This window comes from Xyrauchen texanus, chromosome 16 (assembly GCF_025860055.1).
Source record: "Xyrauchen texanus isolate HMW12.3.18 chromosome 16, RBS_HiC_50CHRs, whole genome shotgun sequence".
NCBI classification, from domain to species: domain Eukaryota; kingdom Metazoa; phylum Chordata; class Actinopteri; order Cypriniformes; family Catostomidae; genus Xyrauchen; species Xyrauchen texanus.
The window spans coordinates 18,438,025-18,582,203 of record NC_068291.1 but is presented as its reverse complement, the minus strand read 5'-3'; the positions used below and the strand labels follow the sequence as shown (position 1 = coordinate 18,582,203).

The following is a 144,179-nucleotide window of genomic DNA, read 5'->3' as shown; positions in this document are numbered from 1 at the left end:
GTCTTAGCTGGTCTCCCAGCCTGGTCTGGGTGGTCAGTTGTCTAGTTATAGAAAAGTCTGCTTGGCCAGACTCAGAGACCATTTTAAACCAGCTAAGACCAGTAAACTAGCTTTGGCTTGTTTAAAAAAAAACTATCAGCAGAGAAGAAGTCAAGAAGACACAGACGCTGCATCCGAATTACCATACTCCCCTACTATATAGTATGGCAAAAACAGTATGCCAATGGAGTAGTATATCAGAATCCTCAAAGTTTATAAAAGCTTTTTTTTAAAAAAGGTCAGAGAACTGCAAGTCAGATGGCTCTTTCCAACTGTGAGGGCTATTTATACCAAGAAAGTTGTTCCTTGTCCTTAAAGGAATATTCCGGGTTCAATACAAGTTAAGCTCAATCGACAGCATTTGTGGCATAATATTGATTACCGCAAAAATGTATTTAAATTCATCCATCCTTTTCATAAAAAAGCTGTAAAGTTGTTTAGATCATAATTTTTACAGTCATTTTAGGGTTTGTTGATATTACTTCATCATGGCAACGATTAGTAAGCGATTTATCACACTAAAATCCTGTTAACATGCATGTTGTTTATGTTTTGTGGCTATACTTTTGAAACAGTGTGTATTTTAACATTTACAGACTGTCCCCATTCACTTCCATTGTAAGTGCCTCGCTGTCACCCAATTTATGCTTATTTTAAAGAATAAAAGAAAGATACAATTTTTGTGGCAATCAATATTATGCCACAAATGCTGTCGATTGAGCTTAACTTCTATTGAACCTGGAATATTCCTTTAAATGGTGCTTGTTTAACAAAACCAGAGTTAATTATTTTTGCGGTTGTTGTTCCTATGTCATGTATTCAGGTCATGGGACATTGCCCACATTCCTGGATGAATATGTCCAGAATCTATTCATCCTACTTGCATGCCCTTACAAAAATCAAGAGTTCTGTCAAACTTGCTGCAAACTTGCCCCAAAAAAAACATTTTCCGCAAATTTGGCACTCATTATTTTCACAAGCTTTGCAGTAAACTCTTTATTGTCACCAAAGGTTTGTTGCAGGTTCACCACTACTGATGAAAAGCTGCAAAATTCTCATTTGCATGTGAAAATAATGAGTGGGAAATTTGCGGCAAGTTTGTCAGAACTCTAGATTTTTTTTTAAGGGTGCATATCTAAAAACATACCGTTTTACTGGCCTAGAAGTGTGTTCTTCATCAAAAGCAGTACATACTCTGACAGTACGCAATTTCAGATGCAGCTATAATCTTTATATTGCTAACAGTTGTTTGTGCTGTTCCAAATCCAAGTGAGCGGCCCACGTAGGCAGCATTTTAAGGCTTTATAGGCATGCTTCCAAGGTGAAGATAATTCCAAAAAGTAGTCATCTTAATTATGGGGCCTCTAAATATTCTTCATTTTAGACATATTTTAAGAGAGCATCACATTTATTGCTGACAGAGAAGGCATTGCGAATGAATTGCTCATTGAATAAATAAATCCAAGATGGCAGACGAGGTGATGAATGAAATGTTGATTATAAACAAACACTTAATTTAATACTGAAATCGTCATGGTTACTGTTGTAACCTCCGCTCCCTGATGGAGGGAACAAGACGTTGTGTCGAATGTAGTGACAGAAGGGGTCTTTCTTGAGAGCCTTGCGTACCTCTGAACTTGAGAATAGGCCAATGAGAAATTGGCAGACAGAATTTTCATGCCCTTCCCCCGGATATACGGGTATAAAGGGAAGCGGGCGTGCGTCTGTCAGTCAGGTTTTTGCACTGAGGAGGTTTTACCACTGTAAACGGAGCTACGGCCATTTACAGTGGTAGGTCTAGTGTCGTGGCAAGGGGGACACAAAGTCTCATTCCCTCCATTAGGGAACTGAGGTTACAACAGTAACCATGATGTTCCCCTTCTGTCACTCACTTGACGTTGTGTCGAATGAAGTGACACAAGGGTCCCATTTAATGCACTAGACCGTGTTACGTGAACTGCTGACACAGGTGCAAGCAAGTTACTGCGTGCTATAAGCAACTGTATTGGCTGCATGTAATGCCCTCAGAAAAAGGTGTCATATACAGACCTTAGGTTCCCAGCACCCCTAAGGGGGAACAGACGACATGACTATCATGGGAGCAAGCCGGCCAGCCGCAGCCTTTTCTCTCTCTATGTTTCTCGTCATACAGCATAAATCGGCTGGAGCTTAATGCTATGAAATGAGTCGGGGTAGGCGATCTTTTCCGTTCCTATTCTTTCAGGGGGAAAAGACCCTGCGGAGACCACTTCCTGCTCAGAATGGGGGAGGTAATATGTGGCCAATACATCACTTGGGTTATCAAGCCACATGTGGAAGTGGAGTTGTGGCAGGTCCTTCCTGGTGAGGAGGAGCTCTACAAACACAGCGACCGGGGGCAGAGGGACTGCCCAAGGGAGACGCTGTTCCGCCGACAGGTACCACGGAAAATGCATCACAGGGAGTTGCCTGAAGAGGGAATTAGACGTACTTGCATGTAAATCATCACCCATTTTTGTGTTACGGACATGTAGGATACCTCAAAATGATAAGGCTTGTTGAGAGGGGTGTACTAAAATATTAAACATTTTTACAAGTTTGCATAGCAAACAATAAAACTTACGAGGAATAAAAATCCCATAGACTTGCATTAAAGGGTGGCCCCTGAGCCCATTTCTAAGGACCAGAATCATCTAGGATTGGGGGTAGGTTCTTTTGACTTGGGCAAGTAAGCAGCAACCCAGAAACCTCCCAGAGAACACTCTAGCAACCACTTTTCAACACCCCAGCAACCAAACAGCACTGCCTACAGGGCCGTTCACTGCTTCCACTGAAAAGGATAGATGCAGTTGTAGTTGTAGAATGTAGGTGTCTTGAAATGCATTTTTAACTTGACACATCGTCTAAAATAAACACGGTGCTCCTGTGCGAGATGCTGGAAAAATCAAAAACATCCATCTAGTGAATGTTCAAATAAGAAAACATTTGAATAAGCGGGAATGGAAGCGTAAATATATTTGGTGTGAACAGCCCCTAAAAGCTGAATAGCAACGCACTGAAAAACACTTTGAACACATAAGCAACCACATGGCAATGCTCTGGCAACCACCCAAAAGACCATTGCATCATGGTATAGGTAAGCACATCTCATATTTTCTTTATTAGTAAAATCAAATTTTTTTGTAATTTGCACATGGTTTTCTGCTTTTGAGGAGTGAACCGAAGAGCTGATATTTGAAGGGCACTCCAGCATGTATAGATAGGTGGGTGGACATCCCAGTAGCCAGGCCACAGCTGTGCCCTGTGAGACACCCGCCTGTCCACACACCCACCCACATACGTTCATCCAGCTCAGCAGGAACACACAGATGTGGGTCATCAGACATCTGTTTCCCCATCGCTGCCCTTATTTATTTAAATAACCACTCCCATAATCACACAGATTATATGAATATTAGTGAGCACACTCAAAGTTACAGGCCTGACTACGGCTCTGGTTAAAGTATAATGCAGGGCACCATATGGTCGAGAGGGTCAGACTTTCCTCCAGCCACATAAATAGGAAAGCTACAAAACCCAGCTTACAGGTTAAATAGGGTCCCTTCATAAAAAATATTTAAAGAGAAAAAAAATTAAGGATCAGGGATGAATGTTTATTATTATTTAAAGAAAAAAAAAATTTAATGAAACACAGAGTGTCTTCCTTTAAAATGAGCAATCTGTCACTGCTGCAACTTATGGCTCATTAGTAGTAATAAAATATTAAGCGCTGGTAGACATTAGACATATAGTTCTACGCTGGCATATATTTCAAATTGTCAGTTTGTTTGCAAACACAAAGTTAATTACTATTCCATTTATAGTTCTATTTCAGTAGCAAAGTGTTCTGTGCATGATTTATGAGTATTAAACTGCATTGGTACCAGACTTTTATTACAAACTGAAGATAAGTACCATATAAAATGCCACTGTAAATAGAAATTGATGTAGAATTATACTCTAAACTAGACTTTTTAATTCCTGAAAGAATGTAACTGGTGCTTACCTGTGCAAAACTCATCGATTCAATGCAACAATGTAAGTGGTAACCTGCAAATGTTACCTTAAGGAGCTATTTATACCGGATCTAAACCTAAAAATATATTTATTTGGTTGGAGTGACCTAATGTATTCAGGTTGATTTAGTGACGTAAAATATTTTGACATGAATAAAATATGGATGTTAGCACACAAAGCAATTTTTTTAGGTAAACATTTTAGGCAAAAAATATTTGTTATTGTACAGTGTTATTGTATTTTGGTTGCCAAGGCATTGCTTCGCAGATGCGTAGGTGTTCTGGGTGGTTGCTAGGCTGTGGCTGACTGGTCCAAGTCAAGAGAACCCAACCCCAAAGTTCCCTTGATAGCTAGGGTCACCCCTTCAATGCAAGTTTAAGGGTTTGTTTGACATTTATTTAATCTTCTAGCTGAATAAAGATTGAAAGTTTGATCATACAGAAAATAAATATCAGACCTCTGCTCAACAAGCATTATTTAAAATAATTTTCCGGGCTTAATACAAGTTTAGCTCAATCGACACCATTTGTTGCATAATGTTGGTTACCATAAAAAAAAAAAATCGACTTCTTGTAAATTAATCAGTTACAGTGAGGCACTTAATGGAAGTGAATAGGGCCCATTTTTAGAGGGTTTAAAGGCAGAAATATGAAGCTTATAATTGTATAAATGTACTTACATTAAACGTTAAAACACATGAGCTGTAAATTTATTTAAATCAACATTTTAGGGTTTGTTGACATTATATTATCATGGCAGTGAAGTTGTAAAATTGGCTATAATTTTACACAGAAAAGGTTAGTAAGCAATTTTATCACACTAAAATCATGTTTACACACATACTGTTATATACTGGCTATAATTTTGAAACAGTGAGTATTTTAAAGTTTACGGATCGGCCCAATTCACTCCATTGTAAGTGCCTCTTTGGAACCCAGATTTCTGCTTTTCTATAATGGTTTTATTATTATTATTTAAAGAAAAGTAGGGACAAGTCAAAAAAAAAAATGTGGTAATCAATATTATTCCACAAATGCTGTCGATTGACCTTAACTTCTATTGAACCCGGAATATTCTTTTAAGGCTTTCATTCATGTACATAGCATAAATAGAGTGGCATGAGTTCTGTGGGATGAGTTCATTTGAATACTTGGTTTTGGGAAACCCCTGTAAGCAATGAGCAACAGAAATGCTATTTAAATTTTTTTAATTGTTGCTTACAAATTTTAAGGCAAAATTGTTACAGAAAAAAAAGGACTAATCAAACAAATATGATTATTCATTTTGCATGTCTGTATATGTTTATCTAAAGAGATGAGGCTTTTCCTAATAATCTGCCACCAATGCACACATCAATAAAAAGCACTAATTTAAAACATGTAAAATTATGCCTCTTCCAATTATTCTGGCTCTCAGAAGAAAATAATCTTTTCCTCCTCTGCCGTACACACTCCCACACACCTCCTCCATGCTTTTTATTACCTTCTTTTTTTCTCCTAAGAGATCTATTTGTAGAAGTCATGGCCTGATGGTGTTTATGGTTCTCAGTGGACCCTCAATACTGTTTCCACTGCTGCTGCTGTTTTCTGCCTGCCACTGCAACAGCTGCCGTCACCATGGTGCTCTTTATTACTGATCATCCACCATCACCACCACTACCCAAACTCCAGGACCCACTTATTATAACTTGCCAACACTAGAACCAAATGTTGGGCTATGGGCACATAACTATTTTAGGGCCCACTGACCAATTTGCGTTTGTGGTGGGGATAACGTCCAGCATAAACATTTTAGATGGATATTTAACAGTCCTAAATCACAATTTTTTATTTTCAAATGCAAATATTATTTTAATCAAGCAAAATATTATAAAAAATTAAAAAAAAAGCCTACTAACAAAATAAATGATACATGTATACATTTATGAGTTTTCTTGTTGGCAAAGTCACCATAATATTTCTGAAATGAGAAGAGTGTCAGGTTGTTCGGTCTATCCTGAGACATTTCTGCTCTCAGGTAGTTTTAGAAAGTCTAAACTAGCAAACTGATATTTACACATAATACAAAATTAATTTAAAATTAGGATTGGCCTGGGTATTGTTACAGGTTTCCAGATTCTAGGTATATTCTGGTTTCAATTTCCATTTGATTTAAATACAAAATAAATTATTTCTCAGCTCATGCTGTTAATTATGAAGGGACATTCTTACCTTCTAGGTACAAATTGAAAATATTACTTTTACTAATTATATTTTGTCAGTTTTTCATCATATTGGTTGCATTTTATCTTTTTAAAAATGGTCAAATTCATTATATTCCATCAATAAAATTCTTGAAACTGCATTTATTATTTTGCATATATATTTGTTACATGTTTCTTGTTTACATGCATACATCCTTCCATTTACAATTATTTACGTTGATACTCAGAACACATGATAAATCAGTAGTGTCTCTTTAATAGACAACGTCATCTGAGTGCAATGACAGGTGATATTGTTCCTCACATATTCTTTTGGTGGCTTAATGTGAGGAAATTCTGGAAAACAAAATATCAGTTAGACATCATAGATGTCTGATGGCCATCTGATGGTAAATTTTGCACTGAAGTAAAACATGTGTGAGTAGCGGCAGATGTTGACAGTTTGATTTGAATTGTGCATGCCACTTTCTTAAGCAAGCTTCTGAATGTTATTCAATGTTTAATGAAAAGCATGTAATGATGCAGTTGCTAATAATGTTACCTACCACCTGGTTTTATTTTTACGCCAAAAGCTATGCCAATTGTTAATTTTGGACCTTGTTTACATTAATATCAAACAAATATTCACCTAAGTAGCTATGTTGACATGTATGGCTCACTTTTCTCCTGTAAAAAACTAAAAAAATGTATTGTCGGCTACCTCCCGCTCTTTCTCTGCTCCTTTTTAATGTTCGATTTTGGATTCATTTCTGTAGATACATTAATAGACTAAGCAAAAGTACATCATGACGTGTACTCAGTTTGTACCATGCATTGCTGATAGACCAGACCCAGTGTTTCCAGCAGTGCTGCGCCACTGCTGAATTATGAGCGCCGCTGTTAAGATTTCACATGGTTCATTTAATATTCTTGACGCAACATAATGCTTGCCAGCCCCAGTCAGCTGTGCGCTTTGTACACAGTGAAAGAGACTCCACCACATACACACACAAATATACGCACTTATTCACAGTGACGTCACAGCATAACAACTCATGTCAAACTCAAGTGGCCGCAAGCTCATTTCTGAAGCGTAGGATGGCAGGGGATCGCAACGTTTCACTAAACAATGACTTAGCGCTTTCCTTGTGAATATAAACGAGCCTTCCCCTATCATCTGTATGTTTTGGAGCACATTTTGCTCGCTTCCAAAGCGGTATGAAACTATTCAAACTAGTCAATTATTGACATGGTTTAATCAAAGCAGCACGAGGGCAGAGCAGGTGCGGTAATTCAAGGACTGGTCTCAACCACACAGATTATTTTAAATGCGCTTGTGAACCAGTCTTGTGAAAAGTAGTACAGAATTGTCTGTTGCAAAACTCTTATGTCTTGGTGATGAAACTACTTTAAAAAAAACAGCCCCCACATTCTATACGGCATTGACAAAGAAAACATCAATTAGAAGGCTTTTCAATTTATAGATCACAGCGCTTTCAAAAATGTACCATGGATTTACTGTAGTAACACTAACTGTACTGTATTATCTATGGTATTTGTGGCAGGAAAAATCTTTCTAATTGGATTTAGACTGCTGTTTTGTTTCATTACAAAAATGCCAAAGTTCTTTATAAGGAAACCATAGTTACTAACCATGGTGAGGTTACATGGTAACCATGAACTATTACAAATACCATTGTTAAAACTATGGATACTATGAAGAACTTTAGTGCATTCTCATAATTATGGACCAAGCTATCAGTTGTCCTTCTGTGTCAAATATGTTCTCTTGTAAAGCTCTCTGATTGTAGGAAAATGTAAGTTTGTTTTGTTTGCCTTCAGACATGACTGTAGTTTTATTAGTATGAGCCTGATCAAAGGAATCTGTAAAGAAGACCCAACTTATTCACACTGTCAGAATATTTCAATTTAGCCATTTAAATGTTTATTTTTTCTACAGATGTTACTATTGTTAATATCATAATTTTCATGTAATATTATTTGCATGGGCGCTACCAAAGCAGGTGCAGGTGCCACATTTTTGACACTCCTGTTTTAATCTATTCTTCAACTAACATGCATTAATAAGGGTCCGGCTTTGCAGGCTTGTAGAAGCACGCATAACAGCACCACTGCTGAAAAAAATGCTAGGAGAAACACTAAGACCACTTTCACTTTTGTTAAGGGGGGTGGGGTCACTAATATGGGAGGAGACAGGGCAGATTATAGGGGAACTCCCCATTTTTACAGGTGGAAAACAGAGACCTGCGACATTTTTTTCCAAACAATACCATGTTATTACTATATATAACAAATGATAATACAATGGAATAACCTTTCTGAGGACCCCCTCCAGCGAGGGCCCCTGTTTCTCAGGTCCATCATTACCCGTGGTCTGATGCCCCTCCCAACACTAGCACTAACAACATAACCCCTCCTCATCTAAAGCAGAGACGGAAGAGAGCAGGGATAAACTGGCTATATAGAGTAACTGGGATTAGGTTGGTCAACTTGTGGACCAATTGTCTAAAACAAATGTGTAAATAAATATACATACATTTAAAGGAAGAAAAATGCTGCCATTGTCAGGCTGGCCCATTTAAGCTGTAGGTTCTGTGTACATAGGCAGCGTTCTGTAGAGCAGTACTTGGTGCAACTCTTACATGTTGCAACTGTGACGTGTCCTAACGGTCCTAGCATGATGCAATAAAATTCCAGGGACAATCAATTTGTCTGTCTACACTGAATGCAAAACTGCAGCATGACTCAGCACAACCATAGTCAACCAGAACCTATTTGATGCTAATGAAAGTTCAAGGAGTGGGATTCTGTACCAGTGCAAGTTTGTATTGGGAGGGCTACTACATTTTTTTTATTGAAATGCAAATAAATACAGTAGCTTACTTTTCGACCACCTAATCATTAGTACTGTTGACAACTTTTCATTTATTGTGTCATTTAATTTAGCAACTTTGTCTAAATAATACTTAAAATGTAATAACATTATTTAACTAAAATGTAGGAATATTTAAGACACATCAAAGTACAGTGAAATAGATATATTGTCATGGGCGCCTGCAGATGTTTTGGAATTTTTTTGCCTTCAAGCATTCAATACTGCTGACTTTTTAATTTTTTTTCCTCGACTATGAGTAGCGTTCACGTATCTATTGGCTAAAACCATTTCTTCCAGTAACCGCTCAGAACAAATGTGTTCTCGCTCCAAAAAAAGAAAAACGCACAACAACGAACAGAGCAGAATGCAGGTGTCTCGAGATTTTTTTAAGTTCAACTTCACACAGGATCAAAAAAAAGCAGAGCTCCCATGAGAGATGCTAAAAACACAGTGACGCAGTTGTCAAAAGACATCTATCTAGCCAATGTTTACATTGAAAATAGTTGAAAAATGACGTGAGCGGACACATTCGGTTTAAACAGCCCCTTGTTGACATGACACAGCACTAGCTGAAGTTTCTCAAAGTTACCTCTCAAAAAGACAAACTTTTGTTTCAGTTGACTAGATATATACATTTACATTTTATACATTTACATATTTGGCAGACGCTTTTATCCAAAGCGACTTACAGAGCCCTTATTACAGGGACAATCCCCCTGGAGCAACCTGGAGTTAAGTGCCTTGCTCAAGGATACAATGTTGGTGGCTGTGGGGCTTGAACCAGTGTCTTTCTGATTACCAGATTACCAGTTATGTGCTTAGACCACTACACCACCACCACTCCTATATATTTATAATATATCCTAATTGATTTAGTGAGAGAGCGTTATGAACTAATTGTATTGAATCACAAATCGATTCAGACAGTTTGGCAAGCTCATTTGGCCAATTCACTGAAAAGACCTGACTCAAAAGAATTATTTATTCGCAAATTGTGCATTGCTAGTTCTTTTAAACAGCCTCTCTGGAGGAGAGAGTGGGTGATCTGCAGCAAATTGTTAGTTACTAAGGAGTAGTAACTGAGTCTTGTTTCTTGGTGGAAGCGCGCACACACACACACACACACACACACACACACACTGCAGTTGGCCAGCAGCAGCTTGTGAGCACATGGACTGATCAGCCACAGGCTGGGAAGTTAATGACATTTGTGAGAGCTTTTGACTGAACCTACATGAGGTGAGCAGTCTGGCAGTGACCTTAAGGCCACACACGTGTACACACACACACACACACACACACACACACGTGTATACACCCACATATTAAGGGTGTAAATATTTGTTCCGATAACTATTACAATTTGTTACATTCGGTTATTTTGGTACAATTCATCTCAATTTTACTACTGCAATAGATCAATTTGATGTGACGTTACTTTCCTTACGACTTATTCTCAAAACATTACGACTTCAGTCTCATAATGCTGCAACATTATTCTCATAATTTGTACTTTATTCTCAAAATATTACGACTATTCTCTAAATAAGTAATTAATTTTTTTTTTTTTTTTTTTTTTGCATGGCACTAAAATGCTGTTGTATAAATATACCCTTGAGAAAATTTTGAGTTAATTTAAAATTAGCCAAATTTCGCCACTGATCATTTCCACATGCAAATGTTCTTACTTGTTCAATATCTCATTTACATGTGAAAATAATGAGCAGCAAATTTGCAGCAAGATTGCTGCTAGTTTCGATTTTTTTGTAAGGATGACCCTGGCATTTTCTTGACAGGTTTTCATGAGTGTAACAAGGTTAAGGTTGGGAAAGGAGGAGGCGAGAACCGGTTGATCCATCAAAATAATGTTTAATGAAAACAAAAAGACATAAAACATAAATGCACACACTGCAGCTGCATGTCTCTCTCTCTCTCTCTCTCTCTCTCTCTCTCTCTCTCTGAACTGCCGCATTCCGCTGCACTTATTCCGCTTCTCGGCTGATTAGGCCGATTGGGGGCCAGGCGTGCGTAGTCACGGCCCGGGCCCGCCCTCGTCACAATGAGACTCACCCATACATTATATATTTTTATGTATTGGCTGTTGGTGTCAATGTCAACCAGAGTTCATGATCTAGGACTAATGTGGTTTCAACACATCTTGGCTGGTGAAGTGAGGTAAAATGATGTTTCCCTTTTAAGAGGCAGCTGGACAAGATCTAATGTAACCAACCGTTATAAATTCAGCCTATAAGTGAAACAGGTTAAACCCTTCATGCAGCTCATCATGTCTTGACTTTGTTTCAGCTGCAAATGCGACAACCTATAGCGAAACCCCAAAACATTCTAACTTCATTTGACATGAAAAGCTTGGTTTACAAACGGATAAAGCATTTTTCCTTCTTCAGGGGCCTATTTATTACACTTACACACTTCTTACATTTGCTGTCCAATTGGGTATGCACATTCCATTTAAACTTGGCCGTATAAATGTATCAGCAAAATCCATTCAACGCTAGCTATATTCCAGTTCACTTCCATGATCATGCTAATGCTGGTCAGCAAAATACTGCTACACTCTATGTGTCTCATAAAAGCAGCTTTATTTCATGTATGGTCACATTTTTGCATAATGGTATTATGTGGTTCCTTACAAGTATTCTGGCAGTTCCGAGGTGAAACGCCCATGATGTGGAGCTAAAAGCGAGTAAGATTTTCTTACACTTTGCTGAGTCTCATTTTCTATGTGCCTCAAACCACCTTCTAAGGTCTCCTCCTGCTATCCGTCTTGAATGTGTCTTAGAGAGCATTTACACTTCGTCATATCATGATTACATCCACTCAGTAAAATGCATGAGTAACCAAGTGTAAATACAGGCATGTTTCTGATGGCCTCACTAATTCCATGTGTTTGAGTTGACAAATCTCTCCTTTGATCTAGTCTGGTTCATTAGCCTAGACACACAGGGTCAGATGTACATGGTGGCTAAGCTTGATTGCGACCGCATTACTCAGCAAGCTAGCATACGGCAACGCCTATCTTTCTCTTTATTCTAGATACTAGCTGTGTCTCTTTAGGAGAAACAGGCTGCTAACCTCTTTAATACCTGCTGTCACATGGGCTGGGCATGGGGCGGATTGACTATTGATCTGGGAGAGCAGGGGAGTGTCTACAGATTAAAACACACAAAACACACATACTGTCAGCAGTTAGCCAGATTGTCATCCTGAGGAGAGCCAGGGCAGCTAGTCGCTAAACACATCATTCTCAAGCTGTGCAGGATTTGAGTGGTTAGCAAGAGATCAAACGTGCTACAGCTCACTTGGAAGCCATCCTGCCTGCTCTCGCAGTTGTTTCTGCCTTGAGACCGACTTTGTTCTGTATCGCTTGGTTGGTTCCTCTTACTTCAGGAATCAGGAACAACATAGAAAACATTAATTTATGCAGTTTTAGCAGACAATATAAAAAATAGGTTGGTGAAGAGGCAAGGCAGATGTAAGAAAGGAAGATAGACAGTATGAGGCTTGTTGCGAGTGCTATTTGAAGTCTATCACATAGTTGGTGATGGTGCATCACAAGGATGTAGAGGAAAAACGCAAGGGTTTGAAAATATACGTTTTGGTCATGCAACCAAGTTATAAAACATTCAACTTTTGCTGCAATGCACTCTGACATTAGCATCTGTTGACATATTCAGAGTTTCAGAGAGGCAGGTCAAGTTGTGCAGCTTGTAAATTCAATTAATTGGATTCCCGCTTGATTTCAAACTGACACTGCTTTTTTTCACACCCTCAAAATGATCTTACAAATTATTATCCTTCAAATGCTCTGTTTAAGCAATCTCAAGTGTGTAGGCACCCAAATACTTGGGTTTAGGGGTTTGTTCATATCTCTGACCCTAAGTATGAGCAATAGTAATACTTTTGACCTTAGCATAGCCACAGTATAATAAGACAGCAAGAAGAAAATTAAGGGTTTAAAGATTGGTGAATTTCCCAAATTTCCTGTGCTTCAATCTCAAGTTGGTGTAAAACAATAAACAAATAAATACTATGGCATGAGTCCAACTCATTCTCTTAATCCAGAGATGACAATACAGACACATAAGCAATAATCAGCATAGATTTTTCCTTATATTCACAGAAATTCTGATTGAGAGTAGCTACTAAATGTATGTAACAAGCCAAAGGATACACTTAAAAAAGAAGAAAAAACATTAGCCGCTTTTTTCATCGGGCCAGTGTGAGCCAAGGCTATCAACTGGTCAGCCCCGCAGCACTGCCCTAAAACCCACCTTTAATACTACACCCTGGTGCCAACGTCACACACCCTGCCCATTTCACAAGCAAGAGGGAAACTCAAGCTGAGGTATCAGACTCTGGAGGCTTGCTAGCCCTCAAAATAAACACAGATTTTTACTGTGCTGCCATTCTTTTTATTGTTTCCCAAACATGCACCATTGTGCGCTGGATACACAACTTGACAAAATACGTAATCATGCAATCTGACGTTGCACATTTTCATAAGCCCAAATATTCAGAAGAGCCCTGATTTCGTCTACTGACCAGTACTGATGATTTTCCATTCTCCGTGGATCTATTGAGGTAAGCTGGAAGCTAGATATGAAAAATTAGGAATGAGTATCTTGCTGCTGACCGTCTGACCTGACTCAGAAAAACTCTGCCTTTGACGTTGACCCCACCTCAATCCCCAATTGGCCTTCTTTGGCCCAAGGGTAATCTGCAGGCCAAGACAGTTGGCCCTTGGCCTAGAGGAAGCCCAGAGGAAGCATGATGAAACCCCGGAAGTGACAGTGGGAACCCAACTGGTCCTGGCATGCACTAGTACGCCCTCATTTGGACCAACTTTAGAGATGTACAAATGTTTACAAATCCTTAGGGATCTAAATAATGAGAAGTTTATGAACAATTCCATCAACATCCAAATCAAATCATCAGGAAATGGGTGAAACATGCATTAATATTACACTATAACATCAAAGGTTATTTCATACTTGTTTAAGTTTGATGTTAAAAGTTAATTAAACCATCAATTAAAATCTCTTAAAATACTTTCCCCTGCACCTTGAATACAATGACAATGTGCACTAACTTAAAATTGTTTTCAAATTTTTGTTTAATATATTTGTTTAAGAAGTAATAATTAAATATTATTCTGACTATTAAAGCCAACATTTATTTTATTTATTTTTTCAAAAATTTCAGCTTTTAATTTTTACTGTCTCTGGACAGTTATATCACATGACATTTTGTACTTTAAGCCCCAGAAAGAAAAACAAAAGGAAAAAAAAAAAAAAAAAATATATATATATATATATATATATATATATATATATATATATATATATATATATATATATATATATATATATATAAAATCATATATGTTCATCATAGCAGAGGTATATTCAAGTTATCATTTTGTGTGAATTGCATTTTTAATGTTGTAATTGCTTTTTGAATAACTCAATAGACACAGGTAAAAAAAATCTCCATCACTGACACATGTACCATGATTGTACCATGTTATACATTGAAATGCATTGGAATACCATTGAACAAGAATATGGTAACTATTCGGTATCATGATATGTCAGTTCCATGGCATTACCATCTGAAACCATCACTGTAGCACCATCATTTTCCATCAAACTTAAGCAGCTTAAAAAAGACATAAAATTAGACAAATAAACAAGTTTGATGTTAACTGGCCATGATTTCTAATGCAGTGTCCATTCTTTGACCCTGATCCACCCCTGTCCTCTCAGAAGAGTAGCCCCAATGAGCTTGCTAATTAACACTCATTAGTTCATCATTGTCTGATCCCCTCCAGCAAGTCCACAGATGTAACAAGGAAGCTACTCAGCTCTGTCGGAGGTAAACTACTGTCATGCAAGCAGCCGTGAGACTCAGCGAGAAAATGATGACAAACTACTGCTAGCCACATGCAGAGAGGTTGGACAACGGTGAGTGATTGAGTGATCACTGATAATGAAGAGATATACAGGAAACCAATGGGGGTGTCTGCAATACATCCGTCCATGTGAAGGAAACCATTCATGCTTATAGAAGCCACACATAAGCACACATTAATAAAGTCTACATGCACAGGATTTTGTCAATTCAAATAAAATTGTGTACCACTTGCTGTCCTTCCAGTCCAATGTTCTGCAGAGAACTCATTAAAAGAAAACAGTGTTTAAGCACATGCAAAACATAGAAAGAGAGACAGATGACACTAGCTGAGCAGACATGACAAAAACAGCAGATTAGTGGGCAGAATTTGACACAATCATCTCCCAGAGGAAGATCTGGACACCATACGCTTGCTTCGATATTATCCCATATACCCCCAACATACAGTCCTACATTAATATGAACAGTATGTGCAGTGCGCCCAGTGGTAATTGTATCTCAGAAAACCAGGGCAGTGAGCCTCGTAAGCCTAAGTAGATCGTAGAAACTATTGGCGTAAGTTGTCTCTAAGATCAACTTAAGCTTGCGATGCTTTAGGGAACTGCAGCCCTGAGCATGCAAACCGATTGACAACTAGTGGCTGTTTCTGATTACCTACAGACTCTTTTTTTGTGTTAATTATAGAGCCTCACATCATCACAGAGACAGGTGTGGTATCTCAAGACTCAAGGCTCAAAGGACCTTTCAAGATTTCTCAATTGTTATTTCCAATAAGATATATTTGTGACCTTATCTCAACTCCATACTCTGCCTCTAAACAAGCAATGGCCTGTGCTGTGCTGGTATTAGGAGCTGCCAGCCCCTCCACGCTGAGATTAGGGCAGTATACGGCCTAACATTCTCAGAAACGGCACAGTAAGGACTGTAAACCTCCCGCTCTGTGCACGGATACTGAGATCTGCACCCATCTGCTCAGCTTCTGCCCACTAATCTGCCTCAAGCCATAGAGAGAGAGAGAGAGAGAGAGAGAGAGAGAGAGAGAGAGAGAGAGAGAGAGAGAGTGAGACTGTGAATAACATTAGTTTTGTACTGTATGTGTACCACGAGAGGTTGTTACTTGCACCTACTGTAAGTGTCCAATGTGACAAATGTGATTTAGAGGCTACTGATTAAAAAGGAAAGCTGGCACTGTTTTCATTTTGGCTGGCTAAACCATGTATTTTCAAACCACAGATGTCTTGACTGGATGCGCCATGACAATCAAGTTTTTAATACAACGTGTCACGTTGAAAAGAGTTTTGAAGATTAGGGCTGGCCAATATGGCCAAAAATATTATCACATTATTATTTTCATATTGTTTAATATCTATATTTATCATGATATACATTTCATTACATTTATGGGGAAGGAAATGCATTCCATATGTATGTTAGACCTCAAGAATAAATGTAAAAATAACTTGCTTGTTTTCAAGTAAATCACACAGGGTAAGCTACCTTTTAATTTGAAGTTTGAGAAGTATACACAGTTTAGGATTTAATCCTACATAAGGTTGCACTAAGCCAGTTTCAGTGGCTACCCAGGTAATTTGAGTTTAGATTGAGCAAACTCTGGCTTTTAGGCTCAAGAAGGTGGATCGTTTTTTACTGGTGTTCATCACCATAGCAACGTATGCCACATGGCTAACCTGCTCCAGAGCAGGTTTTGTTCTGGGTTACAGATTGCAAATTGATGCTGAACCAATCAGCTGTGAGAAAAAAGACATCTCTAATGCAATAAAGTGTCTCCCCCTAATCTCTTACTCCAAATGATCCTGTACCTGTATGCAGTGCATAATGTTGAGAAATACTTCTTGCACAAGTTTTCATAAGGTGATTCTCACAATTTAACCCTATTTTGGGTATTTTGGGCCCTGGAGAAGTTTTGACATGCCTTGACATTTGTGCTTTTTTCAGTTGTTTAAAAACATATTAATTGCTAAAGTCTGATAACACTGTATTCAGCACAAACTGGGCTACAATAATATGTGAGCAACATGTGTGTACATGTTTGTATTTTTGAGAAAATAACGTTTATGCATGGTTTTTGAAAAAAACTAAAAATTTAAGTCACTGAAATAAGGCCATATAACACATAATAAATATTTGTCCACAAAACTTTTGATAACTGGATCTTGTATCCTAGAGTTTTTGCTACAAAATGACGTGATCCTGATCACTCCTTCATACAAAACAATATAGTAATTTAACTTTTGTAAGACACTTTTAGTGTTGATAGGTCATATGTGAGGAACCGTGAACTATCATGAATATTGACTGTAATTCACACATGAGAGACAAAGACCCTCCCCTGGGACTATCAATGAGGGATAGAGAATGAATGTGAGGAGACTTAAAGACAAATGTATTGTGTGACGAGTCTTTGCACATGAACAAATATACTGGAAAAATTGTATTTTAGACTATCACACAAAGTGATATTGCTTGCACTTAATATAATTATATTAGGCTTTTAATTTAAGTCTATATAAAAGCTTTTACAATTTAAATAAATATATAGATTTGTTTTGCTTTTAAAACTAATAAGCATATGTCTTATTGTGAACCTATATCAGTTAAATTAAACATTATACTAAGCCTATAGTATTTTTTTCTTTCGCATCAGCAATAGTGTTTCTTCATGCTATGTAAATGTTTAAATTTTGTATAATTTCATAATGATCTTTAGCGGAGACGCAAATCATGCTGAATGTCTCATGAGAAGTAAATCACGCCAACTCTCTACAAGCTTCACCCATTGGCTGTTCATGGCAAACTTCACTCATCCATGTGCACGAGCTTCAGGGTTAACCATGAACTCGAGATCAATCTCTGAGTTGACAGAGAACGTTTGTACCAAGCTTCTTGAGATTACTGAACACCATCAAAACGTTTGGCTCTATCTGTTTTGTCAACCTGAAACTTGCTCTATAACACTGAGTTTGTTCATCTAGCTTTGTGCAACAGGCAAATGGGGTGTGACCTCTTTTCGATAAAATGTCGCCAATTTCATCATCTTCAGCTGACGTTTGACTCCAATGAAATACTTTCTAATGATGCTCAAAACTCCAGCTCAGTAGGTGGAGGTAATGTATCATAAGCTGAATTTCCAACTGCCAATAAACAAAACATCACAAGAAGAAGAAACACTTTCTTGCCAGAGAAAGTGCTATGATTCATGAAAAACTTTAACTAAATAGTACATATATAAATGACAATGGCGTTGATGACGGAGTTGCTGTTGTGTTCAGTCGATAGCTGTGTTTGAATTTCAGTGCTGACTTTTTCAGTACACAATGATATCATATTAGCTGGATAGCTTTGTTCTAGCTACCGGATGCCTAGCCTCATTAATGCTTTATATGACAGTAGGGCTATGTAACCGCTAGCAAGTTAAAATTTCCTAACCAATTGATTTAATGACTGTGATTCAGTTAGTTAATTGTGGTTATAAATTAGCCAAACTGTTGCATTTTAGCAACATGCACCTGATCTGTTCATCTATGAAAATAGGCAAAATAATTACGCAAAAGTTTATCATCGATAGAGGATTAAATATCAATATTGTTTTATCACCCAGCCAGCCTGGAGTGTGTGTGTCCTTCTCCAGAGTGTTGAGTGTTGTCTCTGCCCTAGCCTCATTACTGGTTTATATGACAGCAGGGCTATGTAGCCGCTTTCCAGCTAATACATCCTAAAGTGCTGATTTAATGACTTTGATCAAGTTAGTTAGTTGTGTTAATAACTTTGCCAAACTGCTAGTGTTTTTTGCATCAAGCACCTGATTCGATCATCTTTTTAGACTAAAGGGTAAATATTGAAAATTACTCAAAAGTTCTCTATAAATAGCGATATCATTTTATCGCTCAGCCCGCCTGGTGTGTGTGACCTTCTCCAGATTGTTGAGCTTTGTCTCTGCCCTGGGCAGAAAATCATGGTGTGCTGTGTTGGAGCTTGTTGTTGTGACTCAAACCACAATGTACCACCGAATTCATGATATTATCAATCTCAAAATATAAAATAAGGCCTCTCTTATCTAGTTATCTCTCATTTTCGAATTTAGCGAAAAGTCACGTCACACATTGTCATTATCAATTATTGTTTTCATGATCAATCATTGATGTCACTTCCTGAGTACTTGTGTCTATCCCTAACAGATTCCCATGAGGTCTTTGCCCATGGAATTTCGCTGTGCAAAGGTAAATGTGACTTTTTCAGGGCCATCTAGTGTTATTGTTTTCTAGTGCCATTTGTATGGTAATGAAGGTGGATTGTAAAGATTTCAATTTTTATAATATACTGTGTATCACAAACAAATGTTATTTTAGTTAGTTTTGGAGTCATGAAAAAGGTATTACGTTTAGTTTCAGAATGTCCAACTGTGTTTAAATTCTTATTTAAGTTAACAAAAGTATTTTCATTTAGTTTTTGTTTTAGTTTTCACAATAATAAGACTGTTATACAAGGAGACTCTCTGACCAAACATATTGGAAATCTACATGCGTAATCGGTTCATATGCAACAGCAGATGTCTGCCAGGGGGAAAAAATTCTAGGTACATGTTTCAATCAACCATACAGCAACAAGCAAAGCAAAACAAGCATGGATTAAACAACAGGGCTAACCCTCCTCCCGATTTATGGGGTGCAGAGTGCATTGTGGTACGTACATATGTGTCCTACAGAAAATTAAGAAGGATGCTACAGATGCTCTTTCCATTTCATTCGGGCACAGATCTTCTCTCATCCCAGCAAGGAGCCAATGAGTGGCATTTTGAAAGGAATCAGACCAGAGCTTCCAGCATGTCTGCCAAAAGCCGCAAGGAGAGTGAACACTCCACAAGGGAACAGATGGTCATTACAATCATTTATAACTTATTAACGCACATGATCCTACCTTAGTCTGCCTAATCCAACAGTGCTTGTTTTTATCAGTTTCTTTTTAGCGAAAGAGCATCTGCCCAGAATGACGGTCTAATGATCAGCATAATCCAACACTTCATCTTGTCATATGAGTGATGTAGATGTTTCTTCAGGGTTTGTCTCAAAAGGAAGGTGGGTGCTCACATTCTTTTTAAGTATTCTAATTAAATTCATTGCAAATTAGACAGCAGGATAGTTTTTGGCTGTATATGGATAATACTATACAGTATTGCTCTATAAGATTTCCTCATGATGTTATGGACTGAGCACTGAGCATTGAGAGACACTAGTATAAAGTCAAACAGCAGCTTTTCTTTTCACGTTCGCATTGGATTTTAAAGGCTCTCTATAATGTTTGTTCTGTTGAGCATAAGCTGCATGGCAGGGCTGTGGAGATGAAGGTTTCCCTGTCACCTCCCTGTTGTCTCTGAAAACAAGTCACAGAATGAACACTACTGAACAGGTGTGTGCTGACACCGGATGTGGAACAGCCTGCCTCAGTCACATGGTGAGGCAAAAATAGAGCCAATCAATGTCCTGCATGGTTACAGCGGATAGGTTTGTTCCATATCTGCTGCGTGGAGACATTTGTTCACTCATGGGACAAAATTAAGCAACTTCATTCAATTGTTAAGGAAATGTCAACTGTATTTATAAATTTCTATACATATTTTTACATATACTTTAGAAAATGGAACTATACATAGTGTATGCATATTTTACCAAAACAATAAACACAGCTTCTTAATGTTGGGAGATGGATGTTGCACTCAGCAACAACTAAATAAATAAAATCATATTTTTATAAAATAAATAGTTATTAAGAAAAATTTAATAATATTTATTAAAATAAAACATAATATTTGTATTAAAAATTAAATCGAATTTGACAAAATAAAAATGAAATAAACTAATATTTAGAAAAATAAAATTAACAAACTAATAAAATTCATTCATTAATAAAATAAAAATAAAAATGTTTTTTTGTCTTCCCACATAGCGCTGGAACATCTGTCTTTTGTTTTTTCCCCAAAATATAATAAAATAAAAGTGATAGAGATTTATTATATGTGTGCGGATCGTCACCTCATCACATCATTGTATGACGTATGCCAAACATATCTACTCACCTATTGAACATAATGAAGAAAACGATGAGTGCGGTGTAAAAAATAACTGTACCATTGAGTTGACATGTAAATACAATTGTATATGCATATGATAATCATTCAATTATATATTATATATAAAACTACCATAGTAAATTTTCAGAGCCTTTGATTGGAGCATCAAAATGAATCAGACTGAGGTCTGCAGGCTGCGAATCCTATGTAACAGGGGTGAACTGTGTGTTGTTGGGTTGGTACAGTATAATGAAGTTACTCTTGGCAGGGACTAGAAGGAGCAGCTTGTCTCCTGCTGCTGTGGCTGAATGCAGAAGGAAGAAACAGGAAGCTATTTCTCATAAGACAGATGGACGCTCGTCCTGAGGAGTCCCTACATTTCTAGAGCACCTCCAGCCATAATGTCTCCTCATACAGTAAGGAGTTTTAGATATTTATATTGGAAAACAAGCCAAAACAAAAACAAATCAAAAACATATTTTGTTGCAGTGTATAATGGGGTGGAGACTTACCTTTCTCACCTTTATGTTCACTTCAATCCATCTTTAATTCACAAAAAAAACTATCTCTCTCTTATTAGTAAAGCTGTGTATAGCCAATTTTCTTCACGATAATAAATGCACAGTGACACATATACTGTATTATGATACAATAAGTCACAATCCATCACGTTATAATCTAGCTGCAGCAAGCTCGAGGGATGAGTGTCCCCATGACAGAGTGTGCCTCAGTTTCAGTCCCTCCCCCTCAGATCGGGACACTCGCGCAACTCATAGAAGAGGCGCTGACCGCACATAAAAATGCCAGTTTCGGAGTTTGTAGTTATTTACATGATCTACTTCCATATTATTTGAACTTTAATAAAGTTATACCACATTAAATATAACTGCATTTAAGATGTAACGTCGGGATGTTTCCTTTAAAGACGCTCAACACACAAATTTTGCTTCAGCGGAGCGACAGCTCCAGCTCCACTTGTTTCACAACGAGAGTGCTTTAGTATTTACTTTTTTGGTATTTTTGTTTAATTCCCTCATACTTTACGATCTACATCACCTGAAGCTGTTTGGAAAGTTTAGAGCACTTCTGGACTGTGAGCTGTTTTCTTCCTCTCCTCAGTCAGGCGCAAACTCCAGTGCTGCTCTCGCGCGTCATCATTACAGTTCAATAATCTCATATTATGTTAAATGACATCAAATTACTATTTGACAAGAAAAATGTTGTCAACAATTTTTTTTATTGTTGAAGTTGTTGATAACGTCAAATAAATGTTTCAGCCCTATCATACCGAGCCGAGAAAGGAAAGGACGAGAGGGGAGGGAAAGGGAGAGGTGTGACACATGTGATTACTGTCAGGTGGGGTGAGAACGCTCTCACCACTTGATTTGAGAGAGCCGTGTCGGATCTGCACAGTGCCAGATTGTCAAGTGACACAGTCAATCAGACTGTACATGTTTCACCCGTGCTTTATTAGGGTATGGGTACATGCACACACACCACATGATGTGTGTGAGGAGGGTTTGAGACATACAAATCTCCGGCACCCTAACAGGTGTGTGTATCACCACAGTCGGTTGCTCTCATCTACATGAGCCGCGCATGAGAGGTGCAAACAGCTGTGCGGTGACTTGATTGCGAATGTGAACTCAGGGCTATGACACAGAGCTGATGAGAATGATTCTACCCATGAATACATATGAAATAGATGTTGACCCTCACCTTTATCATGATTGAACCGACATCAACATCCTTTGCCATTGCATTCATTATCCAATCAGAAACAAGGACCAATTTGTTAGTCAACAGAAGCTCTGTCTACAAGCTAAGGCTGGCACATAAAGACAAGCGTGTGATTCTTCTTTTTTGATGTTTATTGGTGGTTGGCAATCCAGCTTATGCTGCATTACCGCCACCTATTGAGCTGGAGTGTGGAGCATCACAAAGTCTTTCAGTGGAGTCGAACGCCAGCTGAAGATGATGAAATTGGTGAAACTTCATCAAAAAGAGGTCAAAAGGAAGGGAAGGATAATTTTATACATAAGTATTACACTTTTGTTGGATAATACTGGTGTATTCCCAGCATAAACACCTGAGATCAAACATCTCATGTTGTATTTACTGTGATATTGTGATTTTGTATTCACCAGCCACACAAATGCTACAGTACTGTGTGCAGGTAAAAAGCCCTCCTGTAACCAGATGGGCCTCACTATTACACATAAAACACAGAGCTGTGCAAATCCTGTGCCCGTCTGGCCATAACAGAAGAGTAAAGGGACATCTACTGCCTTAGAGAGAGAAAATGAAAGAAAAAGTGAGAGAAAGAGTGAGCAGAAGGAGGGGGGCTGTGTGCTACAGCTGGCATGGAATTCACAGCGCCAGTCACCAGTGTTGCAGAGCTCCTTAACAACTTCACAGGCTGCAGAGAAGGGCTTTAAATTGTCCACATCGCCTCTGCAGCCGGGCTTTAGAAAGGTTCTGCTCAGCTCCCTCCACCAGCTGCTGCTGGGGACACCAGTGTGTGTGTGTGTGTGTGTGAGTGTGAGAGAGAGAGAGAGGAAAATCTGCAAATGAGAAGGGGTGTCAGTGCAGGAAACAAATGTGAGAAAAGGGGAAAAATGCTTTACAAAGATTGATGTCAAAGGAATGTTTAGTGTTAAATACAAATGAAGCTCTGTCAAATGCCATGCATGTTATAATTTATTAATCTTGGTTAGAACAAATAAACAAAGATTTAGTTTCAGGGCAGTCTCATGAAGAAGATATCGCTGTAGTGCCTTTTGACTGCATCATGAAAACATCTTGGTCATTTAGCTCTGTTCACTTCAGTTTAGAGGATTTTGTCATAGGCTCAGCATTCTTTCGATATATCACGTTTAACTGCATTATGTTTGATTATTCACAGAATTTTTTTGTTGCTGATTTAACTAAATTAAATTGTGGATTTTGGTTTCTTTGATATATGAAATTAAAATGTAGACTCAACTCAAAAACTGTGTGTAGCAAAAACCTGATGAAAAACCTAAATTAATTGAGTTAACCTAAATTAAATTTGATCTGTTCAAATAATTATGAAACCTTGCAACTTAATCAGCATATATATTAACACATTAACATATAAACTGACTGAGCAATTTATTAGGAACACCTACTGTATACATCTACATATTCATACAATTATCTAATCAGCCAATCGTGTGGCAGCAGTGCAGTGCATAAAATCACACAGATACAGGACAGGAGCTTCAGTTAATGTTCACATCAACCGTGAGAATAGGGAAACATTTTAATCTCAGTGATTTCGACTGTGGCATGTTTGTTGGTGCCAGGTGGGCTGGTTTGAGTATTTCTGTAACTGCTGCTGAGTTTATTCAGAATGAAATGGCTTGTTGATGAGAGGGGACATTCTCCATTGACCTCTCTCATCAAAACGATGTTTCTGTCTGCAGAACTGCTGTTCAATGGATATTTTTGTTATTTATTTATTTTTGCCACCATACTGAGTAAACTCTAGAGAGTTGTGCATGAAAATCCCAGGAGATCAGCAGTTACAGAAATACTCAAACCAGCCCGTCTGGCACCAACAATCATGCCACAGTCGAAATCACTGAGATCACATTTTTTTTCCATTCTGATGGTTGATGTGAAAATCAACTAAAGCTCCTGACCCTTGTATGGATGTTTTTATACATTGCACTGCAGCCACATGATTAGAAAATCGCATGAATATGAAGCTGGACAGGTGTTCCTAATAAAGTGGTCAGTGAGTGTGTGTAGATACTGTATACAGGTATATATTTACATTTATGCATTTGGCAGAAGCTTTTATCCAAAGCAACTTACAGTGCACTTATTACAGGGACAATCCCCCCAGAGCAACCTGGAGTTAAGTGCCTTGCTCAAGGACACTGGCTGTGGGAAACGAGTTCTGCTTACCAGTTTAGTGCTTTAGCCCACTTTGCCACCACCACTCTATATATATATATATATATATATATATATATATATATATATATATATATATATATATATATATATATATATATACACACATACGCCGTTCAAATGTTTGGGGTCACTTGATTGAAATGTTTCTCATGAACTTAAAAATGTTTTGATCTCAGGGTATGCTTAAATGTTTAAAAGTAGTTTTGATAAAAAGTAGTAATAATAATTAAAAAAAAAAAGACTGTTAATTTTGTGCGTAGAACTGCATTAAAATAATAACTTCATTTTAAAATGTACTGTCCCTTGAAATCGCTTGCCTGGTTTCAGCAATACGTTGAAGAAATATTATTCACATAGTCACAACACAATTGGATTAAGTGAACATAGATAGGTTGTACACAATAAAATTAAGTTGAGACCAAATGCTAAAGACCTGTGTTGCATAAAATAACTTTAAATAAGTTGATTGAGCAAGCAATCAGTAAAAATAACATTGATTGAACTCCATCCATTAGAAGTCAAAAGAGCTGCTTTCCATTTTTTATATTAGTAATATATTCGTTTAAATAATATAAATAAATAATATAATATAAATATATTAATTTAGATGCTTTATACTATCATATCAATATTTTAGATCCTCTAACCAAATTATCCAAATATTTTTAAACACCAAGCCCCACCCCTGTGCCTAAACCTAACCAATAATATAATAATAGGCCAATTGGGATGCGATTAACGTTTATACAGTACATCTGGACAGAGCCGAGCTACATTCTCATTTTCTAGGTCTGTCAGTTCAATATCGCAAAAATCGGACTGGTACGATTTAAGTAGGACTAAAGCGTTTCATGTCATTTTAAAAAGACAAATTATTGCTTTAGTCCGACTGAAATTGAACTTTTAAAGTGCATGTAAACACATAAACACATTCAATAGCTCAACTTCTTTTGAACACAGAACACTCTTTTAAGAAAGCAAAATACTAACGACTGTGACCAGGGGTGTAAAGTAACGAATTACAAATACTCACGTTCCTGTAATTAACTACTTTTTCCCAATAATTGTACTTTTATAAGTAGTTGAAACATTTTATACTTTTACTTTTAATTGGGTAGATTTTAAGTGCTGTAGCTGTACTTTTACTGCGCTATTTTCACTACTGTGTTCACTACTTCCCTGTCCTGAATTTATTTTTATCTATCAACGTGATAGGTTAGGGAGAGTCTCGTGACTCCCATCCAATCAAATCACATGAAACAAATTTGAACAGCAGCTGCAGGTTTGGCGGCATCTGTAATGGATGTGGAGAATGCCTCACAGTTCAGCACCTGAACATCACGGCCGCACCTAAAAGGGATTATCGCCGTGAAAAAGGCCAAGTGCTTGACTGTGTCATGTGAGTTTATTTGAAGAAACATATTGAGGTAATTTTCATATTTCTGCTTACTAAATTCTGTGTAGCCTGTAATTTAACTATCTAACACTGAGAATGTTGGGCTGCTGTGAGATTTAAAATGAGATGTTTGTCGGAAAAAAGAGAAATAGCCTATTCTCGATCAAACTTTTGAGTTGTGTTCTATATTTAGACTATATGAAATATAAAAGATTGACTTTGTATTTCCTGACGTCTGTTGCAGCGCACTGTTTGATTGACAGGCGGTTAGGGTTTGTACGCTTTACATGCAAGTGTACTCCGAGAGCGCGAATTGCGGTTATGCGCCTAAATGGTCAAACACACTTTATAATTCCGCCAATGCCCGTCTTGATGAGGCATTAATATAAACGCAGTCCTTTATGTCTAAAGTGAATTTAAACAGTTGGACAAAAAGCGTATTTGCATCAAAATGTTGAACTTCAAGTGTACATGTAACAGACATGGGGACTTGTGACTTGGTGACTTGGACTCGAGTCGACTCGAGTCGCTATTTTTATGACTTGTGACTTGACTTGACAAAAAATAAAATACTTGAGACTTGACTTGGAAGTTAAATACTCGGGACTTGACTTGACTTGAGAGACGAAGACTTGAATGACTTGAGTGTTAATCACATCATGTTTTCAGTTTGAATATAAAATATATAAATTATTTAAAAAAATAGTTTGATCCAGCTTGAGCGCAGGCTGAGAATAGTTTTGTCATGACTGGATCACGACACTATAGACTATCATCAGCCATGCCCTCTCGTACCTTACGCACACCACGCCCACTTAGATCAGATAACCCATCAACATGTCAGCCGGAGGGGTAACGTTACCGAGGGTCATCGTTTTCGGCTTCAAAAATGATTATCAAGATGGTAAAAGATCGAACAGCTTTGCAAGACATGCAACGTTAAGATCGCGGACAGCCAGACGACAACCTCCAATTTTGTCCGCCATTTGAAGAGCCATTCTGCCCAGTAAGTGCTTGTCAATTTGTTAATTTTATCTGGTTAGTTGGTAGTTAGCTAATGTAATAATAGCAGGGTTCCCACGGGTCCTTGAAATCCTTGAAAGTTTGTGAATCTGAAAAATAAAATTCAAGGCCCTGGAAAGTTCTTGAAAATAAACATACATATACAGGTCCTTGAAAGTGCTTGAATTTATTTTGTGCAAGAAGTTTTCTGGAAAAAAAAAATCTGTCCATTAATTTTTTATTTCGCCAACACTTCGTGGCTTATGCTGCATACTAGCCTGCTTGATTTACGTTAGTTACGCGCATTTAAGTGTTTCCCGCGTGAGGTACTTTGTTTTGTACGTTGCCATGACGTTCACGCGCGCTGGTACCTCAACGTTTCCCACTCACAGACATTGCAAAAATAGGCTTATGGATATACTCTGAGTGTGTGTGTGTGTGTGTGTGTGTGTGTGTGTGTGTGTGTGTGTGTGTGTGTGTGTGTGGGAGTGTGAGAGCGCGAGAGTGAGTGTGTGTGTGAGTGAGTGAGTGAGTGTGGGTGTGGGAGTGTGGGAGAGAGAGTGTGTGAGAGAGTGAGTGTGTGTGTGTGTGTGTGAGCGCGAGCGCGAGAGTGAGTGAGTGAGTGTGGGTGTGGAAGAGAGAGTGTGTGTGAGTGGGTGTGTGAGAGAGAGAGAGTGTGTGAGAGAGGGTGTGGGAGAGAGAGTGTGTGTGAGAGAGAGAGAGTGTGTGTGAGAGAGAGAGAGTGTGAGAGAGAGTGTGTGTGTGTGTGAGAGAGAGGAGAAATGTAACAAAGTTTAATGTATGTAACTGTGTTTGAGAGAGAGAGAGAGAGAGAGAGAGGGAGGTGTTCAGAGAGGAGTCTGTTGGATGTTAAGCTGTTATATGTTTTATGGACTCAATGTTGAAAATTTAAAACATTTCAAACACTGTTGGCAGAAGTGAAAAATAAATAATTTTATGAAGTTACAATTTTGTTTGATTCCATGATGTATTTTGCTGAACATGAGTATTGTAATTTACTGACAGTTACTTATATCTTGTCTTTTCACTTTATTATGATCAGATTCTGCAGGTAAAATTACAATAATAAGGTGACTTGACTTGGACTTGACTTGACATAGCCTGTGACTTGACTTGGACTTGACTTGCCCAAGAAAAAAATACTTGGGACTTACTTGAGACTTGAAGGTTAAGACTTGAGACTTACTTGAGACTTGCACATGTGTGACTTGGTCCCATCTCTGACATGTAACCGTATTGAGCACTGTCTAGTAGGACATGTCATAAATGCTATTAATCAAACAACATTAACAAGGAAATGAGAAAACCACTCACTAATTTTGGCTGAATAACTTGAGTAGCTTTAAAAGTATTAATGTAATAGAATTAAACATTGATATTTTTCAATAATAACGACCCCAGATGTAGCAAGTGTTAAAAGGTATAATAAATTACCAGGAAAGTAGAGGTGATAAAATAATTTATAATTATGCTTAGCCTTTATAAAGATCAACATTTGTACAGCAATACTTCAGCAGAATATTCCACCAGTCACAAACTTCTGAAAATTGTGCATGATGCATTAGAATGAGAACACGACTATTTCTTGGCTTAAAAGATACAATAACTAAATCAGTTAAATCAGAACATTGTATCTCAAAAGGAGGACTGTGTGCCCCCATGCTACTTAAAGAAATAATTCACACTAAAATGAAAATTCTCTCATCATTTACTCTCTCATGCCATCCCAGATCTGTATGACTTTCTTTCTGCAGAACACAAATGAAGATTTTTAGAAGACTATCTCAGTTCTGTAGGTCCATACAATGCAAGTAAATGGTGACCTGATCTTTGAAGCTCCAAAAAGCACATAAAAGTAATACAACTCCAGTGGTTTAATCCATGACTTCAGAAGTGGTATGACAGGTGTGGGTGAGAAACAGATCAATATTGAAGTCATTTTTTGCTATAAATTCTCCTCTCTGCCCAGTAGGTAGCGATATGCAAGAAGAACAACTTTTCCTATGTCTTCTCTGCCTCTATTGTGCAGGAGATGACGTGCCAAGTGATCCTGCTTATTTAGCATTTTTTGCATTGCAGTGTTTGATCATGTTTTATACACAACAATAACTCTCAGTCGACCCCACACATAAACTGATTTTAATGTCATTGTTTCCTACATTACCATTTAAAATGGTGATCATTGTATTGAAAATAACTTTTTATTCTTTTAATTTCTGTTATTATGTCTCCCTATTATTTTTTGGAATCAGATTCATGTAGTGTTTATTAGGGATGGGCAGTCATCAATAATTTGGTATTCGAATATTTAAGCTCATAAAAATGTATTTTGGAATATTCTATTATTTAAAGGGCACCTATTATGGAATTAAGAAAATTACCTTTCATGTAGTGTGTAACATAGATTTAAGTGAACAAAAACATCCTACAAAGTTTTATATATGTTATATAAATTTAACCGTAAAAAAAGTTATTGTCTCTCAAAAGTAGGAGTCGACTCTGAGTCAATGTAATGAATCGTTTTTCCAATGAGTCATTTTCCTTTTTGTTGTGACGTCAAGACGAAAAATGATCAAATTGTCCACGCCCACTCATTGCGCGCGCAGACACCAGGGAAAACTTGAAAACATCATGTCGAAAACAAGACGCTGTGTTCTGAAGTGCATATCAAAAGCGACCTTTTATTCACTGCCCAGGGACGAGCATGTGAAGAATCAGTGGCTAGAGTTTATATTTACAACTATACCACACAAGTACAGCCCGAACCTTGTGCTGTGTTCGTGTCATTTTAATGACGATTGCTTTACGAACATGAATGCTTTCAAGTGTGGATTCGCGAGCCGGTTGATACTGAAGGAAGGTTCAGTACCAAGTTTATTTGGATCAGCTTCCTCCTCCGAATCACAACCTGTAAGTATTATTAATAATTGTTGCTTTTATGTGTTTTTTAGCATGCTTAATAAGTATTTGTGTGTGTTGTGTAAATTACGCTCAGCGCAGCTTCTAGGTCTCCAATGTCAATTTTTTTGAAATATGTGAAATGTTTGTCGATGTTATTGGAGTTGTCATAAAGAATAGAGCAATAACTTGTAGTAATGCAGTGCTTTACCAATATGTTTATGCGTTGGGCTAACGCAAACAATAACTGATTGGGTGTTTACCACCGAACTTTGGGCTATGATCGCTAACATAAATCAGCTCAGATTCCTTCTCTGATTTAGATTTTTTTACTACAAAGCGGTGATGGGCGTTCCGTTTCCGACAATCTCTGCACAGAGTATACCAATCACAACTGACTGGGTCATCTGACCAATCACCGCAGATTAGCGTCACGCAAAGGAGGGGTTTGGAAAAATGAGTCGTTGAACGAATCATTTGGGAGTCAGTGAGCAAATCAGGTAAACATAAATGCATATTATAAGACAACAAAAGTGTTTTTTGTCATTGCATGCATGTAAAACTGTTGTTGGGGACTCCCAAAACCATATTAGGAGCATTTTAAATGCCATAATAGGTGCCCTTTAAATGAAGGTAATTAATGAGAAAGAGGCGTTGTAAAATATAAAAATTTTTAGTAAAAGGTTTTGTCACCATAAAAAAACAAAAAACAAGCAATGCGTGAAAACAAAAAAGAACAGAATGAAAGCATTTAAGCTCACGCAAAGCGAAGAAAAAGAAACCCCTAATGAAGTAGACTGACGCAGTAAACAAGCAGGACAAAAATAAACACTTGACATATAATAGTAAGTAAAAAAAAATTTGGAGAAAAACAAGCATATCCATGTCCTCTGGAAACTATACTCATTTGGAAACACCAGTTTAAATGATGGGATGTCCCTTACCTCAGCCAGCAAAGTCTTTCTCGGATGCCATGTTTGTTGTTTACAGAAGCGTCGTGGGTATTACGTTGCTACGGGGACGCTGCTTTCTGATGAGCTGCACATATAAGAGAGTGTAGAGTGGAGGAGGGCGGGGCCGGGCTGGAACAATGCGCGCCCGGTCCCCAATCAGCCTGATGTTGGCACGTGAGGAATAAAGGTGGCTGGTGACGACAGATCGAGAGAGAGAGAATGACAGAGCAGTAGTTCTCTCAAACCATCGTGCTTTTTGGGGACCGGGCGTGCATTGTTCCAGCCTGGCCCCACCCTCCTCCGCTCAACAGAGAGTAAAGTGTACACCGCTTATCCAGTACATTTAAACAGGATCCCTGCTTTCTCACAGTAAGCTGCATTCTCACAATAACCCCCTTTTTTGGTGTCCATCTGAACATACTGACAGAATCGTTTGCTCAACAAATGTGATCAACTTGTGTCCACACTCAACGGCACCACCCAGTGCATTCTGTTATAACTGCCAGTTTTAGTTTGTGTGTTCAGGATTTAACATGCATCTCACTGTATATATGGCCAGTAAAGCTAAATTTTACTAAATTCGAAAAGTATTTTTACTAGTCGAATAATTATTGCATAACGAATATTCGACTACTCGTGAAAATCCCTAGTGTTCATAGTGTTATCATAGATAAGTGATAGGGCTGCACAATTAATCGAAATAAAATCGAAACCACGATATGACCTTGTGCGATTATTAAATTGCAAAGGGCTGCTATTTAATTAAATAAATAAATAGTCTGCTCCCTTCAAAGTTTATTTGCGCTGCTCTGTCCAGTCTGTATTAAGTTAGCGCAATGTTGCAGTGTTTTCAGAGCGGTTCTGTGCTCCACAACTCCCTCTCATGCTTAGAGTAACAGAAGTGCTCCGAGTTTAGTGCACATAAGCAAACGGAACCAAACGCTTTATTTACACTAAACTGGCGTGTCTTGCGTTAAGCGTTTTTTATTATTGTATGCGGTAGCAGCATCTCAGTCTCCGCAAGGCACAGGTATCATCATAATATCGCGGAATACAAGATGAGATACAATTCAAACATATTTATTAAATGATTGCTACATTAACAGCATTAACAGTAACACCAGTAGAGTCCAGAAACATCTCTTCATTCTCCTGTCATTTATTTAACTCACGAGAGAGCGTGTCGCCTTTATTACACTCCCCGCGGAAACAAGTGAATATTAATATTACCAACATCCAACAAAATGAAAAGGAACACGCATATAATAAATCTATATCAAATATTTTGTTACTATAATATAATGCATTGCTATATTAAATATAATAAAATAATGAATAAAAATAATTGAATGAAATGGTGAAAAACTAACCAGAACTTTCACTTTAAGTTGAATTACACCAATGGGTTATCAGTTCAACTTCAGTTTGAAATTAAGCCTCATTCTTTAGGACTATCTTATATACAGTAAAGAATAGTTTGTATAAGCCTACTAGTTTTTAAGTCCTAGAATGAAGAATAACATTTATATTTTAAAATTATATTTTTTGTATACTGAATTATTGACTGACAACAAAAACTAGGCAACAACTATGGTTTTACCAACAGGGAAATGTAGTTAACAGTGACATTGAGCAGCAAACTTACATATAACCAGTTTTGACAGAGCTGATAATAAAAGTTAAATGATCAGCATCGATTGATGAGATGAAAAGAAAATTTGAGATTGGTATCAGATGTTAAAATCCTGATTGGAGCATCCCTAATATTCAAGTTGACTGTGTTTCAAAAACTAATGATGATGATTAGTGTGCTGAGACCCTATCACAAAATCGACAAAAAGAGGAACATGGAGGATGGTAACATTTGGATACGAAGAAGACTTTTTCACAGTTTACATATTAATTTGTTTGTGGTTGAACTGAAAAAAGGTCTCAGTTTGGTTCTTTTTAAGAGGGCTCAAGTGTGAAAACCCCAGTAGCCTTTTTGCAGCTTTGTGGTAAATGTTTTGTGGAAAACATTACCATCATTATCGCAGTTCAAATCGCAATCGCAATATTTTTAAAAATAATCGCAATATGACGTTTTGTCCAAATCGTGCAGCCCTAATAAATGATGTATTTTAAAAGTTGGCATAAACCATTGTTTCAACAAATGAAAGTTAACTGCATGTGTCAAGCAATTTCATGGGGTCTTTAAGCATTCTAACCCTGTAGTGACTCCTTATCCATACAGTGTTATAGTGTCCTTATATATGTCTCTATAATTTGTATGGATATCCATCTTGGTTTAACTGGATTCCTTCATACACCCCTACTCAGTTTGTGAGAGAGATTTAATTTGAGCTTTTGTCTTTCTTTTATAGACTTTGTTTTTCTCTCACTGGGGTCTCAGATGTTTCTTACAGAGCATTCTTAATAGAACTTATGACAAAAGGAGGTTTGCGGAGACCACAGTGTATTCCCACCATATCTATGCAAGCCTGGACCACACTCACTGTGGACATTAACATTTCAAGGAGCCCCCATTACCGATGGCAAGGAAAGCTTCTCTCTGTGGGGGGAGATCCATTTTGTCCTCATTTCCAACATCTGTTCTAACCTACAGAGCCAGAAGGGGAACTAGATAATGCCAAAGAGGCTTTTGATTTACAGTTATTGCACCACTGATCAAGTTTCTGCTAAGAGGAGGGGTCTCAACACAATGATAGACAAAGACAATTTTGTGCTAATAGACAATTTTCCAACATGAGAATTCGTCACAATATTATGACATGGTGAATTCGTACCCACTATATGGTTAGGTTTAGGGATGGGGTTTTGGTTAGTGATTAAAAGTTACGACAAAAGCAGTTTTGGATTAACATAGAACAAATGCCACATCAGGAACTACAAGGACACAAGGGAAGGTGGGTGTATAACTCGTACTATTTCATACAAATTAACTTACGAATTGGTACAAAATCACCACAAAACCGACAAGTTTAGAGTGACCACAAAAAGTATTTGGACATGTCTTTGCTTAATATAACGACATGCATGAAAGTACGTGGAATTTATTTTAAAAACATAGAAGCAAAGCTTAAGTTTCAAATAATAAAATTATATATTGTTCAAAATTGAAGATATGTTCCAGGTTCAATACAAATTAAGCTAAAACGACAGCATTTGTGGCATAATGTTGAAACCCCGAAAAAATAAAGAATAAGAAACCTTTTCTTTAAAAATAAATAAATTGAGGTTACAGTGAGGCACTTACAATGGAAGTGAATGGGGCCAGTTTTTGAATGGTTTAAACACAGAAATGTGAAGCTACTAATTTTATAAAAGCTCTTACTTTAATGATTCTGTTAAAACTCATGTATTATTTGATCTATAAACTTGTTTTAGAATTTGACGTTACATCGTCGTGGCAACAAAGCTGTAAAATTGGCTATAACGTTACACAGAAAAGGTTAGTAAGTGATTTATCGCACTAAAATTATGTAAACATGCATATTGTTTGTCTTGTGGCTAGGCTTTTGAAATAGTGGGTATTTTAACATTAATGGATTGGCACCCATTAACTTCCATTGTAAGTACCTCACAGGAACCCAGATTTGTGCCTTTTTTTTTTTTTAATAACAGTAAATTTTAAAAAAATAATTTTGTGGTAATCAGTATTATGCTACCAATGTTGTCGATTAAAATTAACTTGTATTGAACCCAGAATATTCCTTTTAAAACTAAACGTATTTGGACACTTTCTGGTTGTCAAACGTAACTGCCGCAGGTCAATAGTTGTAAGTGTAACCTAAGTGTCCAGAAGTGTCAAAATACTTTTTATGGCTACTTCTCATATTCCCATAAACAATTTAAAGGAAATACTCCTTGTTACAAATGTCATTTAAACTGTATATTTTTGAGTAGTTTTCATATTTGGACATGCAAAGCAGCCACCATTAGAAATGCCTATGCTAATACATTTGGTGCACTCTCAAGAACATTTAATGCCTGTTGCAATGAATTCTGGAGCTGAAAGAGGCCTGCATATTTGCCTTTTGAATAGTAAACAAAAGATCAACTAGTTAGAATAGCCAATGCAGCAAATTGTTGCTCAAATAGATACAATGAAAAAGAAGACAAGAATGAGGGACTTGATTCCCAGCCCATCTGCCCTCTCCTTGCAGTCTGCCACTCAGGCTGGACTAAACTGTATGGCAGGAGGTCTCCTACCCTCACAGATGCTGTGAGTGGCTAAACACCTCATGCACACAGCTCAGGAGCTGAGCCATTATACACAGCCTGAACAGCCCAATGTCAAAGCTCCACGTGCCACTGACCAGACTCTGAGGAAACAGGTGACATTTCAAGCTGTGACAATAGTGTCCTGCAGTGTGACATGCTATACTTCATTTTAAAGAAAGAAAAGATACATAGGGGAGACTGGGGCTAGTTGTCACACTTTTAAAGGATTTGCAGATTCAGTACAAGTGAAGCTCAATTGACATCAATTGTGGCATAATATTGATTACAACAAATATGTATTTCAACTCTATATCTGTGTAAAGTTATATCCAATATCATAACTTATTTGTAATGACTGCGTAACGCTGGTAAACAATGTAATCTGGTAAATGCTGTAATGCTGGTAAATCTTGTGGCTATACTTTTGAAATGCAGTGTATTTTAACATTTATGGTCTGGCCCCATTTACTTCCATTGCAAGTGCCTCACTATACACTATATTCTTGATTTTTATTTATTTGTTGTTTAGAAGGGACGAGTCGAAAATTATAATTTTTTTGTGATTATCAACATAATGCCACAAATGCTGTTGATTGAGCTTCACTTGTATTCAACCAGTAACACTCCATTCACTCCAGTGACATTCTCATTGAGGTTTATATTGAAAGTCCATTTCTATGTAGCCACATACCTTATAGACTTGGCTTTAAAAAACAACTGAATATTTCCAGCGTTATTGCCAAAGAAAAAATTAAGTTAATTACCAGCATATTGGTTGTCACACTAGTGTACATGGGGTAAGTTGTCACAATCAAACGTGCTGTTAAACTTCCTATTAAAACCTCAAAACCACTGAGATATAGTGCAACAACTTTCCCTTGTGACAACTAGCCTCAGTTTCCCCAATATACATTTTAACCTAAAATCTTTTCGCATAGAAAAGTTTCATGTCCATATTATTTGTCCTCTACCCAGTAACATGCATTACTGGAATTCAGATCTTCCCATTAGATTGTATTGAATTGGCAATGGCTCAACAGCATGTCCTCTATTGTGGATTTCCCATACTGTCTTTAATTTAAATGCATAGAGTTTGTCACAATCTTGAACAGACTTTCATAAATGTCTTCAGTATATCAGTGTAACTATTATTGGAATGAGATGATTATTAAACATAAAATGTCTACTTTCTACTATGGACTTCTATTTCTACAATTATCATGTTACATAGCTTTACCAAACAAGTTTTACTGTTTGATGTAATCAAACTAAGCCTATTGAGTTATTGGTTCAGGCCACCTGCACTGACCACATGGCTGCTTTGTTTAGGGATTTCATTGTTGTGGGCTGTGGGTGTACAATTCATGCTCTCTTTTTCTGGACAATCAACTCACTCTCTCACTCACTTTTCATCTCTTGTGATTCTAAGAGAAACACATGTGACCATCCATGCCAGGCCAGGTGCCATCTTATCTAACCATGGTGCGGCACTGTGGCCAGACAGTCTGTGCAATTATGTTTCCCTGTGTGGTCCTGATGTGGACCATCCTGAAATCACACAGACTAGTATTTACAGCTGGGCTCCAGAGAAAAACTTCACTTGTAATGACTATCTTAGGTGCTATTCTGCAACCACAACACATTAGTGTGCATGTGTTTAAATACATTTGTGTTTAAAAGACCAGAGCCTGGGGGTCTCAGTACAGAGCAGATAAGAGGGAAAAGTACTTCACAACACAACTTTAAAAAGCATGCTTGAGACGCATGGGATTTGTTTGGAATGGAATACTAGCTCAAAGGATTAGTGCAAATTCTGTCATTATTTACTCTTGTGATTTTTCTTCTGCAGAACACAAAAGGAAAACTTTTATTGAATATTCTGGTTCGTCTACTCAATTCCACTCCAATAGCGAATAGTGACTCACTTTAAACCGTAAAAAAGGACCCAAAAGCATCATAAAAGAAGTCTGGTGTGACTTGTGTATCATTTTCCATGTCTTCTAAACGCATACGATATGTTCAGTAAATGTTTTTCAGTAATTGCAGTGATGCCCTGCAGCTTCATTATTGCTGTTGCAAAGTGGATAGCCACAGTCTACTGGAACATTAATATTGTGGAGAATTAAATAAAGAATTAATATTGTGGAGGGTTTAAGAGATTTAATGTGCATTGCACTGAATCAACCTATGTGGATTAGTTCTTTCAATTAGTCAACCTCCCACTTAGACTCTGTGAATTGCTCAATGTTACTTAAATTGGTGCCATTTTAGCACATTTCTATCTTTATACTGTGAAAGGATTTCATTAGTTTTCTTTCCAAGAAGGAACTAAATGCATTTTGACAGGACAATAAGTACATATAGAGCACTAAATATCAGAACTCTTGCGACTAACTCTAGAAATCTCATTAGAAAAATTATCAATATTTTAATTGACTGGCATCTCTAAAGCGAAACAGTGGGTATTATTCAACAATAAATGTTTAGCATGCTGCATTGTTGTCACATGACTTAAACATGTTGCAAGCGAGTGACGTCCAGTTAACATCTTGGAAATAAAAATGTCTTAACTTTTAGCAGTCCAACCAAATAATGGAAGGGCAGGTTATCCAGGTATTACAGACTATTTGCATGCTGTGCACAGTGTATATACTGTATGTATGAGATATATATATATATATATATATATATATATATATATATATATATATATATATATATATATATATATATATATATATATGTATACTGCAAAAATAGTAAGAATAGTATGATCATTTGCTGTTCTGAACATAGCCATCCGTGTCTTCTCTGACATACATAGTCACAGCATGCAAGCACGCACAATCAAAGACACATGCTTGAGTGTGCGCATACACATGGCCAGATGGGCTTCAATACTAAGGCTTAGTTTAATGACAAAGAACCCTCAATCTGGACAACATGCGTAGATTAAGCTATAATTTTAAAGTCCATCTGCAAGACATTTGATTTCCGATCACAATGTTTCCTTGTTTAAACAGCCCAAGGATGTTCCCCTTCTAGACTTGTTTATCTATGTGTTCGCACATTAATTTTAAGTAAAAAAGATGTCATGCCATTAGCCCTGCGGCTGCATCTTAACATGTGATATGTCACCACAAATGCTTTATTTTTGAGTGCACTGCAGTCTTGGCAAGTTGGGGAGCAGAGAAAGAGAGACAGATAGACAGACTGACAGCAAGGAGATAGACTAGCTACCTATTTATAGCCTCGGCCATCTGCAAAAGCTCCCTCTTGTCTTTGGTCATCCTGTTCACAAAGGCTGGGAGGCAGATTCCAGCAGCAGCCGCTCCATTCACTATTCATTCCAGGTCCCGGCAGCTCCATATGGATCCGGCCCACTGCTGGGCCCAGGCAGGCTCCGTTTTTTTTCCCTGGGATTGACATAGTAATGGAGCTGTAGAGGAAGGAGCTGTTCTAAGATCAGGCGGGAGCACCAGCCCCCTACCCTTCTGCTAACGACTGGCTTCTTCCTCCACAGCTACCAGGTCAGGCCTTTCACCCCTTCCAGCCAACAAGCCAATCTGGGAGAACTATGGGCATCTGTGAAAGGCTTTTATGTTTGGCCTGCTTTATTATAGCCCCACTAACTCTGTTGGTCCATCCAAACATTGTGCTTCACAATGCAACCGGGCGTCTGGAGCATACCTAAAAAATGATCTTATAGGCCCAGTGAATGCTTTATGTGCATAGAAAGAGAAAGGGAAATATTCTCTTTCATGAACCGAACAAACTTTCTGTTCTCTCACAAGACACAATATACTTAATAAATGTATTTAACTACATACTACAACTTACCGATGATGTGTGCATTTTTATTTTTTATTTATTCCTTTCCCAGTTAACATTAAAGGAATATTTCCGGTTCAATACAAGATAATCTCAATTGACAGCGTTTGTGGCATAATATTGATTACCACAAAAATGTATTTAAACTCGGCCCTCTTTTTCTTTAAAAAAGCTAAAATCTGGGTTCCAGTGAGGCACTTACAATGGAAGTGATTGAGGCCAATCCGTAAACATTAAAATACTCACTGTTTCAAAAGAATAGCCACAAGACGTAGACAATGTGTGTGTTAACATGATTTAAGTTGATGGATAACTAACCTTTTCTGTGTAAAGTTATGGCAATTTTTCAACTTTCGTTGCCATGACAATATAATGTCAACAAACCCTAAAATTACTGTAAAATTATTAGATTTAAACAACTTTGCAGCTCAAATAATACATTAGTTTTAACAGAAGAATTCATATTTCCCTGGAATTATAAAAAAAAAAAAAAAAACTAGTTATCACATCTGCGATGGAATGTCTAATACAGCTCCTTGTAGTGAGGGAGTGACAGTAAATTTGGCATCTTCTAATCCACTGCTCTCTGTATTTTCCTCTTGTGGAAACATAATAGTGGATTTTTTTTTTTCTTTTTCTGTTGGAACAAATGGGTAAACAAAACAAAAATTTGCTGTGGTCTCCCCCACTCACTATAGAAGTTGAATAATGTTTATTGGCTCAACCGATGGTGTGATTTCAGGGCGGGACTATCTGTTTTGTTCAACCAATGGAAGATGGATGGAAACCTGTTTAGAAACAGGTTGAGTTCAGATTATATACTATTACTTCCATATATGGCAGGAATAGTAAGAGTAGTATGGTTGTATGCAATTCCAAACTCATCGACAGTCATTATGAAAATGACTGTTTGGTGCCACTTAACTTTTTATATAAGTACATAAAAACATATTTGTTGTAAATGATAATGTAAATGTTGTCTCATCAACAAGGCGTTTTCATCCGCAGAACTGCTGTTCACTTGATGTTTTTGTTTTTGGCACAAACAAAAAAACATCCATTGAAGGGCAGTTCTGTGGATGGAAATGCCTTGTTGATGAGGGAGGTCAACAGAGAATGGCCAGACTGGTTTGTACTGACAATGTCTATGGTAACTCAGATGACCACACGGTGCAGAAGAATAGTATCTCAGAATGCTATTCTGAGATGCAGGTTGGCGCTGTTTTGGTGGCACAAGGGGGACCTACACAAAATTAGGCAGGGGATTTTAATGCTGTGCTGATAGAGAGAGAGAGAGAGAGAGAGAGAGAGAGAGAGAGAGAGAGAGAGAGAGCAAATAGATTGAACTTGCATTCAATTGAACACAATATAAAGTCAGGACATTAATAACGTGAAACATTACTATTACAATACAAATTTTCAGAACTTCTTAAACTACTTTAAATAATTCTCATAAAAAAATCCTACACAGAGGGACAGGTGTAGACAGGCTCTTCCCGAGTCTGCTTGACATAACAGGCCATTAGCAGGAAATAGAGCGAGCTCACAGAGTTCCAGTTGGAGATCCGTGGATGGAGACAGGCCCAATCAATTCTGACCAAATATCTGAAATCATCCGATAAAGATCTTGTGTTATGCGAGTAAAGGAAGGCTTTCTTGGTAGGAACATTTTCTTGTTCCCAGACTTTGCAAGACTCTTACATCAACGGAAGGTCGCTTTTGCACTGATGTTCCTGGCCATATTGAGAATAGATACTAAGGATGGCAACAATTTTTACATGCCCACAGCAAGTGATGTCCATCATAAAGTCAATGGAATGAGTAGGTTATTGTGTGATGCTCTCTATGCAGCCGAGTGGGCCTGACTCACTGAACATTCACTTGACTGTAAGAGGAAACTGAGCACCTTCTTTGTTTCTCTTTGTGCTGGTTCTGCCTAGCGGCTGGAGTTTCTTTTGTGGAATAACACTCCTTCGGGACAGTTTGTGGATGAATCTGTAAGTTCTTCGTGCTTATGCCTCCTATTGGCTGGAGTTTGTTTTAGAAATGATTTTCTGTTGTGTAATTGTGTCTCACAAAATTTGTATAGAACCAAAAGACTTAAGCAATTCGATGGCAAAGTTGTCACGGGGGCTCTCGTAGGCATTCATGGACTGTTTGAGTTTAGAGGTATGGACTCCGGTTGGTGCTGTTGTTTTTCTTTTTTCTGTTTGTTTAGTTCTGGGGGAAGTTCGGGGTTTGACTATTGCACTAATGTCATAATGTAGTCATTATAATTGTATTTTTTACAATACATTTTTTTTATATATTTCAAAATGTTAATATGAGTGAATTGTCTCTCTCCATGTGGAATGTGAATGGGTTGGGACACCCCATTAAAAGAACAAAAGTTATTTATTTTCTTAAATGTAAGAAATAGGATATAGCATTTCTTCAATAATTGCGTCTTTCCCCACAGGAAGCTGAACAATTGCTGAAGATATGGGGTGGACATGTTTTCTTTAGTGCTGGCTCAAGTAAGAGCAGGGGAGTCATTACAATGATAAGTAAACATCTACAATTCAAATGTTTCAAACAGATTAAAGATAAATTAGGAAGAGTCATTAATGTTTTAGCAGAAATTCAGGGGCATAGGTTGATTTTGGCTAATATTTACACACCAAACGCTGATGATCAGGGTTGCTGAAGATATGGGGTGGACATGTTTTCTTTAGTGCTGGCTCAAGTAAGAGCAGGGGAGTCATTACAATGATAAGTAAACATCTACAATTCAAATGTTTCAAACAGATTAAAGATAAATTAGGAAGAGTCATTAATGTTTTAGCAGAAATTCAGGGGCATAGGTTGATTTTGGCTAATATTTACACACCAAACGCTGATGATCAGGGCTTTTTTATAGAATTTGAAAGGATGTTGCAAGCTATTGGCACCCCTCAAGATATAATAATGGGAGGAGACTTTAATATTTTGATGGATTCAGTCCTTGATCATAGTAAAGCAAAAGTGTGTAAGCCCCCTAGAGCAACATTGATGCTTCACAAGATGTGTAAAAATCTTGGTCTTACAGATATCTGGAGACTTTTGAACACATCTGGTAGGGACTATAAATTTTTTTTTATCAGTCCATAAGATTTATTCTAGAATAGTTTTTTTTATATATATCAACCCTCATTTCATCTGTTGTTGATTGTTCAATTGGAAACATTTTAGTCTCAGATCACACCCTGGTGAGTTTAGAGGTATTGCCACATACAGAGAAAAATAAATCATATAGTTGGCGCTTAATGTATCCCTTTTGCAAAATCCTGAATTCCAATTAATGCTAAAGGCTGAAATTCAATGTCTATATGGAGACCAAATGGTCCTCAGGATCCTCTGTGGGCGTGGCTTGAGAGGGAGTTGGAAGGGAATATTAAAAGTGTCAAGGCAGAGCTGAAGTGCCAAATGTCATCTGATGGCCTCAGAGAATTAACCCAATTTAAATACAGATACAGTGGGTACGGAAAGTATTCAGACCCCCTTAAATTTTTCACTCTTTATATTGCAGCCATTTGCTAGAATCATTTAAGTTCATTTTTTTCCTCATTATTGTACACACAGCACCCCATATTGACAGAAAAACACAGAATTGTTGACACTTTTGCACATTTATTAAAAAAGAAAAACTGAAATATCACATGGTCCTAAGTATTCAGACCCTTTGCTGTGACACTAATATATTTAACTCAGATGCTGTCCATTTCTTCTGATCATCCTTGAGATGGTTCTACACCTTCAATTGAGTCCAGCTGTGTTTGATTATACTGATTGGACTTGATTAGGAAAGCCACACACCTGTCTATATAAGACCTTACATCTCACAGTGCATGTCAGAGCAAATGAGAATCATGAGGTCAAAGGAACTGCCTGAAGAGCTCAGAGACAGAATTGTGGCAAGGCACAGATCTGGCCAAGGTTACAAAAAAATTCTGCTGCCCTTAAGGTTCATAAGAGCACAGTGGCCTCCATAATCCTTAAATGGAAGACGTTTGGGATGACCAGAACCCTTCCTAGAGCTGGCCGTCCGGCCAAACTGAGCTATCGGGGGAGAAGAGCCTTGGTGAGAGAAGTAAAGAAGAACCCAAAGATCACTGTGGCTGAGCTCCAGAGATGCAGTCGGGAGATGGGAGAAAGTTGTAGTAAGTCAACCATCACTGCAGCCATCCACCAGTCGGGGCTTTATGGCAGAGTGGCCCGACGGAAGCCTCTCCTCAGTGCAAGACACATGAAAGCCCGCATGGAGTTTGCTAAAAAACACCTGAAGGACTCCAAGATCAGAATCAGAATCAGAATCAGCTTTATTGCAAAGTATGCTTACACATACAAGGAATTTGTCTAGGTGACAGGAGCTTCCAGTCAACAACAATACAAACAATACCAAAAACAGCAGCAAGACATAGGTAATTAAAAACAAAAAAGAACACAAAATAAATAATTATACATATACGTACATACACTCACCTTCATACATACCCACATACACACACACGTAGTGCAAATCTAATACAATCTGTTATATAAAGAACAAAAACCTGTATATTATGTACAGAGCAATGTAAGTAATGGCAGAAGTGGATATGTTGGATAATATAAATTAAAATTAAACTGTGTATTGCACATAATTATTGCTCAATGGGGCAATTTAATTGTTCATTAGATGGATGGCCTGGGGAAAAAACTGTTCCTGTGTCTGACGGTTCTGGTGTTCAGAGCTCTGAAGCGCCGGCCAGAAGGCAACAGTTCAAAAAGGTAGTGGGCAGGGTGAGTGGGGTCCAGAGTGATTTTACCAGCCTTTTTCCTCACTCTGGAAGTGTATAGTTCTTGAAGGGGGGCAGGGGCAACCAATAATCCTCTCAGCAGACCAAACTGTCCTTTGTAGTCTTCTGATGTCTGATTTCATAGCTGCACCAAACCAGACAGTTATTGAAGTGCAGAGGACAGACTCAATGACTGCTGAGTAGAACTGATTCAGCAGCACTGGTGGCAGGTTGAACTTCCTCAGCTGGCGAAGGAAGTACAACCTCTGCTGGGCCTTTTTCACAATGGAGTCGATGTGTATCTCCCACTTCAGGTCCTTTGAGATGGTAGTGCCCAGGAACCTGAATGACTCCACTGCTGCCACAGTGCTGTTTAGAATGGTGAGGGGGGACAATGTTGAGGTGTTCCTCCTAAAGTCCACAATCATCTCCACTGTTTTGAGCGTGTTCAGCTCCAGGTTGTTTTGACTGCACCAGAAAGCCAGCCGTTCAACCTCCTTTCTATATGCAGACTCATCATCTCGGATGAGGCCGATGACAGTGGTGTCGTCTGCAAACTTCAGGAGCCTGACAGAGGGGTCCTTGGTGGTGCAGTCATTGGTGTACAGGGAGAAGAGAAGTGGGGAGAGCACACATCCCTGGGGGGCACCAGTGCTGATGGTACAGGTGGTGGAAGTGAATTTTCCCTGCCTCACAAGCTGCTGCCTGTCTGTCAGAAAGCTGGTAATCCACTGACAGGTAGAGGTGGGAACAGGGAGTTGGTTTAACTTAGTCCGGAGTATATCTGGTATGATTGTGTTGAAAGCCGAGCTGAAGTCCACAAAAAGGATCCTTACGTATGTCCCCGGTCTGTCCAGATGTTGCAGGATATGATGCAAACCCATGTTGACTGCATCATCCACAGACCTGTTTGCTCGATAAGCAAATTGAAGGGGGTCCAGAAAGGGTCCAGTGATGTCCTTCAGGTGGGCCAACACCAGTCTCTCAAATGACTTCATGACCACAGATGTCAGGGCGACAGGTCTGTAGTCATTAAGTCCTGTGATTTTAGGTTTCTTAGGGACGGGGATAATAACTGAGCGTTTGAAGCAGCATGGGACTTCACACTGCTCCAGTGATCTATTGAAGATCTGAGTGAAGATGGGGGCCAGTTGGTTAGCACAGGAACAAAGGCAAGCTGGTGAGATGCCATCTGGTCCTGGAGCCTTCCTTGTCCTTTGCTTCCGAAAGACACAGCACACATCGTCCTCACAGATCTTGAGTGCAGGTAGTGTAGCAGGAGAGGGGAGGAGGGGGGTTGCAGGAGGTGTTAATGGTTGTGTGAAATGAAGGTCCGAGTGCATTTGGGGTGTGAAATCGGGCCTTTCAAATCTGCAGTAAAACACATTCAGGTCGTCAGCCAGTCGTTGGTCCGCCACAGGGTTGGGGGTAGGAGTCCTGTAATAAGTAAGTTGTTTCAGGCCACTCCACACTGATGCAGGGTCGTTAGCTGAAAACTTGCTTTTCAGCTTCTCAGAGTAGCTTCTTTTAGCCACTCTGATTTCCTTATTCAGTGTGTTCCTGGCCTGATTATACAAGACTCTATCCCCACCCCTGTAAGCCTCCTCTTTGGCATGACGAAGCTGTCTGAGTTTCCCTGTGAACCATGGTTTGTCATTGTTGAATGACAAAAATGTCCTAGTAGGGATGCACATATCCTCACAGAAACTGATGTATGATGTAACAGTATCTGTGAGCTCGTCCAGGTCTGTAGCTGCAGCTTCAAAAACACTCCAATCAGTGCAGTCAAAGCAGGCTTGTAGTTCCAGCTCTGCTTCAATAGTCCATCTCCTTATAGTCCTTACAACTGGCTTTGATGATTTTAATTTCTGCCTGTAGGTCGGAGAAGATGAACCAGACAGTGATCAGAGAGTCCCAAAGCTGCACGTGGGACAGAGCGATATGCATCCTTTAATGTTGTATAGCAGTGATCCAATATATTCCTGTCTCTGGTGGGGCATGTAATGTGCTGTCTGTATTTGGGCAGTTCACGTGTGAGATTTGTTTTGTTAAAGTCCCCAAGAATAATAATGACTGAGTCCGGGTATTGTTGTTCTGTGTCTGAGATTTGATCAGCCAGCTGTTGCAGCGCTAAGTTCCCAGACGCGTTAGGAGGAATGTAAACACTCACCAGAATAAACGAAGAAAACTCCCGCGGCGAGTAGAACGGCTTACAGTTAATAAAGAGCGCTTCCAGATTAGGACAGCACATCCTCTTTAGTGTTGTTACATCTGTACACCAACTTTCGTTGATGTAAAAGCATGTTCCACCGCCTCTCGTTTTCCCCGTTAACTCCGCGATGCGATCCGCTCTGAACAGCTGGAAGCCCGGCAGATGTAATGCGCTGTCCGGAATGGCTTCACTCAGCCAGGTTTCAGTGAAGCACAGCGCAGCAGAGTTTGAAAAGTCCTTATTAGTATGTGTGAGGAGATGTAGTTCGTCCATTTGGTTGGGAAGAGAGCGGAGATTTGCGAGATGAATGCTCGGCAGTGCTGTTCGAACGCCGCGCTGACAGAGTTTAACCAGCGCGCCAGCTCGTCTCCCTCACCTGCGTCTCGTAGCGCATCTAAACAACACAGCAGCGCCTCCAACTAAAATGTCCAGCAAAACGTCCGAATATTGAAAAACCAGGAAAAGATGATCTGGTATGTGCTGCCGAATGTTCAGCAGTTCGTCCCTGGTAAAACTGATTGGTAAAAGATTGCTAAACACAGGACAAACTAACAAAAACAACAAAAGAATTGAAGAGCTCCACACTGAGGCAGCCATCTGCGGCGCCATGTTGATCATATAAGATAAATAAGATTCTCTGGTCTGATGAGACCAAGATAGAACTTTTTGGCCTTAATTCTAAGCGGTATGTGTGGAGAAAACCAGGCACTGCTCATCACCTGTCCAATACAGTCTCAACAGTGAAGCATGGTGGTGGCAGCATCATGCTGTGGGGGTGTTTTTCAGCTGCAGGGACAGGACGACTGGTTGCAATCAAGGGAAAGATGAATGCGGCCAAGTACAGGGATATCCTGGACGAAAACCTTCCCAGAGTGCTCTGGACCTCAGACTGGGCCGAAGGTTCACCTTCCAACAAGACAATGACCCTAAGCACACCACCAAAATAACGAAGGAGTGGCTTCACAACAACTCCGTGACTGTTCTTGAATGGCCCAGCCAGAGCCCTGACTTAAACCCAATTGAGCATCTCTGGAGAGACCTGAAAATGGCTGTCCACCAACGTTTACCATCCAACCTGACAGAACTGGAGAGGATCTGCAAGGAGGAATGGCAGAGGATACCCAAATCCAGATGTGAAAAACTTGTTGCATCTTTCCCAAAAAGACTCATGGCTGTATTAGATCAAAAGGGTGCTTCTACTAAATACTGAACAAAGGGTCTTAATACTTAGGACCATGTGATATTTCAGTTTTTCTTTTTTAATAAATGTGCAAAAATGTCAACAATTCTGTGTTTTTCTGTCAATATGGGGTGCTGTGTGTACAATGAGGAAAAAAAATGAACTTAAATGATTTTAGCAAATGGCTGCAATATAACAAAGAGTGAAAAATTTAAGGGGGTCTGAATACTTTCCGTACCCACTGTATAATAAAACAATTTGCAGAAGGTGGAGTTTTGGCTATTCAGGGCATGACAGTCATACTTTGAGTCGGGGGACAAAGCAAGCAAGCTTTTGGCTAGATATATAAAGCAGAGAGAGTCTTTTTCTACCATTCTCTCAGTGAAATCCGCTGGTGATTAAACATTTACCTCAGCCATTGATATTAATAATGCTTTTAAAGAATTTTATCTTGATCTTTATAGTTCCATATCTTCGTTACTGATGAAGACATTAGAAACTTTGTGGAACCATTAGAACTCACTAAACTGCAAAAGAATTCTCTTGATTCTGAGATAACCTTGGAGGAGCTTGGCGAGGTAATTAAGGGGCCAGATGGCTTTGCTGCTGAATTTTTTGATCTTGTGCTACAGAACTGGCTCCACTTTTGTTAGAAGGTTATACGGAACCATTAAAGAATGGAAAGCTTCCGCCAACCATGACACAAGCCCGAATCAGTCTGATTCTTAAAAAGGACAAAGCAAGTGTAAGAGTTACCATCCAATTTCCCTAATCCAGCTATACGTAAAAATATTGTTAAAAATTCTGGCTAACCGATTAAGTAAAGTTATGATATCTCTTATACATATAGATCAAGTTGGGTTTATTCGGGGCTGCAGCTCTTCTGATAACATTAGGTGTTTCATCAATATCATGTGGTCAGTGGCGAATTATCAGACTCTGGTAGCGGGCATCTCACTTGACACAGAAAATGCCTTGTTGATGAGAGAGGTCAACAAACTGACAGATTCAAACAGACAAAGTCTATAGAAACTCCTATAACCGCTCTGTACAATTGTGGTGTACAAAAATGCTATTCTGAGATTCGGGTTAATGCTGTTTGGAGTCAAGAGGGGGGACCAACACAATATTAGGTAGGTGGTTTTAATGTTGTAGCTATATAGTAGCTATATGTAGATATAAACTGCATTTTTCAAAATGAAATTTGTATAATTATAATTCATTTGTTTCCACTGTATTATAGTCAGGATTATTTGAACACATAATTTAATCTAATGTGGTCATTCAATGGGAAACTTCAGTCAGCTTGAACAAAATCATTGGTGAAACTGCACTAGGCTGTAGAAGGATCTGAAAGTATTACTAATCTATTTAGTGTGTCAGAGTCACAGGCCTGGAGTGGCATGGAACAGCACATGTGTGACAGTTTTACATCTACTTCTCTTTCTCAGATCCCCTTTCACACACTCGCAGGACAGTGTGACCGAGCAGCATGGATCAGCTCATCAAACGTGGGGTCTTCAGGGAAGCCGATGTATCAAGGGCCCCGTGCAGAGTACAGATTCAGCCAAGACCATTTCTGTCAGCTTTCCTTTGTCTCCTGATCTGTCCCCACTGCTACCACTGGACATTGAACAGCTATTTAAGAGGCCCTTGAAATTCCCTAGAGGCTTATTAGCATAGTATGAATAATTCATAGGGACATTGGGTTGGTGGCGTGGGGGCTGGGGAAGGTGTTCCACCAATGATGAAGAACACCACCTCCATCAGTGTGTGCACAGCCCAGCATATTCCCAAGTGTCTGCTCCTTGATAAAGCACACTGCAGTGGAATCAATACACCGTGACATTAGCCTACATTGATGCGTTCCTGACCTCGTATGTTATTTGTCGAGAATGTGGCAAGGATGAGCTGATGCAGAGAAATTGGAGCTTGAAGATAATGCGTCAGAGTAAAGTCTAGTTAATAAATATGAATTAAAGGTTAGATCTAATCAGTTACTATTGAGCTGCCTTGCCACTTTAGTCTGAGATTCCTAGAACTATATTATTGTCATGTTGTTGAGTGATTTAATTCCACCAATTAATTAGTCAGCATATAAACATTAGCCTTGCTAATGTGATGCATAACAAAACAAAACATTGCTAATGTGATGCATATTGCCTATGGCACAAGTTTTATTTGAACATTGGGGCAGGGGCACAAAACACACACAAACAAATCAAAACACTGCTAATGTGATGCATATAACTTATGGTGTGAGTTTTATTTGAATGTTTGGGCAGGGGCACAAAACACACATGCACACATACACAAAACCAACCAAAACACTGCTAATGTAATGCATATAACCTATGGTGAACATTTTATTTGAATATGGAGGGAGGAACAAAACAAAACACATGGAGGAGGGGCAAATAAAACAAAACACTGCTAATGTAATGCATATAACCTATGGTTTAAGTTTTATTTGAAAAGGGGTGTAGGAAACAAAACTAAATAAAAAAAACAAGTGTTTTGAAAATATTGGAAATCTGCGCCTCTGTATAACAAAAGCATTGCAATTGACACTCAAACTAATCACATACCACATATAGAAGTCAGGATAGCCTGAGGATGTGAACATGAACCATAAGCTCAACATGAGAATTGTTGATTTTGCTAAAGCACTTAAAAAAACAAGAGATTCCCGTTGATTGTAATCCAGTACACTCATGAAATACTGGCACACAGCCATGATATCTTCAGCCTGGGCACATGCAGTGTCATGCTATTCTACTGCCACCACAACATTGCAGAGAGACAGTTCAGCTGCATGGGACCTTAGTACAAAAACTCTTACTATGCCAATGAGAGGACATCTACTATTCAAACAATAATATTCATACAACCAAATGTGTGGGGTGCAGAAAAGATCTGAGAGTTCACAGTACTGTATATTTCAAGTGTATACCCTGTATTTCTCAAGTTTTTTTACAACCCTAGAAACCTTCTCAACAAAATCATAACACCATAATACTATAGTGGATCACTAAAATGACCCATTTTAGGATTTTGTCACAACCTCATTGCTTTATTTGTTCTCTGCACAAAGCAAAGATGTTTAATGTCACTGACATTTCTGTCCTATAATTCCATCAGTATTACTCCAATCAGTCACAAAAATTAACAATCAAGCTAAACTGTGGGTTCTCTCTGCCTAAACAACAGGGTGTTTTTCCCCAAACAGGTTTCACGAATGCTCCCTCTTCTGCCAATGATCGTACAAACAAAATTGGATGAGCCATTGTTGTCTCGTGCTGATGCTCAGTTAATCAGAGCAATGTTTTGAAAAAGTGACAGAGCAAACGTATTTACACATTTTGGGGAAATCAACCTACAAATGACTTATTGCTGTCTCTGCCTATTAAGCTGGCATGTGAGAAAGTATTTTAACCTCTACCAGCTTTAAGCCACTGATGAACATGTGAGCAAAACCTTGCACAGAAAATCCTAGACCCCTCACTTGTTTATGGTCTTCAGCTATTTAATAGTTAGAGTATCTAATTCCCCATATACTCTCTCTTCCCTGTAAGCTATATAAAGAGATGATATTGAGTAAGAATCCAGTGACTGAGAGCAGAAGCCAGTAAGGAAGTGGCACAGAAGAAAAACGACAGACTCTAATGGAGGGAGACCAGAGCAGTTGGAGTGGCACCAACAACCACAAAAACCAAAAACGTACATGTCCATTCAGTATCTGATAATCTCAGACGGTTTCAGATCTCCCAAATACTCTCAATTCCCTTGTGTCACTGAAGACTAAGATATTTTGGACTGAGAAAGGAGCCTTTCAGGATTTCTCTTCCTCAATAAGGCACACCCCTTCTCTTTACTGGTTTCTCACTGTTTTCTGTATGTGAGAACTAATGCATCTATATTCTATTTGATTATCTGTATTGTTTCTGTTTATCTACTACTTAAGTCTATATGTTTACAGAGCCCTAATACAGTATATTAGTTTGCATGAACATACATACACATACAAATCAATCTAGGTAACTGCAATAATATTATTGTAACACATGTTTTTAAATGGATATTTCACCCAAAAATGAAAATGATCTCATAATTTACTCACACTTATGCCGTCCCAGATGTGTATGACATTCTATCCTCTGCTGAACACAAACTAAGATTATTAGAATAATATTTCAGGTCTGTAGGTCCATACAATGCAAGAGACTAGTGGTCAGATGGCCCAAAACTCACATAAAGGAAACATAAAATTAATCCATATGACTCCAGTGGATAAATCCATAACTTTAGAAGTTATATAATATGTGTGTGTGAGAAACTGTTCCTTTTTTTACTAAAATCTTCACTTTTTCTTTCACATTTTGAAAGTGGATATTTATGGTTTAAAAAAAGAGACTTACATATTTATCTGTTTCTCGCTCACACCTATTATATCACTTCTGAAGATATAGATTTATCCACTGGAGTCTTATGGATTACATTTTTGATAAATGTATGTGCTTTTTGGATCGTCAAAGATTTGGTTACCATTGACTTGCATTGTATGGACCTACAGAACTGAGATATTTTTGTTCAGCCGAGGAAAGAAAGTCATACACATCTGGGATGGCATGAGAGTGAGTGAATAATGAGAGAATTTAAAAAAATGTGGTTTAACTATCCCTTTAAAATTTACGTCATTACCTTCTTAGTTTTGCATTTGTATTTTTATCAACTTCGCTTTTTGAATATTAGAGAGGTATGGACACATTTTCTTAGAATTTAAAATGAAGACATCTTTTATGTTTTCACTACATTAAAACAAATTTCTATTTTACTTGAGGTACAGTTTCTTTTCTGTAACATGGACTAAGCCATCAAGTACAAAGCCCAACTGCATTACGCAACCAAGAATGATACTAGGTTTTCTGAATTGCTAAATTTCTCAGGACCCTCTTATGGGAGGCGAACAATAGCTTAAGCCAAACATTAACGCCACGCCCATGGGGTCGATGTTCCTACAAGAGTCTCTCGCCACACTTTCATGCGTGATATGCAGCACGCGACAGACGCGTGGGAACTCCAACGCTTCTGGAGGAAGAGAGACGGACACAGCGCGCGAGAGAGAATGCGTTAAGTGATACGGTAATACGCGTGCGGACATCGAATGTATATTCAGATAGTAGGCTATTTTGTGACGACTCGAACTGAAATGAGGTTATCGGGACAGAAATATATTGTTTTCTCCTGTTATCAAGTAGTTTGACTTCATAGTTTCAAACCGCTCGCTACTAATGAGGATTTTAAACAAACGGTCGCGTAATGTTGGCTTAGTTTATCATTTAAACTGTATCTCGCGCTCACTGTTGCCAAATTGCGCTTTACAGCATCCGCGACTTTCGGACTCTTCGGAGATACCAAATATTTTCCAAGTTATCTCTCAATTTAGAAAATGGTCTTCAAAGCTCGTAGACGTCAGCGAGTGTGTGGGTAAAATTGGGACTGTTTGGGAGCTGGAGACGGGAGGATTGTGCAGCTGCAGTGAGCTGGAACAGCAGAGGAGGCGGTACAGACATCTTGCCTCCATCCCGTGGAGAACTCATCAACTTTCTGCCAACTTTAGATCGTTTCCTCGCCATTGTCGTTGTTAGCTTTGTTTGACAAGAAGAAAGCAAACCTAGTAGTTCCTATCAAATACCGAATTTGGGGTGTAGCTAGTAATTTTTATATTACCTAGTGTTCAACCATGTGGTCATTAAACTGTTTTGACTAACTTTAAAGCTTTGTTTATTCTCATAAATGCCTATTGTTTCGCTACGACGCGCTACTTAGGTTAAACAACAACAACAAAGAATAGAATTTCGAACTCGCTCTTTTTTCACACATAATAACGCATGACTAACTGAAAAGACCTTCCACCTCGTGCACATTGATATAAAGGTCGAGGTAACTTCAGGTTACTACTCTTTCTGCATTGTTTCAAAACTCTGAAATGGCGAGGATTTCAGGTGCGCGGGAGAGCTGAGGCGACGATCTGAACTCCGATCTCTCTGCGCTCGGGCCCAATTGATCAGCTGAGAAGCAGCGCTAACTAACTGCCCCCGTCTCCATAGCAGCCGTCTGGACGGCGCCGCCCGCGAGGACTGGCTGGAGGGCCGTTGTGAATGGGTGACGTCACGGGGCTGGCGCCAGAGAGTCTGCGAGAGCGTGAGCTCGCGGCGCTGCTCTGTAGCGCTGCTTTGCTTGGTGCCAATTCATCACCTGTCAGGGATCAGTCAGGGTGTCACGCGAAATGTACACAGCTGTGAGAGCAAAAAAAAAGAAAAATGGACGAGGATGAAAATGGAAAAAGCCAGTTGCGGCAGACGCGGACAAGATCACAATGGTCTTAAATCTTTTGTTTTTAAATGCGAGAGAACAGACGGTCTTGCGCTCGCGGAATGCAGTTTTTGTGCTGCGTAAAATGGCATGTTAATTTGAAGTCGAAAGATTTCCATTAAGAATGCAGAACTAAAATAAAATATATTATGTGTATATATATGTTTGAATGTAGCTTTCATTTTCTAATGAGTGATCATGAGATTGCTTGAGGTGCATACCGACACATAAACACGACGAACATCTGTTCAATCGGATATGCACAAACAACCAGGAAATCTGTCTCTATAGCTGCTTAGCATGTGTGAACAGTGTTTTCTTCTTCTTCTTTTTTTTGTTTGTAGGCTACTAACTCTAGACTGCCAAAAAGGTAAAAAAAAAATAAAAAAACGGAAATGTATTTCACAAATCCGGGTCAGGAGAAAATAAAAACATGTTTCCTGAATAATTGAATGTCACTTCAGTTGCCGTTGTGCAATATATCCCAGTCAGTGATTTCTACATGTCTGACAATCACAACGCACTCACATTCCGTAAGCTGCACTTGAGAGCAGGAGGTGTTGACTGAGTGGATCTCCTGTCTCGTTAAGTCCGACCAACTGTCATCACTATTACATCTTAAATGAGCCTCATTATAGGCCTAAAGACTGCTTGCCTAATCTCAGGCGTTCATGATGTGTTTAAACCAACATAAACATTAAGACCGCACCACCAACTGCATATCATACAAACCTGTCTGAGTTTTAGAATCAGAATCACTTTATTGCCAACTATGTTCACACACACACAAGGAATTTGTCTTGGTGACAGAAGCTCCCAGTGCACAAACAATACAACAGTTAATAATAATAAAAAAATAGAATTAAATAAAAAGTTAATAGAAAATAAAGTATTTATAGAAATACACAATAGGACTAATATATATATATATATATATATATATATATATATATATATATATACACATACACTTATGTACATTATACAAATCCAAATAGGTTATATACAGAAGCAAGGGAATGTAATGACAGAAGAGGTATAAAGATTGTGGTGCACTCTGTGTAAGCCAAATTGTGTGATGTTGGTAGCTACATCAATTTCAATGACAAAACTGTATAGATAAAGAACAGCTAAATAATGGTTGTCTCCAACTTAACAGAGGCAACTTAATATTGTTGGTAGATTTTACTTGCTGCATTACATATTTATATAAATATATTAGATATTAACACACACACACGCATAAAATACCCCGTCTACATCGTATCTATTAAAATACTCCTGCTGTATAGAAAATGTAGCCTGCAGTATAACATTGAGCATCAAGCGCACGAGGCCACACCAATTTTGTTGAGATACATTTTGATAGCTGCATTAAATAGAAATCGATTAAAGCGTGAAAACAACCCCTGTGCTGGCAAGTTACTAATTCTCTTGATCGGAAACAGGTACACTGATTTGAGAAATTATCTTTGGAAGCTGAAGGCAGTCAGCGCCACCCCAAACAGCCGCTTTCACTGGTTAAGAACGCGGAAGAAATGGGCGGGTCTTGTTCCCCCATTCCAGCGACCAATGGCGTGCCTCGAAAGAGATGATCGACGCGTCCCTTCGCACCAATCAACGCGATACAAACCAGCGCGTGAACAACCCACCCAGCTGGGTATATATACAACGATGACAGCTCCCACATCCACTGCGTTTGCTTCAACAGACCAGTGAAAGAGGAACTCTCGAACAAATAAGCGATTCTTTCAACGAAAAAACGTACCATTGTAAACAGGTATCAACATGAAGGCAATAAGTCCAGTGAGGTCTTTCCGGAAAAATAACGCGAACGTGACGGAGCACAGTCTGGGAATCTCACGGAGCAAGACCCCGGTGGATGATCCTCTCAGCCTGCTGTACAACATGAACGACTGCTACTCCAAACTGAAGGAACTGGTGCCCAGTATCCCGCAGAACAAGAACGTGAGCAAAATGGAAATCCTGCAGCATGTCATTGATTATATCCTGGACCTGCAGATCGCACTTGACTCGAATTCGGCGATCACCAGTCTCCATCACCCGCGAGGAGGGCAGGAGACATCCAGAACCCCCCTGACAACTCTCAACACAGACATCAGCATCCTCTCGTTACAGGTAAATCGGTGATTTATGTGTCGTGTCTGGAAAAAATGGAACTTAAAAACACGGCAAAAAGAATGCGTCACAAAGACTATTTACTTTAAGCCATTCTCTTTGCATAAAGGTGACTGTAATGCTATTGTATCTAATGTATTGATTTATTGACAGCGCAAATAAATGCATTTTTCCTTTTTAGACGCCAGAGTTGCAAGCAGACTTGATTACAGAGGACAGCAGGACACTTTACCGTTAAACAGGTAAATGCCCTTAACACACTGCTTTATTATATGCAGTAAATGCTTCACTGTTGTAAACGATGTTTTAACTCTTAATAACTAATCATAAATAGATTCAGAATCCTCATTATGTCACATAAGTTGGTGAAAGTATGTAATAAGCGTCATCAGAGGTGGAATGAAAGAAGGCAGAAGTTGTGCTCGTGTGCATCTGGAGATCAGGGGTTTTGCTCGGTCTCTGAGTGTTTTGGTTAAATGTTCAAACTGCGGCTTCCTCTCTGGCGCCAGACTGTCCGGATCTCTGCCCTGTTTGCATTCTCTTAATGCGCCTCTTTCTCAATCTTTTGCAGGTGTTTGGTTGAGACACAACAACACAGGACCTGGGAACCAACTTTTCCTCCAATTTCTGTTCTCGGTCTGGAGGTTCTTTTTTCTTCTTCTTCTTTACTGTAAATTAATCCAGAGACTTGTTTTGCTTCCCAAAGGACAATCCATGTGATGTGTAAATAAGTTTGGACTTTGGTTATTTATCTTCTAAAAATACTTATTTGGTCCCTTCTTCAAGTGGAGAAGCAGCACTATATTCCCTGAAAACACGAGGGAAACAAATGAAAATGCTCACAAGGAACCTTTTCTCTGCAACGAGCAGTCTGACTTTTTTGTTTTGTGAAGACCGTGTGAATGGAAGAAGACATGGTTAGTTACTGTACAAAGTTTAGACCTGTTTTTGTCAATTCTTTTGGCACATGAAGGACTGGACGTTTGAAAATGACATGATGAAACCTTGTGAACTCTCAGAGTTGTATCTTGTATAGTTGCAGAAATTGGACTGTCAGTATCTGCAAAGTGTTATGCTGTATGCTGAGACTTTTTATAAAAGTAATATTGTAAATCATACTTTTTTTTTTTTTTATACAAAATAAATCAAATGCTTTATTTGACACTGGTCTGTTATGGTGTAAAATGTTAATCTATACTTTTGTTGGCAAATCTACTCTATATTGTACAGTGTATTGGATTTGCCTGGAATATCCTTTTAAGGATGTCATCCCAGTAAATGCAGAAAGTTCCCCTTACATTAGCATTTGGTTATTAAAATTGTTTTGGGAAACCAATTCTTAAAGTTCTAGGAATTTTTATTTTTTTCTGTAACCATAAACTAATGTTCCCAGAACAATGCAGGGTGGTTTTTTGTGTGGCAACCGAACAAGAACCTACACAGAACGTTCTCTGGTGGTTATTTTTATAACCAAAAACTAACGTTCCCAGAACGTTCTGGGAAACAACAATTGTTAGCTGGGATTGGCCCTTGACCCATCTGGCATATTTGCAAATTCTAGTCAAGATCCTGAATGAATGCATCTTTTATATTGCCATATGGCTGTGCAAAAAGGCATTTATTCCAGTTCTCAATATAGAGATGACTGCTGTTGTTTTAATATCGGTGTTTGCAGATATTAGGCCTCTCCAAGCAATTTTGTTCCGATTAACCTCTTTCAAAACATTAGGCTACATAAGGTGTCTGGAAGGACATTTTACAGGCTGAACTTTTGAACTGTAGCATAAAAGCAGTTCTGTAAGTGCCATTATGAGCCCAACGGCATAAATCAGACACCCGGATGAAAAACTATTTTACCGCCACATTTGTCGTGGGCAGCGCGTTAAGTACAAATTCTTAATATTAGTATAGCCTATCAAACATCAAATGTAAGAGTTAAATCGCATTTTTAAGATTAGCATTTTAAGAAAACAATGCATTTGTGACAGCAGTCAAAACGTACATTAGCGTAGATGTAATACAGCGTACTAACTGTCTACAGACGCACAACAAAACAGAAAAGCTAAACAGCAAATGTCCTTTTTATTTCCTGTCGGACATTCCTGTGAAGTGTATTCAACTGAAAAGGTCGCAAGTCCTCAACACCTTCAATGCTGTTCTTGATGTGAAGAGTGCGCCACCTGCCGGCGGCTTTACCTCAACTCTGAAAATAAATATTACCAATGAGCCTTTTGTCACTTCAATTGAATTCATTCTGCAGAAAATGCCAACACTTCGACTGACACTTAATACAAATCTCGTCAAAATAATAAAACTCACTTGGATGTTTTGAAAATAAGTATCTTGCCCACCTCACTAGTGAAGTATCTGTTTTAAAAAAGTAATAAAACTACAATTTAGTGAGGAGATTTTCCCATACATGTTTGATATATTTCAGTTAAATGTAATTCAATGTAGGGTACAATGGAGCTAAAGGCACATCTTAAGGAAAATGTGTTTTTTTTTTTCCTGATCAAAATGTATCAAGATTGAAATTAAAATTTTTATTGAATATTGATGAAGCAACATGATTAGTGTGAAAATAAATAATAATGGAAGGTCGTTTTGATTTAAATTCATTCAAATAAAGTAATAAAAATTATAGGGCAATATTTATAAACTTAGGAAAATACTTTTGAGACTGCAAGATGCTTTTTTGAGAAATACATTGAGAAAATGCTTATTCAAAATAATCACTTCAGCAAGGGCTAAACATTCAAATTTCAATCACATTTGATTTTTCATAACATCTATAAACTAATTAATCTCCATGACGATTGAATCAGTCAATGTGAGCCCACTTTGAACATTTATCATAAATCTATTCACCCCACTTAAGAAAAACACTGTGTTTTTCATTTATCGGACAGTTATTACATTTTTTTAATTATTATTTAAACAGCTTGAACAAAATTGAAAATTATCAATATTTAATTAGGGTTCATTTCATCTCATTAGCTATATAAATAATCAAAATGTAAAAATAAATAAATATATACTGTATATATATATATATATATATATATATATATATATATATATATATATATATATATATATATTTATTTTTTTTTTTATACATTGCATGCAAGGATCTCATGGATCAGGAATATTTGGCAGTGTACACTGACAAACCGGTGGTATGAAAAGCACTGTGGTAGTTTATGTTGTTTTGGGAGAAAATATAATCAGAAGTGCCTTTTAACCTGGGGGGGACCTTTAGCCCTGTTTTACTCTATATATTTTAATATAATGACAATCAGACCGCAGTGTATTTAGAAAGCAGATTTATTAGCCTACTACGAGAAAATAGGACAAAACTGTTTGAGGAAATGTCACTTGACTTGGCATACATGCAAAATATGCCTCACAGAAACCACTGTTATTTCTTGCCCTTCTCTTAATGTAATGGTGATGTGCACAAACAGATTCACTCGTTTTAACCAAACACTTTAAAGCTGAAACACAAACTAGAGGTATGACCAAAATGAACCGGTCAATTCAATTACAAATATGTAACAGCTTTTATAATACCGATCACAGCAAAAACACCAACTCTATGTGTGGTTAAATCCCCACTCTACTAAATGATGATAATAAGGAACTACACTACATCTTTAATGTTGCTAAAGCAGCATGAAATAACATTTGCTCTAACAAATCAGAAACTACGAACGGCTTCACAAACTGTTCATTGCGACATATTTTAAAGGGATAGTTCACCCAAAAATGCATATTCTCTCATCATTTATTCACTCTCATGCCATACCAGTGATGTATGACTTTTTCTTCTGAACAAAAACAAAGATTTTTAGAAGAATATTTCAGCTTTTTAGGTCCACACAATGCAAGTGAATGGTGACGAAAATGTTGAAGCTCCAAAAGGACAAAAGCAGTATAAAAGTAATCCATAAGACTCCATTGGTTTAATCCATGTCTTCAGATGCAATGTGATAAGTGTGGGTGAGAAAAAGATCAATCTCCACTTTCACTTTCACATTCTTCTTTTGTTTTTTTGCGATTTGCATTCTTTGTGCATATCGCCACATACTGGGTAGTGAGGAGAATATATGGTAAAAACGGACCTAAATATTGATCTGTTTCTTACCCACACCTATCATATCGCTTCTGAAGACATGGATTAAACCACTTGGGACGTGTGGATTACTTTTATGTGGCGTTTATATGCTTTTTGGGGCCCACACATTGTATGGACCTACAGAGCTGAAATATTCTTCTAAAAATCTTTGTTTGTGTTCATCAGAAGAAAGAAAGTCATACATATCTGGGATAGCATGACGGTGAGTAAATGATAAGAGAATTTTCATTTTTGGGTGAACTATCCCTTTAACACTACTCAAACAAGAGCTACAACATGTCTATTCCTTTTTCCCTACTCCAGTCAATTTAGGAGCACTTTCTTGGACCGATGTGTTTTATTAGACAGGAAAATGAAGGGTGAGGAGAGCTGAAAATATGTTCGGGAGTTGACGCAGTCTGGACTCTAATGAGCTGTAATTTCGCAAGAGCACACATGCTACTTCTGCACTACTGCTCTGACTAAGAGCACATTTATTATGATTTTGAACTGATCAGTAAAGTCTTCAAAGAATCTAATCCAAGTTTTCGAATCTAATAGTGTTTTAAAAAGTTGAATGAATGCAGACTCTCCACACAACTATAATGCACAAGTTTGCCACTCATTAGACTGCTTTACATTGATTTAAAGGGATAGTTCACCCAAAAATGACAATTCTGTCATCATTTACTCACACTCATGTTGTTCCAAACTGCAATAGGTATTAGGCAGAATGTTAGCCTGCAAAGAAAGTGAAGGCTGAGAAAAAAAATAAAAAAATAAAAAGGCATTCATATGGTTTTGGAACAGCATTAGGGTGAGTAAATGATTACAGAATTTTCCTTTTGGGCTGAACTATACCTTTGCATTTGGTTCTTACAGAACACTTTCTCGTTCCTCAGAAGCATCGATTGCAGCCGCGGTCGATGCTGCTCTCTTCAAGTGGATTCCACGCAGGTTCTGGTTGGGCAGCGGTGTGGTCTCGGTGCTGGAGCCGGGCCCTATAATGAGTAATGGGGAGTCAGTGGAGATGGGTTTCTCCTGCTGCAGGACAGACTGCTGGCTGCTGTTGTTAATGTTGTTGAGTGTTGCATTATCAGGTGAGCAGTTGAGGTTGTTCACAGCTGAAGCAGGCCAGCTCTCCTCTGGGCTGCTGGTCAGAAGGCTGCTCTCAGACGGAGCATCAGAACAGATGGACATCCGGGCCACAGCCTCCTCTTGCAGGTTACTCATCCTATGTGGTAGGACTCGCTTCTTTACCGGACTCTCAAGAACTAGCTCAATCAGATGGGTCTCCTCCTTTTTCTTCTCAATGGACTTCTCCTCTTTCTCCTGAGCTGGATCAATCTCTTCAGCTTGTAGTGAGCGATCAGATGAGCTCCTGCTGGACCTCACATCAGAGTCAGATGATTTCTTGTCCAGCATAATGTCTGAAATGAAGCTTTTCCTCTTGGCTAAGAGACCAAAATCTTGCTCAGTAGCACAGTCTTCCTCCCTCAGCAGTGGGGTGGCATCAGTCTCCTCGTCCCCTGTCTCCTCTTCATCGCTGGGCACACTGTGGTAACTCGGTCCCTGGCCTTTGGGTTTGCGTCTGAGTGGGATTTTACTGGCAGATCCTGCCGTCGACTTCTCATCCTCCTCCGTGATGGGATCTAGGAGGCCACCATCTGGTGTTAAGGAGAAATCGGTCACACTGTCTCCAGGTTTAGAGCCTTTTTTTGTCAAAGGTTTGCATCCCTTGTGCTCATTCTCCATAGACTTGTCTTCAGAATTGGGTTGGAGGAACTGGTTGGTCGGGGCTTTAGCAGAACTCTCTCCTCCAGGAACAGAGAGTTCCAGCTGGGCCATGTGGGTGATGTACTCCTGGTAGGCGTTGCGATATTCAGCCTGTTGTTTATCAGTCAGCAAACAGATGTCATTGGAAGATTCCTGAGAGTTCAGGCTGGAAATACTGGCCATCATGTGATTGTTGGCCTAAATGATAAGATTGGGTCAATTAATAAAGACAGTATTACTATAAATGAGACAGTTTATAGTACATAAAAGTGTGACTATGTGCTGTATTCCAAATATTCTGAAACCATAAGATAGCTCTTTGTGGCTAAATACTGACTATATTTTCATTTTTGGGTGAACTATTCCTTTAAATGTAATTTTGTTACTCACACAAAGCTATATGGCTTCAGAAGACTTGTAATAAGTTATTCCTTTTGTTTTCTATGAAAAAAATTATAATATAGGGTTTAAAGTAATGTTCCTGGTTCAGTTCAAGTTAAGCTCAATGGACCGCATTTGTGGAATCATTTTGATTACCACAAAAATAATTCTCATCCCCGCTTATTTAAAAAAAAAAATAATAATATTATATATATATATATATATATATATATAAATCGTGGTTACAGTAAGGCAGTGTTTCCCAACTAGTGTGCTGTGAAAGATTGTCAGGTGTGCCGTGGAAAATTATCAAATTCCACAAATTAAATAAATGCATGAAAAAAATTATAATTTCAGGGATCCAAAATCATGACTCGCGTCAGAGCTGCAGAATACATTGAAGTCTATGAAGTGACTTTACACCAAAGTGTTTTTCACACACAGGTTTTTGCTTCACAAATAATGTCTTTGAGAGTACTACACAACAAGAAATATATAAGAACTGTCCAAATTTGTGGAGACATTGAATGCCTCATAATTTCTTTTAATTAAATATCACCTTATCATTTATGAATATCAGAGACCCCAGTTATTGGACTCCTTTAAATTCACCAAGAAAATGCTTAAACCTAAACATAACAAGTCATTTTATTACTCTGTTATCAAAGCAACTGCAAGCTTTTTTTTTATCTATTCCAAATACGTTTTCAATGTTTTATTGTGCACACCTCCCGCTTGTTTACGTGGCAAACTGATAAAATCGCCCCTCTGTGACACTTTCTGCAAATCTTGTCATGTGATTAATTCTTCTAATTAAGTCAGTCGATTTGTAGCCATGCAAGTTTTGATAAAGGAGACGGTATGGGCGCTATTGAAACTCACTATTTTTAGATTATTATTGTTGTCTTTTTGGATGAAAAATAATGCTCAGACTGAAGGAAGACTATAGATCTGTGTTGTTCTTTGTGCTTTATAACTCTATAAAGTCTCTTGGTAGATTTCGGTCGTGAATGACTAAAAATGATTCACTGACTCATTCATAGCACATAAGACACTTATTTGTCATCACCTAGAGACATTTCCAGATAGGGCTCACTGAACTAATCAGCTAATAAAATTGAACAAATTTGTGAAACAGAAGCAAAACTCACCAAAATACTCTTTATTTTGCAGCTAATTCTGCACAATTGTAAACTTGAATGAACTTGAATCACTAAACTAGCTGGGATTGGTGCTTTTAGCTTATTATTGAAAAAACATATCCCCCCAAAAAAAATTTGTGGACCAGTGACTTTTTTTTTTTTTCGCCCCTCATGAGTTTGCATCCCTGTAATTTGTTTTGGCATTGCAAGAAGAAATCTACAAATATGAATATTTTTCATTACACATTTAGCGCTCTTGCCACTTGTGACCTCATACAGCGTTTCAAGTAAACGCTACTAAGACAGACAGAAAACATGGACACATTCTTGAAAATGATAAATATTGACGATGGTTAGCCTATGTGGAATAGTGGTGTGCCATAGAATTTGTAGTCGTAAAAAGTGTGCCGTTTTCCTGTCTAAAAAAAAGGTTGGGAAACACTGCAGTAAGGCACATTCAATAGATGTGAATGGGGCCAGTCTGTAAGCATTAAAATACACTCAATTTAAAAACTATCGCCATATGATGTAAAATTTGTTTCATGTCATTAACCTTATCTGTATAAAGTTAAATCCAATATTAAAAATGTGTTCCATTCACTTCCAATCCAAATGTCTCACTGTAACAGCGATTGTTTAGAAAAACGAGGGAGGAGTCAAAATAATTTTTTGGGTTAATCAATATTATGCCACAAATGCATTTACATTTTTGAGTTGACTATTTCTTTTAATGAACATTTTCAGATGATCTTCAACACCAACATTCATTATGCTAATCTGAACAATTATAAACTCTTGTTTGTGTGTAGCAATGTGCAGTGAAACCAGCCAAGTGTTAACAGCTGAGTGCAGGAATAACTATCTCTGTCATAGAGAGCACCTCTAGTGTGTGTGGTCAGCTCCTTACTTCCTCTGCCCATCCAGGTCAGAAAAAACTGTTTCTCACCCAGTAAACCACACGCTATTTTCATACTGATGAAAGACTACTAAGAAAGCAGAAGCTAGGACCAAAAATGCAATGGCGAAGAAAATGTAAATGTAAAAAAAGCACAACAAAAAATGCTGTTTATTTTATTTGTTTTCATGCATGGACATGTTTGTGTTTGCCTCTTTGTATGTAATTATGTTCTTCGCATGCGGTGCACCTGTGTTTATTTATACACTGTACTTCAGTGTTGACGTGTCCAGCTGAATGTATTTGTGTGCACAGTAGTAGCACGCACCAGACATTGGGCATTGTGTTGTCTGGCGGACTCCTCCAGCCCCACACTGCTGAGCTCTTCAAAGCTCAGGTTGAGGCTATACGTGAAGTTTTCTGGGTTGATGTCTTGTGGTGCTTGAGAAGGTCTATGAGGCTCATGTTGAGTCATCACGCTGCTACCCTGCTCACTGCATGCTCCAGATTCATCATGCAACAGCTGGTTCTCCATATGACGTTGCTCTAAAACCTACATTATAGCACAAATAAAATGGTTAAATGGTTAAAAAGAACAAATACTTAGTCCTAACCAGACAAGACACCAAAACGCGATCTCTTCTATGTAAATTTTAGTTTTTGTTCTAAGCAGCTATGACGGTGACAAACGATATGATTTAAGCACTGAGTATAGGAATAACTGGAGGAGAGTTTCTGTACATTTTCCAGATTGTAAAAAAAATACAGAATTGTCAAATGTAGGAGATTTAGCAAAGAGTAACATTGTGAAGCTGTATAATATACTGTATTAAATGCAAGTTACATTCTATTGACAGCATGTTGGTGGCATGTTGTCAATTAGCACAGAACGTATTTGAATTGTACCTCAGTTTATAAAAACAAATAAAAACAACAGAGTTTACTGTTATGCACTTACAATGGAAGTCAATGGGACAAGCATATAACCGTTGCTCTATAGATTCCATTGTACATGCAATATTTCTTTAATAAGATGATAGAATTATCAGTTTTAGGATCAAAAGGAAAAATAAATCCCATGCCCTAAGCATCTATGTGAATGACAGAAGTACTCTGTGAAACCTTTGAGGCACGCCATCACAACTAGCCCCAAGTCGTTCCATTTGGACTTGTTTTCAGCCTGAAGAATGCTACTTTTTTGTAAACTTAAAGCTATTCAGATATTCAAGTGGACACCGAGCTCCCACTGACAATAAGCCTCCTTCATCCAGAAAGCTGCCATCTTGTACCAGATGGCTGCCTGCTTGCTGGCAACACAACATTCGTTTGTATAAGCGCAAATGGAAATCTGATCAACACAGCTACATGTGTTCCTTATTTCAACCCCGTCTAGCCTCTTTCGCTATAGAGAGATTATTCAACCTTTAAACAGTACAAACCACCAATAGATGACACAATAAAGACTGTTGGGACTAAAAACAATCTTTTACGTCAAGTTGGCTGACATCTTACCATTGCTCTGAAGAGATGCCAATCTCCAAAGTTCATGTTCATTTCCTTCTTGAGCTCATCGATGTTGCATTGAGACAGAACCCGACCGATCACATTGGCCTGGATTTAGGGAGACATAATTTGACAATGGTACACAAACATACATCATTTAAAAGTTCAATAATAAACTCTTTATCAATCTGATCGGAGCATACATTATTTACTGCTCCTATATACAGGTTTGGAGTAAAACAAACCTTACTTTTACAACAACTGAGATGATTAAGTATACAGGCTAATGCAGCACAGCTGGAAGGTTGACTATTGGATGTTTAATGGAGACATCAGGAATGCCACTTCATCCTTCAGATGTTGTCCATTGGAAAGAAAGCCCTTATTGTGAAACCTCTGTATGCACTACATGGAACTGATAAAGCTAGACTTTTCAAGTAGATGAATGGGTATTTACATGGATGCACAAGTTTACCACACACTGTCTTCAACAGAGCATCCAGTAGATATTTGTGTATCATTTTCACATGCCAACTTTGAACATACTCCATGCATTTTAAAGGCCTATTTGTGATCAGTCACTTCACGTGTCTTGAATGATCAGATTGCTTTTCGATTGCATGCGTCTCTAAAAAACATATATAAATCCGATCAAGTATTCTAGTGCTATATGCATATATAACAGAGTGCAATTATTTGATGAAAATAAAATTTAGCTGTATTTGACTTGGCTCATGAAAGCTAAAAATATGAGGTGGCTAAAATTGCTTTGAAGATTGCGATACAAAAGGCAACAGCTGTTCTGTGCCACATTTTCTTTGTCATCTTTGTGCTTCCAAGCTTTAAATGCGTCATGTTTGAATCTTTGGAGGGCATCGAGTTATCACATCGTTATCCACCTCGAATGAGTCATTTAAACAAACATTCATGATTGGATAGTTATAGCTAAGAAACTACTTGAAAATACCCCCTAATGCACATTTTAGTACACTTCTCAAATACACACCTTTTTGATTGTGCTGATGTACTCATCCAGCATGCTAGAGTCCAGGCCCTGGATCTGTTTGAGTTTCTCACACACACCCTCAATGCTCAGGGAACTGAGGAGGACTTGAGGCCCACTAGAAACCCCAGAACCAGAGACCTATGATGAACAAAAGCAATAACTAGTTACTTATTCCTTTAGTATATAATGCATTCTGGAATAGCAAGGCATCAGAAAAATAAAGCAATGCCTAACAAAAGCAGTGCAACTCAAGAAGGCACAGCAGCCATGCTTTATCTGCAGCATGCTCTTCATAAAACAAAGTAACCAAAATTCAATGTAACCAAAGATAAGATATTTTGAGCAGCCATGGGTGAAGAAACAATGCATGTCTGTTGATGTCATGGATATAGAGCATCATTACAAAACTTTGAATTTCTCCACCAATGTTCATTAGGTCACAGTCTTTTTAAACTATGGCCTGTATGAGTGTCGAACACAGTATCTACACAGGAAGTGACAAGCATTGAGTCGCGATGTTAGGAGAGCATTCACCAAACCTTAAACTAAAATTCTGTTAATTAACAAGTTTCCTGGTTAACCAAAAGTTAAGAGCAAAAGAAAACAGCCAATCACGTGGAGCCTGTTAAAGAAACAGTTAACCAAAACATTTACATTTTATCACAATTTATCTTCATGTCGTGCCAAACACGTATTCTTATTTTTCTTCAATAGAACACAATAATTATAACTCTCAAATCAAATATGACACCATTAGAAGTTTAATGTCAATGAGGTCTGTTCATGAGATTCAGGAAAACCAATTATGTTTGACGTCACTGGTGCATGATATGATTTAAATGTGCTGTAAGCGATTTTAGCCATTCTGGAATTTACACAAGCTGAGCCGTTGGATTAGCCACACCCCCTCTTTCCAAAACCCTGCACTCTAAAGATACGAAAAGAGTTTTATTGTTGTCAAAAACAATAGCAGCAAAATAGTGCCCTAAACTGTCAACTGTTATGAGCAACATGGCATAAAATTGCCATTAAGTCTCCATAATTTGCTGCAACTAAAATACAATGAGATATCTAATGACACTTTATGCATTAATGTATTTCAGGGAGTAGGAAATGTTTTTCATACCTTCCCATGAAAAACATTCTTACAGCACCTTTAAGAGCTACAGCAGAGGGCAAGATTATTAGTGAATAATGGCTTGAATTATTTATTATGTTCTTCACAAAAAGCTTTTTTTTTTGCTTTTATGGAGCTCGACAGCATTTATTCATATTCACTTTGAAAAGGGTGGGCAGATATACTTCAAAAATACACTTATTGCATTTCACAGAAGAATGAAATGATGGTCAGTACAAGATGACAGAATCTTCATTTATGAGTCAACTATTCCATGAATAAATACAACAACTTTCAGAGAATATACAGTCATCCTTTTGTAATGACTTTCTAACAATTCTGCTCTCAAATTCAAAAAGAAAAAGCAAAGACAGTGCACTTAAACTGAATTATCACAATGACAAAACTAGCTGTCCATCTTGTTCCATGTTTTGAAGTGAGGCAAGTCCAAGTGTGAGGGAGGCTTAAAAAACATTAGAAAACAATATGAGCAAGACAAGGGATTAAATGTTTGTACCTGCTTCACACTGAAGGGCTGAGATTTGATCTGGGAGTCACAAAAGGAGAGATAAAGAGAATCAAGGAGGGGAAAGGAAAAGAGGGATTAGGTCACATGATTAAAATCATTATAAATCAATAAATCATATAAAACTGATAAAAACACAATAAAAGAATGTATGCCAGCTTCCAACCTGTATGGATTCGACAGAAATGATTTGATCAAGTCAACCTACAGAGTAGAACTATGCAGAAGGTGCAACTCAAAACAACAACATTTCAGAGAAAGAATGGACTGGCAAAGAGACTGAATGAAGAAAAGGACAGAATAGAGAAAGAAAGACAAAAAAGAAACAGAGGACTCAGACAGACTTTTCGTAAGGGCGAGAAAAAGAAGTTCCATTCCAAAACGGCCCCACCTAGATGGGTGAGTGTTAGAACCGGGCAAGAGAGGGGCGATAAGAGTGTAATTAGCGTGAGGGGATGGGGAGGAGGAAACATACATGTTTGCTAAAGGAAGCAGCTCTCTCAGCTGATAAAAGCGGCCTCATTCAGCGCGACATCCCAGCCCTGCTAATGCTCATCAAACCAGTCTCTGATAGCAGCCTTTCACACCATATACAACAAAGCAGCAATGGGGGGACAGTCTAGAGATGGAATAAAATGACAGAGAAGTGAAAGAGCAAACAACAGAGCTGAAAGAGGGCAGAATATGAAGAAGAGTGAAAGCAGTGGCAGGGCTTGACTCAAGCAATCAGTGGGGAAGACGGACAGGGTAGAGGTGCTTTAATGGAGACATGCAGGAGAAGCTGACATACAAATGTGTGTGGGTGGGCTCTGGGGGATGATAAGTAGGGATGCACAACACATTGGTGAGCATATTTATCAGAGTAGCGCAATAGTTCTTTTTAATGGAAATGAAAATGAGTTTCAGTCTGCTCAATGGGTTGTACTGTTGTATAAATTGATGTTGCTTATTCAGGCGAAACATTGAAAATACAACTTTACAAATATTTTTCAGTAGACAAAACACCAGTCATCTGATCCAGGAAAGCTAACGTATTTTTAGCCAGATAGCATATTATGCTTTGTGTGGATTTTCTAATGATCTATGCATATTTTACCTTTTTAACTGGCAAGTTAATTCATATATGAATTACATTTGAATTAAATTCTACATTGGTGCATTGCAAGTTTACTTCCCAAGTCTTTAAAGTCAAAATGCTAAATAGATGCAGCGATCCAACAGCAAATTGTGTAAAGGATTTCAGTTGTGTGATACGATTTATTCAGTGTTCACTGTTTCAGTGCAAGCTAAAAGGACTTAAGTAATACAGGCAGAGAAAGGACAGCAACTGGCCCCTCTTGAGAATCAAGTGTCACATGCCACCAGCATCATGAGTGTATATATGTATAAGGGGTGTAACGGTTCTCGATAAAAAAAACAAACTGTATGGTTTGCCACCCACAGTTCAGGAAGCATTGGCACTGCGGTTCACTTCAAGTTTAATGACGCATCTGGAGCACAACGTTTTGTGAAGAAAAAAGCATCAAATAGCCACGCACAGTTACAACCTCCGCTAATGCACCTGAATGGATCTGTGGATGGATATACTCCGACTGTGTTTCACGTGGGTCAACTTGATGACATCACTGTGAGCGTTGTGTTAGGGATGGGCGATACCACTTATTTTCTTTTCAAAAATGATTAGACTTCTGTTTTGTTTACCCTTACAAAAATTAACAATTTCACTACAGTAACTATAGTTTAACCATGGTATTTAATTAAACCATAGTTACCACACAATTAACCATGGTTACTACTACAATATTATTGTAGTAAATCAATGGGTTCAATGGTATAGTAACTTTATGTTAAATATGTATTTAAATTAATAGAAGCCATTATTGTTCCTTTTATTATGCTACTATGAAAATTGTTAATACTTGATTATTATTCAACTAATAAATTAATTAATAATATGCAATAAACTGTTAAGCATTAATATGAGTGTAGTAATATTCACGTTAACACTTTATCTTGTATTACCATATATAGCCAACATAAACATTTGTGTTTTTTTTTATTTATTTGTGTAATATTATGTGCTTTTCTTTGTAGAGTGAAATTGTTTTCCTACTTAGAAATATAAATTATTTGATATCACGAGAAAAAGGCACCACAGACAACAGTAAAGGGCAAAAATTGTTTTTAAAAGAACCGTGCGTGTTTAGAGAGAGTCTCTGTACATTTAGAAAAATAATAATAATAAAACACAATTCACTCAATGGTGCTGCGGCATCACGTTATTAGATTGAAAAAGTTCTGGGTCAAAAGTTTGTTGTTCTGGCGGCCACACGTGTCATCAGTTATTCCATGTGGGCATACGCAAAGGATGGCATACGACGTATATATGCACTAGTCTACACACCAGAAGCTGTTTCTCTGATGATCAATCATTACCTCTACAAGACACTGATCCCTCTTGTTTGAACGAGTCTTGTGACGTCACAAGCGCTTGTCTGCTTGTGTCTTTCAGCATTAATGAATGTTAAGATGAGTGGAAGAAGAAACAGTTCCCATCCTGCATACGTATTTGCTAATATAGCCTAATCCATTTTATTTCAATTTGAAGCTTATGATTATTGTTCGTGATAACCAAATAAAAATACCCCTAGTTAAAATAAATAAATAAATTATTTAGAATCGATATTTTTATGTGAGGATCGATATTTTCGATACAACATCAGTATCGGAAGTATGGATACTTTTAGGGTCGATCCGCCCATCCCTAGTTGTGTGTAGTTGAAAAAGCTTCTGACAGCGAAGCCCCCTTCAGGTCTCCTGTTTGGAAACATTTTCATTTTGCAGTCAATTACAACAGTGATGGTTAAAAAATCACTGTTTTTTTTTACAAAATAGGCACTGATTGCAGACATTGCTCGACACGAGTGCTGTATAGTGGTAATACATCGACATGTGATCATTTACACCGAAATCACCGGGGAAAGATAGCACGTGGCCCGCACAGGGCCGCAGATGAGCCAAAACTGCACACTTAATTAGATTATTAATTACATATAAAGTCTTAATTTTAAAGAACCTAATGAAAACGAACCACGGTTTTACTATAGTAATCTAGTAGTAACCATGACTGCTCTCACCATGATTTTCTATGTAGAAATCATGGTACTGATACAAGGTAACCATGGTTTTACAACAGTAATACTGTAGTTTCCACACAGTAACCATGATTATACTATATATTGTGAACATGACAGTGACGACGTTGATTTTGTGGTTACTTTGTTTTTACTACAAATACCATAGTTAAACTATGGTTACTGTAAAACAATGATTTTTATTAAGGGCAAACCTGTTTAAGTGTTTTTTTTTACGAAATAGAGTATTCTTACTTTGAATTTGGCAGTAATAATTTTTATTTTTTTGCTGAACATGGAAAATATAGAACCATACTGAAACGGTGCCCCTAAAACCGCAATACAAACCGAACTGTGAAAAATTTGAACCGTTACACCCCTAATAAGAATGTGTCCATGTGTATGTGTTCACAGTCAACATAGCAACAAAAGGCTCTACTGCATCTTGTATGCACATATATAAACACATAAATACACGCTGCTAAAGTTACCATAGAGGTGGATGTAGGAGAGGGAAGACCCTCACTGGAGTCCTCTCTGATTATACCCTGATGAAGGGGCACAGTACGAATGAAAGAAGAGGGAAGAACCAGAGGATAAAAGACAGTTATAGAGCACAAACCACAAACCTTTAGTAAGGACATTTAGTGTGGGCAGGAGAGATGATTGACAGGGAAAATGGTCATTGGCTATATATTTTGTAGTGGGAGGGTGTGGCAGGGCGGAGGGCGGGGCCGGGTCGTGATCCTACACACCCGGACCCGTATTAGGCTAATTAAGCCTCCGTGAGGGATAAAGGTCGACTGCAGAGGATCGTGTGGCAGAATGACGAGAACCGGCTTTTCAATATAAATAATTGTTTAATAATAAACTTAAAAGAGAACATAAACACACACATGACGGACATGTCTGTAAACAATCCTTTGCAGTCGACCTTTATCCCTCACGGAGGCTTAATTAGCCTAATACGGGACCGGGTGTGTAGGATCACGACCCGGCCCCGGCCCCGCCCTTCGCCCTGCCACAGAGGAATCTATTACTTATTTCCCATACAAAGACATTAGCCAGTCATAACAGAGTTCCTTTACGTGCAAAAGCCTTAAAGGTACTGGAGCAAAAACAAAAAGCCCATTTAATTCTAAGGGTCAGAGAGAGAGAGAGGGTGTAATACTAAAAACTAAATCATGACCGTTTTTGGTGTAAAACACTTTACTAACATTATAAAGAGGACTTCGGAGTAAACAATAAAAAGATAAAACATTGTAGAACAATGCCTATATATAAAAATGTTTTTTAAAATTAACTTAAATTTACTGTGATTACAAAGAGACACTGAGCAACCGAAAAACAACCTAATAGCCACCGGCTGTTTAAGAGGTCACAAGCATCTAGAAGCATATGAAAAAAGAGAGATACATATAGAATCATGAGACATACAGCAAAAGACTATATTGTGGTCATACAGTACACTAAGCACTAAAAAGTGTGTGTCTGTCTGTTGCCTACACATTTGGCAGACAGTGTACTTACTAGTCCCATGCTGGGGCCCTTATGGAGTTTAGTAGGTGGGTGTGAAGGGGCGTGATGGGGGTTGTCTGGGTAATGGCGAGGCAGGTGATAAACATGATGAGGGAAATAAGGCTATTCAAATGGAGAGAAGGCATGGACAAATACTCAGAGACTGATGGATCAGGATCAGATCATGGTGACAAAATATTCAAAATGAAAAGGTAAAACACACGAGAGCTTATAAATAGGTTGACCTTATTTTTAGGGCTGGGATATATATTGAAAATTTTTGTTAAATTATTTTGTTAGCAATATTCAATTAACTGACATAAAAGGCAGATAGAGTTGTGAAGATCGAATCATTTCCAGAAAGTTTTGAAACTTTCAGTGGATTACACTGGCGGCCAAAAGTTTGGAATAAGTAAAAATTTTGCTCTTATGGAAAGAAATTGGTTTTATTCACCAAAGTGACATTTAACTAATCACAATGTAGAGTCAGGACATTAAACATTTGAAAAATGACCATTACAATTTGAAGAGTTCTCATCAAACAAATCCTCCACATGCAGCAATGACAGCTTTGCAGATCTTTGGCATTCTAGCTGTCAGTTTGTCCAGATACTCAGGTGACATTTCACCCCACACTTCCTGTAGCACTTGCCATAGATGTGGCTGTCTATGTCGGGCACTTCTCACGCACCTTACAGTCTAGCTGATCCCACAAAAGCTCAATGATGTTAAGATCCATAACACTCTTTTCCAGTTATCTGTTGTCCAGTGTCTGTGTTTCTTTGCCCACTCTAACCTTTTCTTTCTGTTTCAAAAGTGTCTTTTTCTTTGCAATTCTTCCCATAAGTCCTGCACCCCTGAGTGTTCTCTTTACTGTTGTACGTGAAACTGGTGTTGAGCGGGTAGAATTCAATGAAGCTGTCAGCTGAGGACATGTGAGGCGTCTATTTCTTAAACTAGAGACTCTGATGTACTTATCCTCTTGTTTAGTTGAACATCTGGTCTTCCACATCTCTTCCTGTCCTTGTTAGAGCCAGTTGTCCTTTGTCTTTGAAGACTGTAATGAACACCTTTGTATGAAATCTTCAGTTTTTTTGGCAATTTCAAGCATTGTATATCCTTCATTCCTCAAAACAATGATTGACTGACGAGTTTCCAGAGAAAGCTGTTTCTTTTTTGCCATTTTTGACCTAACATTAACCCTAAAACATGCCAGTCTATTGTATTCAGATGCAACACTAAAACAAACACAAAGACAATGTTAAGCTTCATTTAATTAATCAAATATCTTTCAACTGTGTTTGATTTAATGGCAAGTGATTTTCTAGTAACAGATTAGCAATTTAGTGTGATTACTCAATCATAAGGTGTTGGAGTGATGGCTGCTGGAAATGGAGCCTGTCTAGATTTGATAAAAAATTACTTTTTTAAAATAGTGATGATGCTGTTTTTTACATCACTTATGTCCTGACAATACTTTGTGGTCAGATAAATGCCACTTTGGTGAATTAAATTACCAATTTCTTTCCATAAGAGCAAAATCTGTACATCATTCCAAACTTTTGGCTGCCAGTGTAATTAAAAAAAACTGATTCAATGATTCCTGTGTGAAGTCCACACATGGGATTTTAAACACTTTAAATGTTTTATTAAAAATATATTGACATAAATATTGCTGTTTAAAAGGGGCATAGAAATCCAACATATAAACATCATCAACTTGGCTCATGAATAATTTGATGTAAAATTACGATAACTGACATTTTTATCGTTAACTGTCATTCCAAAGAAAATACACAAATATCAAATTTCACTTTAACCTCTTCAACTCTGGGGCATTTTTGAGCTGCCGTCTGCAATTTTTCAATGAATAGAATAAAAAATAAAAACATATTCTGTTCACTACAGCTCCCTCCAAAAAGTCTTATTTTATTCCACTAGATGGCAGCAAGTGCTAGAATATCTTTTTCCCCTCTATCGCCTTCCATCACAAAATGCCAATCTGAAATGTAGGTGGCGCTCTAACACATTTTAGCCCTCACAGATTCATATTGATTCTAGTGCCATAGACATTCAGTCTAATTTTCAGTTCATGCACCACCCCCATTGTTTAATCGAATATCTCTGCCTCTGAGTGGACTAGAAGCTTAATCTGAGATCCTCTCCTTTGCGATGATGTATAACCAACTACACAAACACCAACCAGAACAGCTTGGAATCTGGAAGTGGAGGTTGATGACCATCTTAATTTTACTGCCCACATCTCATCAACCACCCTGTCTTGCAGAATCGCACACTAAAACATCAGGAAAATCAGACGTTTTCTGTCTGAATATGCTACACAGCTCCTGGTCCAAGCTCTGGTCATTTCAAGACTGGACCACTGTAATGCTTTGTTGGCTGGCCTCCTAGCTAACACAATTAAACCACTGCAGCACGTCTGGTCTTCAATCAGCCAAAAAGGGATCATGTCATCCCAATCTTGATTTTACTCCACTGGCTACCTGTTGCAAAGCTTGGCAGTAAAACACTGTAGATTTTGTTGAACTTTGTATGACAAATTGCTTGCTATGTTCCTCATTTGTGAGTTGCTTTGAATCTACTAAATGACTAAATGTAAATGTATAACATTTTATCATCAATAGTCAATAACATACATTTCTGATGATTTGTTTAGCATGCTTTTCCTTCTGAACCACATATTTTGTTCTGGGTATCTAAGATATAACACTGGATTATTCACACAAGCAAGCTCACAGACAATTAAAATAGGTCATTTTTTAGAAAACTGTCTAAGATAGTTTTTAGCTATTTGGGGCTTACAGCAGCAGTGATCGGTGCATAAATAAGACTTTTGTATTAGATGTCTTATTTCGGATCAATTTTAATTTATTACAGATATTATATTTCACTTTGTGATTCCTTTGAAAATCTTTCAAACCTGGTTTTAGGGCAACAAAAAAAAAAACAGTACAGTTGTACAGTTGCATTCCTGAGAATGAGAGCTTTCATTTTTTTATATAATTTGTCTATTTAAGTGCTATGTGAAAGACTATTATATTCATATTAATATTTCTACCACATGACCTCTAGGTGGTGCTGATTTGCGGCACAAATGTTTTCAGGCCTTATGCAGGAGTGAATGCAGGAGTGATGGTTTTAACATTTCAGGAATAAACTTTTTTGCGACACAGCGGCCCGCAGAATTGAAGAGGATAAATAAAATACAATGAATAATGTCAAAAGGCAAATAAATTTAGTTATAGCTTTAAATGGCAGGCTTTTATGCTCCGCCTCATTTTTTTTGGTGTTATGACTCTGTAGAGTCCATGTCAAATCTACTCTTTAAGGTGAATTGTTGTTTAAATGTCCTTATGTCCATATGATTTATAGCACTGAAACAGCACAGATATGTTTCAGCACCTTGTCAACCACATATGCATTTTGCCTAGACAAAATAACCAATGTCTCAGAGTCTCACCCGGTTGTAGAAGGGATGCTGGGGGCCGGTAAGCCCACTGAAGTAGCTGCTGTGTGGCTGGGCAGGTGTCAGCACTCCAGCAGAGGGGAAAGAACCAGGGAAAGAGCCTGTGGGAGAGCAGTCCAAAGTGTGCTGCCCAAACACAGACTGCGGCTGGGCCGAAGCATCTTGCAGGGGCATTGTGGGATAGCTGACTCCTCCAAGGTGCATCTGCCCGCGTGCATCTCGCACATCTGAGAAATAAAAGCAGCAAGGAAGAAAGATGGAGAAACCAAGAGAAAGAGTAGGAGAAAAAGTTAGATGCGAATCTTGGCCAGCACATTAAAGGCATTCAAAAACTCCCACTCACAGTCGACTTCAGCCAAATGAGGCTTTTTCTTTTTCAAGTTACATGCAAGAAAATAAAGTCTCTGTGGTTTGATTCTCTTCACAATTTGAAGAACATTGATGACCAAATTGAGTTTTTCCAATAGAATAATAGAAGAAGAAGAAGAATAAACTTGGGAAATAGCTCCCAAAAGGAACCCATTCTACCTTTTACCCTAAAATCACATCTCCGAGCAAAATAATAACTCAAGATATATTTTGTAGAAAACACAATTTCTGAGTCACACAGGCAGACCAAGTAAGTCTGGCTGGGTGACTCAAAAAATAAGCATCTCATGAAGATTCAGCGATGTTTCATTTCCTGAGGTGAACACAATGGGAACCTTACTCATCTCTCTGAGCTTCACAAAGGAAGCTTTATCACACAGGCCACTGTCACATTGCACCAAGCAACTTCTGCTGTCTCAAAGCACAGCACAGTTGACCATTATCATGTGATCAGTGATAATATCAGCTCCGATGCTCACAATGATGCAGAGTGTCTTTGTGGGGGTTTACACAGCTATACTTTTCCAAAGAAGTTAGCTAAATCATAAATAATGTTTTTATAATTACTATTATTATTTTTAGACTTTGGGTTAGGGTTCCGATGTAGTAATTAAAGAGAATCTTATCTAAAGACTAGTGCTGTTAGTCAATTAATACATTTAAAATGTAATCGCGATTAATCACTTTTTTTTTTTTTTTAGTTAATCGCGATTAATCACAGATTGCAATTTTACTCTATATATATATTTATTTTGCTGTCAAAATGCACATATTTCCTTATTAGCAAAGAAAACAAAACAATATGTAATACAAACAAAGCCTTCCATAGAATAAATATTGCAGAATGCACTAAAATAGCAAAAATTCAAGAAACATTAAACATCTAAAATCGCAAAGTCTAATTGCGAGTTTGACTAGTTGAAAGATCTAATCCCCACATAGGTTGCATTCTCATTGCAATGGGCTTTACATTTCTTTAACTGTCCTCCTCCACAATATTGATCTGCCGGCAGACTGTGGCTATCTGCTTTCTTACAGCAATTGTGAAGCTGCATTTATGAATCACATTAGGGTGTCAACACCAGTGTCAAGCACCACTTTGAACTCCACACGAACAGCTAAAAGCAGACAAAAAACAACTCATTCTGCATTTTGGTGATAGTTAAGACTTGATGTGCTTCTGTGGTAATTACAATGCACCTTAAATAGGCTGAAAAAACCCCATCAAAATGTCTCATCTGGGCTTGTTTTGTATATCAAATAGCGTTAAGAGCTCTTTTACCATCATTTGATCATGAACGCTGTGTTTGTCGTGTGTGTGTGTCAGTGTAATACTCCGGGCGGACATATTACAAAGGTTTCACCCTTCAAACTAGTGTTTATGCTGTATTAACAGTAAATGCGTTAATCGCGATTAAGAAAAATGGACGTGTTAAACCTTTTTACTTAATCGCATGCATTACCGTTAATTCTGACAGCTCTACTAAAGATCTAAATTATAGACAGCAAGCCAATAAAATGTATAAATTAGTGGAAAAAGTTTGACAGAACACCAAGGCAAACCACAGTATCTACTTTAGAAACACAACATTTAAAAAAAGAAAAATGGCCAAACCAGAGTGCCGTTACTTCACTTATTGCAATTTGCATTGGTTTTAGTGCCAATTTTGTTGTTACTGCAATTTTCACACTCAATATTCTCTGAATCTGAGCAAAATTAAGCCAAACCCATCAGTCACAGGACAGATCACAGTTTAAAGGCCAAAACACACTCTATGGCATGTATATAAAAGCATGCGCTTCTAGTGAGGAAAACTCGATTTTGTGTGTCGTTGCATTCAAAATATCAGCATTCTCAATGTTGCCGCAAGGGGCACTATAGTGGACAATAGTATGAAATGACTGCTTCTACAGTGAGTTTTCTCTTTTAAGTCAACTACTGTTATGGCAAACCAACAGTTTGAAGAGAATACTTCTGAGGAATTAGGATAAAGTTAATATATTTATGACAACCAGCACAGAAATGCAAACAAGCATGTCAAGCATGTTCAGCCAGACCATGAGTTGGTAATGAATTGGCCAAGCGCTCGCATCTGTGTACACATACTAGCGTAAAGTATGTTTCTTGCCAAAGAGACATGATTGCCTTGGAATTGTAGTATATGATATGTCTGCATTTACGTAGATAGCTAGGTAAACGTGTGTGTGTGTGTGTACCTGCAATGATCTCCCTTAGTTTGGGATCCAGGTTGACAGTGCAGGGTAGAAACATCTCCACATCGCGAGCGGTGAGAACAGGAGTGTGCGAGGAAAGAAACACTTCAAAACTACGAATATCACCATCGATCTCCAGCAGGGGCTCCACATCTTTGGTTGTCGGGATGCTTTTAGAGATCCTGCAATGAGATGGTGCACAGTTAACATACAGAATAAGACATAATAAGAGGCAAATATCAGGGCTTGGGACAAAACTGAGCCAGATATATAATTGTGGGGGTAAAACTGCCTCAATTAATTTAAGCGATTCAATTCAAGTATTTGATATAAAGAGATGGCATACTGTTTTATATGTTTATGGAGAAAAAAAACATGTCATCATAAAGGTTAAAAATGCCCCATATAATCATTTTTAGGGGGCAAATATCACCCCTAAATTGTACCCTCCAGTAGTCTTCAAATGACTGTCTTAATTTTGAACATTACATCTATTGTTTTTAATTTGAAACCGTATAAGAAACTTCTTATTGTGGCCACTAAAAATTCATTTATGGTCAAATTTATTTAGTGTGTATTATTAAACTCTATAAAAAACATCTGTACTAGGCTGTGGTAAGCTGGCTTACATGTCACAAACTCGCACATTTAGCCCTTGATGTTTTTGATTGTATGTGGTAACTGCAGTTATTTCTGCAGCATGATGTCAAGCACTTTCAGATAAACTATTTCCAGTTACAATTTATCTTATTGAGCATGGGAATTTATATCAAATAAATCTGAAGCTTCTGCTGAACGAACACATTTTGCGCACACCATATTTCATCCTCTATCTCCGTATCTCCCCCAGCCCACGCCTCTGCCTCTCTTGTAGGAACGCAAGCAGTACCATTATTTCCAATCTACTTACTGATTGGTAAATGGACACAATGTGTCCCCTTTTTTGACCCTAATGATCAAGCCAGATTGCATGAGGAAGAGGGTAAGTTCACTGCTTGGCCTGGTCACATAACACTCAAGTAATCTAATTTTAGTGGCTAAAATATGGGCAGGAGTGTCGTCACAATGACACTCAGATGACCAATTGCTAAACTGTAGATGTAGATGCAGTAAAAGCAAACAGTCATGTCTAAATGAAAGATGAAAAACATCTGGAGGAAGCATCCCAAATGGTGTTCATCAAGTGATCCTCTAAACTAATATATAATATAATTATGACCTAGTAAGCATGTTAAAGATTTCACATACACCGACCAGCCACAACCTTAAAACCATCTGCATAATATTGTGTAGGTCCCCCTCATGCCACCAAAACAGTGCCAACCCACATCTCAAAATGCTATTCTGAGATGCTTTTCTTCTCACCACAAATGTACAGAGTGGTTATCTGGAGTTACCGTAGACTGTTCTGTATGAAAATCCCAGAAGATCAGCAGTTACAGAAATACTCAAACTAGCCCATCTGGCACCAACTATCATCCATGCGATTATCTAATCAGCCAATCGTGTGGCAGCAGTGCAGTGCACAAAATCATACAGATACAGGTAAGCAGCTTAAGTTAATGTTCAGATCACCCATCATTTTTATCTCAGTGATTTGGAGCATGGCATGATTGTTGGTGCCAGACGGGCTGGTTTGAGTATTTCTGTAACTGCTGATCTCTTGGGATTTTCACACACAACAGTCTCTAGAATTTACTCAGAGTGGTGCCAAAAACAAAAAACATCCAGTGAGCTGCAGTTCTGTGGACAGAAACGCCTTAATGAGAGAAGTCAACAGAGAATGGCCAGACAGGTTCGAACTGTCACAGTAACTCAGATAGACGCTTTGTAAATTTGTGGTGAGAAGAATAGCATCTCAGAATGCTATTATTATTATTATTATTTCAAAGGCTCTGGGACGCCAAAGAACCAAATTGAGAGCCATTATCTCCAAATGAAGAAAACTTGGCAAAGCAGTGAACCTTCCCAGAAGTAGCCGACCTTCCAAAATTCCTCCTAGAGCACAGTGACGACTCATCCAGGAAGTCACAAAATAGCCAAGGACAACATCTAAGGAACTACAGGCATCTCTCGCATTAATAAATGTCACCGTTCAAGACTTTACTGTCAGAAACACACTGGCCAAAAATGGCATCCATGGAAGAGTGCCTTGGTGAAAACCACAGCTAACCCAGAAGAACATTAAGGCTCGTCTGAATTTTGCCAAAACCCACCTCGATTATACTTAAACCTTTTGTTAGAATGTTCTGTGAACTGATTAGTTGAAAGTGGAACTGTTTGTAAGACAGGGGTCTCGCTACATCTGGTGTAAATCAAACACAGAATTACACAAAAAGAACATCATACCTACGGTCAAGCATGGTGGTGGTTGTGTGATGGTGTGGGGATGCTTTGCTGTTTTAGGGCATGGGCGATTTGCAATAATTGAGGGAAACATGAATTCTGCTTTCTATCAGAAAATACTAAAGGATAACGTCCGCTCATCAGTCCGTGAGTTGAAGTAAGCTCAGGCGCAACTGGTTTATGCAGCAAGACAATGATCAAAGCATAGGAGTAAGTCCACTTCTGAATGGCTCAAAAGAAACAAAATGAAAGTTTTGCAGTGGCCTTGTCAAAGACCTAACTTGAACCCGATTGAGATGCTGTGGCAGGATCTTAAATGGGCAGCTCATGCTCAAAAACCCTCCAATGTGGCACAACTAAAGCAGTTCTGCAAAGAAGAGTGGGCCAAAATTCCACCAGTTCCAAAGACTGATCTCCAGTTATCGGAAAAGTTTGGTGGCAGTTGTTGCTGCTAAAGGTGGCACAACCAGTTATTAAGTTTAAGGGGGCAGTTAACGGTTACCGTAGACTTTTCAAACCAGTCTGGGCATTCTCTGTTGACCTTTTTTATCAACAAGGCAAAACAAAACCAAATCACTGAGATCACAATTTTTCTCCATTCTGACGGTTGATGTGAACATTAGCTGAAGCTCTTGACCCGTATCTGCATGATTTTATGCACTGCACTGCTGCAACACGTTTGACTGATTAGATAATGCCATGTATGATTGTTGGTGCCAGACGGGCTGGTTTGAGAATTTGTATTTCTGCTGATCTCCTGGGAGTTTCACACACAACAGGCTCTAGAATTTACTCCAAATGGTGCCAAAAACAAAAAAAACATTCAGTGAGCATCAGTTCTGTGGATGGAAAGCTGAGTGGGACCTACACAATATTAGGTAATTGGTTTTAATGTTGTGGCTGATTGGTGTGGTGTCTATATATATATATATATATATATATATATATATATATATATATATATATATATATATATATATATATATATATATATACACACACAGACACACACACACACACTGGTGGCCAAAAGTTTGGAATAATGTACAGATTTTGCTCTTATGGAAAGAAATTGGTACTTTTATTCACCAAAGTGGCATTTATCTGACCACAATAATCAGGACATTAATAATGTGAAAAATTACTATTTTTCAGAACTTCTTAAACTACTTCATAGTGTTCTCATCAAAAAATCCTCCACGTGAAGCTATGATAGTTTTGCAGATCTTTGGCATTCCAGCTGCCAGTTTGTCCAGATACTCAGGTGACATTTCACACCACACTTCCTGTAGCACTTGCCATAGATGTGGCTGTCTTGTCGGGCACTTCTCACGCACCTTACAGTCTGGCTGATCCCACAAAAGCTCAATGATGTTAAGATCCATAACACCCTTTTCCAATTATCTGTTGTCCAATGTCTGTGTTTCTTTGCCCACTCTAACCTTTTCTTTCTGTTTCAAAAGTGTCTTTTTCTTTGCAATTCTTCCCATAAGTCCTGCACCCCTGAGTCGTCTCTTTACTGTTGTACGTGAAACTGGTGTTGAGCGAGTAGAATTCAATGAAGCTGTCAGCTGAGGACATGTGAGGCATCTATTTCTCAAACTAGAGACTCTGATGTACTTATCCTCTTGTTTAGTTGAACATCTGGTCTTCCACATCTCTTTCTGTCCTTGTTAGAGCCAGTTGTCCTTTGTCTTTGAAGACTGTAGTGTACACCTTTGTATGAAATCTTCAATCATAAGGTGTTGGAGTGATGGCTGCTGGAAATGGAGCCTGTCTAGATTTGATAAAAAATTACCTTTTTCAAATAGTGATGGTGCTGTTTTATTACATCAGTAATGTCCTGACAATACTTTGTGATCAGATAAATGCCACTTTGGTGAATTAAAGTACCAATTTCCTTACAAAACAGCAAAATCATTACATTATTTCAAACTTTTGGCCACCAGTGCATTTATATATATTATACAAATAAAATAGTAGGATTGTGAAAAGAGAAGTTTAAGTGACTTGGAAAAAAGCACACAGGGCACAAAGTGTCCATAGTTGAAAAAACACCCAAACACCGATGGTCACCAAATGACTCAGAATTTCAGTCTAGAAGTGAGTTAGAGAGTGAGTGTGTGTGTGTGTGTGTGTGTGTGTGTGTGTGTGTGTGTGTGTGTGTGTGTGTGTGTGTGTGTGTGTGTGTGTGTGTTTGAGAGCGAGTGAATGGCTGGGTGTGAGAGCAGATGTTGAAGTCATTGGACAAAGGCCCACACTGTGCTACAGCAGGCCCGGGTGTCAGCGGGTCAGAGCAGGATGCTGTGCTCACAGTCAGCTGACCTTCTACATGATGGACATTAGGTAGAGGTCTCATACTTAGGGTGGAGCTCAAGGACAAGGCAAACAAAGATCACACTCGCAAATATAAATCACACAAATGTGCATGCTTACACAAACATGCAAAAGCGAAAAGCAAAAAAAACAAAAGAGAAAAGCTAAACAGAAGAGATGTGTTGGTCAGAGGAGTTTGGTTCATTTCCCACGCACTGGATTAAGCAGAACTGGGCAGATTGTGTCTCTTCCGAAATCCAGCTGGGTTTGTTTATTTGTGTGTGTGCATGAGCATGCTCACAGACAAACAGGAGCCAGTGACAAGGGCCTCTCTAGAGAACTGAACAGAACTTCCTCTATCACAAGACTGTGACACACACACACACACACACACACACACACACACACACACACACACACACACACACAATACTACTTTCCACTGCTCAGTAATCTACTTTGAGGGAGCATGACATACTCAGAAAGAGCATTTAAGTATGATACAAAAATATTAAAGAATTCTTCACAGCCAGGTATCTTTCTGTGAGAGATAAATGGATAATGATTTGAATAAAAATCCCTTAATTTGTGGTGATTGCCAAGGTAAACATTGTCTCGCTTAGTCAGACTTTTGACTTCCAGCATGAAGTCTGGTCCATATTGCAGCTTATTCAGGACATGAACTATCCAGACAAGAACTAGAATAGTCTGACTGATGTAACGTCAAGTAATTTTAATTTGTATAGCCCTTTTCACAACACACATAATTTCAAACCAGTTTTACAGACAATTATGCTTCAATAGAAAAAGAAGCTGTAATATCTGTTGTGTCTTAGAGTCATAATTTAGAATGGTAACCAATCACTGTATTGTGCCTTTTGGGGGCGGGTCCATCTGAAAAAGGTGATACCACAATAAAGTCAAACAGAATACCCGACATAGGCTTTTATTTTTTTAATATCCGTGAATGTTTAAAAAGAAAATCACCCAAAACATCAGCGGAAATCTGATCAGAATTACAGTCCCACCGAAAGTAACAAGTACTGATTTCACAGACAGAAACCAAAGCGGAATATACTGTTCTACTCGTGGATATCTAGTTTTTGCTACTAAATTCATCAAACAAAACTCTAAATAAAAGAACCTTGTGTTATTAGGCAAAATAAGTGATTGGTTCCTGTTCACAAATCCTATCAACCAGACACACTAATAAAAACATGTGTACCTTTTAGTAATTTATTGCACTGTCCCAAACTTTTTGCACACCTTTGCACATGCACTTAATGTAGACATTTTATTTAGTCCGTGTAGTCTCATGTGGTTCTGTGTTTGTCCTATGTTGTTTTATGTAGCACCATGGTCCTGGAGGAACGTTGTCTCATTTAGCGGTGTACTGTACTAACTGTATATGTTTGAACGACAGTAAAAACCACTTGACTTTACTTGACACTTGACTTGTAAACCAACTACTGGAAGTGACTGAAATTAGGATTTTTGTCTGGTGGACCATAAAACATGAGCAAAAATCCCATAGATTTACAACGGACACAAGTCATACACTCACTAAGCACTTTATTAGGAACACCTGTACACATACTTATTTATGCGATTACCTCAGACAGTCATGTGTCAGCAGTGCAATGCATAACATCATGCAGATATGGGTCAGGAGCTTCAGTTAATTTTCACATCAACCAACAAAATGGGGAACAAATGTGATCTCAGTGATTTAGACTGTGGCATAATTGTTGGTGCCAGACAGGCTGGTTTGAGTATTTCTGTATCTGCTGATCTCCTGGGATTTCCATGCACAACAGTCTCTAGAATTTACTCTGAATGGTGTCATAAACAAAAAAACTTCCAATGAGTGGCAGCTCTGCTGATGGAAATTCCTTGTTGATGAGAGAGGTCAACAGAGAATGGCCAGACTGGTTCGAAAGGCTGACAGAAAGGCTACGGTAACTCAGATAACCACTCTGTAATGAGCAGAATAGCATCTCAGAATGCACAACACATCGAACCTTGAGGCGGATGGGCTACAACAGTAGAAGACCAGTTAGGGCCACAGTGTATATTTGCAAATTAATATCATAGATATTATGGGGTGGGATCTTTTGACTAGGGCCGGTAAGTACCACAGAGTACACCCAAGCAACTGCACAGCAATGCAATAAAAAATACTCTAAACACCTTAAAATATAAACATAGGATAGAATAATAGCACAAGACATCATTTTAACAAATTAATAGTCAAAATGTTGAGCTTATGTCTACTTGAAGCCATTTTCAAAGCTGTGATGACAGCACAAGCATCCACTACAACTTTACTTAATACTAGCAATTTTGAATTTGAGGTCCATAATGAAGGGTTTGTCATTATGTAACTCTAAATGAAGATGTTTGTCATTGAACTGTTTATGTAATACAAAAATAAACACACACATGCTCGGGAGCTGTAGATGAGAAAAGTGCTGTATTTAATCTGGCGTGTAGCGAGACAGTGCCAATACCCTGACTAAGGTCTCGTCCAAACACAACAGCCAGACTAAACATCCCTGGCGTCCATAAACACAGCATCATGACGATGTCCAATGACTAGCTAAAACAAGACTAACCAAACGAGGAGGAAGGAGACACATCTGAAGGCCTGCAGGGGAATTTTTTTCTCCCTGCCATAAGGGGCCCAGAGATGCGAAATGCCAACACACTTTTATTTTCTGAGCTCCATAAAAAAGTAAATGTTGCGACCATGAAAAGAAAAACAGTTGTCATCACCAGCCCAAGCTGACAAGTTCCATATGATGGGTGGGTGGTGACGGCCGGTGAGGGGCTAAGAGAGGCAGGACTGGTGGGTTTGAAATCTGGAGGGATGGTATCCGTCAGCATACCCTGAGCAAAAAGCTGCCAGGCGCTCAATCAAGCAGTCAAAGAAAACATGTTTGCATCTGCTGTGCCATCTTACATCTGAAATTCACAGATGTGCTTCTATATGGTGGCATCTAATTGGGGATTCTTCTCAGCTGTACAAATGTGACCTTGGTAGATGTACACTTAGCAGATAATGGTTGTTAGCCCTGTTTCAGTGTGCTAAACGGCCATCCAGGTGGCAGAAGACCTCAAGGTGGCATACTGGGGAGCCAGCGAGCCCTGGGATCATTCTCTCTCTCTCTCTCTCGTCCTCCTGTCTTCCCTCCTCCCTCTGCTTTCCATCCTGTTCCTCCTCCCCAGAAACAGGGAGGAGCCCCTCCCATACTGGCTCCTCAACTCTGGGGATTGCACTATCCGCCAGTTTCCCCTGCCCCTCTACGCTCTCACTCCCAGGGTGGTGTACCCTCTGTCACGGGCACAGGCATGAAGCCTGGGCTGGTCTGTTGGAGCTGTGGTGAGCCCGGGCATTTCCAGTACCAATGCCTGGTGATGGAGGTGGGGACATTGGTTCGGGTCTCTGACGCACTGCAGGCAGCCCTCGATCGAGCTGGGACGTACTGCATACCTGCGAGTATTTAGGGGGTACATACCAGGCCTTGGTGGATTTGGGTTGCAGTCAAGCCTCCATCCATCAATTCCTGGTTCAAGTTGAGGCTTTGGGTGCTAGTCACAAGGTGAAGGTAAGGCGTATGCATGGGGATTACCCTGTAGTTACCGTAACGATTACATTTCGGGGACAAAACCATAGTGTCAAGGCGACGGTTATTTCATGCCTCACCCATCCACTAATTTTGGGCACGAATTGGCCAGCATTTTCCATGTTATTAAGGGAAATTTGTGCAGATGGGTCCTGAGCATTTGGTGATGCGCTGGCTGGGGAGTCTCGCCTATCCTTACTTTTCTATTATAAATGACCGGTTACCAGACTTTTGACTTTCAGCATAAAGTCTGGCCAATATTGCAGCTTATTCAGGACAAGAACTATCCAGACAAGAACATAGTCTGACTGACATAACGTCAAGTCAAGTAATTTTCATTTGTATAGCCCTTTTCACAACACACATAATTTCAAAACAGTTTTAAATGTGCTGACGGGTCTGTCTGAAAAAGGTGATACCACAATAATGTCAAACAGAATACATGAAATAGGCATTTTTTTATGTCCGTGAATGTTTAAAAAGAAAATCACTAAAAACATCAGCAGAAATGCAATCAGAATTACTGTCTTGTAACAAGTACTGATTATTTCACAGACAGAAACCCAAAGCAGGATCTACTGTTCTACCCGTGGATATCTAGTTTTTTGCTACTAAATGCATCAAACAAAACTCTAAATACCTAAAAGAACCTTGTGTTATTAGGCAAAATAAGTTGTCCCTCTCACAAAATAAGTTCCTGTTCACAAATCCTCAAGATACACTGATAAAAACATGTGTACACCAACTACTGGATGGGATTGGAATTAGGATTTAAAACATGAGCAAAAATCCCATAGATTTACAATGGAGGACACAAGTCATACACTCACTAAGCACTTTATTAGGAACACCTGTACACCTACTTATTCATGCGATTACCTCAGACAGTCGTGTGGCAGCAGTGCAATGCATAAAATCATGCATCATGCAGGAGCTTCAGTTAATTTTCACAACAACCATCAAAATGTGGAACAAATGTGATCTCAGTGAATTAGGCCGTGGTGTGATCCGCTAATTTTGGGCACAAATTGGCCAGCGTTTCGATATCCATACTTTTCTAAATGACCGGTTGTATCAAGTGACGCAGGGTGCTCAGACAAAGGAAAATATGACCCAGTTATTGATACCGAAGAACCGTCGGAAAATTTTATTCCAGACGGCTCATTATAACCCAATGGCTTGTCACTTAGGGCAGGAAAAGACCCATTTCTATTGGCCGGGCATTCGTGGAGATGTTTGCAGATGGTGTGCGGCATGACGTGAATGTCAGCTGGTGAGACAACCGGCAACCCCGAGAGCACCTTTGAGCCTGCTTCCTTTGATTGAGGTCTCTTTCGATAGAAATGGTATGGACCTTGTCAGGCCATTAGAGTGGACGGCATGCAAGGCATCACTTTGTGTTGGTTCTGGTGGACTACGCAACACAATATCCGGAAGCAGTGCCTTTGCACAACACTGCAGCACGTAGTCTTGCGGAGGCACACTTAAAAATAGATTCCAAAAGAAATCCTCACTAATCAAGGCACTACTTTTCTGTCATGTACGCTATGCAAGCTGTACAAATTATTGGGCATTAAATTGATTCGGACAAGTGCGTACCACCCGTAAATGGACAGCTTGGTCGAACGGTTTAATAAAACCCTGTAAAACATGATTCGTAAGTTTGTGCACGAAGATGCTCGGAATTGGGATAAGTGGCTTAAACCCCTGTCATTCACAGTATGAGAGGTCCTGCACGCCTCCACGGGGTTCTCCCTATTTGAATTATTGTATGGGCATAAGCCTTGCAGTGTCTTAGATGTTGTGTGGCAAAACTGAGAGGAGGGACCTTCAAACAGCAAAAACGAAATTTAATAAGTTCTTGACCTGACAGAAAAACTCCAAACATTGGGGCAACTATCACAGGAGAATTTGCTAAAGGCTCAAGAACACCAGTCCCAACTGTATAACAGGTGAGCTCAGCTACAGTAATTTACACTGGGAGATAAAGTCCTTGTATTACTACCCACATCAAGCTCTAAATTAATGGCAAACTGGCAAGGGCCGTTTGAGGTCACACGGCGAGTCGATTATGAGGTTAAATTGAGGGATGGGATGGAGCACAGCAAATTTACCACCTCAACCTCTTAAAACCATGGCGCGAGGTGGTCCCTGTATCTTTGGCAATGACAGCACTGGAGAGGGAGGAGCTCGGGATGGAGGTGAACTTAAAAGCCAATCGCAGCACCCCGGTCACTTGCGGAGACCACCTATCACCATCACAAATCACGGACATGGCCCAGTTGCAAAGAGAATTCTCTGATGTGTTCTCGCACCTTCTCAGTTGTACAACCCCAGAAGTAGTGGTACGCAGTCATCTCTACTGATTAATCCCACAGTGACTGGGCCAGCCCGGTGGTACTGGTTCCGAAGAATGACATCTCGGTCCGGTTCTGTGTGGATTATAGAAAGGTCAATGCGGTGTCTAAATTTAATGTGTATCCAATGCCTCGTATTGACAAACTGCACATTCTGAGGTCGCTGTGATGGGAAGGCACTCACGGCAAACCCAAAGAAGTGCGCAATTGGAAGGGTGGAGGTACGGTATCTGGGGTTCCACTTGGGCGACAGGCAGGTGCGCCCCCAAATTGATAAGACTGCAGTGGTTAGGTCAGATGGCCTAAGTTTGGCAATGGAGGTATGTGGAGGGGAGGGCACAGTTAAGTACCGGTTTGTTAATAGAGAGCAAGGTCAGGAGATGAGAACAGTAAGGATCATCACCTGGCAATGATTGTCTCTAACAGCTGTGTGTCATTGCAGTAAGAGTAGACATGCTTTTGAGAGCGAGCCAGATGCCAGATATTGGGAGAGAGCCACCCACAGACACACACTGAAGAAGCATGTGTTGAGTTGCACTGTAAAGCAAACTGTGTGAATTTGTTATAAAAAAGAATTACTCCTGAGTTTAATTTTGCTGCTCCAACTTCCACCTTGCACCCTATCCTAAGAACTTTGTTACACTGGTGCAGAAATCTAGGAAGAAGGAGGGATGCGCTGTCATGGAGTCCTCATCGCTGCCGTCCGCAAGGGAAGGGAGAAGTCGTTGCCAGCCGCCAGGAGTCAGAGAAATTGTTGCTGTCCACCAGGAAGGGGACGAGCTGTTCCACCTGCCAAGGGTCAGAGGACTCGCTGCCATCCACCAGGGAACGAGCGGCTGTCGTCTACCAGAGGATGGATGAGTGGCTGAGGACCAGGCAACGGCATGTCCGGGGACCGGCAAGCAAGTTTTTCTCTCTCTGTCTCTCTCTCTCTCTCTCTAAGGACGCAAGCCCGGCCGTGAATAGTTCTAATCAACCGGGAGGGGTATAAAGATGAGCCAGAGGCACCAGTTCGAGAGAGAGAGATGATTTATAACATTAAAAGTTTATGTTGACTGCTCAGCCACTTCCCATTGCTGCCTCCTTTCCCATCCCTACCCATTAACCCACACCTCAACTGGACATGTGGGATTGGGATAAGACTTCTGATGTATTAAAGACTCCTGTAGGCTGTTGTAAGAACAGGACAAGTCTCACCTGTTAGTAAATATGTTTTGCAATCCTAAACACTGACTGTGCTGAAAATAGACATTAAGTTCAAGTTTTTGGTCCACTTTATTCCTGACAGGTCTGAGCTGTTGTGATCACAAATACTGTGCATACAGACTGAAATGAATGGAGCACAGTAAACCAAGAACTCCAAACTAGCAGCCAAACACCAGGTTTTTCAGAAATAAGTAAAGCCATCAGTAAACAAAAGTATCTTTCCCAGAAGCCTAAATTTGGTTTTCATTCATGAAAGCAGAGAGCCATTAAAGAGTAGCAGCTAACAATAAATATGATATATTTTATTTTTTAAATTAATCTATTGAATGATCTGGTTTTCTTACCAAAGGTGAGGTTAGTTTAAATTAGACAAAGAAGCCAGTTAAATTCGCCCCAAATCAATTCAAATCTGTGTCTGGATTTACAAGTAGGGTCCTAAATCTGAACTGAATTGATGTTCACACAGCATAAAATCATCTAGAACCTACTGTTCTTGTTTAAAGCAAATATCAGTCTCAATTGAGTACATAATGACTAGTATAAACAATCACTTTCACATTAGTCATCAAATCCCAATCTACACAAAGCTAATTTGGCAGCTCATCAACCATTGCCCCTGAGCTTATTGGCAATACTATTTATCTTCCATGTCTTGCTTTCCTTCTCCTCCTCTCCATTGATCATCCAAGAGATCTTACTTGCCAGGAAGGAGTACATGATCTTGAAGCCTTTTATCCTTCTTAAACAGGCCATTGTTGAACTTTTACATAAAGTTCTTTATTGTACCTCCACCATTCATTTGCAACTTTCATTCTTAACCATGTGTCTGACAAGTTATTGAGCGGTTCTTTTGTTTTTGCACCAAAGTGGTCTCCAGCCAAGCTCAGCACTTTGGATTTTCTGACATAACACCTTTGAGTTCCCAGTGTCAATACTTTCAATCCCTTGGAGTGATTAAGGGAAAAATAATGAACTGTGACATTTGTGAGTTGGGCATGATGGCTTCCCTTATTCTCAAAAACGAGCATGAAAATGGCCTACACAGACCTTTACAGCGGTACAACAATAAAGCATTAGAGCAACTTTATACAGGCCACAACGTCTTCCCTGCACTCTCCTCCAGTTTCAAACTCATCTCCTCCATCTGAAGGTCACTCTGTGAACCCAATAAATGCACTCTCTATCTTAGATAGGGCTCCAATCCTTTGGAAAATAGATGGGGTTTTCAACAGCCTAATCATTTATAGGGCCTCTGGGCATCTGGGCAAATAATGGCTGCACATTTAAATTACTAAGTTTACCTCTACCACTAAAGAGTTCTTGGAGGATCAGGTTCATGGACAATAGCCTCTCTCCAAAGGCAGAAGAGAAAACATCTCTGGGTTGTTAGGAGCACATCAAGATGCTAGAGATGAGACTGATGCGTGACGAAAATAAAAAATTTCTAAATAGGAAAGTGAGAAGTCCGATCTCAAAGGGAAAGGGGTTCAAAAGAGCAGAAGAAAGAAATCCTTCTGCTTTTGAGAAGAATTGTTTAAGGCTTATTAGGCTTTTCACATAAAAGAAATGACATAAATGTGCATAAGAAGGCGCTTTTATCTCTGAAAGTAATTGCGATGAAAATTACAATAATTGAACCAAATAAAGTAATCCTGAATGAACATTATGTTTCAGTAATTGGTAGAAGAGTCTGCCTAATTAGCTCCAATAAACTTCCACATATTCTCTTTGAGTGTCATTAGTTAGAACGTTTCGAAAAAAATCGCATTAAATCCTGTATTTGGAGCCTGGCAGTGAGAGGCAATTGTTCCAACAATGAATTGTTACAGAAAGAATTGTGAGAGGGACAAGTCTTTTGAAAGTGGAAGGGCTTCTGTGTTCTTTTTCTTTCTCTTTCACTGGTGAATGTCACACTGAGTTGGCATGGCATTGCGGTGATGAAGACGATGGTGAGAGAAAAGGACACGCAGGGAGAGGTGAGGGAATTGTGGAGGAAAGGTGAGAGGGCGTGTCCTCTTTCCTGTGCTTTTGCATTCATCTCTCCACTGATTGGATGAGTTGGACAGTGCCATGACAACTCTCCTGGTGGGTTAATTAACAATGGCCCCATTCAGATTGAGGAGGGATTGGACATATGTTACCGGTCCAGAGCAGGCTGATAAGGTGAAACTGGGCATGGTAACCGGCCCACACAAGTTCTGTCATACCGTCCTGGCACATGCTGGACAACAGATGTCGGAGCAGAATCGACTCAGAGGGCCACACCTCCTAACAAGCAAAAACCGGAGCAAAGTGTCATAAATAAACTTCCAGTGGACCCGACCCTGCTCAAAAAGTCGACTAAAGATCATGGCCATTGGCCACAAGAACCTCTCGCTCTCTCCCCATACAGTATGGACTTCTGCCCGTTTACTTTTTAGAGTAGAAAGGCCCAAACAAATCTCACTACAATACAGACATACTTAGCCTGAAATAATGGTCTTCAAGGCCAAAAAACAACTATGACTCTTGGTTCTGCAGACATACTGAGGTGAGACCATTAAGTCCGGACTGAAAGGCCAAAGAGAAGGACATCTGGAGAGAGAGCAAGAAGGACAAAGAAACAGAGTAACAGAGAGCAAAACAGCTCAAGTTGGGCAGCAAGGTATTTAATCCATTCAATTTGTCTAAGAGCAGTGTTGTGGGCGAACGTGAACTGAACGTACTGTATTACTGCCTGATGAACGTTACTGTGAACGCGTTCATTCTGGAGTCTGTGAACGCACGCTCTCTCAGTTTAACTTCGTTCAATAGGGTGCCAGATTTCTAGAGTCTTCCAGGCGAAACCCCGGCTAAAACACACCGTAAACAGGCCTTAATATCTAGCGGAAAAAACACAATCTGGCAACACCAGCCACCAGTGTCGCACAGCCGCATGCGTCATCAAAACAAAAACTAGCATGGAGGCGACAGCAGCATATAGGCAACGAAGCAGCAAGGAGGGGTCGTATGATAATATAAAAGAGTTTTATGACCACTTATTACTTACTTATTCATTGGGCAAACAAGCCAAAAGCAATAGAAAAGTGACTTAATAATGTTTTTAATGTTTTGCACTTTGAATATTGCACTAGCACTTTCAAGTTCAACCTTAATTTCCTACCTCAGCCTGGTTCCTACCTCAGTTTGTGTTAGTAGAACGATGTTCAGGGTTTTACTATTCATGTAACTTGTTTGTTGAACCTGCCTGGTATATTTTTCCAGGATTCCAGTAAAACAAAATTGCACCCTTACTACTGTCCTGTTTTTCTTTTACCAATTCCTCATTTAAAAAGACCATTCAAGCAGCACGTTTTTCTTCATGTTTTTGAGAATATACTGTAGTAGTAGGGGTGAAAGCTGCAGCTGCTACTAGTGTGGACTGAATGGAAAGCAACAAAGTGTTAAAGCAATAATGGGGAAATGCTGTCCCACTCTCCTCAATGTTAATGTAAAACCTGATTGAATAAGGATTCAAAATTTGATATGAAGATGAAATCTGACACATAGTGCAGTGTTAAAACTGATGAAATAATTGCTGTCTGTAGTTCTGTATGGGCTGTGTCAATCATTTTGAAAAATAATAGCTCGCAGCAACATATGGAAAAAAAAAAAAGAACTATGAACTAGTTCATTTTTGGAAGTATGAACTATGAACTGAACTAGTTCATTTTAGAATGTGTGAACTGAACTTTGAACTAGTTCATGTATAAAGTGAACTTTCCCAACACTGTCTAAGAGCATTGGGCTGTTGCGTGTGCGAGTGGGCTCAGTCGACTAAGAGTAATTTGTAGTTGTCTATAAAGAAGGGTACACACCACTATTTCAAACAGAATTCTGTTTTTGTCTCCTAAAGGAATATACAGGTACATGTTCTGTTTAATACAATTTAAGCTCAATCGACAGCATTTGTGTCATAATGATAATTACCACATAAAATAATTTTGGCGCGTCCCTCATTTTCTTAAAATAAATAAAAAAAAATCGAGGTTACAGTGCGGTAATTACAATGAAAGTGAATGGGGCCAATTTTTGGAGGGTTTAAAAGGCAGAAATGTTAAGTTAATCATTTTATAAAAACACATTAATTAATCTGTTAAAACATTTTTTGTCATTTTATGGTTTGTTGACATTACATCGTCATGGCAACAGAGTTGTAATATTGGCAATACATTTCCACAGATAAGGTTAGTAAGTGATTTTATCACACTAAAATCATGTGAACAAGCATATTATTTATGTCTTGTGGCTATGATTTTTGAAATAGTGAGTATTTAAAAGTTTATGGATTGGCCTCATATCTGTCCACTTTACCCAGAATCTGGAACCCAGATTTTTCCTTTTTTTAAAGAAAAGGAGAGGTGAGTCTAAATATTTTTTGTGGTAATCAATATTATGCCACAAATGCTCTTGATTGAGCCTTAAATTGTTTTAAGGCTGACAGCTCAGAGTAATTAGTTCCTAAATCAGACTACACTGGTTGCATGGCATATTTGTTTTTGCGTGCAGCCATAAATGACCTGTCAAACATCATAATCTCTCTGTCGCTTGATTTTACCTCTACTGTGCTTTTTTCTACACTGTTTACAGGGTTCACATAAGTTCCTTGACATGATTAATGTGCTTGAGTTTAGTTTTTAGAAATGTAAGTATTGGAATACCTGGAAAAAAAAATTACCTTGTTTTGATAAAAAGATTTAAAAAAAATTGTTAACCTCCGTGTAATGTGTGTCCATCAAAAATGATATCATGCACTCTACTTTCATTGAATAATGTGTCTTAATATCCTTTCTGTTCTTTACAGTCAAATAAAAAAGTTAAGAGATATTACTTTGAATCTCATGCAGTATGGATGTGCTAAAGAAACCGAGAGATTTGTGTTAATATTCACTGAACCGGAACACTGTGATGCTCTCGTTGAACTCTTAAAGTGAAAGTGACTTTTTAGTGTTTCTTTTACAAATGAAATTTGATGTTATTACTTGTAAATTGTACACATTATTTCAAACAGTGACAGCTAATATTATTATATATACAATTTCATTATTTAATATTAATATAATGTAGATTTTTTTGTATTATTACAAAGTTGAATTTTTATTATAATAATGATGACAACAAATATAAATACTGTATCAAAATACATTTTCACATACTTTTTTCAGGACAGGTTCTGTTCAGTTCTATTGTTTGTTCTGCACCCGATCAGCCTGAATGTACCCCACTATTTTTGAAAGCTTATTTGTTTGTGATTTCTTTCTTATAGAGAATGTTATATGAGTAACTCTTATTATTTAAACTTTGAGCATTTATATTGTATATTAAAAAACATTATTTTGATGAGAAGTTATAATGTGCATTTTGATAAAAAAAAAAATTGGTGAGATAACCATATTGTCCCATCCCTAATTTTATCAAATAATTAATCATGTAACTAGCTATAAACACATCAACAGTTTAATTAACTTCAACTAATTTGCTCAGCAAGATTCTCTTAAAATTGCATCACCAAGAAAGGCAAGCTGACCCATATTGCACCCCTTGCAGACAAACTGAGAATGCAATGTGTAATTGTGCTGCATTATAAATAGTGTTCTGACACATATCGGAAAAACTATGTGTGAAATCTAGGTTGAGGCAACACTGAGAATGCAACGTGTACTTGTGTTACATTATGAATTGTGTTTGGACAAGTTTTTTCCCACAACAATGTGTGAAATCGAGTTTGCAGAAACAATGTGAATACAACACATACCAGCACTTGCATTGTGAATTGCCTTCGGATTCATTTTGGAATGCGACAAAAAGTGAATTTGAGTTTACTGAGAACGCAAGGCTAAGAATCCAACGTGTACTTGCATTGAGATATGAATCGTAATATGACATATACCAAAAAAAATATTGTAAAAGTATTGGGTGTGTAAAATTTAGCTTGTGCAGCCAAAAGTATTTACAATCTCGTACTTGCGAAGAGTGTGTTTCGGGCCTCACTGGTGAGAGACCACTACCCTTACTAGATGCTTGCCCTTTTTTAGTGGTGTTACAATGACAAAAAGGTAAAACATTTCTATCTATTGAGCAGTTCTCTCATGGGTTGTAAGGGTTATGTTGTGCAAACTACTTGAACGAAATGTGAAACAAATAAACACACACACACACACACGCAGACAGAAGCGCTGTGAGAGCTCAGCCTCATAATGACCTGCCATGGAGCAACGTTACAAAGAGGGGATTTCGCCACTTCTCTCTTCTAGGAATTTGTGTGTGCAAGAGAAAGAAAGAAGGATGTAGAAAACCAAGCTAAAGCTGGCAAAACACCCACACATTCTCTCTCAAACACACACACAACGTCCTTTTCCCCGCACATTATTTCAGTTCATTGGCCCTCACACACAATGACAGAAGAGAGAAAACAAGCCTAGGCCTTGTGACTGCGATTGAGAACGACAGCTGACCTATGAAACCGACTCGCTCCTCTGCCACACAAGCAGTACAGCGCTCCCTGATTGGCCACTTACAACATCATTGCAGGCCACATACTGACTGATCTGTGTTATACATGTCCAGATGAGTCCTGTCATAAGACAAATGGGCCACACTGAACTAAAATCCCTTCACAATTAGTGTAATTATCGGTCACAAAAGCTAAAAGAAAACTAAATTTAAACATTTTCAAATAAAAAACTCCAATACATTTTCACAACTCAATCATTTTAGGAATTTCAAAATAAAATGACCAAGAATTTCGATATGAAGTATATTAAATATGAAACCATCACAACCAGTTTATATTAAGAATGAAAATAAACACATTTAATATTGAAATACACATATTGAAGTTTAAATGAGTATGTTAGCACATTAACTTCATAAACCTTAAAACACCAAAAATACAATTAAATCTAAATATACAAAACTGAAACGAGAAAACTTACAATAAACCAAAATCAAGTCATAGAGTGAAAAATAATAAAAATGAAGCTAAATTTAAAGGACAAATTGAAAAAATGTAAATACTAAAAAAATTATAGAACTATAATGAACCTAGAGTAAACCAGCACATGGTTTCGTAGCTCAACACCATAAAACAAATGCTTGATCGTGTACTAAGATACAAAAGCCTGCTAAAACAGTCATCTGAAAGGACACTGGAGGTCTAGGTTTGTGCTGGCCGTTGTGACTAATCCTTATTTCTATAAAAATCTAATGCACAGCAACGTGACCTCAAGATGCAACTGAAGGAAGAAAAAGAGCAACAGTAGACTTGACAGTTTCTTATCTGTGCAAGATCTGTCACAGATAACAGAGCAACATTAGAGGCCTGACTGCACTAAAATGGCAGTAGAGCTATTATAGAGACGAGGAAATGAAGGGACGATATATAGGGTAGTAAAGAGGAGAAAAAACGTGCTAAACAAAACGCTAAAGGGCATCGTGAGTGCTGGGAAAGAGCAAAGGAGAGAGAAATGCCTTTATTCGTACAATTACATATTCATAATAACCTTATTTCAAAACTGAAAAGACTTTAAATTTATGTGAAAAAAGAATACATTCCTGTTCAAATTAACCATATAAAAAACATTTATGTTTCCAAATTAAAACAATTTTTTCCTCCTAATCAACTGTACAAAAGACTAGACCTCTGATTTTATTTAAATCAAATTATTTGCCATTTTATATAAAGCAAATTAGTCTCTAAATCTAGCATCTACATACATAGTGAAGCAAAAGTGTGTAAGCCCCCCAGAGCAACACTGACGCTTCAAAGTGTAAAAATCTTGGTCTTACAGATATTTGGAGACTTTTGAACCCATGAGGCAGGGACTATACATTTTTTTCATCAGTCCATAAGATTTATTTTAGAATAGTTATTTTTATATATATCTAAAAAAAACATTTTATATCATTTATATAATTTCATCTGTTGTTGATTGCACTTTGAAGCAATTTGCTTAGCTTAGCTAAGTCCTTCATTTGGAATGGTAAGCATCCCAGGTTACACTCCAGACATAGACTGATTGATAAATGTGGGGTAGGCCTACCCAAGATTTTGTTTTATTATTATGCGTTCAGTCTCAGACATTTGGCTCACTGGTCGTTTCCACCCGAGAGAGCCCCTCCCTGGTTTTATATCAAACAGGAAGTTCTTGCCCCTATTTTGCCATTACAAAGTCTTTCTATTAAACTAACCGGAGAAGATAAGTTACACCCCGTTATCTATAAAAGTGTGTCCAGAGTGTTTAATTTGGACATTTATTTAAATATTGCTTTGAGCATATGGCTGGACCCACATTTGGCATCTGCTGGTCAAAGTGGATTGTGAGGGAGGTTAATACACTCGGTGACCTATATGAGAGTGGAGAGTGGTACTTTGAAAATATGTTTCAACATTTTGGGATTCCCAGATCTCAATTCTTTAAGTATTTACAGCTGCGCCACCTGCTCTGTACTATTTTTGATAGTAGCATACACCTCCCTAAAGCAGCAGATACTTTGGAAGTGGTGATTACTGCTTTTGGAAAAGGTCATGAGGCATCAGAGTATTACTCCCTGCTAATTCAGAGTCTAGGGGACATAGCTTCAACTTCTTTCAAGAGATTATGGGAGAAGTGGGCTAGGATTCTAAAAAAGTCCACATCTAGAGATGCAAGGGTGCACCTTATGCAATTTAAGATTTTACATTGATTCTATTGGACCCCCTCTTGATTGTATAGTCTTGGTCTTAAAGACACACCCACCTGCTGGTGATGCCAATCAGAAGATGGAGACACAACATATGTTTTTTGGTTGTGTGTTAAGGTCCAAGAATTTTGGTTGAGGGTTTAGAGTTCTATGTGTGACATATTGGGCACTCAAATTTAATTTTGCCCCAGACTCTGTATTTTACGTGATGGGGCGGTCATAAATATAGGAGATAAATACATAAAAAATTGGGTCCTAGCCAGTGTTATGACCGGCAGACAGATCATACTTAGGGGATGGAAATTGTCTGGAGTGCCCTCGTTACAAGAGTGGCACACAGAGATGGGCAGAGTAGCGGCATTTGAAGCAATGTCATACAGAAGGCTAGGCAACATAGATTTATTTAATAAAAAATGGGGCAGCTATTTAGCCTTTTTAGAAGGCATTTGTGGAGGGGCAGTGGAGAGAGATTTGTAGTTTTAAATGTATGATATTAAATACATAATTTTATATATATATTCTTGTGTTTCCTCTTGTCTGTTTATATATATATTACGATTATTTTTTTGTATTTGTACTGTATGTGTATATTTTAATTTTGTGTTGGACCACTGGACGTTTGTAGTGTGAGGGGGGGCGAGGGGGATGTCAGGGGGAGGGACATATAATTAGATATATTTTGATTCTGTGTGTGTATGTTCTGTTTCATCAATACTGTTTTTTTAATAATGTTAATATCAGAAGAAAAAAGATACAAAAAAAAAAGTAGAAAAAGGTTAGTGAGCGATTTTATCACACTAAAATCATGTTAACTCACATACTGTTTACGTCTTGTGGCTATACTATTATAAAAAGTGAGTATTTTCTACCACCCCTGGAGTCGCAAGTTCGAATCCAGGGCATGCTGAGTGACACTGAGTGGTCTCCTAAGCAACCAAATTGGGACGGTTGCTAGGGAGGGTAGAGTCACATTGGGCAACCTCCTCATGGTCACTATAATGTGGTTCTTGCTCTCGGTGGGGCGCGTGGCGAGTTGTGTGTGGATGCCGTGGAGAATAGGGTGAAGCCTCCACATGCGCTATGTCTCCGTGGTAATGCGCTTAACAAGCCACGTGATAAGATGCGTAGATTGATGTCTCAGATGTGAAGGCAACTGAGATTCATCCTACACCACCCAGATTGAGGTGAGTGACATCGCCACCATGAGGACCTAGAGCGCATTGGGAATTGGGCCAATTTTCTCTTCCAAATTGGGGAGAAAATGGGAGAGAATAAAATAACTAAAAAATGGTCCCTATCCACTTTCATTGTAAGCGCCTTACTGGAATCCAGAGTTTTGCTTTATTTATATATACACTGTACATATTATGCCACAAATGCTGTCAATTGAGGTTAACTTGTATTGAACTCGGAATATTCCTTTAAATTCCAGTTTAGCATTCACTAAGCATTCTCATTTTAGCTTCATTTTTTCAAATATTGCCAATTTTGCTTCACCCACAACAAAATTGACTAGAAATTTGCTTTCTCTGAAACAAAATACTTTAAGCCAAACATAAATATTCTATACTAAACATTTCCTCATGCAAAACTTCTAAAACTCTCTTCTAAAATCTGAAAAAATTATTTCAGTCTAAAGCAAGACAAGAATGATCTATAGATTATCCACAATTGTGGAGACAAGAAGATGAAGGGACAATCTCAGATAATGAAAGAGAAGATAAATGGGTGAGACAAGCGCTAAAGGCCATCATGGGGGCTGGAAAAGAGAGGGTGATAGAGAGAGATAGCGATAGCAAGGACGCGAGAGAGAACGAAATAGGGAGCAGATGCTGACACTGAGATGCTCTGACACTTCTACAGCCCCAGGAGGCACAACATGTTAGTGCAGTGTGACAGAGAGATACCTTTAAAGGCCAAAGACTGAGCATCAGCAACTTCACGGCCTAGGCTACCCCCCTTTACCACACACAGATCAATACATCCACATAAACTGGCACACCCCCTCTTCCATCCTGTGAGAATGCAGCAGATGCAACTGAAGGTAATATGGTAATGCTATTTTGAGATGTTGGTTGACGCTGTTTTGGCGGCACGAGGGGGACCTACACAATATTAAGCAGGTGGTTTTAATGTTGTGGCTGATCGGTGTATAAATATAAAAAGGTTTAAATTGCTGTAACTGGTTAATCATGCTAAATTCTAAAATCTGTAGTTTGGATATAGAAGCTAACCTCTCATAGATGATCCTCAGTGTGACCTGATCTGAGACTCCATCAGTCTCCTCTAGGAAGAGGATGATCCAGGATGTGCGGTATGGCCACTCCTCCGTCAGGTTGATCCATGATGCCAGCCGATCCCAGTTAAATATGATCTGATTGGCTCGGAGGAGACGACCTGTTAAAAGATATTTGATTCCTATGAATTATATGTTAATGCATCACACATATCTTTAACCTGCCATATAAACATTTACTGCAAACATCAATGCATATGTGAAGCTATAATTAGGTCCCACTGACCTGTGACGGAGACAATGTTGAGTAGTCTCCTCATAGTCTGAGGGCTGATGTCACTGAACCAGTCCTCGGTGACCAGCATCTTGGTCAGGTCAAAGGACATCTGCCGTGTGACGGTACGCTGCATCTGTCTTCTACGGTACGTTTCCTACAAACCAACATGCAGAGAACATATGCTCAAATTTCAGAAGACCCATAAGAGTCTATGTGATCCCTTTGATTATGTGATTTTTCCCCCAAGTTTAATGGATGTAACTGCAAAGGGACATTATGTCCTGTTTTACAAAAAGAACATTCTGTTTCCACAAGATTTTATCCTTTTCTTCAAAGCTAATTAATGGTGTACAAAGGGAACATTCAGCCCTCTCCAAAATCACTGTGCTACCATTCCAATCAATATCCACATGCTCAGCAGCTAAATACAGTTTTCAGTTCACCTTTAAGAGCTAAGTCCTGTTCTGTACATACGTTATTTTTTATTTACGGGAGTGATAACCACATTCTTCAACCGAAATAACTCCCGAAAAAGTCAGATAGTGACAACCAGTGTTGGGTAAGTTACTATTGTAATACACAAAATAATGTAAATACTTTTCTAAAATTATAATCAGATTAATTTTCTGATTACTTAACTGAAAAGGTAATCACTTTACTAATTTCTTTATTGTCATACACTTTTCAGCTGTCACAGAAATGCAAACAGATGTACATATGAACATATGAATTGACATTTGAACTGTATTACACATAAATAATATTTTTAAGAAATATTCATAAACCAAGTATTGTACTTAAAAGTAACTACTTTCTTTGAGAGTCAGTAACTGAAATCTGATTACAAGAATTCAAAATGTAATGTGATACACTACTTAGTGCCTAAAAGTAATTAGATTGCAGTAACTAATTACTTTGTACTCTGATTACACAGCAGCCACTTAGATGCATATTAACAAAACACAGGACATCTAACTAAACAGTGCCCGATGATAACAGGTCTCTGGTGGATAATCTCTTTGCTCAAAAATAGCCAACACAAAGTGGGTTAAACTGGTGGCATTCATGGTTCTTGTTCATAGATGCGAGACGCTGCAGGTTTGCTATGATTATCAATTGTCAATCATTGCAATTGTGGGAGTAACCCCTGAGGATTCAGTCCTGCACTGAAATGCGTTTGTCACTCTCAAAGCTATGTAGTGTGTATGTTGGCAATATGTACAGTATCTTACAGTATAAGAAATAGAGTGGTCAAAAAAAAGTATTTGGACTCTTGCCACACATAAAAAGAAATTATAAATGGTGGATCCATGAAGTCAGTTCCTCTCAAGTTCACACATGTGTCCTAAAAGAATAACCACAGGTAAAGTTCATCACATTGACCATGGACATGTTCCACTAACATCTAACAACCAGAAAGTGTCCAAATACTTTGTCTTTATTTTGTACAGAATATCTATCGTTTTACCTATTTGAAACCTAACAAATTACTTTTTTGTGAAAGGGTTTGCTTGATCAGTGTGCTTTTGCTATATGTCTATAAAATAAATGCCACTTGGTTTGATATTTTGTTATTTAATGCAAAGTGTCTTTTTTGTGGGCTACTGTATAAACTCTAGTAGTTACTTCTAAATTAAATTCTAAAATAAAGGCTAATAAATTCTGTGAAATGGCAGTTGCAGTGCATTGCATCAGGAGCTGTGCTCCTGTGCTGTTTCACTGTTCAGACTGGACAATTCGTTGTGCATGACTGTTTGATTGTTGTTCATGCTGACATCCTGATATCTGTCTGACTGAGACGCCTGTTTGTCTCTGCGAGAGTTAATTGTCCCAGTTCAAGCTAAATGCAGAGGGGGTCTTGTCACGAGCTCTGGTGGGCTACAGCCTTAAGCCCACTTTGATGTTTTTAATACATAGCTTGTGACTTTACTGCTTCTTGGAACACATGGCCACCAATAAGGTGGCCCCTACTTGATTCAAGGCAACAGAAGGGGCTTAGAAAGCCTAAACCTGTACTGTATTTAACAGTGAAGTGTGTAATGGTTTGTGAAAATAAGTTATCCTATCCTAGCTTAATATGAAGAGACAACTATATTAAGTTTTTAGGAAACATGTTTAAAAACCAATTTTTCCAATTGCATTTGGTGATGGTAGCAGTGCAAAAATTATACAAGGTGCACGCAGTACTTTGTTTTACATTCACCTGGTGGAATTCAGTTTCAATGCAATTGTAGAAATGCACTTTTCACAGTCAGGCATGCCCATGCTTCATTTAATCTCCAAGTGTCCAATATTTGGCAGGTTACTGAGTAGTGCTTGGCTCAACATGTCAGCCCTCATGAGGTGACCTTGCTCCATGAAAAAATAAAGCAGCTTTTAATTCTTTAGGACTTTCATGAGAGTGTACATCATTTTAAACATACTTTTTAACATATTTTTTCAACAGTAATATCTATTTCATTAAGGGTAAAAAAAATTAATGAAGGAAACATTATTAAGTGCACCTTTAAACCTTTAGGCTCGGAGAGTGTTTTTAAAGAATTCCTGTTTCAGTAGCATGCCTAATATTAAAGGCTTAAAAAGATGGTCAAGGTATAATTTTAAATACAATTTTTCAAATTTTGTAATTATACAGATTATGATAAATGCTGAGAGTCTCTGCCTAAAAAACTGCAGGAAAAAAAAAGAAATCACTAAATAAACTTGAGCCAATAATTACATTTTTTTTCTTATTTTTCTGATTTGACATTATATATCTCAGGGTGTAAATAAGGTAGCTCTGAAAAACATTTGTTTTGTTCATAATAATCAGGAAAATCGTGTTGATATGACAAAGCAATCAAAAGTTATAGCTTTTAAAGATATCGCCACCTCTAAGTAATGGTATGTGACATTTAATGTCTATTTATTTTTAGTTATAAGTTTTTAAGTTAAAAGTGAAAACGTCATATAAACAACATCAGTTTACATGTAACAGGCATGCAAAAAAAACTGCTTTTTTGTCTGCGAGTAAAACAAACAAGTTGATTGTATTCTACTCTATGCAAGCTTTACAATGACATTTGGCATGGCTATTTGATATTGTATTGTTTTTACTAATTACAATAATATGTGCAGTGCAAAGTTATTAATAAATGATCAAAACAGAACACTTCTGATTTGTCAGCAAATTTCAAAGCACTTTGTTCAGTTTTGGTCATAATGCCTACATGCATTGTAAAGTACAGTATCTAAGCTTTAAAACAATACCTATTTAGTGTTGGTCAAGACTGTAGTTATTCATATTTTGAGAATTTTTTTCTGAGGGTTAAAGGAAATAGTGCCTCACCTTTAAGCTTTAAAAGGACCCAAATGTATCATAAAAGTACATGCAGCTTGTACGTCATATTGAAAATCTTTTGAAAAAATATTAAAGATGAGAAAAAAGTTTTTTCTGAATTTTTTCTTAATGTCCTTTGTGCATTCATGAGCTCTTTAAGGGACACTTTCTTTACGTGAGAACTTGCATTGTTTAGTGCTCAAAACAAGTTCTCATACTATCATCCAGCACTGTATTCACACAGGGGATCTTCATTTAAAACATCTCCTTTACTGTTCCCAAGTCATACAGTTTTGGAACAACATGAGGGTGAGAAAATTATGACAGAATCTTTATTGTTGAACTATTCCTTTATCATGCAATTTCTACATAAAACATATTTCAAGTTTGTAATTATAAAGGATGCACAAAATCTCTGATGAAACTCAGTCCCCTATATCAGAGATCCTCTATTCTCTTGTGTTCCAAAAGAGACCTCGAAGGAACCTCGGTTTGACCTCAATTTAATGGGATGCAATTTCACAATTACCAGGAAGAGGGCATAACACTAACAGAGTCAGCCTCCTTTTCCTTCTTTAATGATTGGAGTCCTCTGTGAGCTGGTCGTAAAACCCGTAAAAAAAACTTTTCACAACAAAACGTGCAGATCAGGGGTACAGTGAGCCAGATCCTCAGCCAAGAAACGGCAGAGGCAAAACAAGAGGTGCGTGCCCCTGAAATAAAGAGAGGCCAAATAAAAGAAGCAGATAAATCAACTAAGCAAACAAACAGCCCTCACAGGGCGAGCAGAGGAGCCACTTAGCCTCCTGCCTCTGTGCCGCCATGCCAGTGCTTTGTCACCGAGACCCACTGCTGCTGCACCCCCTCATTAGGCAATGGCATCTCAGCAAGAAGAGTAAACAGACATTAAATCAATTTCAGACACTCCTCCGCAACATCCAGGGTCTCTGACAATAACCCCACCCCCTCAAAAAAAAAAAACACAATAACAAAAACTCACCTTGATATAGTCTCCAATAGTGTAATCTGTGAATATGGAGATCCAGTGGGATTTATATCCCTGACATTTAAGGTATATTTCACCCCAAAGTGAAAATTCTATCATCATTTAATCATGCTCTTGTCCTTCAAGCAACAACTTACATTTTATTCTGTTCCTCATGCTTCATATGTCTTCAGAAGCTTGGAATATAGTGTCATATGAACTACTTTTATTATGCTTTTATGGTGTTTTCTGAAGGCAGAGAGCCCTTCACACTATTCTCTTTCAGTGTATAAAATGTGTCAAAGCTTCTGCTGTTGTGTTCCAGAGAAGAAGAAAAAGTAATGAGTAATTTTCATTTTTGGGTGAACCTTCCCTGAAATCTTGTCTATAAATGAGTTATGAATGAGTTACTAGTGAGTTCATAACAGCCATTTGTCCTTTGTTGAGCCGCCCATCTCAAAACATGTTGAAGGGAAGTGGTGGGAGTGCTAAGGGCTGAGTCTTACTTACCCTGCGGTTCAGTGCCGTTTTACTGCCCTGCTCTCCAAGATTGTTTTGAGGCAACATCCTGTCCATGTCGTCTTGCCATGCTACAGATGGAGAGAGTCAGACATTCAGGAGGTATCAGAGAGGAAAAGCTGTGCTGTTAGTCAATTACAGAAAATATCTGCATGAGAAACCAAAAAAAATCAGATACAAAGCACAAACTGTTTTCAGCATCTTGCTAAAAGTAAAGCCTGTATTTAAAGGGATAGTTCAACCAGAAATGAAATTCTCTCATCATTACTTACCCTCATGACTTTTTTCAGCTGAACACAAATATTTTTAGAAGAATAATAAGTTATTTAGGTCAATCCAATCAAAGTGAATGGTGACCAGACCTTTCAAGCTCCAAAAATCATATCCAAAAATCAAAAGTCCTCCAGTGGTTAAATATATGTCTTCTGAAGTGATGCAAACACATTTGGTGAGAAACAGGTCAACATTCAATCCTTTTTTTTTTTACTATAAATCTCCACTTTCACTTTCAGAATGTGAAAGTGAAAGTTTATAGTAAAAAAGGACTTAAATATTCATCTGTTTCTCATCCACACATATTATATATCATAAGAAGATATGAATTTAACCACTGGAGTATTATGAATTACTTTTATGCTGCCTTTATATGATTTTTGGAGCTTGAAAGTTCTGATAACTATTCACTAGCATTGTATGGACCTACAGAACTGAATGTTGTTCTACAAATCTTCATTTGTGTTCACCAGAAGAAAGAAAGTCATACACAATAAACATGTGATAGAGATAACTTTACTCATTGGTAACTGGGAGCATGATCAAATCAGTCAAAAAATCAAATAAAGAATCACGTAAAGTGTTGGAGATGTGTCACTTTTAAGAAGCACTGGCATTCCAGTCTAGGGTTGCTCCAATACCAATATTTTGGCTTCGGTACGATATACCAGCCCTGATAACTCTGTATCGATACTAATTATACAAATTTGAAATTTAAAAAAAGAAGAAAAAAAAAACTCTAGATACAAAATATGCATTTTCTTTTTTCATTTTTCTGGATTCAATGTTAAATGTTTTAATTAAAGCTATTCAGTATGTATTTGATTAATCACAGTTTGATCATAACATTTAATCAAATGAAAATACAATAATTTTCAACAATATAGAGCCAATTATAATATTTCAACAATATAATATATATATTATTTCTGGTTAAAAAAAAAAAAAACATGAGATGCACAACAGAGCTTTACAGTATTAATGACAACATTAAATGAAAACAATATTAATAATATAACCATTTAATATTATATTATTGTTATTATGAGTATTATTGCGACTGATTTGAATATTACACTTTTATACAGTAGTAGAATTTCATGCATCTGGTTGAATAGAGCTCTTATTTTAGCTGGACTTTTATTTTGAAAGACCTTTGAAGTTCTTCCTGTTTGTGAAGTTTTCATAATATCAAGCATCCCGCGACTCGCAAGCTGAAATCTCTGAGCTGTAATGGTGAAAAAGGTAATTTGAGAGTTCACAGCCGATTATAAACTAAACACACTGCTCTGCAGATGGATACTATTGGACACACTGCATGAAAATCAAGCATTAGTAGTGTGTGTTACATTTGTGTGCGTGCCTGCTTTTGAGCGTGTGTGTGTGTGTGTGTGTGTGTCTGTATGTGTGTGTGAGAAGGAGATGACAGAGCAGGATGGCACCTCTCATTCATTCTGTTGCACGCATGAGACTGTATATTTTTTCATTAAATGAAATCCTTCTGCTGTTTAATAATCACACTTGGCCATATCGAGACTTTTTTTTATTATTTTGAAATGGTCTTTGATTTCATCTCAAAAATCTTGCATTACATTACACGTTGCTAATGGTAGCATACTTTAATTTTGTACTGGAATTAGCAACAAGATGATATCATACCGGTTTACATTTTTTGGTATTGCGATATTTAGTTAGTATTGGTATATGCAACACTATTCCAGCCCTGTGGAAATCTGAGTTTTCTGCACAAAGATTGCATGTTGGCCTACTTATTACTGTCATACTACAAAGTAGGTAGAAGGTACTTTCCCATCACTAGCAAAGCCCATACTTTTCATATTTAGCAAAAGTACACAAACTGGGATTCTGCCTTACACCCAATCTACACCAGAAGAGAATGGCACATTGCAACATATCAAAACTAGATCACTCCCATTATAATCAAGAAGGCTGTCTACATTAAAAGTGTAGCAACATTGGGCATTTGCAGTATTGACAGTTTTGTTGAATAATGTCTTGACCAACCGTCAGTGTTAAGTTGGTCTGCATTGGCCGGTGAGGTGATGCAGAGTCTCTTGGCAGTGCTGAGGTCACGGCTGTTGAGGAACACCGGCAGGTGGATGATGTTTCGCATGTAGTCGTGGCCGTTAATGTTTGAGTCGCGTAGAACACTGTTGAGGTTCTGGTTTACGGCTTTGATAATGATATGAGGGTCACTGGCAAAGATGGAGATGAAGGGGCCTTTAGAGAAGAGCACTCGAACCTGCAAACAGAAGAGACATTGGAATGTTTTGTCTTTATTAATGGTTGAAGCTGTGGCCTTTCCGTTAGTACACAGTGGCAGTTAGTACACATGCTAAAAGCAAGTCGAGGTGCTTAGATTGGAAACACAGATTTGAATCTAGAGTACATTTGATCCCATTCTCCTATCAAATTAAGCATCACCATTGCTCATACTTAGGGTCAGGGATTTGAATGAACACTAAAGTATTTAACTTCAAGTCTGCAAAGATTCATGATCCCAGCCATATTTAGGGACAAGAGTATTAGGGACTTTGGGATAGGCTCCTTTGACTGGTTTGAGCCAGTAAGCAACCACCCAGAACACCCTAGCAACAACGAATCAAGACTCCAGCAATACCCTTCGCAACCACCAACAACACCCTGGCATCGTGGTGGACAGTTTTGCATTGGCAATCATCACTCGTATTTTCATCGGAAAATGTTAAAATCTAGTTTCCTTTCTGTTGTTTCTGTCAAATAAATAAATAAATAAATAAATAAGGCAAAAGTGGGTAGCTGTAATTCTATTAGACTAAGCTATATTACTCAGGCTTCATCATATAGTCCAAATTATATGTTATGTATCATGTGTTTCTCCATACTGTATACAGTCATGTGAATCTCTATATATAAACAAGTCACTCTGTAAACACACACACACACACACACACACACAACTAATGTGAAAGTAATGGGGACTTTCCAGATTAATGAAGGACATTATAACATGTCCAAGTGTCACAGGACTCTGATTTGTGGACCGTTTAAAAGTTTAGGATGGCACACATCCTTCGTTTAATGATCGCTGTGAAATGTTTGCTTACATTGCAGTTCTCCACACTAACTCAATTGTCTCTTGTTGGCACAAAATACGCCACCAGCATCCATCAGCATCCGTTATTTATCTTATGGAACATCAGCCTTGGAACAATATTTATCTTAAAGGAAAAATTCAATTTGGTAATTCCTATCAAAATCAGAGACAAAAGATCAGAATTTAAAAGAGATGTGGCAGATTGGGCCAGAAAGGAATCTTTGTGGGATTTTGCCGGCTCTCTGGTAAATGGCAGATTTCATTAGCCATGAACAAGCTGCCAACACAAGAGGATTATACCCAAATAATGATATTTAGCTGAAGGAAATTCCATTAGTCCAGCTGCGAGAGAGGAATCTGAACTTTCCGAGCTAACAAGCCTGAACTCTGGATACTGCTGGACGTCTATGAGATGCTTGAGAGGTGAATGAGCTTGTTCTTCCCACAGAGTGGACATGAGACACCATATTTGTCCATTTAGTCAAAAGTAGGAAGTAAAGGAAAGGATTTGTGAGTTGAAACAGAATAAGTCTTTCATATTTGTAGCAGAGATGGATGGCTTTTGCATCAACAGGTTCTTGGCATTGGTTGAATACACATGGCCAAATGGGATCCTGACAGTAAATAAGATTTGAATACTTTTATTCAGTTTCATGGGAGACGTTTAGTAAGGTTTAACACTTCAAAATGATTCAACCTATAGACTCATTGAATGAACAGTACTATAACTTTTTTAACGTTCTGCTTTCTACTAATGCTGCATTTTCCTGGTAAAATTAAGAGAAGATGAGCTACAACTGTGCGTTTTATTCACTTTCACACAAATCACAACTACAACAGCTGATTATGACTTTATAAACACTTATTTTTTTGTTGTATTACTCACACACTGCTAAGCTACGATATTGAAACACTTTTACTCTAATGCATCATTTGAAAAACTATACATTTTAACGCTTGTATTACAGACCCACCTACATTTACACACTTATTCCAATGTGATTGTGAAAGTTAGAGTCTTTGCAGTGGTGAAATGTACGAAGTACAAATAATTGGTTACTGTACTTAAGTAGCTTTTTTGCAAAATAATTACTTTCTTGAGTATTTAAATATGTTGCAACTTTTACTTTGCAAAACAAATAATTTTTATTCTGGTACAGACCCTCTCGTTACTCATTACCTGGATAAAAAAAAACAAGTTTCATTATTTGCAAGCAGAGAGCAGCTGATAAACAGAGCGCAGTGTGTGTAATTGACAGCAGCCAGCACCAGCACAGACACACAGGTGCACGTACTCATGGATCTGTGTCAGACCAGCGAAGCGCGCAGAATTAAAAACGCTCCCAAACGCACAAATATGATGCAATTTACCCCAGCTGTGTAAATTTATTTTTCACTGTAAATACGGCACAGAACACGAGGAACAATTGAGGACTCTTCTAAGAGGCTGTGGATGATTACTGTACACGTTTTCCACCACATTATTTTGCTTTATTCATCAATCGTGATGAATGGAAAACTGGGTGCCGTATTGACTATTGGTTTGTTTTCCACTCACTGTTTGTCAGCTGCTTTCAAATTCTCACATGTGTGCATATGTCTACATGTGCTGCAAAGTGCACTCATGTCGAATTGACACCAATCCATGTTTTCCCGGGATTGTCCCGGTTTTTGGTCAACTTGTCCTGGAAAACGTCCCCGAATTTGAACATTTTCCTGACACTTTCACCTATATGAGCACTTGTTTATGTGTAAACTATAATACTCAAGAAGACTGATCAAATGTGGTCTCGTAAACCGCTCTTTCACATGAGTCTTTAGAAAGTCTGATTCATTTTAGCAAATTGGTTCGTTTGGACGATTCATTTATATGAAGCTTACCTAAACCTCCCTCTCCCTTTCGTATGAAGCATTGGAAAGTTTGATTCATTTTAGTGAATCGGTTTGTTCAGAGGATTAATGTACATGAACCGTATTAAAGGACGATTTCATGCACAATACATTACGCATTATTTCACTTCTCATTTTTTGTTGCTGAATATTTCGTTAAACGCTGTTGTTCAACACTGTTTTTGAATTAATTTATTGACATGACTTTGTTTACATTTATTTACACACTGGTGTATCTGTTCAAATGCTGTTTATTACTGATAATTATATTTTGTAATCAAGATAATACTTCCATGTAGTAAAGCCTTATTGTTAATAGCTTGTTGTGTAGCTACGTAAATACAGTATTTTTTTAAAGGGTAACTTCAATTCAACATTGCTCCGGGACAGAATAAATACAGTACATATGTTGAATTTACACATAATAAAATGATTTACATTATTGTTTAAATTAATTATATTCTGTTCATGTTCATTTCCATGAACTACAGCTTATTTTCTGTATACAATTACTTGGTCCTTATCCACCTGCAACTCAGTTTTCCTTATTGTATACTGAACTATGGACTTATCTTTTTATTATTTATTATTAGTTTAAGGACAGTGCAAGAACATCATTTCAGAGAGAAATTCAGAGAGCGAGAGATGCATTGTATATAGAGATTATAGCACATGCTAATTTGCATATCAGGTCCCTAGATAGGCTTTTATCAATAGAAAAATTAAAAATTAAAAAAGCATTTGAATATTGAAGAGAAAACGTTAACTATAACATTTTATATTTATTGTATCCAGTATTACCTAAATGGGATTAAAATATATGGCTTTAAAAATAACAACATGAAGGGGTCACATTTTTATAAGATGAACGGATTTGAATTAGCATTTTTACTTTTACTTAAGTAGCATTTTAATGGATGACTTTTACTTATGCAATACATTTGTGTGGTATCTGTACTTTTACTTAAGTATGGAAATTGAGTACTTTTTCCACCACTGATTGTTGGACTTGAGAACGAGCCTTGAGCCCATCCAAGGACACTCAGAATGAAAGTAAAGTGAAAGTGCATAGAAGTGTCATATGATATGATGTGGTCGCTTCAGTAAATGTGCTTTTCATGTCATATTTGCTTTTAAAACTCTATATGTGTTTTGTTCACCTCTCATTTATCTTTTAGGACACTATTGGTTAGGTTTAGGCTAATGTTTTAGGTTAGGAAAATACGTTTTACCTATTAAAATGTAGTATTCACCTTAAAACCCTCATCTGATTTCATCATTCATTTGCTTTCACGTACTTTTTTTTTTTTTTCACATTTAATTTTATGTTTTTTTGGCCCACCCCCCATTTGACATATGTAATTTTGGTTTGCAAAAATGTTACATTGTCATGTAAATTTCATGAGTTCAGGATGGAATTATTGTAATGGTGTGCATGATGACCTAATCACATGCACAAATGAAATCTAAATGAGGACATACCATTGACTTTTATTGTTAAAAGTTTATTGTAATTACTATAAATTAACACCTAGTCTAACCATAATTTTATTTTAAATTTTTTCTCAAATTGTAGCCAATTACACACATACACACCGTATCGAGCATCTGCAGTACTTTGTCCTGTTCACAGGAATCAAGGCCATCAATGATGACAGCCAGTCGGGTCTGATTCTGAGTGAAACCATCAATTGTTTTGGCCATTTTTGCCATGAGCTCCACTTCACACTTCAGAACCTGAAAGAGAAGGAAGGAAACAGATCAGCTAAACAAAATAGCAAATAGCAAGCAGCATTATACAGGCAGCTGTTAAAGTTGGGTATAAAATTATCAATATGTGCAAGATGAAAATTAACAATGAACACTCAAATAAATATATTTTTGCTGCTTGTTCGGTTTACATTATTAAAATGTACTAAAGCAACACAATTCAAGAACATTTAGTCACAACTTGATTTGTTTGTATTTTATCCATTTCAGATTTTAAAATGGAAGTTTAATTAATCCAGTTGGGATGACATGAATACTTTTTATGGTGTTTATGTAACGTTGATAAAATGGGAAGGGGATTACCATTTCCCAGCATGAGACTCGGTAGGGAGAGTAAATGTTAAAATTAAGCATTATTTTAGGTGTTTATGTGCAAGATGACTTAAGGGGGATACTTTTTAGTGTTTAATGTTTTATGCTGAGATTTAGTAGAGCTACTGTTATGTTGGAGTATTGGGGTTACCATAATGGTGAAAAGTGGAGCTTGAGCTAACGATGGGGACAGGTAGAAGTCACACATTAAATTAATTGCTTGCTTCATTGAGTAAAATACTGTGCTAACCATCCTAATCTATACTCTGTAGAGCTTCCAACCAGCGTGTATTAAGCATGCTAACATTCCCTTTCACTAATTAGTACATAAAGAAATAAAAGAGATTTATTTGAGTTACACTGACACGTCTAATTATGTTGGGGTTGCCCAATTCAACTAGGAACACAAAGTGTATGTGTTGAGATTACACAGTAATTTTAAGTTAAGAAAACAAATTTCAAACACATTGTACCACTGTCCAGTATTGAAAGAATTTCTGCCAAATTGATTTGCTGTTTTCAAATATTTTTAGGACATTGAGTAAATATTGTATTTCTGTGTATTTCTCATTGGCTATCATTAAATTGTATTATACTGTATTCAATGTACAGTATATATATATATATATATATATATATATATATATATATATATTGACATTATATTGCCATCCTGCTGTTTAACATCAACATGGGCCGCTGAATAAAACCCATATCAGTAAACCATAAGTAATAAACCAATTACTATTGACTAAACCACACAATTTAAGTGCGCTACATATTATATTACTATCACTGACTCACCTTCATGAATCCCTCACTCTTGAGCTTGTGCATGCTGTTGGCAGCATTGAGCAATCTCCTCCTCTGCGAGTGCAGCACAGAGTCAGCCACCTGCCACCAGGTTCGACAGTTCAGCAGCAAAGCCAGACCCACCACACTGGCCATAGCGATCAGAACAGCGTTTATGGTGAAATTCTCTGCATCCACCTTAAAGATGGCCAGCAGGGTTATGCCAGTGATAAGACAACCAGTCGTCAACACAAAGAGCACAAAGGAAGGCACACAGCACGTCTTCTTCCACTTTTTTCCTGTGAAAGAATTTTGAAGAGCAACAGAACCTCAATATTGTACAACCCCAATTCCAAAAACGTTGGGATAGTATGAAAAATGCTAATAAAAACAAAAGAGGAGTGATTTGTAAATTATATTCACTCTTTGCTATATTGAAAGCACCACAACTACACATCATATGATGTTTTACCTTGTGAATTTCATTGTCTTTTTTATGAACAGCAATTTCAAATCAGATAATTGCAACACACGACAAAAAAGTTCGGACAGTCAAGTGTTTTCCACTGTGAAACATCACCATTTGTTCTAATAACACTTAAGTATTTAGGCACTGAAGACACAAGTTTAAGTTCAGAAAGTGGAATTTTCCCCAATTCATCGATTTTGAAGGCCTTCAGCTGCACATTGTTGCCATATTATACGCTTCATAATGCACCACACATTCTCAACTGGAGATGGTCTCCAATCTAGCACCCGCACTCTCTGCTCACACAGCCATGCACTTGAAATCTGGGCAGTATGTGAATTGAAGTTGTCCTGCTGGAAAATTCAGGGACGTCCCTGGAAAAGACAGTGCTGGATGGCAGTATATTCTGCTCCAAAATTTTTATACATCTGTCTGCATTAATGGTGTTCTCACAGATGTGTGTTTTACCTATACCATGGGCTCTGACACACCCCTAGCCCATACAGACACTTTCTTTTGGACCTGAGGCTGATAACAGCTTGGATGGCCCTTTTAGAGAACATGACGGCTGTGTTTTTCAAGAACTATTTGAAATGTGGATTCATCAGACCAAAAAACACGGTTACACTGTTCTACTTTCCATCTGAGATGAGAACAAGCCCAGAGAATCAGCAGTGCTTCTGGACAGTGTTGATGTCTGGCTTCTGCTTTGCATAGTAAAGATTAACTTGCATCTGTGGATGCAGCGATGCAGAATTATGTTTTTTAAGCGTTGGAAGCTGATAGAAGTGTTGTGCTCAGTGATGTCATAAAATGGATCGTTACATTTTTTTCCAATATCTCCCTTTGTGTTAAAAAAAGAAAGTAATTTAGGGTTATAACAACACAGGGGTGAGTAAACAATGATTGAATTTTCATTTTTGGGTGAAATATCCATTTAACAACTCCATTGAACTGTGTTAAATGAATGCCATTGGTTTGTTGCTTTACAAAACAGTTTGGAAAAGCAAAACTGTCTGCACTCACAATTATTAAAAAAAAAAAGGTCTGTTGCTTATACATTTCAGAACATAAACATAAAAAAAAAAAATCCTTTACAGTTTCAATATTCTTTTTGTACATTCTAGAGACATACCTTGATTTTCATCATTTTTGAAGACTCTGAAGAGTCTGGTGGCTAAGAAGCCGAATTCTCTCTCACAAGCATCGGACAGTGTGGCTATCATTTCCGCCATGGACGTCTCCCCTCCCACACTTGACAGACGGTTATAGTCTGTGAACAGAAACCTGGACAGATGGAGAACAAAAAAAGACTGACTGAAAGTGATCATCACACATGAGCGTGTTTTAACAGAATGCATAGGTAATCTAAGATGTGAAAAGAACATTCACAACGTCTCTTTATCCTACCTCTAAATCATTAAGCAAAGTTTGTCTATTTTATATGGATAAACTGAATCTTTACACAGAGCAAATTAACAGAATTTCCCAATTACTGACTTTGCAAAGAACATCTTGAATGCCTGAATACTGTAAAGCATATGTGTGGGACACAAACAGATGTCTATGTTACTCATAAATGTATTGAGATTAAACATTTTCTTTAAACTAGGATATGAATCCAACACAAGGAAACTGTTGCAATAGATGGAGGACTTTGGTTAGCAGTTGAATTTAGCTCTATACAGAGAGCTCTACCTGACGGGCAAGGCTTTGGTGGTTTGTTCTGGAAGCTCAGGGGGATTGACGAACATGAGTTTGAGCAGCAGCTCCAGGTAGCCGATGTGACGGGCCAGTCTAGTACTGAGGACCCAGGCCCAGCTCCAACCCTCCCCTCCTTTCCTTCCACCAAAGTACACCAAAACTATAAACACACACAAACACAAACAAGATTGAGATGAGACAAGGTCACTTTTTTGATGTCAAAAAAGTGTTTGAGTGTAAAATATGATGAAAGAAGAACAGAAAAGACCTTGCTCAATCAATACATGGGATTCTGAAGTACAATGCTGCACTCTGGTGGAAAAATAAAAACAGTCCAGTGCATTTTGGTAATCAAGAATGTAACCACATATTCAAGATATATTCAGGGGGGTAAAACTTAATAATGTATGAATCACCAATGAAAAACTTAGAATGCATGTGGTCAAAAATTGCACGGCCATCTACTTTTTGTCCCTCTAGGTATTTCTCCATTAAGGTGTCTTTGACAATGTGGCTTTTTTTTCTAAAAATATCAACTAATTTAGTTGAAATTTTTTTTAATTATTATTTTAATAGGGAATTTGCATTACTACATATCAAATCTATACAGTATGTTTTTACTATGGTGTTCAATGCATTTAACACTGGTAATACGCTTGTTTTAAAATGATAGATTTTTTTTGTTTCCTTTTTTTTTTTTACCTTTATTTAACCAGGTGAGCACGTAGGTTCTCTACGTGCTCACCTGGCCAAGATAAAGTGAAGGTGCAAGACATACAAATAGTTACACATGAAATTATACAAATTACACATTAAATACACAAGGAACAAAATTTTAAGTAAAATACAAGTTTTCTGGACAATAGAATAGACAGTGTCGGCAGAGGCGTTTCCAGCATTGAAGGACATCCGGGGCTTAGCCCAGACCATTTTATTTTCACACTAGCAACCACTTCTCTGTAGTCCAAAGCTGGTGAGAGGGTATTCTTTGAGTTTTGCTCTTGCTGAGCCTGTTTCTACAGTTCCTAAATCTTCCACTCTAGTACTATCCTCAACATCCTCTCTCCTCCCTGAATCATCTGTGATGCAAAAGAACAGATACAGCACATAACTTATTGCAAATCAGCTTCAAACAACTAATTCATCAAGTGCCACATATGTCAAATTGTGGACCAATACCACTGAAGAAAATGTATTGGGAAGAGCAGATCAGTGGGATTGCCCTTAGATCTATCATGATTCTTGAAGTCATGTACATTAACATAAAGAGTTATATTATAGTGAGTAAAGTGAAGTAAAAAAAAAATTTTTTATATAAATAATTTATATTTTTTGACATAAATAGTCAAAATGATATATAAGATCCTAAGTTAAAGAAATACATGAATGACTTTAGTCTAAGTTCATTGACACACCATGGCATCGAACTGTATATAATTCTCCAAGTTCATCTGTCAAAATCCTTTCATTAGGATCATTGGGATAAACAATGTTTCACTTTTAACTTTCTCTAAAGTAAAGTGACTGATTAATTGTTACCAGTTTCCATGCCTGATTCTGGCACATCTTTGCTACCCTCAAAGTGTATATTTACAACAAACTAATATCACAAAACAAGTCACACATACATTTTATGCTAATGCTTATTGGTTATCCTTAGAGAAAACAACACCTGATAAACAAGAAAATTATGCTCCGAGCGGGACTCGAACCGCGGTCTCCAGCGTGAGATACAGATGCGCTAACCACAAAGCTAGAAGCTATTTAGGGACAAATACAAATGTGAATTCTTACCCACTGACTTCTTTCGGAAATTTTAGAAGCCTCATTTGCTTCATTTTTGCTGTCTTTCCTGCTAACTGCTGTTAACTCGCCACTAAGTAACGTAAGTTGATGTCAGCTCCTCCCCTACCTGCTGCATATTCAACAGAGAGGAAGAAACGGAGTCGCCCATAGGCTACCGACAGCAAAGGAACTTATTCTATAGGCTAGATTATGCCTATGTCTATTTTTACAGGCTGTATGCAGTATGTGCAAAGCCAAAGCACAATGAAATAAGGCAACTTGTGATTTCGGGGGTTTACATAGGCTATTGTCCAGTTTCATATTTGTCAGTCAACTTTTCAAAATACATTCGGGGCTACACTCAAAACATTCGGGGCTGAAGCCCCGGCAAAATCGGCTGCCGCCGCCTCTGAGTGTCGGTATATAAACAATTAGTGAAATCTAATCTATAGTAAAGGCATCAAGTTGTTATCGAAAAAAAAAATATATATATTTTGTCAAGTAATCAAATATATTATATACCATGTTAACGTTAATGGGGCATTAAGTAGTTCTCTAGCTAGCTTTAACATTGCTCTTCTTTGTGTACTTTTCGTACCGATACGAAAGTGGTGATAGACGCTGTTCTGCCATCTATCGATGTGGATAAGCATGATCGTCTCTAATGCCACCGCCAGCTTTGGAATATCATTTGCATCATTGCATTGTACTTTCTAAAGTTATTTATTACTACTGTAATATAATTGCTCACATTTAAAAGTGTTCATTTAACATAACCCATGTATCATTTAACATAATCTATGTATAGGAAGCATCCACAGGGAGATTAATTTAGATTTTTTTACAGGACTGAAAAGAATTCCTCTCACATTTCCCATCGTTTTTTTTATACACATATCATTTGTTTATGAAAATTTTATGAGATATTCCAGTTAAAAAAACACCAGAATAAAGTCCCTGTGAACTGCCTTGATAAGCGCTGGTTTTTTTTGGCCTGTTGACATACTACAACATAAACTTGAGGTGGGAAATGTCCATTTGCTATAAAATGGCCATTTGGCTTTAGTTTACATTTCAGACCAGCAATCCTGCCAGAGTGGGAGTTCAACCAGGGAAACATAGAAGTGATCTCAATACCAAGTCTGACTGCTTTCACACTGACTTTAGGACTGAACGATGACCTAACTGACCACGTTACTATATAACCAGCCAACAAACTCACAAATCACAACGCGGTCTTTGCTTACAATGAGGCTGGAGCCATTGTACATGTCCAATTGAATGGTGACCAGAACACTGAAGGTCCAAAAATCACATAAAGGAAGCTTAAACGTAATCCATACGACTCCTATGGTTAAATCTATACCTCCAGAAGCGATATGATTACATTTACATTTATGCATTTGGCAGACGCTTTTATCCAAAGTGACTTACAGAGCCCTTATTACAGGGACAATCCCCCCGGAGCAACCTGGAGTTAAGTGCTTGCTCAAGGACACAATGGTGGTGGCTGTGGGGATCGAACCAGTGACCTTCTGATTACTAGTTGTGTGCTTTAGCCCACTACACCACCACCACCACTCCATGGTGTGATAGGTGTAGGTGAGAAACAGATCAATATTTAAGTCTTCTTTTTACAATAAATTCTCCTCCCTGCCCAGTAGGTGGTGAAATGCACAAAGAATGTGAAATTGCCAAACACAAATGAAGAAGAATGTGAACATATAGATTGATCTGTTTCTCACCCACACGTAACATATTTCTTTTGAAGATTAGATTAAACCACTGGAGTATAATGGATTACTTTTATGCTGCCTTTATGTGCTCTTTGGACCTTTGAATTTCTGGTCACCATTCACTTGCATTGTAAGGATCTACATAGCTGAGATATTCTTCAAAAAATCTTTTGTTTGTGTTCAGCAGAGGACAGAAAGTAATATACATCTTGGATGGCATGAGGGTGAGTAAATGATAAGATAATTTTCATATTTGTGTGAACTATCCCTTTAAGGCCACATCCACGCTAATATGCCTCTCATACACTAGAATGCTGTTTTCTTATATTGCAAAAAAAAAGAGATTCGAAAATACTCTCCATAACTGCATACTTTGGAAAACGTTGACGTTAGGAAACTGAACACGGATCAGGGTGGATGTGGCCAAAAAACTGTTTATTTCAGCAACTTGTCCGATTACTCAATAACTGTCAGACACTTTTGCTACCCAAACCCCTGACTATACTCTTTTTTTTTCCTCTACCTCAACACAATTATTTACTATATAGGCACTTGACCCTCCTGTAATACCTTACATTTATCCATTAGCTGCATTCTTTAGTAAACAATCCCCTATATGTATACAACACACTAGATCCAACTACGATTGCAATTATTTGCTGTGGGTTGTACAGTGGTTCCAACATGGTTTTTACATGTGATCTGCAAAGGGTTTATAATAAACATTATAGATACGAAAAACAAAAAAGTACCAAAAAGCGCAATGGTACTCTTATTGATTGATTCCCATTGATTGATATTCCTTGAAGTATTGAGGCACTAATAACATAGTTGGCTAATGTATTGTACATTGCTTGAGTATTTCCTCATTTGCATGTTGCTAAATGATTAAATGCAAATGTAAAGTTCCTTTGTGTACAACGTAAATACCATGGCACATGATTATGGTAATCATTCAGAATCTTTGTCTCTATCAATGTATTCCCATCAGTACTTTGTTTAAAAGTGGAGGAGTAAATATGTAATTTCTCTTAAAATGTCCTGAATGAAGTCTCCGTCTCACCAAAGAAGATGTACATCAGGGCGAGCAGGCTGAGGGCCACAGCGATGGCCAGCTTCGGGTCAACAGTGAAGCCCAGGACCAGAGCCACAGATCCACACAGCAGCAAAGTCAAAACCACTACCAACCACGAGAACTGGAACAACGGCTCCACCTGCTGCCCTGCAAATGTCTTCATCTCATCTGATGAAGAGAATGAAACACAAACAGATCAAATTCATGGTTATGATTGACCTCCAGATCTTAGGTCTCTTAATGACCTTTCATTTCCTCGCTCCTCCGTCCTCCAGCCAGTGACCTGGAAACTAATCAAAGTCCATCATAATGAAGGAGGCAAGGACGGAGGAAGCTTACCGAGGGTGCTTGAGCAAGGATGCAAAGTTAGAACTGGTGGATTGTCAAAGCACCTGACGCACACATAAACTCTCCTCCCCCTTCACATCTGGCACAACATTTTAATTAATGTTTCAACTTTGCAGTTTAAATAAACCATAATTCTCACATACTTCAACAGTGCATCTTGAATTATTAGGATTTCTTATGAAAATATAAATTTATCACATTTCAACAACATAACGGTAAGTGCTCCAAGGTAATGGAGCTGCGCAGAGACGGTGCTCTGAAGTGACGCTTGAGCAGGACATTACATTTTTCAAATACATCTTGCTTCGGTTCCTCCATCCTCATGTCCTTTCCTCGTTTCCTAAGAGGGAGGAGCAAGGACGAAATGGAAGGCAGCAAGGAAAGGAAACAAGGATGCACATTTTCAGAAATGAGAAGCACCCTTAGAATAGTCATTTCTGGCTCGTACCCTCCAGTTTCTTCAGCAGGAAGGACTTGCCACTGCCCCACTGGGCATAGAGCCCCACACAGATGGGCGGCTGCATGGTGGGCTCGCTGAGGATGTCAGCCAGAGCACTGCTGTACAGGTCATAACCAAGCATGTCACCATCACACTCAGAGGGAGACAGGTGCTCTAGGGAAGTAGACAGACAGAAATAAGCCCCAATTTAAGTCCCAATGTATGTTTTAATTTTTCAGACAAAATTTACAGGAATATTTAGCGAGTATCCATAAAATGTGTAAATACGGTCCAATAATGTAAACAAATATTCAACATTGCATGGGAACCGAAGGTAAAAGTTTAAGAAATGGTCATTTAAAAAACTATTTTGACCAATAATCTGAATATAGGGGGGGTGCGCTTAGGTGTCATTTATGGTGGGGATGGGTGGGACATGTCCCCACCACTTTTTGCCTAGGTCTAGATGTGGGTGAGGAACAGATGCATATTTAAGTCCTTTATCACTATAAATTCTCCTTTCTGCCCAGTAGGTGATGATATGCACAAAGAATGTGAATCGCCCCAAAAAAAGAAGAAGAATATGAACGTGAAAGAGGATATTTATTGTAAAAAAAGGACTTTTTCACCAAACAATAACTTCATAAGACCAAAATGTAACAAATTCTTCAGTTTACACATTGACACCTACAGTCTCCTTGGCGATCATCATTTCAAGCTCGACTACACTTTCTAATGCATGCTGTTCGCCAAGAACACTGCTTATGTCAAGATTAATAGTGAAAAAGGTCATATATTTTGTTTGTCTCACCCAAAACAAATTGGATTGCTTCAGAAGACATGGATTAAACCACTGGAGTCCTATGGATTACTTTTATGCTGCCTTGATATGCTTTTCAGAACTTCAAAATGTTGTACCCCATTAACTTGCATTGTATTAGTTTCAGACATTAAAAATGTATTCATGCATATGTATACCTCTGTGCTGGATATCAGTTGAACAAGTGACTCTGTAAGATTGCACATGACCATTTACTGAAGGGCAAAAAGGAAGCTCTTATTGTGAAGTAACCGGAAGTGTGTGGGGATTTTGAGGGGAGTGAATGTTGTTGTGAAAAAATGGCGGTCACTACTAAAGTTCTAATCGATTGTTGGATGAACTATCCCTTTAAGCCCTGGGTGTGTCATTGATTTTTTTCAAAGATGAAACACTCACTGGCTCCAAATATCTGGGTGAGGATGCTTTTCTGGTGAGTGCAGTCAATGTTGTAAGGAGTCTCGCCCTCTTTGTTAGGTCGATAGAGCAGGCGGCCATCTTTAGGGTTCCTTAAGAGAAGCTCAGCAAGTTTACGACTTCTTCCGCGAATGGCAATATGCAAAGCTGTATCTCCTTTCTGAGAAGACAATATTCAAATTTTAGACAGAATATGTCTTTAAAAATTCTCTAAAGAATTTCATGCACAAATCTGATAAAGCGGGGTAAGTGTTTTAGGATTCAAAATAGTGTAAGAAAAATATACCTTGTCCACTGCTGATACCTTGGCACCTTTGTCCAGAAGCAGCTCCACAATCTCAATGTTTCTCATCTTAGTAGCTTTTATGAGAGGGGTTTCTGCATCCTGACATGTAAAGACATTCAGTAGCACATGAACATAAAAGAACTGGAGGGTTTATGGCTTTAATTACTATAAAGTTAGTATTAATATAAAATGTATACATGAACCGAGAGTTACTCTGCATTATCCAGTGAAGGTCATGTTTTTTATGTTTACCTTAGTGTAGGCCTCAGTATCAGGGTTGCATTGCAGAATGTCTCGTACCATGGTTGCATTTCCTTTCTCTACAGCCCAGTACAGGGCAGTCTTACCATCCTATATTAAAGAGACACAGAGAATCAAATGACTTGGGTTCATGGGTTTATGGCAACATCTTCTTCCTCAATCATATAAGGATTCATAATATAAATCAAAAACATTTTCTTATAAGAGGTGACAATGGCATCAAATTAAAAGAGTATTTTATTGCTAGATTAGTTCCTAGAAAAGTGTGCTGATGGAGACAGACTGAGAGATAGAGAGGAAGTGTGGTGAAGGTGGTGATTGTGTGGGGCAGTTACCTGGCCTGTGACATCAATATCAGCATATTTATTAAGCAAAGCTCGGACAATCTCCACCTGGCCTCCTCTGACAGCACCGATAAGTACAGTGTCACCACTCTAAAACAGTCAAAATACACACACGTTTACGAAGCTATTCAAAAATACTGTATATTTATATACTGTGATATATTTACTGTATATAAAGTTTATGGTACTTTATGCATTTTTATATACAGTACATAGTGTATCAACATTATGACCACTCATAGGTGAAGCGAATAACATTGATCATTTCCTGACAAGGCCACATGTCAAGATCTGAACAGATTAGATGGTAAGCGAACAATCAGTTCTCGAAGTCAATGTGTTGAATGCAGGAGAAATGGGCAGGAGTGAAGACTTGAGCGACTTTGGCAAGTGCCAAATTGTTTTGGCCAAATGATTGGGTCAGAGCATCTCTAAAATGGCAAGGCTTGTGGTGTGCTCCCGGTCAGCAATCGTGAGTACCTACCGACAGTGGTCCGAGGAGGGACATACCACAAACCAGAGACAGGTTGTTGGGCGCCCAAGGCTCATCAAGCAGTGGAAGAAGTTTGCCTGGTCCGGTGAGTCCCATTTTTTTTTTACATCACGTGGACAGCCATGTATGTCTGTGCCATGTATGTCTGTGCCATGTATGTCTGTGCCATTTCATAAGTTATGGCACCAGGATGCACTGTGGGATGATGACAAGCTGGTGGAGGGAGTGTGATGCTCTGGGCAATATTCTGCTGGGAAACCCTGGGTCCGGCCATTCATGTGGATGTCAATTTGACACGTGTCACCTACCCATGCAGACCAGGTACACTCCTTCGTGGCAATGGTATTCCCTGATGGCAGTGGCCTCTTTCAGTAGGATAATGTGCCCTCCCTCATGGAACACATTGTTCGGGAATGGTTTGAGGAACATAATGAAGAGATCAAGGTGTTGCCCTGTCAACCCGATTGAGCATCTGTGGAATGTGCTGGATCAACAAGTCTGGTCCGTGATGGCTCCAACTCGCAACTTACAGAACTTGAAGGATAAACTGCTAATATGGTGCCAGATACTACAGGACAACTTCAGGGGTCTTGAACAGTCCATGCCTCAGCGGGTCGGTGCTGTTTTGGCGGCACGCGGAAGACCAACAGCATATTAGGCAGGTGGTCCTAATGTTTTGGCTCATCGGTGTGTATGTATATATATATATATATATATATATATATATATATATATATATATATATATATATTATTTTGTATTTTATTGTTTTCATTTTTTATTTACAAATATATTATATGTATTGTACCACAAACTATTACTTAGTTAAGTTTCAGCTTTACCCGATCAGGGATGTTGACATATGTGCCAGCGTCCAGTAAGTCCTGCACGATCTCAGTCCAGCCTTCTATGGTAGCGATCATCAGTGCTGTGTTGCCGTCTTTATCAGTCATATTCATGTTGGGATTTCTCTTCAGTAGCTCTTTCACCACCTCAGTGAAACCACCACGTACAGCCACTATCAGAGCAGTCATTGAGTTCTGAGACAGGGAGATCATATTAGGACACAGTTCTGTATTCATTCTACATTTCATTTTACTACAAAATAATCAGCACACTTCACGTAATAGTAAAATTTCTGTTTTAACAAGCCCTTAAAAAGGCAAGAGGTGTAAAAGCTAACAGTTACATGCAAACTTTAAAGGTGCATTCGGTAATTTGGGGCTAAATTAAAATTTTTACATATTAAGAAATGAATTGACTGTAGAATGTACTCATAATAGTTTGATATAAAAAGTGTTTTTATTATACATGGTGCGGGATATGACCCTGTGTTTCACTAAACGTCAAAGAAGAAAATCCTTGCGTTAATTGTCTGCCGCCTATGGAGATACGCTTGGCTATGCTTAGTGCATTGTTGTTTGATGATGCAAAGAGCAAAAATAATACAATATAAAATACTTATTCCTTTACTTTAGACTTTAGAAGTGGAAACAACAGGAGATTCAGTAACTGTACTGCCGAAGAAGCGAAAAAGGTCCGAATCGATAAGACAGAAAGCCCGGCAAAGGCAAAAAACTAGAGTAAACATGGGTACGGCATACACAAGGTGGAAAGATATGAAGGGGGGCCCATATTCTTCCACCTCTATGAAATGGCATATGTCTTCATTCATTTAGTAGCTTGGCACAGCGATTGTTGTGGATTTAGAGTAATCCATGACATTGGTTTTTCTTGAAAACCAAACGAGTCTTCAAATACAGTATTCATGGACATGCTAAATTTGATCATAAAAACAATTATAATCTTTCCTTTACCATAACATTCTGTATCGCTAGAGAATTGAGGCCAAGTCATGAATGTATTCAAAGATGCCAAGCAGTTCTCCAATAAAGGTAATAACTGTCTTTAGAAATAACATGAAATGTTGACAGTCTCCAAAGATAATTTTTATGAGGGAAAATAATAATCTGTCCTTAACTGTAGAAGTCTGTTTGCTTGAATTCTGCCGTTTGTTTTTAGGCAAAGCAATTATATTATAGTAGTGATAAATAATTTTAGAAATTATCTCAAACTCTGACATTTTCAAGATGCAAATGATATTCCAGGGCTGGCGGGGGCAGGGGTGACGATCATGCTTATCCACATCGATAGATGGCAGTACATAGTCTAACACCGCTGTCGTATCGGTACTTAAAGTACACGAAGAAGAGCAATGCTAACGCTAGCTAGAGAACTATTGAACTCCACCTATTTGTACTGTACATGAGCAGATGGAAACGTTGCATTTCTAACCACACACACTAAAATACAAATTTTAGCACAAAAGAGAAGCATTATAGAATGTAGCCCAGGGGTATGACTAGGCCTTGGCTACAGCAACTTAGCCCCAAATGTGTTTTTTATAGCCCCTCTTACTGGAATTAAGGTTTAGCAAGAATATGGACATTGGTTAAAGAAAGGTGTGGATTTACTTTAAACATAGTCAATGAATGTATTTAATATTGATAATGATATGATGATGAGTTGTTAAATAGGTTGCACTATATGGGCAGACACCAGTAAGTGTACTCACGTGTTTAGAAAACCTTGCCAACCACACAAAAACATTAGATATGCATGAATGAAAGAATGAATGAATGAATATGCTTTTAATGTATTTTGTGTCACCATATTAGGATATTTGTTGGCGTTCTGTAGGCGGAGTCAATGCGCTTGTTCAAGTGTGCATATTTTAAGGTTATTTGTGATTTATAAAGTGGGATGCATTTGGGATTTTTTTTTTCGTGTGTACATTAATGAAAATGTTGTATGTTCACATTTAAGATCATTTTATGAACATCTTTATAAATGAGGTCTTTCTTTCTATTTAGTTATCCCACTCGCTCATAGCACTGAAGAATTCCAGATTATTGACACATTGACAGAAAAAATAAATCAACTAGGTAATGTAAAAAGTGTATTTGCTTAAAAAAAATAATATATGAATGTTATTAATATTCATAACACTTTACAATGTGGTTGTATTATGTTAACATCAATTAATAAGATTTTTAACATGAACTAACAATGAACAACAATTTTATAGAATGTATTAATCGTAAATGTTCATTTCTACATAAACACATGCATTTATTTACATAAAAAGCACACATTCAGTTAACATTGGTTAATGTTTTATAAACTAAGATGAACAACGAACAATAGTATTCTGATAAATGAACATTAACCAAGACTTGAAAAAAATGCTGCAACAAATGATTGTTAGTTCATGATACCCAATGCATTAATGTTAAACTTATTGTAACCTTATTGTGAAGTGTTAGCAATATTATTTAAATAAATGTGCTATTAACTACAATCATTTCCTCTGGGTTCTTGGCATTACAGCTTCTTCAGATCAATGTATTGGATTTAGGATTTTTAAAGCAGCAGTTCATAGTTCTCTAAAAAAAACTAGGAAACTAAAATGTATTTGTTAAACTTTTGTGGAAAGGTGTTCTCTTATGGCAACAGGATTGAAAAACTTTTTTTGACTCTAATTGGAAGGAACCTTCAGGAACCTTGATATTTAAAGAGTGTGGCAAAGCACTCAAATGTCAATAATCACCTCTGGCTCTGTGAGACTAAGGAAAAGTGCACATATCTGTTAACAACCATATTTACAATTTCACTTCAAAACACCAAGTGCATACCGCTCCTTCCTGGTCCACATTGGCCCCGTTCTCCAGAAGGTGCATCACACAGTCATAATAGCCTTTCCTGGCAGCCCAGATCAGGGGTGTGGTGCCATACTGACAAAGGGGAAAAAGTAATGGCTTCATAGAATCAATTACACTTTTGATAAAACTTAATAAATCTCATCACAGTAAAGATTCTGCTTAATTTATTGTGCTTTCAAGTATGGCGAAGTGAGGAACTCATTTTTAAAACTTTTGTAAACTGTGATTGTTCAAAGTATTTTTGGAAGTATGTATGCAGAAGTTCAAAGTGTGTGGAAAATGCTGACTCAGGCTTTTTAGTTAACCATCAGTGTTACGAATCTGATGAAAGCTCAAGTCAGCGTTTGTGGAAATGGGAATGATAAGGCACCTTGTCAGAGCAGTTGACTTTGGCTCCATGCTGAAGCAGCAGCTGGACTATCTCTGCATGACCTCTTCCTGCTGCCCAGATGATTGGGTAAACACTGTACTGTTGGGACACAAGCAAATCAATTAAACAAAAAAGAAAAACGAGACATGCCAACTGAAATATCATACAGTGCCACATTTTAACCCACACCTCTTAATGGACTGTTATTGGTCGCATGGCAAACATTATATCTGACCATTTGTAAAGGTGAAATGTGTAATTCTTTCAAATGTCAAAATTATATTTTCAGTCCCAGCTTAATGTGGATAGATAAGTATAAGTAATCCAGAAGAATTTAAACAATGTGGCTCAGTGTCACTATCCAAACTCTGTTTAAGTATCCTGACTAGCAAATCGCAGTACTATTGGCTCAACCAATTGTAAGAATTTGGGGCAGGATTTATTGCTTTGCTGACCAATGTGTTTGGGAAAACTTTTTGCAAAAAAACATAATTTTTCGATTACGTTTGGTACCATTGGATGAACAGAAATTACACACTTTACCTTTAACAGTCTTTAATGAACAATAAATGTTTGAAGCATGAAGGTGTTGACAGAACAGGAAAAGTTATACGGACCTGTCCAGTGATGTTTGGGTTTGCTCCTTTCTGCAGCAGTAGACGTGCCACTTCCTCACGACCCTTATAAGCGGCCCACATGAGAGCGCTCCAGCCCCCCTAAACACAAACATTACAAGGTCATTATATTCCCATGTGATAGGCCTTAAAAATCTCACAGACACAGGATTGTGCTGACAAACACATTTTCCCCAAGTCAGTGAGTGACTCAAAGTGTCGGCTGTCTGGAAGCTTCCTCATATGTTATTAAAATCTCTGTGATACCGACACCAGGGAAGCCAAAACTTTTCCATAAATGTAGTCTATAAAAAAAACACAAGTGCAGACATTTAATATACATTAGCGGTGTCTAAAATCTAGTGAGCTGCCTACCTAGACAGCAGTTCTGGTCTCATTGATGTGTTTGAATGCGCCTTTGACAAAAAATGCTGTCTAGAACGGTTTTGAGAGATCTAATTTGAGATATGGACTAAAGACCACATGACATCTTATACAGTAAATACTAGAGGTCAAATGATCTATCGGTTTTACAGATTAATCGGTGCTGATAGTTGCTTTTCGGTAATTGGCACAAATCGGCTATGATAGTTGTATTATTTTAATTTATTTGTATTCCTCTGTGGTCCTCTGTGTCCGAAACCCTTCATCTGGTGAATATATAGGCTACAAAGAGCTTAATTTGGTTATTGTTTTTACTTAAAGAGCATTGTAACAGATTTACTGTTTATGGAATAATTCATTATTATTATATCAGACATTTTAAAATAATGAGTCCCGGGTCCATTTCGGGCTTGTTTATATTCAAAAGTCCTGTGTATACACCAAATCAAGACATGACATAAAATATTGATTTATCTATTAATGATCGTCACGTTGTTTTATCGATATATTTTTGAGGCATCGATATATTAACATTAGCTGACATTTAAATTAGAACTATTTTGCATGCTTTCCAATTTACTCAGTTGGGCTTCTGTTGAATGTCTGGCATAATAGCATTGGGAGACCACTAGGGGATGATATAACATTTACTGAAGCAGGTCACAAGGCAGAGATATCACAACACAGGATGGGTATTTGACATATACACACAAAATTTTATAAGGTTTTTGTACTTCAAGAATGAAAGTGCTGTTGATGAGTTTGCAGGTTAGTGTATGAAACTGGCGTAACTGCATAAACTGAATGACTAGAATTTATTATGCCATTTCTCTGTATGTAGCCTTGACAAAAAGACATACTTGTAATTGAAAATTAATTGTGTAGGCTCTATGAAAGATACATGTTCACAATATATCATCCACTGATGGCTAGAGTAAATAATATATATCCTTATAATGATTTGGGGCGAATTTAAAGGAAAATTATGAAAGTTAGGTTTTTAATTTTAGAATGTGCAACATCCGGAGTACGACCCAATTTAATTTAGCCCTTCACTCATGCTTTAACAAAGTTGTGTTCAGTAATGTTTGAAAAGACATAATACTGTGCAATGAATGGTAGCCCTATTTATATCTGAAAAATACATATATGCATATATATATATATATATAGATAGATATATCAATAATCATCAGTAAAATTTTCCGATTATCAATGCATGAAAAGGCATCGATCCTTTGCCCCATGTCATTCTGTCTCTTAAATTATCTGCTTTTTTTTTTTATATTTGCTTGCGACTTGTAAAGTGACCTTGAGTTTGTAGAAACGTGCTATATAAAATAAACATTATAATTATTATTATTTCAATTTAATCAGGAACTACACACATAACTGCCAGTAAGCAGATCTTAAATACAGTCCATCACATTCACATATTCCAGTAAAATGGAAATTAAATTAGCATACTCCAGACGCAACATCTGAAGAAACAGTTTCAAAAGACAGGGAGATAATTTTACACTATACTGACAAATAATCATAAAAGTAAAACTGGTTCAATTCACCATAGCATATTTCCAAGAACTGTAGGTAAACAATAAAAAGGTGAGAACTATAAATCACTTGAGATTTAAATAAGTGTTGTTTCAAGTATAATAACCTGCTGTTGCATCTTACCATATCTCTGTGCTCGACATTAGCATTGTTCTCTAACAGTTCCTTCACCACCCCAGCATGTCCCTCCTTAGCAGCTGAAATCAGTGCAGTCCAGCAGTCCTGAAAAAAGTGACAACACCATTTGTTTGCATATTACACAGGTATCATCCCCAAAAGAGCTTTAAGAGCGTCTGTCTTGTGTTTAGAAGATTTTTGTTTAGTTTTAAAACATACCAGCTGATCATACCAGGTAGACATAATGCAGATTCTTCAACTGGCCGTCACCAGAAAGGTAATATAGTAAACTGTGCCCTGTCTATTGGTGTGAGAAGCTCAAGGTGTGTCTATGTGTATGTAAACATCATCATCTAGTAATTTACATAATGGCAGTACAGTGTGCCAATTATACCGATTCTGCGATCCACCCACACCCTTGAAATCATACTGATAATTGAAGAACTGCACATCAGTCTACCAAAACAAACACTGATACCTCCCAGAATCACAAAGATGTAAGCTAAATATTAAAATAAAATATCTTTGCACAATCACTGCTTGGTGAAATCAGACATAGAATCCAGCCAGAATAAGATGTGAAAATGGACCACACTTCATAGCAAATAGAAAACAAACATTTCAAATCACACTAACCTCCTGCAAATATCAGCGAGCCACAGTGTTTGTAACTAGGATGTAGCTAGTTTGTTTTACCACATGACATTAACACATAATGTTTCAGCCAATGATATATCTTTCTACTGTGTGTTTTTCAGGTTAAATGTTTAAAACTACTCACAATATCATCCAAGTTGATGTTTGCTCCTCTCTTGATGAGCTCCTGCACGATCTCTAGACTGCCCTGCTCTGACGCCACCATCAGAGGAGTCTGACCATTCTACAACAGATGAAATGCTTTAGTACACATAAAAGATGGGGAAGACATTTTCAAGGAATATTCTGGATTTGTTTCAACTTAATGTGTCCATTAATACTGCATGTGTATCATGCTGTCGATTACCACAACAAGAGCTTCAACTCACCCCTCAGTTTGTGTAAATGAACATTAAGTATTACAGAACAGTTAATACACTGTTTTGACAACACAGCCATAAAACTTAAGGGTGCTTCTTCAATTCGGGCACTTTTAACTCTGTGGACTTTTAGAAAGTAAAGCTTTGTTAAAAAAAATGTCACACTCTCACTAGTTTATTACATTTGACTACTAATGATGTCTAACAGTGTATGTACTGTACATGCATCACAGATGAAAAGCTTCACCACATTGTTGTTTCCACCACATCTCAAATTCTGTATTGTTTAAAAGAATTCCATGGTGTTAAATTATTGGGTTGGGAAGGACATTTTTTAAGTTTTTGGAATAAAATGTCCTAATCGTTGGCCAATATTATAGCTAACAACAATGTATCATAAAAACACACAATTAAATAATATTTTCACACTTTTTGCATAATTTGGCAAAATTACAATTTGATTGGAAATTATACCCAATAAAAATATTCTGCTCACAAGTAATATTTATCTTAAATTAGGGACCAAGCACCAAAGGTGCAGACGTTTCTGGCAGCCCATTGAACTGTATGTAGGTAAATGCTGAAATTTGGCACATTGGTATGGGCAGTTATGAGCACCTCCCACATAAAATGTGGGGTCTCTAACTCAAATCCTCTAGCGCCACCAACAGTTCAAAGTTTCAATTACATTTTGGCCTATAACTTTTGAACTGTAAATCCTAAAAAACAAAATTCTTTTTTTCCTCTGATTCCTTGGGTCATGCCAAATCTGCATTGTTTGCATTAATCTTTAGCTACGCCTACTGGATTTTCCGCCATTTAGATTTTTCAGAAAAAAAATATATATTTCTAACTCCCCCTAGTTGTATGTCCTCTAACTTTTGAACGTATTACCTAGAGATATTCATTACAAAAAGTTATGAGATTCATGATGATAAGCCAAATCGTTCCCAAACCGCATCAAGGAATTTGATTTGGTAGCTATTTTCGGCGAGCACACCAAAATAGAAGGCTGTATCTTCGCAACGCTTTAGCGTATTGACACAAACTTTCGGCACAGCACCACCTACTGGTCAAGAAATATGAAAAATTACTATTTTTGCTTATAACTTCTGAATAGTATGGCCTTAGAGACCGGTAAGACAGGTCTCTTTAGATTCCATGCGGCATAATGAGTTGAATCTTACCCAATTTTCCTAGATTGGTCATATATAAAAATTTTGGCTTAAATTTCTGTATTTTACAAACTGATTTGTCAGGTTTTGAGTAGTGATGAGGAGAGAGAGCGATGATCCAGATGCAGAATCTTTAATGATAAACAAACAATACAACTATGAAGGCAGACATTCAAGGAAGAAGTAAACAGAAAAACTACAGCAATATGCTGGCTTACAATGCACTTACAAACAATACAACATACAAACAAGAAACGACCAAGGAACAAGAGGCTATATATTCACACAAGGGCTAACAAGACAATGAGGAACACCTGTGATACAATTAGGGCAAAGAACAGGAAGACAGACATAAGTAAGGAAGGAATATACAAAACTTAAAACTAAAAGTCTTTTCAAAATAAGAGTCCTTGGGGAAAACATAACAATTGCTGGGTCTCGTTTGGAAGGATGCGTCCCCTGGGGGTCGCATTTGTCGGCCAAATACATCAGAGGCTAAATACATTTTATTTCTTTATTGGGAATGTAAAAAAGGTTAACAATTGTATAAATGTAAATGCATATACATAAAAGGCATTGCCAATAGATAGAATATAATAATAAAAAAAAATATGACGTATGCGGCCGACAAATGCGACTCCCAGAGGACGCAGCCTTCCAAACGAGAAACAGCCAATGACATGAAAGGATTGGCATATTACGAAATTTGGTGTGTTTCATTAGGGCCATGTCTTGAAAGAACTCAACTTTTGGGACAGCGCCACTTAGTGGTCAAAGGATATAATGAAAAACTTATATAACTTTTGATTCATTTGGCCTATTGTCATGAGATTTGTGTCGTAAGCTTCCTTGGGTCATGCTGTGTACGTTTACCATTTAAAATTTCATTGAAAATGTATTTTTATTTTTCTAGGCTGTAGGTCCGATTTGCACGAAATCTTGTGTTTATCATCTGGACACACTCATGACAAAAAGTTATGAAAAGCTTTTTTATAGACCAAATCATTCTCATATAAAGCATCAACAAATTTAATGGCACAATGCCGATAAGGATCTGCTGTTATTAGCAGTGTGGCTTGGTGAGCAAGAGACACATTGGGTCTGGCATCAGCCCTTGGAGAGGCATTTATTGGAAATAATAATAAACATAAAATGTCCAAAAAGGGAAATAGTGTCCAAGGTGAAAAGTGGCCAAAATAAAGGGGAATCTGGCATCCTTGCAGTGAGACTGGGCTCTATGTAGGAAGGGGGAGTGTCGACAGGACTGGTCCAGGACGGTGGCGGTGTCCAATGGCCGTAGGCGCTCCCCTCCATGGTCCACAGCATGAGAGACGGCGGCATCTGTGCGGACCGGTCTTCCCAGGGTCTGTGGTGAGTGTGTGGAGAAGCCACGACACGTGCTCCAATCCCCTGGCGTCACATCTATTTTGGCCGGTACCCTACACGCTAAGCTCCTTGACATGTGAGGATGCCAGTGTGTACACAAAAGGAGATAGAAGCCGACTTCAGAGGAGAGGCACGCTCTGCATTTTTATGGCAGCATTGATGAGGCTCCACTCACATCAGGTGTAACTCATCATCTGCAGCCCAAACAAGGCTCATAAAGTGAGAGGGAGGTGTGGGTTGTTCAGCCACAGGGGCAAAATTGTTTAGTATGGTGAAAATGACGCCATAACTGCGGGATGGTCATAATATTAAAAAAATGTATAGTAACTATTTTATTCTAATTTTATGTTGAAAAGGTTTATATTAATTTCTCTCTTTGTTTAGATTATCAGAGTTTTAAACATGTAAAATATATATATTTTTTATAATGTATTTTCAATTTTTTTTATTGTAAGTCTGAGTTTGGGATAAAGCAACAATGAAATCTGTACATAAAAGGCATTTGAGAAGTACCAGAAAAATAATAATGAAGGCATTGTAAAAAGTTGACAAGTTACCTTAATACTAATAATGTTATCTTAAAGCTGCACTATGTAAGATTTTTTTGGTTAAAATGAATGAAAATGAATGTGTAAATACATTAAAAAATATATATTTTCAAAACCATGCCCTTGTCTTAGCCTGATTCACTACAGTAAGCCTAATATAATCATTTTTATTTTGAGAGAATTTCAGTTATCGGCTTGGATTTTGGGTGAAACAGCAGGCATTTATCATTCATCCTTGTGTGTTTATGTTATATCCGTAAGCTGAGAAAGAAAGTCCAGCGGTGTCGCGAGACGCGGGAAGCAAGAGCAACAACTGTTCAATCGGTCCAGTCGTGGTTTCAGGTGTCAGGACAACAGCGGAGTGAAATCACTCTCCTATTTAATCTAACAGTTTTTTGTTGTTTTTTTACTGCTTTTCGAAGTTTTTAACCTGCTATACTGCTTGGATATGTTTTCTGGTAGGGTTGTTGAAGCTTATAATGTTTGTCATGCTTTAATAAATCAAACAATACTCATGTGTTTATGAGTTTTGTTTTGTGTGTAAGCCAATAAAGTATTTTTGGAGCAATAAATCCATGTACAGCACTTGCCATTTTATCCTTTAAGCAGATAATTAAATGGATCTAAAAAGCCACTATAGGTACAAAGTGGTTCCCCATGAATTTATGCTCATCTCAAGTTGTCTATAATGTACTGATTTCATAGCACAGTAGCCCAATGTTTCTTAATTTGTTTAGTGTGTAACCATCTCTGTTGTAACATAACGTCCAAATAAAATGCATAATTGTAATTGCTGTATTGCATATTTGTGCATAATATTTTCATGTTCAATAAAGAATTTCATCATTATTAAATCCTAATTTTGCATTATTATTTTACAGTGTTATTGTTTGTAGTGCATAGACATACTATTGTAGTATTACGTTTCACTTGCATTGCCCACTGAGGCTGTAGATTGTAATATAAAAATAAACTGTCTTCAAATGGACTCAAATCAGGCATTTTTTACCTCTTAATATGATATGTGAAGTACAATACAAACATTGTGTACACTTTAATAATCATATTAAAATATAATTAATAGTGTTGTTTATCTTCCTCAAAGGAAGTAATACATCAGTTATAATTTTTTTAATGAATAACATAATATAAACATGAAAATAGCTCATCATGGATCTGTAAGTAATCGCCGAGTCCTCAAACCATGAGGATCATCCACCTATTACAACAGACGTAAAGTGTTCCTCCGCAAGTACTGTAACTTTTGTTTTATGTTTCAACCGCTTGAGAGACAAAAGTTACATTATGTAGCTTTAATATAACACAAAAATACAAAATAAAGTTGAAATTGTTTATTTTAATAAAATCGCTTACCAACCCTGTGCAAATTTATATGCAATCTCTCAAATAATGCCATGACCAGCTAAAAAGGTAAAACCAGTGGTAAATTCCAATTGGTGTACATAGGAGAATACCAGAAAGGGACTGATATTGGAAGGTGCATGGAGGGGACTAACTAAATAATGTAACTACTGCACCCATAAATTTCACATGGAGCTAAATAAACCCATAGGAATACATTTGGTAATGCATAAACAGACACTTTCCCATCTGGAAAAGTAGTCCCACCTCAAAAGAATGATTTAAGACAACTTTACAGCTAAAGTAGCAAACATGTTACTGAATACATCATGAAGTGCTCTGGCCCACTTGCCTATTAAGCTTCACAAAACTGTTTCCAGTTTGCCCTTACAAAGTGAGGGACAATTTAATATTATTGTCTATGGAAATCAACAGCATGTACAGTGCATACAGAAGACATTTCATTGAAAACAACCCTGAATATTACTTTAAGCTAGAATGAAAAGGGATAACCATGGATTTTTGCCAACTCACATCACTTCTGGTGTCCACTTCTCTGTATTTGTCCAGATGAGCTTTGATAGCCGATAGGTTTTCCTCCTCCACGTAGCTGAAGAGACTCTGGGTGATCACGGAGCTCATCTTGAGGGATGTGGACATCTCCATGGCTGTATTAGAAACTCCACTGGAGAACGTTGAAGAAAACATTAGAGTTATATCATGAAATGAAACTCTCCTCTGTTCATTCATTATAAAACCTTACAAACTCTCAGGAACTCCTTAAATTGTGCTCTACTCCTGAAGCAGACCTACTTTCCACACAGATGTGGAACAACAAGACAGGCAGTAACAAGCCCTGTCTTGCTGGATTGCACAAATCAGTCAAGTTAATGATAAATCGTATGTAAACTGAACAGCCAGTAGGCGACCACCTTATCAATGTTGATTATGATAATGGCTGCATGATTTGGAGTTAAAAGCCTCTAATGCTGTCTGTGCAATAAATGGGGGCTACATTGATGTACTGCATGCTACCTAGAAAAATGCCATTTCTCTAAATGATCTTCCATAGCAGTAGTTGTTCTGAAACACAGTAGTTTAATCTTCTTAATATGCTTTAGAATGGAAAATAGTTTGAGCAAACAGACAAGGTGCAACTCTGTAGTTGCTGTAGTCTAAGTCCATACAAAACAGCACATATCCTGTACTGTCTATGGAGGAATCTTTGTTGTTCTCCAACCAGACAGGCAATGCAAGGGTCACCATAAGGAAAAACCACTCAGATAACAAAATAATCAAATTGAGTGGCACCTGCAAATAACGTAGGCTAGACCTTTCTTCAGAACCAGCTTCACTATTCCTAGCGAGTTTTTGGATGTCAGTTCCAGTCAAGATCATACAGGTGTCCAAGCACAGTAACCACAGGTGTCGTTCATCACATTAAACACTGACATGTTCCACTAATGTTAACAACCAGAAAGTATATCAAATAAATACTTTTCATTTGAACAGTATATATATCGTTTATTGGTTAAAACCTAACACGTCTTCTGATATTTAAACGTTTTGCTTATAATGTGTGCTTGTGCTAACTTTCTTAAAATAAATGGCACCTGGTTTGATACCAAGTCATCTAATGCAATGACATACATTAAGATAATTAAAAATAAATTGCCCAACTGCTTTTTTAGCCAATAACAGCTCCCTGGCTGAACTTGATTCAATCATGGACAGTGGTTCCACGTGTTTAAAATGAGTTCTTAAATTACAATTACTATCTAATCTTAACACAAACACTTTGTGTAGAAAGAACCTACATAGTTGAATTGGGCAAACTCACTGAAATTAAATGTGTCAATGTAACTCAAATAAATCACTTTTATTTCTTTATTTACTAACTAGTAAGTGAATGTTAGCATGCTAAATACATGCTGGCTTAAAGCATTACAGACTGTAGTTTAGTAATGGTAAGCACAGCATTTGCTCAACAAAGTGAGTAGGGCTGCCCCTAATAGTAGATCAAATGTTAGTCGATGAGAAGAGTCTTGGTCGACCAAGTTTTCATTGGTCGGTTGGTAGCAGGAAACAAAACTCCACAAGAAACCGATGAACACCGGTTCACCAATTTGCATTTATTTTACTCAAAAATTCAAATGAAACTGGAAAAAAAATTAAGTGCAATTAAAATGTGTGTTGTTCAACTTTTTGAAAGATGGTTTTACAACAGTTGACAACATCTCTCTGGCAAAGAACCTACTTCATCTGTGCATTTACTACCCGTCGGGTATTTCATTGTCTGGAAAAATACAATAATGAATAAATAAATTTTGTTCCCTCCTTCACAATATGTATATGTATGTATGTATGTATGTATGTATGTATGTATGTATGTATATATATATATATATATATATATATATATATATATATATATATATATATATATATCATATAATATCCAAATATCCAACACCGGGCTGAGGGATCAGTGTTCTTGATTTAGAGATTTTGCTATTATAAGTAACCAACTTTCCATTTACCGTCAAGCAAGAATCTGTCTAAACATGAATGCGGAAAATTACTTAAACAAATGAACACATAAAAACAATTATAAATGTAAAACTAATAATTATAATGATGATAATAATCACTGAAATATATGTTCAAGGTGAACAATTTTTTTTATTATTTTATATAGTTTGTTTTATTTTACAGGCTGCAGAGTTGCGTTCACAATTAACTGTTCTGTGGAAATAAAGTGAACTGAACTCAAAGCAGCTCCTGAGATGAGATGTCTGAGGTTATTTGCAGCACTCATAGATGACACTGTTCTAGCAAAAAAATATTCAGAAGACAGAAATGAAGAAAGAGTGAGAACCTTTTACATACGAGTGTTTCATGAGACTGCACACCTCCGAACAAACAGCGTGTCATTGCTTATGGCTTCTCTGTCATCTGTTCTTAATAATATAATAAAGAGCGTTTCTTCAAGCAGGTATCTGGGCCTACGGGCAAATTATTTGTAATATTAATTTGACAATAATAATAGTCTAATAATAATCATAATAATAATTTAATGCATTAATGGGAAAACGAGCCAAATATAGTCTTGACATAATCAAAGGCATCAGCTATTGGCGATCACTATGACCATCGTCGATTCCCGAGTTCATCATCTGTCTGCACAACCCTACTGTGCATTTATCTCTATAAATTAACTAAATGTTCAGACAGTCTCTTGCTGGTTTTTCTGACACATTCAGAATCATAACCGCTTTTGCCGGTGTCACTGCGGCTCGCTTCATGCGTGCGCTTGTAAAATGTATATTTTAAAGGCTCATTATTATGGTTTAGTATTTCTCTGTAATGTAGAACAGTGTTATTACATACTTTACCAGCCCTGAAACTCAAACCATTTTCTGATGCCCTGGAAATCCCCTGCCCAGTTTAATCAATGCTACATTAACAACACAAAAAGTATTAATGTAGTCCCAACACAAATGGATTAAGTAAACTTCCATTTTACAAATTTAAATGGATAGAACGCAATAAAATCAAGTTGTGACAAAATGTTCTAGAATTGTGTTGCTTTAAAAAATTGTGTTACTTTAGTGTTTACATTCATTCCATTTTTACATTCAATTGTTTGAGCGTGTACTTTAGGATATTACAGTCATTTCAGATCTAAATGTATTATGATAAAAAAAAAACCAGAAAGAGTCAACATTTTTCATTTTATCATTTAAATTAACCTAACAAACTTCTTTTTGTGAAATTGTATTGTTTGAAAAGGGGGCTTATGCTTTCTTTAAAATAAATACCACTTGGTTTGATATGTTCATATCTAATGACATTCGTAGATTTTTAAGTGCTGCTTGGGTGTCCAAATACAATGTTTCTATGGTAATTTTTCCAACTCAGCAGCCCAACAGATCAGCTCAGTGTGCTGGAATAACCCATCCCAGATGAAAGACGGTCACCAGAGCAAAGGCTGACAACATGTAGAGCATCACAATGGGTTAAAACAACCTGAAGGGCCTCAGTGCTCAAAATCCACTCCGTTAAGATAAACCACAGAATATCCAGGCTCTACCAACAGACTTAAATAGGCAGAGATAAAGGTGACAGATCCAGGATCAAAGACATTAACAGCCTTTGTTCATTTCTGAACAGCGGACACACCCTTGAAAGCATCCCATCTGCAATGACTGAAGAGAGCCAATCACAAAGAAAGAGCATCACAAGAGCCCCTCTGTCAAAAATGGACCGAGCAAGGTTCACCCCCTCTACCCAGCCCAACCCATGGCAACAAATAAACATGTGTCTTTGTTTACAATAACTTTCTCAGACTCAAACATATCAGAATACGCTGACTCACCTGGAGTTCCTTGTCAGTTGGGGTTTAAAGCCCGTCTTTCCTTATGCACTTGATACACCAATCACGCGGTAACAAGCCGAGGATCTGTCTGTCACACCAAGCTTTCATGAATAATACATGAGGACGAGTAGAGGCACGCCCAATACCATTATCCACACAAATATTCATTTAAGGGGCCGTTCACACCAAAAGCTGCAAGGAATTAAACAAAACGCAGGGGTCTTTGAGACGCGTTTTTTAAAGTTAACTTGGCACGACATTTAAAAACGCGTCGCTCCTGCGTGAGACGCTGAAAAAACAGCGAGACTCGCCTCAATGGTCAAAGACGTCCGTCCAGCGCGCTTTTCCACATAAACATAACTGTAAAAACAGCACAGACACAGGAAAAACGTGTTCGGTGAGAAAATATCTGACGCTGCTTGGTAATGATGAAGTGTCCAGAGACTGTAGGTAATTAATATTAATGAGCCACACCAATTGACATACTCTTTCTTTGAGTGGTGGAAATGTGTAAGTCACTTGGCTGAGCGCACACATGGATTTCACATCAGACATAGTGAAACAAATAGCACCACGCCGATCCCTAAATAAAACTGAGCACTTGTAGCCTATAAATAAAACTGAGCATTTGTAATAGGCATGATCCTCTGATGATCTGTTTCCATGGTGTGTGACAACGGCACAGAGGTAAACAGGTTTCACACCATTTAAATAATCGTGAATCATGTATGAGGAAAAATAATAACTTCTGAATGCAGCTCAAACACATTTCCTCAACATCAGAATAGTATAGGTGTAAAGCACGAATGTATCTACAGTACAACTGACAATTATTGGGAATTAAAGGACTATTCATTCCCGAGTGTGAACAGACAAACGTTAAAATGTATCTAAGAGAGTTCATAAAAATAGCCAACATATATGCATGCAAATGTACCGACACTGTTATTGAAGTAAGGGAAAAGCACATGTTGCTTGACAGCTGCAGAGAAACTGTAAGTGCACTGTTTTGCCCTCTACTACTGTAGACCAGTTTGTCTAGAAAAGTAACATTAGAAAGCTACTTTTATAAGCCGAATACAAACTTGACTTACGTGAAATTTGTTTACATGAAACACGTTAACACACTTGTCAGTTAGTTTACATAATTCCAATGTATAACCGGTAATGCACATCTTCTTTTTTAGGTCCAAAGTAATCCTATATAATACACACAACACAGTTTTGCTTTCATAACCCTCCTGAGGAAAGGCAGTTTAGTGGTTGCCTACAGCACAGCCATCTTTGTGTGAACAACAGGAGTGTGGATGTTATTAAAATTGCCTTCGCGTAGCCACGCCCACTGTAAGAGACCACGCCTACCATCCGGTCATCGGGACGCCCATGTAGATTTTGACAGATTGTATTTATGACTAACAGCTGTTCTATGTACCCGTTTTCTTTCTTTGTCCTTTTTAAAATTTAACTTGTTTTATTTATAGCCTACATAGCTTTAAATACTATTTAAAATTTTCAAAACAAGTAGCTAATATTTGTTTTTTCACATTTCTCTTTCCACTGTTTTGAAGGAGATTATTTCAAGGCCCAAATGAAAACCAATTAGTTTACTCAGTGTTATTGAAATGTTTATAACTTTTGCCTCTTTACTGTTATTTCTACTCAAAATATACCTGTTTTTTTTTTTGTTTATATATACACATATATGTATATACAGTGCATCCGGAAAGTATTCACAGCGCTTCACTTTTTCCACATTTTGTTATGTTATAGCCTTATTCCAAAACTGATTAAATTCATTATTTTCCTCAAAATTCTACAAACAATACCCCATAAGGACAACGTGAAAGAAGCTTGTTTGAAATCTTTGCAAATGTATTAAAAATACAAAACTAAATAAATCACATGTACATAAGTATTCACAGTTTTGCTCAATACTTTGTTGAAGCACCTTTGGCACCAATTACAGCCTCAAGTCTTTTTGAGTATGATGCTTCAAGCTTGGCAAACCTATTTTTGGGCAGTTTCTC

The 144,179-nt window shown here is 37.9% G+C and overlaps 2 protein-coding genes across 5 annotated transcripts; one reads left to right on the top strand and one right to left on the bottom strand.

Annotated features, from left to right (window-relative positions):
• Positions 1–55,123: 55,123 nt before the first annotated feature.
• On the top strand, positions 55,124–57,582 carry id2a (inhibitor of DNA binding 2a). The gene is made up of 3 exons (XM_052146142.1): positions 55,124–56,146; positions 56,328–56,388; positions 56,718–57,582. Exons 1-2 carry the CDS (start codon positions 55,796–55,798, stop codon positions 56,382–56,384), a joined length of 408 nt encoding a protein of 135 aa, XP_052002102.1. The 5' UTR covers positions 55,124–55,795; the 3' UTR covers positions 56,385–56,388; positions 56,718–57,582.
• A 1,879-nt stretch (positions 57,583–59,461) lies between these two features.
• Positions 59,462–143,422, bottom strand: kidins220a (kinase D-interacting substrate 220a). 4 transcript variants are annotated; one of them, XM_052145511.1, is made up of 31 exons: positions 143,247–143,422; positions 138,309–138,459; positions 133,069–133,167; positions 132,294–132,392; positions 130,236–130,334; positions 129,619–129,717; positions 129,222–129,320; positions 126,369–126,566; positions 125,025–125,123; positions 124,681–124,779; positions 124,429–124,527; positions 124,125–124,302; positions 122,918–123,082; positions 122,110–122,289; positions 117,520–117,685; positions 116,957–117,108; positions 115,365–115,651; positions 114,075–114,215; positions 109,517–109,754; positions 107,210–107,289; positions 102,405–102,549; positions 102,117–102,279; positions 79,335–79,513; positions 76,743–76,975; positions 73,274–73,384; positions 72,235–72,291; positions 68,601–68,630; positions 66,967–67,104; positions 65,970–66,068; positions 64,786–65,010; positions 59,462–62,237 (listed from the first exon to the last, which is right to left on the bottom strand). In XM_052145511.1, exons 2-31 carry the CDS (start codon positions 138,438–138,440, stop codon positions 61,140–61,142), a joined length of 5,187 nt encoding a protein of 1,728 aa, XP_052001471.1. In that variant the 5' UTR covers positions 138,441–138,459; positions 143,247–143,422; the 3' UTR covers positions 59,462–61,139. The 4 variants fall into 4 exon arrangements, with proteins under 4 accessions (XP_052001471.1, XP_052001472.1, XP_052001473.1 ...); XM_052145512.1 differs by lacking the exon at positions 143,247–143,422 and adding an exon at positions 142,153–142,264; XM_052145513.1 differs by lacking the exon at positions 72,235–72,291.
• Positions 143,423–144,179: the final 757 nt, after the last annotated feature.

Bases quoted from the DNA above. Each gene is read 5' to 3' on its own strand.
- id2a (XM_052146142.1), top strand. From the start codon at position 55,796: ATGAAGGCAATAAGTCCAGTGAGGTCTTTCCGGAAAAATAACGCGAAC. The intron at 56,147-56,327 runs GTAAATCGGTGA...TTTCCTTTTTAG, and splicing joins TCAGCATCCTCTCGTTACAG to ACGCCAGAGTTGCAAGCAGA.
- kidins220a (XM_052145511.1), bottom strand. From the start codon at position 138,440: ATGGAGATGTCCACATCCCTCAAGATGAGCTCCGTGATCACCCAGAGT. The intron at 117,109-117,519 runs GTAGAGCTCTCT...CCATCTGTCCAG, and splicing joins ACCAAAGCCTTGCCCGTCAG to GTTTCTGTTCACAGACTATA. The intron at 67,105-68,600 runs GTACAAACATTT...TGTTCATCATAG, and splicing joins AGCCCTTCAGTGTGAAGCAG to GTCTCTGGTTCTGGGGTTTC.